Genomic DNA, 144,179 nt, shown 5'->3' with positions numbered 1-144,179 from the left:
GCTGTTTACAATTTTCTGTGGATCCATTATTTAAACTGACTTCAAAATAAATAGATTTACTGAACTGGTTTTGTGTCATTCTCAAGGAAGGGATGTAGTTTTGTCCCAGAAAATGTCATTACAGTCCCTTTGGGATGATGGAAATATCATCAAATCCCTTAAAGCATCCAGAGATGATCCCCACCAGCCTCTGCACTTTCAAGAACAGGTCTCTGGGGTCTCAAGAGTAGAATGACTTGCTCAAGGTCATAGAGCTTATGAGAGACAGAGCAGGAACTAGGGCTAGGGCTCCTTACACCCAGACCAATAAGTTTTCCTCTCCATCTCACACTTCATATGGAAAAAGTCAATCTAATAAGAGGCTGAATCAAACTATTATCTGTGGGCCAGTGGTTCTCCAGGGTGGAAGGGGGAAGGAGGTGTATCAGAATCACCCATTACTCACCCCCAAGTTCAGAAATTGTCCTCAGTTTGGTGAATGAGAGCTTAGGCATTGCAGAAAGATAGACTGGAGTTCGAATCTCAGTTGTGTGATTTAGGGCCAGTTCCCTAACATCTCTGGAGTCCTCCTTTGTAAAACATAGGTGACGCTCTCCTCATATTACTGTGAAGATTACGTGAGACAGGGTGTGTAAAGGGCTTAGCCCTGGTCCTGACACAGAGTTCCAGAGTCACTGCTCCTGCCTAGAAATTCAGTTTTCCCTTTCCACTAAGTTCCAGGCTTAGCTTTCACAACCTGTTCCCCACATGGGGTCACGCAGATTACAAGGAGATGTGGGGCAATTGCCACGAATCACCCTAGCACTTCCCTGGCATTGGTTTATATTTCACACCATACCTGCCCGTTATTCTGGCCACAGCCTCTGTAGGTAACACTATGAGCTCTGGAAGGGCAGGAGTTCTGTGTCATTCATAGATTCACACACTGCCTGGCACATGGAGAATGCTCGATCAATATTTTATAAATGAATGGCTATGCCTTTCTCCCCTACTAAGGCATGAACTTACTGAGGACAGAAAATACATCTTTATTCTACTAGTGCTCTGCCCCAGGAGTTAGCACAACACCTGGCATATAGTACATGTTTAATGAATATTTGCCGGATAGAAAAAGACTATAAAGGAGAATATATTCATATATACTTGGATACCTTAAGAAACTTTTCTAGAAGGACACCCTAGTGAGAATAGCTCATTTTACAATGGAGACTGAGAGGTCTTGGATGGGAAGGAAACTTACTTTTCTCTGCATATGCTTTTGTAGTGTTAGAATTTTAATTATCTACATGTGTTACTTTTTCAAAGAAAAGCACTGATTTTTTTAAGCCAATGTAACACAATTGAAACGTGCAGAAAAATGAAGAGTTTGGAACTCTTTGGTCAGGGAAATAAAGCTACCTGAGGAAAGTGGGCTTCAATGGTTATTTTCCATTCTCTAAAAGGTTATAAGGAGAATTCTGCCCATCTGTTCTCCATATCTACAGAGTAATAGGAAATGGACTGAAATTATAGTGGAAGATGTGAGTTAAACATAAATAAGTCATTATTGGTGATAGGAGCTGATAAACACCAGAAAAGGCTATCAGGAGATGTTATGAGTTATCCATCCCTGGAAATTCAAATGTCTAGATAGCCATATGGCTCTATTGATTTATGTGTCCTCCCACAGAGAGAGAGAGGGCTGAGCTTGTTGAGACTGTCCCTCTTTCTGACACTAGAAGAAATCCTTAATCTAGTGATGGTATAGGCTGTCATTGTTCCCTCTTTCCTTTTCCAGTGTGAGCATCCCACCAGGCCAATTGGGAGTGTGATGATTTCCATTCAAGATGGTCTCCAACTGCAAGCCCACTATTGAATTCAATGAAAGGATCCCATGCTAGAGGAAAAATCATCTGTGTCGGTGACTTCCTAATAGATTTTCAAGGACAATTTTGATTATATTTGATTGCCACTTTAAACAATACCAACCAACTGATTTCTTGCAGATTATCATTACCATGTATACCTTCATACTTTTGCTACCTATGTGAACATCCTATAACAATACTTTGTATAATACTACATGTTCTTAAACATCATGTAAATGTGCATGTTTTTAAACATGTTATAAAAGGTATCGTACCACAAGAGAAGTAGCATAGCATAGTAGTCAATAAAATAGACTCAAGTCAGACTGCTTGGGTTCCCTCATGTCTCATTGCCTCACTTTCTTCATCTAAAAAAATGGGATAATGATGATGATGATGATGATGATAATGATGATAATAAAGATTCACCTATGATGTCTTTATGCTATAAATGAGATAACATATGTAAACTACTTAGAATACTGCATGGTACATAATAAATTTATAAGTATTAGCTATTAATAGCTATACTTTCACAACTAATTTAGTCAGGAAAATTTGATAATTCTAAGATGCTGAGAATTCAGCAGTGAACAAAACAGATAACTCTCTCTCATAAAGTTTATATTCTAATGGGAGTAGACAAACAATAAACAAGAAAAATTGAGTATATATTAGAAGGTGATAAGTGCCATAGAGAAAAAATGAAGGGGAAAGAATTTCTAGAAGAAAAGTGACGAGAACAACTTTAAATAAGGTAAGCAGAGACATCCTCATTGATAAAATGACATGTGAACAGAAACCTGAAGGAAACGAGGGAGCGAACCATGGGAACACTTGAGGGAAGAGCATTACAGACAGAGAGAAATGCCCAGAGCACTACAGGGCACATGAAGCCTTTTTGGAAACAGTACTGAGGTCAGTGTGCCAGGAGCAGAGTGAGCAAAGGGAAAAACAGTGAGAGAGCAGGTAAGAGACTTAATGGAGGGCCAAATCACACAGGGAGGGTCTGGTAGGCCATTTTGAGAACTTTGGCTATACTATAGAGAAATGGAGAACCATTGCAAGGATTTAAAAAAAACCTTAATTTTGAAATAACATCAAACTTACAGAAGAGTTATAAGTACAAAGAACTCTCATATATCCTTCATCTAGATTCTCCAGTTGTTAACATTTTGCCACATTTGCCTATTTCTTTTTAAGTATATTTTTGAAACATTTGAGAGTATATTGGAGATATGCCCCTTTATCCCAAATATCTCAGCAGGCATTTTCCTGAAAACAAGAATAGTTTCTTACATAACCACAGTCCAATTACCAAAATTAGGAAATTTACTTTGATATAATACTATCTCCTATACAGTCTATATTCATATATAGCCAACTTTTTCACTAATATTTTTATTGCAGTGTCTTTCTCTGATCCAGGATCCAATCTAGGATGACACACTGCTTTTATCTGTCATCATTTTTGTAGTAGCCTTTCATCTGGAAAAGTTCCTCAGACTTGCCTTGACTTTCAAAACATTGACATTTTTAAAGTGTATGGGCCAGCTATTTTATAGACTGTCCCTCAATGTGGGTTTGTCTAATCTTCCCTCATGGCAGGACTACCACAGAAGTGATGTTGTCCTTCTCAATGAACCATATCAGGATATACATGATGTCAGTTTGTCTCATTATTGAGAATGTTAACTTCGATCACTTGGTTAAGGTGTTATACACCAGATTTCTTCACTATAAAAATATAATTTTTCCATTTGTAGTTCATAAGTGATCTGTAGGAAAATATTGTGTAAATATTCTCTTCCTCCTTGTCTTAGTCCATTTGGGCTGCTATAATCGATTACCATAGACCGGTGGCTTAAAAAACAAACATTTATTTCTCACAATTCTGGAAGCTAGAAAGCCCAAAATGAAGGCACTAGTGAATTTGGTGTCTGGCGAGGACCTGATTCAGTGTGTCTGTACATGCAAAAGTGGCGAGGGAGCTCTCTTGGGTCTATTTTATAAAGGCACTAATCCCATTGATGAAGGCTTCACTCTCATGACCTAATTACCTCTCAAAGGCCTCACCTCTAAATACCATCACATTGGAGATCAGGTTTCAGCATATGAATTTTGGGGGGGCACAAACATTTCATGTATAGTACTCCTCAAACCTTTGACTAATAGTTCTAATACTCGTTGTTAATCTTTGCCTGATGGTTGCTAAATGGCAGTTTTTATTCCCATAATTTTTTCTACATTTATTAGTTAGCTTTCTACAAAAAGAGTTTTCTCTTCTCCCAATTTCATTCGTTTATTCATTTTTATCAGTATTGATACATGGATTCTTATTTTATTCAGTGGGTTATAATCTATTACTGTTATTTTTATGCTCAAACTGTCTTAGATACAACAAATTGTCCAACAGAAGTCCTTTCGAGCTGGCTTCTGTGTCCTTTTGACACATCTTCATGATTCTTTGAGCACTTCCTTACTTTCTTACACAACATATTCCAGGTTTTCCTTGCATTTTTCCTGCCTCAGACCTAGAATCCACCATTTCTCTTAGAATCCCTGGTTCCATTCAGTGGATAATGGCATCTAGAAACCAAGATATGGATCGTGACAGAATTTCGAGCAGAAGAATAACATGATCTGACATGTTTTAAAAGGATCACTCAGGCTGCTTTGCTAAAAATTGACTCTCAAAGGACCAGGGAGAAAGCAGGAAGATATATCAGTGTTAATAGAGTACACTTCTTTCTCTCCACATCTGACCCTATGGTTCTTCTGCCAAAAAATTTAAACAGATAATATTTATAAAATTAAAACTCAGTTGCCTTGCAAAAAAAATAATAACTCTTCAATAGCCTGGTTCCTGTGGACTTCTTATTCATCCCCCACTGCTCTTCTCCCTCAAATCCTGTGTTTTTCCCATACTGAAACATTTAGTTACCAAAATGCACCATTCTGTTTCATTCTTCTGTGCTTTTGCTAATGCTGTTCCCTTTTCCTAAAATAGCCTTTCTACGGCCAGTCCCTACCCCTTGACCATCTGACAATTTTGTACTCAGCCTTAAAGATTCAACACAGTTAGTTTTTCATCTGTGAAGACTTCCCTAAGCAATTCTTTCCACTTATATCCCATCCCAGGTATAAATTATCATTCGAGCAGTTGTGGGAACATAGTGCCTCTCCTTCATCATAGGATCATAATGCCTCTTCTTCAGTCACCTTTCTGGACTCCTAGAAGATAAAAATCACCTTTTCAGGGTCTTTCTGTCCTAACATATCAAGTATAATGATTGGCCCTGTTGGTATGAGGCCCTAGAAATCTTGGGATCACTAATGTAAGTAAAGCCCCAAGGCTGAAGTACTGGAATCTTTGAGAATAAATAGGGGTAAAAGGACTTCTAAGAGAGCAGAAGCTTACTCAGATAAACCTGGGGATATGGGTAGGCCAGAACTCAAAGATTCTGCTAACTAGAAGACACTACTCAGTTGAGCTTTGAGGCTTCTATAAGAATGTGCCCTTCCCTTAGTGTCCCCCAAATCTAATTGGAGTCAACAATAATCTCTTTCTCTTGTTATCTGACAGTGAGCTAAGGATATCCAAGTAGATCATACCCTTTAAGCTAGCCAGAAAACTGCATAAGATACCTTAACTTAGCCCTCCTGCAAAGGTTTAGCTTTCTGAAACATTCCCTTCAGGGTCTTGGAGATAACTCTCATTAGCAGCTCTTGGGGCCCATCGAAATTCTCTATTGTCAACACCCTCCAGTCAAAGACCACCAGGAATGCATTTATAATTGAACAAGTTGAGATTATATTACTTGTTGCAACAAGAAAGAACACACACCATGAAAAACCATGAGGTGCCTCAGTAAGAGGAAGTCAGAAAAGACTTATTACTGAATTTCGGCTTTGACTGGGTAATTTGAAGAGGGTTTAAGGAAGTGAGAGTTTGCTTTAGATTAGGTGCTGTCAGAAAGCAGAGCAATTTTATCATTGGGTATCTCAGTAAATCTTATCTACAAGGAGGGCAAACTGGAAGGAGGAAAAGCTATAATTGGTAGAGAAGCAGCAGGCACTCATATTAGCCAGGAGAGGGAGATGTTTGGCATTCTATGGGCAGCACAATGACCTTGTTTTTGTCTGTGCTTAGACAAAATTATGAACCGGCCTTGTTTTGTCTTACTTTATCATGGCCTTAAAGTTATTTTGTCGGACAGTAGTGCTGTGTAGGATTGTTTATGTCTAACAGAATAACATGATCTAGCTGTGAGTACCAGGCCAGATTGTACCAGCACTGAGGCCTGGCTGTGAGCATCAGACAACTTCCTGAATGTCAGGGGCTGCTTATCTTCACCAAGGATAGAGGAAGTCAGGCTGCAAGACAGTACTCCATGATCTCTAGATTTCCCCACTGCTGATTAGGAGGTTATTTAGAAAATGTAGTCATGTAGTCTATACTTGGACTAGGGTTAATCTTTCCTGATTGCTACAAGATAAGTTGCATTCTCTGATATGAAAATGGCTGCACAGTCAGAACTCAATATAAAAAGACTGAGCAATTCGCATCAGCCAACTGTAACACAATTATCAGAAACCTACATTAATAACAGGTCTTAAAGTCAGAGGCCCAGATTATGAAACCCAGGTAATGAAAACATGTTAGAATCCAATCAGGTCCTTTTTAGATAAGACATGGCTTTTTCTTATAGCTTAGTCACAAACTCTTCTGCTTTACCTGTAGTAAGTACTTATATAAATGTAGCAAGTAATATTTGCTATAGCACAAACTCCCCCTTAGATGGCTAAGAAGAAATCAAAGGTATGTGATTGTCCATGACAACTCTAGCTAATGAATTTACACTAGTTTGTTGGGCTTCCAAAGCAGAAGTCTGTCATTTGTGACTTCTATTAATGGCAGAGACAAATTTTGGACCACTTGAAGTTGTATTATCCCCATCACAGGAAATGCATCTCATAGTATAGGCATAAAGAAGGAATCAGTTATCTCTCTTGGAAGTTCTCTTGAATAACCTATATTTGCTTCATCTTGGAGGCTTCTGGGTATCCTTCTCAAGGTATAAGAGTGATGTCCACATAAGATAGATATACTATCCTCATAGGATAGATTAAATTATAAATATAACTATAATTTACTAAAATAACAGTGAGCCAATTTATGTTTCTTGAAATGGACAAATCCCTTTAAATGGAGTTGAACAGTTCCTGAAAAGCAGGTTGAAGACAACAAACAGATCATTACAACCAGGATATTCCCAATATTAATATCTACTCTTGATTGACTAAGCCTTGCTGATGGGAACATAATTACTTCAGCAGAAACATTTTGTTAATGTGGGGTTGAGGTCCAATTTTTACAAGAATAAAGTTTGAGGTTAACATTGTGAGAGAAACAAGCACCAGAAGGGACCTGTAAAAGGGAATCTACTTCCTAAAGTGTTTAAAGGAACAGCTATTACATTTTTGTCAGCAGGGTTAGGTAGTGGTAACAGATAAAGCAGTTAGTTAAATTCAGAGCAGTGGTTATAGAAAAAAAACACATAAGAGAGATGTGTTTTTTCTTAAGTGGTAGGAGACATAGGGAGTCAAAAATTGGACAGAGGCACAGGATGTCGCATTAGTGTTCTAGAGGGCATCGAAGTAGAATAATAGTGAAGATTAGTGGAAGAGTAAAAGAACAGAAAAGAGTGTTGAAGAATCAGAAAATTAATCTTGTTTTGTCATCTTGGGCAGTAGCCATTCACTTTTGAGGCAAGAGGCTTTTTCTGTCATCATGGGTAATTTGTACACCTTTAATGTCAGCAGCCTCTGGAGGATTACTAACAATGCAAAGTTTAAGGATTCCAAGTGGAATGGATGTCAGTAATCAGGTGATGATGTATATCTTTTGAGTTAGGGACCGTGAATCCAAGGATCTGCACTTTGGAATTGTACTGCTGTGTTGTTTAATAGTACCTGATACAGTCCTTTCTTTTGGGGCTCAAGAACAGTTCTCCTCCATTGTCTTTTCCAGAAGACAAAGTATCCAGGGTGCAGAGCATGCAGAGGCTGTTTAGGTAGATATTTTGGAGACACAGCTTGTACCTGTTGATGAGAAACCTGGAGATATTGTATGAGTCTTTTGCATTAACTAATCATATCTGCTTATAATAAAGTAGAATCTAAGGCTGAGGATGAAATTCCCAAACAGGTTTACTACTTCATTAACCCTTATTAATACATAAATAACTTGTGCATTCCAGAGGAGGTTGATTTTACAAACATTAAAACTAATGATAATACTTTAGGCCATAGAAGTTTTAGGGTTTCTGGGAGTTTGGCTCATTTTACTTTTAATATTTCATTAATTCTCTCTACTTTTTATGAAAACTCTGGATGATAAGGACAGTGGAGTTTCTGGATAAAAGGAAAAAGTTTACAGAGTGCCTTAATAACAATGCTGGTAAAATGAGTTCCCCTATCACTAGAGAGATAAGTCAGAATTTCCAAGTTTGGGAAAAACAAAATCAAGTTTTATTTTTGCCACAGTTAGTAACTGTTATGTGTTGAATTGTGTACCCATCCCCCAAATTCATATGTTAAACTCCTAAACCCCAGCACCTCAAAGTTTGGAAACAGGGACTTCATTGATGCAATTAGTTACATTAAAATGAGGTCATCAGGGTCATTACTAACCCAATAAGACTAGTGTCCTTTTAAAAAAGGGGAAATGTGGGCCAAAAAAAAAAAACGGGCACACAGAAAAGGAAATTGATGTGAATAAACACAAGGGGGAGACAGTCATCTACAGGCCGTGGAGAAAGGCCTGGATCAGACGCTTGCCTTACAACCCTCAGAAAAAGCCAACCCTGCCTGCATCTTGATTTTGGACTTCTAGCCTTCAGAGCTGTGGGCAAATCAATTTCTGTTGTTTAAAGCACCTAGTTTGTGGTACTTTACTCCAGCAACTGTAACAAACAAATACAGAGTTGTAGCCTTCTGACAAAAAAACTTTAACCTATTCAGAAAATAAACAATAACTAGATATATTTATAGTGTATCGAGGAGTCATCTGTACTGAAGGGTTTCAGAACAAGGCTCCGCAAATGTGCCCTATTGGCATATTTTGAGCTGAAGTCGTCTGAGACTTTGTGGGTTCATGAGAAACTTCTACTTTTCTCTTAAAGAATTTAAATTAGGAATCTTGCCCATTTTAAGAGTAATCACCAAAAATAACTTTTTATGACTTATCTGTAGGGAAGGACAAACTTCTAATTACTGAACATCTATTCTTCTTACCATCCTGCAAGTGACCTGTCTCCCCTTTGAAGCCCCATAGAACCTTACAAGCCTCATCCTTAGCCCAGAATGCCATCCCTTTTTGTCTCTGAACTTCTCATGTATGTGGGGTCTCTGACTTTCTCATGTATATGGAATTCCCATACATACTTATGTAATTAAATTTAGTTATTTTGTCTTGTTAATCTAATCTGTCTCATGTAGATTTAGTTATTGGACAGAGGAAAGTAGAATAAAATTTGTTCCTCCCCCACATTATAAAACCTATTTGGAGGTGTTCAAAGGGCCCCCAGGTTTTGTTTCTGTTCATGACCCATGTTTACAGTTTAACCAGGATTGTGTTGTTAGCAGGTATGGCAAGTTTTAGAATTAACTTTGACAATACCTTTAAAATTACCCCAGTAATGTTAGTGTAATATGGCAAATTTAACTCCCCTGTTGTGAATAATATCATGAGGAATTCTTGCTAAAATCCATTTTAACATATTTGGCACCACCAGTTAGCCATACTGAGAGTGCTAAATATTATCTATATGCAATGAGCCTTCGAATTTTTTCCAGATACCTATTTTCCAAATTAGGGACTTTTCTCAGACAGTTAATGACAATCTTAGAGGAATTTATTAATTCCTCTGAGGGTTCTCCTTTCTGAGTGATTACAAGATCAATTATCTTGGCAGAAGCTGCTTGTTTAGCATTAGCAGTCAGCTAAGGTTTTATCTTGAGATTGTGGGTACTTGCCCTTTGAATGATGCACCACCTTTATTATAGCTATTTCCTTAAGTTAACAGCATCTAAAAGTTCTTTATCTGTTTTTGTAAGTGATCCAGTCAAGGTCAGAAAACCTCTTTGTTTCAAAGTATTTTGAAGTCAGATTAACCTAAAACTATGTACTTACTATTAACATAAATATTCTTCTATCTTTTATCAGTTGGTAAGTCTAGGCAAGGGCAATTCATTAAGCCATCTATACTGATTTAATTTTCATAAGTTTATATTTTAAAAGAAAATTTAAGTCTGTGATAGCATATCCCATTTGTAAATTTTTGGTTTTACTTTGTATGTATGAACAATTAAACAGTTAAATCAGCATCACTCAAGGGAGTCTCTAGGAGGTCTGTGCAATATATGGATTTTTTAAAGGGGTAAGGCAATTATGGAGTCTCCTTTTTCAGGCAAAAGAAAAAGGCCTGATTTGTAGTGTTGCAGCAATGAACAGTGATGAAGGTAGGTAACAAGCTAAAAAGTGATGAGCATTTTTCTTTAAATACAAGTTTTACAGCATTGAGAACCAATAAGTTTAGTTAGAACTAAACTAACTGAAGTTTTCACATGTTTTTTTTACTGCTGTAATAGGTCTTGAACAAGGGGGATATGCTTTGGCCACTGGGTCTAATGAAAGACTAAAATAAGCAATAGGCTTCTGATGTTTCCCATGTAACTAAGGCAATATTCCTAGTGCCTACTCACACTCTTTATGAACAAAAGGGGGAGTAAGCTTGTGAATCTAGAATTCTGGAAAATCTTTGTGGTAAACAGTTATTGTACCAGTCTTTGTGCTTATACATAAATATGTTTCTTTTACTTTGAAAAGTAGTCAGTCATGGAAAATTTTAATGCATAACCTAGTCCTAGTCCACTTATGTCATATTTCAGGACATGTCATAATAGGTTGATTAGCACACAATAGTGCAATTTAGGTGGGGCCAGGGTATCCCTGGGATATCTCAGACGCTGAAGAAGAGTCTAGACGAAGACTTCAGAAGCCCAACTTCGTGGCAAGGCTCATATCCAGAGAATTACCGGTATTCATTCACCCACCAGGTGAGCACCCTTGAAATTAAGTCCCATAAGAAGAAGCAGGCTTGGCTGAAAAGAGAAAAAAAAAAACAAGGCAATAGGAGGTGTGGTGGATGGGGTACATAGAACAAGTAGCAGAGTAGTCACCAAGCTAGGGCTTAGAGGTGAAATTCTTAAGAGAAAATATTTATTTTCTTGCTTATTCATTCATTCATTTATTCGATTTGTCACCCCCCCCACACACACACACACAACTGAAGACAACTTACAAGGATTCATTCAATATAACAATCTAAGTAAATTTTAAATAAAATAAGAAATAGAGGGTAAGGGATAAAAGTACTAAGTAGGTAATCTAGTCTGGGAATAAGGTAAAGATTCAGTTCTGACACTGGGTGTCAATTCAAAGTAGCAGCAAAGGGAAAGCATTTAACTAATAGGTAGAAGGCTTAAAAGGAGATGATGACCTTGGACTTTGAAAGATAAGTGGTATTTGTATGGATGGAGATGAAGGAATACACATTCCAGGACAAGGGTGACCATTAATACATACACTAGGCCTGGGTAAAGTACCTATAGCAGAGATAATGGGCAGTATTATCCTTGGGAAATACTTTATTGACACTGAAAGGGGAACAAGGAACAAATGAGAAGGATCCTGAATGCCTTCTAAGGGGCAGGATGGGACTCCATGCGATAACTCAGCAGGTTTCAAAGGTTCTGGAGATTGAAAAACATAGATATATGCCTGAGAAAATATGTTTGATAATAAGGTAAATGTTGTGACTCAGTGTGACTGCACAAAATTCCGTAGGTGTGAAAATGACAGGGATGAGTGTCTTTACAAGGGTTAGCTGGCTATTGTGATGTAAAGAGTCCTTGAAGCAACAAAATAGTAACAGGGAGACTGAGTGGGGATACGAGGGGATGAGGGGAAGAATGGAAAGGGGAAACTTCAGAGACCTCTCAGTTAAAAAATTATTTCTGTATTTGCATTTCAGCCAAGAAAAGCTGTTAAGAGGGAGAGATACATTCCTCGACATGACTATTTATAGGTGAGCAAAAGATGTACTCTAAGTGGCTGAAGGCTCCCATAGAAGGGAAAATGCATGATGTATCCATTGTGAGGCATTGCTGTCCCAACACAATAAGGGGTCCCATTGGTGGAAGCTGGCCAGTAACAGCCTCCTACTTAACCGCATACAGTGTATCAGCAGACAAAGTACTTCATTCGCACCTCAGCACCCACTCATAAAGTAGGGAAGATAAAAGGTGTAGGGATAGCCCTAGAAAGTAGTGATCATTCCTATCACTTCCGTATTTGTATGCTGCACCCTGCCCTAGGAGAAGTAGTCAGAGGAAGAGGACATGCATGACATTGCTATATACATGAATGCAAAAAGTGCTTTCTAAGTGGCTAATGGACTCTCAAGGGACAAGCAGTGAGGGAAAAGGAAAGAGTCATGATGCCTCCATGTGAGATGTTGATGGCCTGAAAAACTAAGGTCCCTGATTTGTGGAAGCTGGCAAATGGTTGCCCTTCCACTTAATCACAGAAGGTTTATCAACTACAAATATACTTTGTTTGGACCTCAACGCCCATATCATAGGGTAGGGCAATTATGAAAAATAGGGATGGTACTAGATGCTAGTGCTCGCCTTAACACTTCCATATTTGCACACAGCTCCATGCCCGAGGGGAAGGAATACAGGGCGGGAAAAGATCCATGACATCACTGTTGACATGACAGCAAAAGGCGCCTTCTGATTGGCTGAGGGACCCATGAGAGAGGGGCGGTGAGCCAAGAAGGAGTAATTATGATGCCTCCAATGTGAGGTGTTGATGACCTGGCAATCCAGGCCCCTCCCATTGGTGGAAACTGACCAATAGCTGCCCTCCTACTTAAGCAGAAAGGATATAAGCTGCCAATGTGCACATTTCCCACTCGACAGCCAATATCATAAGGTCGGCACATTAGGAGATATAAGGGTGGCCTTGGAATGAGGTAGTTCCCCAGAACATTCATTTGCGTTCACTAGACCTTGTCTTCGGAGAAAGACCTGAGCTTGTAGCAGCAGTCATCCCTGACATCACTTCATATGTCCGCAGAAGGTACTCTCTGAGTGGCTGAGGAACCAACTAAGGAGACAGGGTAAGTGGGGAAGGGAGAGTGGAATCCCTATAACACCTCCATTTAGAGGCGTTGGTGTCCTGACACACTAAGAAGTCACATTGGTGGGAGCAAGTTAATGGCTACCTTCCACTTAATCACGTCCTCTTTATCAGCAGCCAATGTACTTCCTTAACACCTCAGCACCCATGCCATAGGGTAAGCTAGTTAAGAGAAATAGGGATGGCCCTAGAAGTTAGTGCTCACACATATCACCTTCATGTTTGCAAACTGTACCTAGCCCTAGTTGAAGGAGTAGACAGATGAAGAAGACATCCATAAGATCACTATTTACATGGATGCATAAGGTGCTCTCTGAGTGGCCAATGTAGCCATGGGGGGAGGGGAAATAAGCAAGGGATGGAGTCAACATGCCTCCTCTGTGAGGTGTTGATAACCTGGCTAACTGAGGTCTCCCAATTGATACAACCTAGCAATGGCTGTCCTTGGTCACAGATAGCTTCTCGATTATTAATATCTATCAATCACACCACAGTATCCGTATAAAAAAAATAGTCATGTCCCTGTAAGGTCCTATTTGCCTTTATCACTTCCATGTTTGCACACTGAGCTCTGCCCTAGGAGAAGGAATAAAAGAACACAGAATTCATCCATTAAATCACTATTCACATGTGAGCACTATGTACTCTCTGAGTGGCTGAGGTTCCCATGAAGGAAGGGGAGATAAGCGAGGGAGGAGGAGTCATGATTCCTCCTTCACGAAGTGTTGATTGCTTGGCAAACTGAGGTCCCTCAATTAGTAGAACCTAGCAATGGCTGTCCTTAATCACGGATAGTCTCTCAATTACCATGTACTTCATTCGTACCTCAGCATCCATATCATAAAAGAAATAGTCATGGCCCTGTAAGGTCCTATTTGCCCTTATCATTTTCATGCTTGCACACTGCACCCTGTCCTAGGGGAAGGAATAGAGGAAGGCAGAGGACATCCAGACATCACTATTCAAATGAAAGCAGAAGGTGATCTCTGATTGGCTGAAGGTCACATGGAGGAGGGGTGATGAACCTGGAAGGAGGAGTTATGATGCCTCCAATGTGAGGTGTTGATGACCTAGCAATCCAGGTGCCCATTGGTGGAAACTGACCAATGGCTGCCCTCCTACTTAAGCAGACAGGATATCAGTTGCCAATGTGCATATTTCCCTCTCCACTGCCAACATCATAGGGTCAGCACATTAGGAGATATAAGGGTAGCCTTGGAATGAGGGAGTTGCCCAGAACATACATTTCCATTCATTAGACTTGTCTTGGAAGAAAGGCTTGAGCTTGTAGCAACAGTCATCCCTGACATCACTTCCTATGTCCACAGAAGGTGCTCTCTGAGTGGCTGCGGAACCAACTAAGGAGACAGGGTAAGTGGGGAGGGAAAACTGGAGTCCCCATAATACCTTCATTGTTAGGCATTGTTGTTCTGGCACAACAAGAAATTACATTGGTGGGAGTTGGCCAATGGCTTCCTCCGACTTAATCACATCCTCTGTATCAGCTGCCAATGTACTTCATCGACACCTCAGCACCTATATCATAAGGTAAGCCATTTATGAGAAATAGGGTTGGCCCTAGAAGGTAGTACTCATGCCTATCAATTTCATTTTGAAAACTGCACTCTGCATTAGTAGAAGGAGTACATGGATGCAGATTAGATCCAGACATAGTTATTTGCAGGAATGTACAAGGTGCTCTCTGAGTGGTTAATGGAACCATGGGGAAAGGGGATGTAAGCCTGGGGGTAGAAGCCATGATGCCTTCTCTGTGAGGTGTTGATCACTTGGCTAACTGAAGTCCCCAAATTGCAGAACCTGACAATGGCTGTCCTTCTTAATCGCGGATAGTCTCTCATTTACCAATATCCTTCATTTACACCTCAGCATCCATATCATAAAAGAAATAGTCATGGCCCTGTAAGGTCCTATTCGTCCTTATCACTTCCACGTTTGCAAACTGCACACTGCCCTAGGGGACGGAATAGAGGAAGGCAGAGGACATCCAGACATCACTATTCAAATGAAAGCAGAAGGTGATCTCTGATTGGCTGAAGGTCACATGGAGGAGGGGTGATGAACCTGGAAGGAGGAGTTATGATGCCTCCAATGTGAGGTGTTGATGACCTAGCAATCCAGGTGCCCATTGGTGGAAACTGACCAATGGCTGCCCTCCTACTTAAGCAGACAGGATATCAGTTGCCAATGTGTATGTTTCCCTCTCCACTGCCAACATCATAGGATCAGCACATTAGGAGATATAAGGGTGGCCTTGGAATGAGGCAGTTGCCCAGAACATTCATTTCCATTCACTAGACTTGTCTTGGAAGAAAGACCCGAGCTTGTAGCAGCAGTCATCCCTGACATCACTTCCTATGTCCACAGAAGGTGCTCTCTGAGTGGCTGCGGAACCAACTAAGGAGACAGGGTAAGTGGGGAAGGGAGAGTGGAATCCCCATAACGTCTCCATTGTGAGGCATTGGTGTCCTGGCAAAACAAGGAATCACATTGGTGGGAGTTGGGTCAATGGCTTCCTCCAACCTAATCACATCCTCTGTATCAGCTGCCAATGTACTTCCTTAACACCTCAGCACCCATGCCATAGGGATGGCCTTACAAGTTAGTGCTCACACATATCACTTTCATATTTGCAAACTGTACCCTGCCCTAGTTGAAGGAGTAGACGGATGCAGAAGGTATCCGTGACATCGCTATTTACGTGAATGCATAAGGTGATCTCTGAGTGGCCAATGGTACAATGCGGGGAAAGGAGATAAGCGAGGGTTGGAGTCATCATGCCTCCTCTGTGAGGTGTTGATGACTTGGCTAACTGAAGTCCCCCAATTGGTAGAACCTGACAATGGCTGTCCTCCTTAATCACAGATAGTCTCTCAATTACCAGTATCCTCCTTTCACACCTCAGCATCCATATCATAAAAGAAATAGTCATGGCCCTGTAAGGTCCTATTTGCCCTTATCACTTCCATGTTTGCACACTGCACCCTGCCCTAGGGGAAGGAATAGAGGAAGGCAGAGGACATTCAGACGTTACTATCCGCATGAAAGCACAAGGTACTCTCTGATTGTTGAGTGACCTGCGAAGGAGAGACAGTGAGCCAGGAAAATAGGAGTTATGATGCCTCCAATGTCAGGTGTTGATGACCTGGCAATCCAGACCCCTCCCATTGGTGGAAACTGACCAATGGCTGCCCTCCTACTTAAATGGAAAGGATATCAGCTGCCAATGTGCACATTTCCCACTCGACAGCCAACATCATAGGGTCGGCACATTAGGAGATATAAGGGTGGCCTTGGAATGAGGTAGTTCCCCAGAACATACATTTGCATTCACTAGACCTTGTCTTTGGAGAAAGACCTGAGCTTGTAGCAGCAGTCATCCCTGACATCACTTCCTATGTCCACAGAAGGTGCTCTCTGAGTGGCTGAAGAACCAACAAAGGAGACAGAGTAAGTGGGGAAGGGAAACTGGAGTCCCCATAATGCCTTCATTGTTAGGCATTGTTTTCCTGGCACATTAGGGTGTCCCATTGGTGGGAGCTCGTCAATGGCATCCTCCTGCTTAACTAGGTCCTCCTTAACAGCAGCCAATGTACTTCATTAACATCTCAGCACCCATGCCATAGGGTAAGCCAGTTAAGAGAAATAAGGATGGACCTAGAAGGTAGTGCTCACACCTATCACTTTCATATTTGAAATCGGTACCCTGCCCTAGTCAACGGATACAGAAGACATCCATAACATCGTTATTTACATGCATGTATAAGGTGCTCTCTGAGTGGCCAGTGAAATCATGGGAGGAGGGGAGATAAGCAAGGGATGGAGTCAACATGCCTCCTCTGTGAGTTGTTGATAACTTGGCTAACTGAGGTCTCCCAATTGGTACAACCTAGCAATGGCTGTCCTTAGTTACAGATAGTTTTTTCAATTATCAATATCCATCATTCACACCTCAGCATTCATATAAAAAAATAGTCATGTCCCTGTAAGGTCCTATTTGCCTTTATCACTTCCATGTTTGCACACTGCACTCTGCCCTAGGAGAAGGAATAGAAGAACACAGGAGTCATCTGTTAAATAACTATTCACATGTGAGCGCCATGAACTCTCTGAGTGGTTGAGGGACCCTTGGTGGTAGGGGAGGTAAGCGAGGGAGGAGGAGTCATGATTCCTCCTTCGCGAGGTGTTGATTGCTTGGCAAACTGAGGTCCCTCAATTAGTAGAACCTAGCAATGGCTGTCCTTAATCACAGTCTCTCGATTACCATGTACTTCATTCATACTTCAGCCTCCATATCATAAAAGAAATAGTCATGACCCTGTAAGGTCCTATTCGCCCTTATCACTTCCATGTTTGCATACTGCACTCTGTCCTAGGGGAAGGAATAGAAGAAGGCAGAGGACTTCCATGACATCACTATTTTCATGATAGCAAAGGCATTCTCTGAGTGTCTTAGTGTCCCATGGGGAGAGGGGCTGTGATCAATAAAGGTAGTGTCAGGATGTGATTTTTTGAGGTTTTTGATAGCCTGAAAAAGCTCTCCCATTGATGGAAGCTACTTAATGGCTTATTTATATTTAATTACACTGCTTTTATTAAAATGCAAAGTACTTCATTCATACCTCAGCGGTTACATAATAGGGTGGGAAAGTAAGAGGAATACGGATTGCTTTAGAAGGTAGTAGTGCTTGTCCCTATCACTTTCATATATACACAATGCACCCTGCCCTAGGTGAAGGAATAGATGGAGGCAGAAGCCGTCTATGACATCACTCTTCACATATTGGCACAGGGCGGTCTGAATTGCTTATGAACCAATGAGTGGAGGGGAGGTGAGCAAGGAAGGAGTCATAATGCCTCCAATGAGGTGTTCCTGGCCTGGCAAACTAAGGTCTCACATTGGTGGGTGTTGGTCAAGGGCTTGCTCCTATTTACTGAAATTCACAGTTTTAGTAGCCAATCTGCTTCTTTACCATCATAGCACCCCAAATCCTGTTTTTTTTCTTTTAATACCAATAAGGGTAGTGTTGAAAAGTTCTCCTCTATGAAACCAATGTCCTGTGTAATCCACTATCGTGAAAAAATTCAGAGTGTTTCCAAAGTCATCCCTGACATTTCTCTTCACATGCCTGACCAAGGTGTTCTCTAATTGGCTGTAGGGACTTATTGGCAGAAGAGCCATGATGCTTCCATTATGAGTTGTTGACTGTCCTCTGAAGGTACATATTCCATTGGTAGAAGCTAGGCCAATAGCTAGCTACTCTTCTGCTTAATAATATTGTCTCTCTGCCAACCACAGTGGGGGTTCGTGTTAGATCTAAAGGTGAAAAGGTCTCTTCCCCATTACCACTCTCCTGAGTATATGAAAAGCATAAGCGGGTTTAATGAAGGAATTATTATGTCTTGAGACATTAAGTGATAAATGTCACTGAGAGTTTGTGTAATAGGATAGACAGTATTACAGAAAACGGGAAAGAAATTTTTAAATCTTTCTGCATAATTGTATGTGTATTTATATATAATATCGATAAATTTACATACTATATAAACATATGATGTAGAAACATTACCTATCAGAAAATGTATGGGTCTTTCCCTGACCTCATTTGAATCTTCAAAACTGATTTTAATTTCCTTTTGGGATATATATATATATATATATATATATATATATATGAATTGGGCCATGGTTGCTATGGAAATCTCAAAACTCATCCTAACTTCTCTGTGGTTATGTCTGAAATGATGTCTTTGGGGAGATTCAAGTTATAAGAACGAAGACTGTGGGTGTCTGCTTCTCAAGACGCCACTTGTTATCAGCTACCATCACCTGCTAAACTAGAAAGACTCATAGATTTCCAACCTTAATAGATGATTACATTTCATAGTAGATCTTTTATCCTGTCAACCGTCCTGAATAACACACCAAATTAATTTGGGGGCATAAATGGATATGCTTTTTAGGAGAGTTTGGCTCTATTTTCGGCTATGAATTATGCATTAGTAAGAATTATTTGGACAGCATTCATCATCATTTCCGAAGTTAATGAAATTCCATTACACTTCAGTGCATTTTCATTTCACCCAGTGGTAAATTAATTCTCCCTCACTCTTTCTATCTCTGTATCTCACTCCTCTTTTGCATTATATACAGCAGTTACAGAGGGACCATAAAGAGGCTGCATAACTAGAAAAAGTTAAGTAACAGCCAGGAAAGACAGATGTCACTGTTTCCCTCTGCAATGATGATGTGCTTTATAATTCAATGCCAAGGTGAGCAGGGTTGCTTGTTTCTACAGCTGTTACTGCATTTTCCAGTACTCAAGAATTCAGGGCAGGGGCCCAGCTGAGGGACCTAGCTGGGCTATACCTTAAAAGTCAGATGCACCTCTCATCTTAACACACAGCTTTCATTGTGAGCTGCATGCAGCAGCAGCATCTGCCACCCAGTCACAATGCTGAATAGATTGCTTGACCTGGGGAAGCTCCTTAGTAAAATGAGAGGGCCGATAGCATTGCCAGGTCCAGCTTTACCCCGCTGAAGAGAAGCAAACCTGGAGCTCTCCTAGGTGCTGGATATTTCATTATTATTGGCCTTATCTTTCCCTGGTGCCACTCTGCTTCCAGCCCTTATCACAACTCAAGCCAAATCCTGCTCCCACAGGTACCTTGCCCAATGGGCAAGATATCTCTCCTGTCTGTTTTTCTAGCAATTGACCAAAGTACACCCTGGAAGCTACTTTGATCCCCACTCACAGGAGGTTCTGCATGTTTCTGGACTCTTCCTCCAGCTAACAGCATAGTGGGTTAAAAGGGCGCTCTGGCTCTGAACTCAGAAAGACTAGGGTTAGAGTATCCTAAACGTTTGTGGGAACATCGCCGAATTCTGTATCAACTTGAGTCCTAGTTTCCACAGCATGAAATGAAGATAATATCTCTCTCACAGACACATTATGAGGAACACATGAGATAATATATGGGAAAGTATCACACATAAGGCCTGAAACCTGCTAAATGGCAGTTATTATGATTATTACTAGCTCATTCTAATGATGCTCGCTGACTGCTTTCTGATTCTCTGCACCTTTTCCCTTCTATTTGCCGTTGTGCACAGCCTCCTGTCCAGCTCTCATGAGGCTTAAAATGATAATGATAGTACTAAAATGTGACAGGTCCAACCCCACTCATGCTAATACGCCTGGCTTCCTAGTCTAAGTCAGTTTAGGCTGGCCTAAGCATGCTATTTTTTTCTTTGCTATTCCCTCTCTCTCAAAAACATCTTCGTTTACATTAACTATTTGGACATTGACATTCTGCCTACAGAAAGTTTGGAAAGGGTAGGGCTTCTCTCTATTCTTTTTAACTATTTCATTCAGCTCAGCCTTGAGTCCCATCAGGTACTGGGCTAGATATATATATATATATATATATATATATATATATATATATATATATATATATTTGCTGAGCACCTGTTCTATTCCAAGCAGTACACTAAATACTAAAGATTTAATAATAAGCAAAATTAGATATGGTCCCTGTTCTCATGGAGCTTAATCTAGTAGGGGAGAAAGATATTTAATAAAATAAATGCTTTAATGATTTTATATCTCAAAAAACTAAAATGTTCTATGGAAAGATTTTACCATAAAGCTAAAGAAGGCAATAAAGCTTTGGGTAAACTTTAGTGTCCCTCATTTGAACAGGTCCCTGTAAGTTCTGGGAGTTGCTGGGAGTCATAGAATATTCTTGGTGGGGAGGGCTATAGATATTAGAGTAGCCCCTGACTGTTAAGTGATTTAATCATACAAATAATAGGTGATATAAATTTTCAGCTTTTAGGCGGATGTGTATTTTTACAAAGAAGAATGAAACTTTTGAATCATCAAGGGAAAGGGATCCAAATTCCTAAATATCAAAACTTGTTTGTATACAAGTTTGTTTCCATGGCTGAAAACTTCCTCAATCAATCAGTTCTGCCAGAAAAATTAGAAAGGACCACAGTCAGCTGGATCGTTTTCTAGTCAATGGTATTCAGCCAAAATAGCCAGAATAAAATCAACCAGATGGCAATCCTATTGATTGTACACTCATCACTCTCTAGTCCAGAAAATGACCCCCACATGAATAATTCTGGTATGTAATAACAACATGAACCCTTATTTATACACAGTATTCATCACTTCAGACTACTTTGCAGCTTGATTTAGTTGCCCTGTGTAACACAATGTATTTTTATTCAAAATTATTTGATGCTCTCTGTTTTAATTAACTCCAGACAGGTCCCCTTTACAGGTAAAAGGCAGAAAGCATAAGTTTATTTGCCTACATTAACCAAATTGGCAGGTAGTCAGGCAAACACAACCATAGCAATATCTGCCTGGTAAGTTGCCCAGAGCTCCACGCCAGGAGGGTGATTTGAGTCAGGTGGAGATAAGAGGATAACCTTGATTGTAATTTATAGTTGTCAGAGAAATGACAGAACTGGGGAGACGCCATTAATGAAGGGAAGTAATCAGTATCGATTGTGAAAGGTACAGTAAATCTTGTGACTACATGCATCCCCTTATCTCCAAGAGTCACCAATCCTGGGAAGCTCAGGTTGCTTGGACTAATTTGGAACACAGCAAAGCAAATCTGTACATAAACCTGAAGACTAAAGATAGCATTATGCAGTCATTAGAGGGAGCTCTGAATGAGACCAGGCACCCGGAGACCCAGGCACTGGTCCTGCCTCCACCACTGTGTAACCTTAAACCAGACCTTTCTTCTCTCCTCTGGGCCTCACTTAGATCTGTCTGCAAGAGAGTTACATCACATGGTCACCAAGGTGCTTCTCTCTCTCTCTCTCTCTCTCTCTCTCTCTCTCTCTCTCTCTCTCTCTCTCTTTCTCTCTCATTCTACAAATTCCTCTCTACTAGGAAGGAGAAGTGATCAGTTTCTTAAAATTAAAAGGCGATGTGTATTCTCTCAGTGGTGGAAAATAGGTTTTGATAGAAAGAATGTCAAGCAAACTCTCCCCTTTGGACCAGGCTTCAGGCTGAGATCATAAATTTAGTCTTTCTCCAGTGTTCTCCATTTTACTCTGGAATGATTTAGTCACCACCTAACATGTGGCACTACTGGTTTTAACTATTGTCCTTGCCAGGACCTGCTTATAACAATACTTTATTTTCACACCTGATGAGAAAATTTCCATTCTAGACAAAGACCAAATTATTACACATTTTCATTTGCTTTTCTTGAAGAATTCTCATTTCATCAGCAACATATGAGAGGTCCAAACACTCTGCATCTTTGCCAGCATTTGAGAGCACCAGTTTTGGTTTTACTTTGTTTTTCTTTTAGCCAGCCTGATTGGTATGCAGTGGTGTCTCACTGTGACTTTCATTTGAATTTCCTTAATGACTAATGAAGTTATATATTCATATGCATCTTTGGGTGTCTGTGAGAAATTCTCACACACCACACCATATAAGTGACTACAGCCTTCTGGTAGTAATAATTGCCCTCATTCTAAAACATGCTAAAACAATACTAGACAATCTGGGGCGATTTAATGATGTATAAGACAGAATCTCAAATCATGGAGGGCATTTTGTGGTCTTTATGTATCTTGGGCTTATTTCAGGACACAGCTGAAAATTCTGCCTATAGTCCAGACTTGGTGTGTGAAGTCTAGGCATGAGGTGAAGCCTATTTTTTTAATAGGCCTTTTCTTTTTTGATGATCCTCAGAACATAAAGCTTCCTTTAGTCTCCAACTCACTTCTTCTTTCTTAACAGCATTCTCAGCTTGTATTCAACAATTTCCTGTTCACATTTTCTAAATGCCCTTGTTTATTATTCTCTGCCTTAAAAAAGCTAGAGACACAGCATAAAATGTTTTATAAGCCTCGCCATGTATTCTTAGACTTGGGAACCAAAAAAAAAATGTCAAAAGTGGGGAGGGATGGGTCAAGAGTAAACTTATTGTTGTGTATATTTTGTTCTTATTACATATGTGTGTGTGATGATAGGTAGGTAGATAGATGGTTGATATATAGATATAGATAGATAGATAGATAGACATTCATTCTTGGTTACAGAAATTCTTTACCTAATTGACAATTTAATGGGAGAAAAGGGGGTTCATATTTGACGACAAATACATGCTTGTTAATTACTGAAGAGAACTTCGTGTGTATGAGAGGAAGGTTTGAATCATTTAACTACATAGTCAATTCTTATTTACCCATGTTAATAGAGAGAAGCAATTGCTCTGATAAGCTGAAACAAGAGATAATAAAAAATTCTTCCCCTTCATTAGTCACCTGCCCTTCTACAGTCTGTCTCCCCCTCCACCTTCACCCAGCAAACAATTTGTTGTAAATTAGGGAAAATGTTTTCCTGAGGTAATCTCTCCCCCTACAGGCAACTAGCCTACCAAGCTGATGGATCAGTTCCCCAAGGAGAGTTCCTGTTACTAGAATGCCCCTGCAGTCGTCCACAATGGGGTCTGTGGCGGCAAGGTGGAAACCTTTTCCTTGAGATACTAGACAATATACCCATCTACTAGCTGGGGTGTATGCACACACCATCTGCTCCCTGGTATTAGTGCATCTGGGAGGCTCAGCTCTCAGGAAGGAGGTGGTACAGGGTACTGATTAAGAGCTGAAATAGTCAGGGGTGCTGTAGGACTCTGGGTAAACTGCTCTCTGAGCCTCAGCTTACTCAGTCATAAAATGAGGATCGTAATAATTATTACCCCATTGAGCTTTTGTTAGCTGTAAGTCAGATAATGAATGCAAAACCCCTGACTCAATGGGTGCCCTTGGTGATGTCAGCCACTGTTGTTGTTGCTGCTGTTGTTATTGTCGTTAAAGGTTGTTGACTACAAAGAATGATTACAAGAATAAGTGAATCTCCCCAATTAGGGGCTGTGAGTTTGTTGCAAGTGATTTATTATAACAGTAAAAGTTTTTGACTTTTAAAAATACATTCTAGCAGATGTGAGTTACCCAGCAATAATCTTAGCTTTCATTCTCACTTCTGTTACTCTTTCCTGTTGGCATGAGAAAAGGTAAGATTACACCTGATGAACTGGGAATCCGGGAGGCTCCCCCAAAGGTGAGAATGTCTTTTGAGAAGATTAAGAATTCCTGACTGGGGGCCTCCGGAGTCCTAGTGAGTGAGCCCTTTCTTCATTCCAGCACAAAGTGTCTTCTAGTGCTTAAAGCTCCCCACAGCATTAGTTCCTCCAGGTTTCCAGCCGGACCAGCCCTCCACCAAAAAGACTAAGGCTTCCTTTAAATATGTAAATATTTATGGAAATGTCTTTGATTACATCTCCTAATCTCGCTCCAGGCTCAGGAGCTCTGTTAGCTTTTGAAGGTCATCTTGCAAATGTCTAATCTCACCCATTCTGGGTGGATTTTATCATACGAGCTTTCCATGTTACAAAATCAGTTTACTGTCACCCCTGTCTATATTAACTACCTGCGTGACTTTGGTCAAAACACTTTTTCTCTGTACTATGAAGTGGGTTTCCCTAGGAATTCTTGAAAATGATTTCTTCCTGCTCAGACCTTCTAGGGTTTGGAGATTTGAGCAGGGAGAGGGAGAGATTTCAGCACAGGGAAAAAACACAGTATATACACATTTGGAGGAGACCAAATATGGGTTATGTCTACTTAATAATACCGCCCAGAGAAGCTCTTCTCTCAACCTCCCTTTAGTCAGAGGGAAAGAGACTGACTTGCAAAAACACTATAAAATTTAACACATCTGTGAAATCTCGTAAATTATCTGGTCAAGAGGATGGTTTCTGGTAGTTGTACCCTTGGCCGCCTGCAGAAGGAAGACATGCTCATTTTCCTCACTAGGTGGCAGCAACAGTTAGCTTTGCCAAATAAAAAAGTGTCCTTTCTCTTGTCATTTCTATGATCATCTCCATCACCTATATTTGATTTGGGAACTCTTCAATACTTTTTGTTTTGATTTTCCTGAACAACTGGACAGGTTTCATTCCAGTTACAAGTAATCACAAATAATGGTACAGATTTCAGGAAATGGCATTTCAGATTTCAGGAAATGACAGTGTAAAGTCAGGAAAGAACTAAAGCAATAACTGAGTAGGACCCTTTAATTTGTAGACAATGAAACAAGACTGGAGTGACTTGCCCAGTGTCATACATATAGCTAATGGCGGAAAGGGAACTAGAACTTGTCTTTTAACTCTCGATCCCAATCACTTCCTCTTTCCTCCTTTGGGAGATAAATATGCTTCATAGTTTTATTTAGTAACTGTGGGCTGTGGGGCAGTTAGTTAACCTCTCTGGGACTTGAGTTCCTCATCTGTAATATGGGTATAATAGTATCTACCTAATAGGGGTTTACTAAAATTAGAGACCATGCATGTATGGGACAGGGAGGCATGTCACACTCAGGCAGGCATATCATAGACAGACAGGCGTGGCACAGACAGCAGGCGTATCACATACAGGTATGTTTGAAGGTATTTTGTTCCATAATTTCCTATGACAGAGTCTGATATAACACATTATGTACAGTTTTCTCCCCCCCCCCATAGTACATGCATTCTTTACAAAACAATAAAGCAGCATTCAGAAAATAAGAAATGAGAAGGGTCAGTGTCCAATAAGAGGATATCTAAGTACTCTTTCAATGCCAACCATCTCCCAACACACTCCGATTTGGTTATTGAGGTGAACTGTGTTTAACTTCAGGTTTCTCCCTTAGGAAAGAAAGTGAAAAAGACTGTGGCTCCTTCGGTTATTATCCTCCTCTTCGTCACTCACCCACAACATTAAGACCTAAAGTAGAAGAGTTGAGCCTGCCCAAAGATATGTCTTCCCATTACCACATCCAGTCTAGAGCATCTGACTCATTTTGAAGCATGCATAAGACCCCCAAGAACACCAGCATCAACACAGGTGAGCCTCATCTTTCTCCTTACAGTTCTGTTGTGGGAAAGCACTGCATTTAAAAATATCATAGTGTAACTATAATTGGGGACAAATTTCTCAGAAATTGTGCATAGGGTAGAGACTACTGAGTTTCTCAAGAAAGCCTAGGGCCAGACCACATTTTGAGATTTCTATTTCATTTGATCCTTGAAACAGCACCTGAGTCAGTATGGCAGGTAAGTCATCATCTCATAAATGAGAATGGGGAAGTAAGGACAAGTTCAAGCACAAGGCCTTTGAATTAATCAGACCTGAGTTCATGTCATAGCTCTGGCACTTTCTAGCTGTGTAACTCTGGGCAAGTTAAATAATCTTTCTAAGTCTCAGTTTCCTTATTGCTAAAATGGGAATGATAATAGTGTCCACTCCAAGGGTTGTTATAAAGATTGATTGAGATAATGCATGGTAACAAAGGGGCTTAACATTCAAGCTATTACTAAATCATTTTATTAATGATTGTAAGCAACAGAAGTCAGAACAGGTAACCTTAATCCAGTGGACCAAATATTTGAATTCAAGCACATGGATATATATAGGCACACAGTTAGGCTTTTTTTTTTTTAAATCAGATCATTGAAATCAAAATCACATTTTTGTGCATGATGGAAACTCGCAAGTAAATCTCCAACATTTTATTTGTTGAAGAACTTGGGATAGTCACCTTCCTTGAGTTACTTTCGTTAGACTTTGCCTCGTACTGATACAGAAACTGTTCATACAGTTCTGTATTAGCATGGTCACTTCTGCTCCAAGACTCTGAGCAGAAGGAGGAAGTTAGAAAAAGGCCAGGAAAGCACTAATACTGCCAAGGGTAGAGGGGCGGGGTGAATGGGGATGGGGAAGGAAGCTTCAGCCAGGAATCCCCAAGTTCCTTTTCTATGCCTAGAGATAAGAGTCAAACCACTCCCCCCACCACCCGCTGCCAATTATATAGTTTCCCATTACTGGTGACACAGAAACACAGTAAACTGGTGGTATTTCTCTGAAAAGCAATCTGGTTTGAAAGCTCTTTCTATGTCTCATTCCATTTTTGAGAATATATTCCAAAGAAACACCCCCAAGAGGAGCACAGTGGGTGGGAGGGTGATAAGCTATGTGAGATTGTTCCAAGATCCGCTATTTATAATGGTGAAAAACTAGAAACAACCCAAATGTTCAATAATGGTAAAGTATCTAAAAAAAAGTAGAGCCTACCAGCCAGATGAAATATTCTTTAGGCATTAAAATGGTAAGTACACAGGCTGTGTTAAGTGAAAAAAGAACACAATGTGGTATAGACACAAACATTACAACTCTATAAACCTAAAATATATGTGGACATGAATATAAAGAAAAAATGTGTAATGGATAGAACATTTTAATTTAGTTCTGTTTAGCTACTGCGCATGCTACCTTACAGATGCTGTCTCATTTAATCCTCGTTACAACTAATTATCTTGTCAATTTCTACACACAAAAATGCCCCTGCTGGGATTATAATTTGGATTGTGTGTAACAGCATTTTGAAAAAGGAACTTTAAAACATATGGCCCTGCCATTAACTAGCTGTGTGACCTTGGACGAGTCACTCCCTCTACATTGCTTCCTTTGTAAAATGAAGAGGAAGCTGACTAAAGTTTAAATGTCTAGCTCTCAAAATTTAGTGTCTTTGAGTTATCTAATTAGTTGTAATTTGAGTTTTTCTTTCTCTGGCGCTTCTGGGAACCCCTGTTCAGAATGCCTACCCCTAAGTGTCCTGTAATAGCATGTTGTCTTGAAAAGTATGGTGCTAAATGCCACTGGGGAGAAACATAACCAATTTTTCTATTTTAAAACAATGCACAATTCAAAATATTACATTGCCGTCATTTATATTTCCATGAACTCTGGAGACCGGACTGTAAGTGCTTCCATTCTACCACACCCAGAGGACTGGCAGAAATGGCAAGGAGGGGGAAACATACGCAGAAAGAATGTGGAATTATGCACAGATAGAATGAGTGAATAACTGTTGAAATTTGTGCTGTGGCATCCCCCAGGCCAAGTGAAAGCTTGAATTCAGTTTGCAGTAAAATAACATTCTCCGGGAGGAGGCACTAAAACAGTATAGCTGTTTTTCTGAGTTGAGCGGAGCAGTGTGCTTGACCACAGTGACCTGGGTTAACCCCTCCTAGACCTAGTGCTCTTCAAGCCCTGTGTGCTTCTCTCTGTCATAAACTCCTGAAGCTGTGGTCTTCTGGTTCTGATTCTTATTTAATGTGACTTCAGGTTTTGCCTTACTCTTTGGAGAGACATTCTCTTCTTGCAAGATCTATCTTCCAATAAGTCCATTTCCATTTGTAAGAAATGAAGAGAGTGAAAGCATTCTAGTGGCTGCATCTACATGTTTTGACTCTATCTTCCTTCCTCTGGTTTCCCCACAGGCACAAGAGATGTGCCTGGTGTTGGGGGAAAGGGGGTCTGTGTCTGAAGAACATGCTTTGCTGCCACCTACAGGGAATAGACCCTACCTTGTCCCTTTCTGAAACAGGCCTTCTCCTCCCTAGCAGCTAGGGGAAATGGAAAAGGAAGGGGGGAGGGAACAGAAACACAAAGAGTACTGACACTCTGTGAAGTTCCGGTGTTCCGGTTTAAAAAGATTTCAAGTATGTGGATGACTCCTGTGTTGTTTTCCCCCCAAACAAGCCTCTTTGTTAGATAGTTACAGAGCATTTTTATTCACACGAAAACTTGATCTGATCTCTTGTCTCTCTACAAACCCCTCTTTCAGCATTTGGGTTGCAAATGTTTGCTTTCTTGGCCTCCTATCTTTATTCTCCTATCACCTGGTAAAAACATCTCCAGCCCTCTAGCCACAAAAACTCAGTGGGGGAAGGTGTGGGGTGAAATGGGGGAGAAAAGTCAAGCTTAGAAAGCTTAGAATTATCTATTCTGAGTTGTGTGGCATATTATCATTATTAATAGTATCAGGCATTTTAGGGGGATAATTCTACTGACCTCATAGCGTTATTATCAGGACTAAGTGAGACAATATAACAAAAGTGCAAAACTCAGTGTCTGGAACATAGTATGTGTCTGTAAAATATTAGCTATTGTTACTACAATTTTATATTGAGCTCATACTGTATATTGAACACTGTACCTGATGCTTTATGTCAACAGATTTGAAGATAAATAAGTTTTAAACAATTGTTATCCTCATTTTACAGATGAGGAAAGTGAGGCTCCAGGGTCAAATAGTCTACGTGACAGTTGTGGGACCCAGGCCCAGATGTAGTGAGCTACAAAGCCCGCACTCTTTTGACCATACTGTAGTGGGTAAAGGGCATGTTGGTGGAATTCACAAGGTAGCCAATCTATTGCTCTCTTAGCCAGGTAGTTACTAAATTTCAAACGTTTATCTAATGACAACATTTCTCTCTGAAACAATTTTCTTCAAATGTCATTTCCTCCTTCTATAAACAGGCTGAATACATTCCTTACTCACATTTGAACAAAGTCATATCACTTTTCGAATTTTCTTTCCCTTTGCAGTCAGGCCAATGGCAATTCCACAGGCCCAGGGCCAGATTCCAGCGTATAGTGGAGGATGTGTGAATACCATAGTCTAAGAAAATAGTATGAGACCAACTGACAGCAGTCCCAAAAGTGCTATCTTACCCAGCTATTTCCCAAAAGGCTGTGGATTAAAATATAAATGAAACATATGGAGATGGGGAAAAGCATATGTCAGGCCTGCTGTGGCCCGTGTTCCTGTCAAGCGCACATACTGGGTCATTTTTAATCATAAAAACATCACCAAGCAGGTTTCCCAAATATTTCTACAAAACTAAAATTAAAATCAGTGCTTTATTTCTCACATCTTTCTTCTGAAGTCAAGCCTTATTTGCAGTATCTCAGTGTATGCACGTCCAGAAGGAGCCAGAATTTAGCATACGCGCCCCTCCTCCCAGAAAGAGAAGAGAACTTGTTAGTTCCAGAAGACAGAACAGTTCCTCCTGAGTATGTTTCAGTTGAATTAATTATTCCCAGGCATAATAATAAATAGCAAAATCAACGACAAAAATATATCAAACACACACCTTCTATAGAGAACTATGCAGAGTTCTGAGGATAACACATATAAGAATTTACCATATGATAAATAGCAACCATTTCAAAAGCCTAGTTTTAGGAGCCATTTCTCCTGAAGCCTCTCAGGCTATGCTAGTGCTTGGCCATCTCCCCTATTCCCACCCCATTCCAGATTTGAATGGCTATTTGATTTTGCTACTCTTTTCCTGTGGCACAGGCCTCCAGGCACTGTTTTCAGCAACACTCTCTGCTCTGGCTCCTCATAGTTCTGGAAAGATGGAGAAATCTGGAGTCAAATTCTCCTGAATTTGAATCATACCTCTGTGAGGTAGGGGAAGAGTAAAGATCAAGAGAGGCATGTATGAGCCCAGGTGCTTGCCTGTTTTGCTGCTGTAGAAAAGGGTTCCTGGGAGGAAGTAGAATGAAATGAGGCTGGAGCAGCCTCAATTAGACTCCTCACAAAAATAACAGTTGTTAAACATCCTTTAAGTATGCTTTTCCCAACTCAGTAGGATCTCCATCTATTTCCCTTCCATCTCCATTTCAGTTTCATTGGGAGGATATAGGTCAAATTCCAGCTGGATTACATAATGGTTCCCAGCACCGGATCAGCAATTCTCCCTTTTTTTTTCCTACAAAAGATTGTTTGGACAGCCTTTCATGTATGTGTAGAGGAAAAAGCATTCCATAGACGACCTGGGTTCCAGCTGTGGGAACTTGAGTCAACACCCCTCTCTGAGCCTCAGGGGAAAATGAGAGGACTAAACTAAATGGTCTTGAGGTCCTTCCTAGCTCTCACATTCTGTGATCTGTCCTCAACAGTAATATCTGGAAACTAAAGAAAAGCAAAGTCGAGGGTATGTGTCCCTCATGAGAACAGAGAAATATGGTCTATTTACCCATCGGCCTCAAAGATATCCTGCCCTTTTTGCTTCTCCTACCCATCTACCCCAAGAGTCTTCTATGAAAACTCTCTTTGGGGAGGGGGCTGTTGGACTAACCTGACCTTTAGAAGTTTAACTCAGTGTTGCTGAGTCCTTCACCTCAGCTGCATGCAGAGATGATGAGAACCCATTGGTGAAACCTGGTTTGGCTCTTGGCTGCTCATGTATGCATTCTGATAGACCCGTGTTCCCTGAAGAGTGTGCACACAGGTGTTTTTGTACTCTCGAGCCTCTTTTCCCTCTCAAAATACACATTCTCTAAATAGATATGTGAGGTGGCCATTAAGAAACAATGCGATTTACAGTGCCTTTTTTGATAACACAACTGTATTGCCCATTGACAAATAATTGAATTTTGCAAAGAGAAATCCTCAGTAAAAGCCTGAGTAAGGACAGATATTTTATTTTTGCCATCGAAAATGCTTTCAGCTTGAGTCTCAAAGTCTTAAAGACCTAAGAGTTTTTAGAACACCATGTAGTCCCAGTCGAGCTTGATTAACAAAGTGCAATATATAAATATGGATGAGATTCCTTCCATCCACACAGCTTTCAAACGTCCAGTTCAATATGAAAAGCAACAAACCACTCCTTCTGCTGCAGATGCATCTGAGTTTGCAGTATGATAAACCAGGGGTTGAGTATAGTGGGTGAAGGGACTCAATCTGTCCTAAATCTGACCAGGTCGGAATTGTCTCTCTTGGGGCATAAGGAAAGGGGCTTCTTCTGCATTTCACTTACTGTGTGTGATCTGGATGCCTCTGCTTTCCCCTCAACTATCTAACTAGCTCCTTTTAACATGTAGGTGTAGATGTGTGCTCACTGTCCTATGTGTGAGGCAGGGGAAAGAGAAGGAAACTGTATTTGTAGTGTGCTGTATCAGACAGTTGCAGAAAATTGTGGCACAAAATGTCCTCAGGTACCTCCTTATACGTGATGCCCCTCTCTCCATTGTGATACCCCTCCTCTTGTGTGATGCTCACAGGCAATGAATGCCTAGGCGACAACTTGGCTTTCAATGTACTCTAGGAGAAAGCATCTGCCTGCTATTAGTGAAAAAAAAGTTAAGTATCAGGATCTGCACGGTACTCCATCTGTATTAGAATGTTTAATATTTATCATCAGCAAAATGTGATGATATTAAGTACTCAACTGTAATTGACATCACACTAGGCATTGTTAGGTACATTTGCTTAGAGGTATATGTTGTACAACTAATACCACTTAAAGAATCAGAGACTCTGGGAATATTGTGCAAAAATCTGTTTTAACAAACCATCCTGACTCTTGTTTTCTTCTCATTTTCTCCCATCAGATTTTGCGAACTTTTAGCTCTATTAGAAATTCCAGAGCATCTTTAAAGGGCATGCCTTGAAAATTTATGCTTTTTGGCACCCTTCGAAGCTTCCTTGATATTACAGGCCTGTATTTAGAATGAGAGGACACAGCCTATGTTTTCTCTCCTTTATTTGAAGTCAAAGGGAAAAAAAGAGGACATTTTCTTGCCCTTTAATAATTTTAAGTCTAGACCTTTTCAACACGCTAATGGACATTCAAAATATTTTCATTTCTTCTTCCTCCAATACTGTGGAAGCTTTTAGTACTCTTTTTAATTCATTCAACAAATATTCATTGCAAAATAAACAGTGTAATAGCTGTGGCACGTTTTCCTTTACGCGTGCATTTTGGAGTCAGTTCTGAGTACTCAACACTTATTGACTCTGCTGAGCCTTCCTAGAAGGAAGGCTCCTTAAGAGGAGTCATTCATCCCCATTGCATGACATAGAGTAAACACTCATTTTCAATGGTTTCTTACTGGATAGTTTGAGTCAATTCTATTAAAAGCTTAAGAGATAGCTATACTGATCCTTGGGTTGCAAGATGTAGTTGTAGGAAGACCTTGCCAATTAGAAAAAGTGCAACTTTGAAAAGGCTCGGTAGCCTAAGTGTGGGGACTGTATCAATGAAGAAGAGGAAGACATGGGTTAGGAATTAAGAGTGGACTAGAGCTCATTACCTGGTAAATAAGGAGATACAGTGGAAGGAATACTAAATATACATGGGCTTGAATCCTGGCTCTGCCACTTCCTAGCTACGCTAACCAGAGGCAGATTAGCCTCCCTGCGTCTGTTTCCTCATCTGTAAAATTAAATAATAAGACACTCTCTCATAAAGTTGTGGTGAGGATTATATGAATCCATGTAAAACCTTTAGCAGGATATTTTCCCCAAAACTGATGGCAGTAGCCTCTTCTTCCTCTCCTCAGAAGCTCACTGCCCCTACCCCAGTGAGTTAAAACCATGAGAATCAGCCCCCCACCCCAATCCAGGTAAGACCAGGGACTCCCTAAAAGGAGAGGGTACAGAGAGCAAGGTCACCTTGGTCCTCCTCACAAAGGGAAAGGGAAAGGAGGGAGGGGAAGGAGGAGTGCTGAAGGGTCATTGAGGTGGGGTGTGGAGTGGGGTGGGGTGCATGGTCCTTCAGTAGGAATTCTGGAGCTAGGAAGGCTGCCATTAAACAAGAGAGAAATGACCAGAGCCTGGGGTAAGTCTGTAATTTAGGAGAGAAAGAAAAGTGCAGATTTGGGAAAAGAAAGGAAAATGTGAGTAGATTTGGTAAGAAATGAGTCCAGAATGAAACATCACTCTTTCCTCCTGCATCACAGCCAAGCTGCAACAGATTTGAGGTAAAAGAAAGGAGAGAGAAAAACACAAAATCAGAGCCCTGTCTCCACTGTGTGTATGTATGATGGATGAAAATGACAGGTAGTTCAGGGTGGAGAGGAAGAGCAAGTTCATTGCTGTGAAGCTTGAAACTCAGCGCTGTAGTGGTTGCAGTTTAAATACAAATTTGTTAGACTTGGTAAGTCCACTAAATGTTTATTATAGGTGAGTTCAATTTTTAAAAACTTCATTTAACAGAAAAAATAAACCTGACAAGTCCTAGACCTATTATGACTGTGGTCTCTGAATATTTTTCCTACTGGTGTCAGGTTTAAGGGGGAAAAAAGACAAGTAGGAAAAAAAAGTGAGGATTCCAGTTGTTTTTTTGTTCACTGGAGAGCATAAGGCTTTACAAATACGGGAGCAGAGGGGAGGAGCCGCTTGGGTTTTCCCAGCTCTGAGTCTTGGTTGGCTCCTGTATATACTTGCTCTCCCAAAGCTGGGAGCCTTCAGTTCCAATATTTTTTTTTCTGAGAAATGTGCAGTTTCATGGGGTCTCCTTAGGGAGCAGCTCTAGCTCTGAGGAAACATCTAAGGGGGCCCTGACATCTAATTATTAGCTTAGAATCAATGGAGGGCAGGGCTCTTTCCCCAACTCTTTCCCCCCAATCTGCCAGTCAGGTTTCACTGAATGACTTACCTACTGAATGAATAGATGAGTGCTAAACTTCATAGTGATGTTACAGAGAAAGCAGGATTTATCTATAGATTAAATGACACTTATAAAACATATCAATTAATGCCATGTGTGAGCCTTGTTTGGATTTTTATTCGAACACAGAAAATGAGACAATTGGGAAACTTGAACACTGATTAGATTAGATATCTGATCCTGCACCATGTTTTTCAAAACTTTTAATGTTCTCATCATTTTAAAATAAGAAATTTTACACTAAAATCCAGATTTCTGGCTTATTTTGAAAAATGGGAAGATCTTGCCACAGTTGGACCCATCTCTTCACTCAGCCACCGTGGGATGGAATTAAGGAGAGATTGCTTTCTTTTGGGCCTCAGGTCCAGAATAAGTGCCAATTCTTCCATAATGGTTTCTCTGATGGCTCCAACCAGGAGTGATTTCTCATCCTGCTGAGTTTTGGAACATATTTTAATTCCTTGCTCAGCTCCCAGCATATGCTGCCTGTATTTTTTTTTTACCCAAAGACCTCTTATTGTCCCAGCTCCCCCACACCTGGGTGGGATTAAGGCCTTTGGAGGCTTTAAATACTGAAAAGATTATGCAGGGTGCCTCCCTATACAGAATTCCAAATCGGATTTTATTTTTCAAAGTGGTGGCATTTCCAAGTGAGCTGATTTCAAAGTGGTGGCATTTCCAAGTGAGCTGAAGACAAATTTCTAAATAAAAAAAAAGTTCTCCAACTTATTTTGAAAATTTTCAAATCCACAGAAGCATTGAAAGAATAGTAAAATGAACATTTCTGTAACCATCTAGATTCACCAATTTTTAACATTTTGTGATATTTGCTGTTTTTACTCTATACTGCTAGATGGTGTTTCAGACATTGTTACGCTTTAACTGTAAATTCTTCAACATTTATTTTTTAAGAAAAAGGACATTGTCCTACATGGCCACAGTATCATTCTCACACCCAAGAAATTTGACCTTGATACCGTAAGAGCATCTAATATACAGTTTGTATTCAAGTTTTCCCAGTTGTCCCAATAATGAAAGACTTCTATTTTTTAAAAAATCTAGGTTCTAATCAAGTATCATGTATTATACTTGGACTCTAACCTCCTCTGATTGGACAGCTTCTCAGATATTTATTTTTAATCTTTCATGACATTAACATTTTGGAGCATCCAGACCCGTTGTTTTGTAGAATACATCACAGTCTGCATTTGTCTGAATGCTGCCTCATTATTGGATGCATTCAATATTGAACAATGAGTTCACCATTTTCAACATTTTTGCAAGAAACTCCAAAGGCGATGTTGCATTTTTCTAGATTTTCTATTTGTGAAGTCCAGATAAATTCATCAAAGCTGAATTCGTATGTGTGTGTGTGTATTCAGTACATGCTTTGCTAGCACCTTAATCACACATGTGCCGTATTAATAATCATAGCTACCATCATTTAGGTCGTGCAAAGCATTGGTCTCTGTATATCCATAAGAGCAAGGTTTTGAGTGTTACAATGCCAAATTCTTTCCTCTACTAGTATTAAGCTACATCCTCACCAGCACTTACTTGTGATCAGCTCTTTAATTTTTGCCAAATCTGTAGGTGTAGCATGATACCTTGTCGCTTTCTTTTGTATTCTTTTGACTGCTAAAGAGCATCTTTTCTTATGTCAATTGACCATTTGTGTTTTCTCTCCTTTGGAAGGTTTGTTTATGTCTTTTGCTCACTCTTGTAAGGTTGGCTTTTTCTTATGTGTTTTTAGGTCTTTATGCTTATGGATACTAATAATTTTGAATTATATAGTATATATAGATCTCAACTCTCATGAAACAGTATTGCATTAAGCTAAAAGCATACGGATACTGTGGTCAGATGTTTTGTGTTCAAATTCCAATTCTAACTGTGTGACTCTGGATAAATTTTTTAACCTCTCTGTGCTTTAGTTTTCTCATCTATAAAATGGGGATGATAATTGTACCTACCTCATAGGGTAGTAGGAGGATTAAATGAGTTAACATGATGCAGTTAGAACAGTGCCTGGCACACAGTAAGAGTCAATAAGTGTTTGCTCTTATTAGCTTTTACCATTTTACAGCTCTCATATAATTTTGAGACACAGTGGGCTCATCAAAGTGCTCATCCCACAAGAGGTCTCCTACCCCATTTGGGGGTCTCCTGCACCATACCTATGGACTCATCCATAAATTGCTCCCTACAACTGTGTGCCACACCACGTTAATAACACAACTTTTGCACAGGCAAGCACCCATGAAGTTATGTTTGCCCCTCAAAGGCGCATGGGGCAATACATTTTTCCTTGGGGTGGGGGCGGGGGTGGGGGGGCGGACTGACATTCTGCAAACTCTAAGGGCTTATTCCAAAATCTGGAGCAAGTAATGCCAGTAAATCCTCTCCTTCACTGTAAAAGACTCACAAGCACCTAATTCACACAACTTTGAGACCTAAAGGTATTATGGTTTATTCTGCAACAATTTAAAAGTGTCTACTCATGATAGGGCCCCTCCCATGTCACAGGAACCTCTCTCTCACCTAGCCTCTCCTGGGGGCGCTTCCCTCAACTTGGGCCTTTCTTTGTGTAGTGTTTCAAAGACTAGCAAACTTGTGATACAAGCGCACCCAGTTGCCACTAAGTAAAAGCTTCGTAAGTGAACGAATGAATGAATGAAGGAATGTTACTGGTTGCCAGGTAGAAGTGATGAAAGGAGTAAAGGAATGTTGGATGGCCAAGCCTCGTGATGATTGGCTGGCTGCTACAATGGGAGTGCGGGGAGAGCAGGGAATGTAGGAGAGGGCATCTTTAGACGCGGTGGTGGCCGCCCAGCCAGTCACGACGTGGTGCGTGGAGAGCAGCGCTGTCCAGTTTGCGGGTCCCAGGTGGGCGGGGCGGCCCTTTGGGCCCCGCCCCGCCAGGGCTGCCCCGCCCTCCAGCTCAGCCGCTCCAGCCCAAGCGGCTGTCGCGTCGGAGCTTGCGCACTGTGGCCCTCGAGACAGCTGCTGCTCAGGGCTCTACTGCTTGGAAGATGGCGGAGCGCGTTATCGCGAGTAACACTCCATCCCTGAGGGGTCTGAGGGAACGCATAGGTGAGCAGACGGCGGGTCCTGGGAAGGGGGTGGGTGGGGCTAGGGCCGTGAGAGATGCGGTGTTCCTGTGGCCCCGGAGACCGTTGGAGCAGCGCAGAGGGCGCAAGAAAACTTTATTCCGGAGTCGCCTCGCGTCCTCCCTTCATCCCCTTTGGACCCCCTTGGGATGGGATGGGAGCTGCGGTGGGAGAGGGACGCTAGGGAAAATGCCTGGCCAGCGCCACCAAAGGCCAAACCCCTTTGGGCAGGGCGCTTCAGAACTAACGGGCACTGCTAGGTGCGGCGCGGGGTGGGTTAGAACCCCAGACCTGGCAGAAGGTCCCGAGTCTGCTTGCCTCTGCTGGGGGCGGGCGCCGTACAATCGCTGGAACGGACGTGCCACTGCCGGGCATATGCGGGCGCGCCCTGGGATCCCGCGCGCTGGGACCGCCCGCGCGGCCGGGGCAGCCCTTCCAGGCGCCGGTGGTTGTAATTTTCCTTCGGCCGTGAGCGCTCGCGCTCTGATTCTTTCCTGCGGTCGCAGTTCTTGCCTCTCCCACAGGCTTACCTCGCGCACCCTCCTGGTCAAGGTCCGCTGAGGAGAGGGAGTCGAAGTTGGGATGAAACTTGGCTCTCTCTTCCTCCTGATGTGCCTGCTATAGCACATAACATCGCTAAGATGTCACCGTCCCTGAGACATCTTGCAGCCCCTAGGCTGAACTGATTGAGGGTGCTTCTCCTAAACTGGTCCCATCGCCAAAGTTTTCTTCCCCTTAAAGTTATTAACTTTGTAAAATTTGGCAGCGCATTGCTTAATTGGCCCAGGAGACTGCTCCACTACCTGAGCGAGATAGTATTTCTTGTTTGTGGGAGGTTGCTTTTAGCCAGTTCTCTGGCTAGTTGCCTCCTACATCAACTTGAATAAAACGATCTCGTCGATTTTATTGAAATCCTTAGGGATTTTTTTTTCATTTGCAATTGAACAATTAATTTAGATTCGCTGCGATTGAGAGGCTTTATGTTACTTAAGAACGCTTTGACTCAATTCCCCAAAGAATGTGTCAGAAGCAAATACACTTTCATCATTTCTATAGGGAGAAAAACTCTTTTCCGTCTCCAGCTTCTAATCGTTCACCTGGAGAGTGCAGTAAATTCAGGTTGCTTTATTGGTTGGTTATTGACACCTAAGGCTTTCTGACATTGGTTTCAGTGACTTAAATTAACCAGCGTTCCAGATATCCCCCGCTCAAAAAAAAAAAGACATTTGTATAGTGAACATCGAAAAGTATTTTAAGATAGTTGCTTGAATTCACAGTATTTCAAACCAAAAACTTAAAAAGCTTTGCGAAAAGGTTTAACTTAGAACCATAGCTGACCTCCTTGCTGCCATTTTATATTAGAAATTTAAAACATCACGTGCTAGACCAGAACCACCCTCAAGGTCTCAGCGTTTCCTGAAGAGGGGACAAAGGGTCAATGAAATGTTTTGCGACTTTGTGGCAAATGAAATGGGGTGCTTTGTGATGGTTGCTTCTTTTCATTCTGTGGTCCAAATAACAGTGTTAGACCTATTAATCTGTAAAATTAGTTTAATAGTATGATGGTTCTCTACCACAAATATAGCCCTTTTTATAACAAAAAAAAAACCCGTTCAATCATTTTTCCAAACTATGCCCTTTCCTCCTAATAAAAATACTAATAAAAAATAGTTTATGTGCTCTATTTTTTCTGGCGCCTACAGAAGAAAGGATCTTGGAGAAAAAAAGGTTGTGGGAAGGTAGGGCTACAGATTTTATGCTGAATTTTGAGAGTGATTTCAAGAGCAACATCTCTGGCAGACAATACTGAGTACGTATAGGGATGTGTACTTATTGACTTCTCATGACATTAAGCATTTTGGTTGATTGTGCTTGGGTGCAGCCTTAGGAAGATTATTACCATTCTTGAACTAGTTGTCATCGAGTGTCCTTCCTTTCTTGCATTTAGTTTGCCTTAGTGGAGCAGAGCTCTAATGACACAGATCGTGTGTCACTATGTATGTATGTATATATGTGGGTGTGCGTTGTGTGTGTGGGCACGTGCATGTGTTGAAAAAGGGAGGGCCCAGAGAGAAGCATAAATTTTCCACTGTATTGAAGTCAGTAATGAGCTAAAATGCTTTATGTCCAAAAGGGACTTTAAAATTTCAGTGATGTCTTTTTAAAACCTAGTAAATATAAAGCATTCTTTAACTTTGGCATCCTAGTGATGCCTATTTTTGGTTTATTTCATTCTGAGGCTTTTCTTGGGCTAGGTAGGATGATCAATTTTAAGTTTTCCCCTGGTAGAGGATGGTTTTCTTGTAATTTCTTTTACATTTGTTCTTTAAACTTAGGCCTTTCTTAGCCACAGCATAATAGTGCTTTCTTTAAAAAAAAAGAAAAAGAAAAAGAGAAATACTTTATTTAAAAATCATTCTATTGCTTATTTTCAAAGTATAATTTAAACCTAAACCCCTATATTTCATTTATTTCTTGCTGAATCTATACAGTAACCTTAGAAGGTAGCTGAGAACAGACTATTGAAGTAACTCATAAAGATTAATGTGGGTTTTGTATAATCTGGTCCTTGATAATTATGTAATTTTTCAAAGTAAAGTTGCTTCTTAATTTACAATTGAATAAAATTCTGGCTTCACCATTAATACCTGTGTGATCTGGGAAAGTTATGTTTAGCTTCAGTTTTCTCATCTAAAAAAAAAGGAAAAAAACAATACTATCCATTTTATAGGATTGTTATGAGAATTTACTGAGGTGATACAAATGAAAAGAACTTCATATATGGTGAAGTGATATACATTATTTGTTATGGCAATTTTTAGGAAAGTATGATAAATATAGATTAAGATTTATAATTCAGTTTTAGTAATAAATACTACACATTTTCTTATTTAATCTCCAGGCAAAGGTAATTTTTAACCTTAATTTAAGATTTAGAATTAGTAGAAAAACTAAAGAAATACTGTTGTATATATTTCCTGCACCTTATTGTTACTTTAAAATGGATGGTAAATAAGTACCCTCATTCCATGGAATTGAATAAAATATTCACTCTGTTAAGACCAGATACAAAGGCTTTCTGCCATTGCCTGGAGATTTTAAATAAATTTTAGAGCCTGCCCTTTTGGTGAATGTATTTCTTGCCAGTAGGAATTTCAATATAAAGGTCTAAAAATCAGATTTGATGTTATATTAACACATTAATCTTTATCTGATTTGGTTCATTATTCCCATCATAGCTAATTCTAAGGTTACTTATGTTTAATAAGATCTTTAAATCTGGTAAAATTGTACATTTTGAGAGAAATTACCCTTATGGTTGGCTAAATTATACCAAAATATGGACTTAGGACTCTAAGCAGGAAAACCAAACATGCAAAAACAACTTGTTTTCTTTATTTCCCTCAAAGTGTGCTTCTATTTCTTATATTTCACCATTATCGAAGTTATTTTTTTTTAATTTAAGTATAGTTGGTATACAATATTATATTAGTTTCAGGTGTACAATATAGTGATTTGACATATACCCTATGATGTGATCCCCACATCAAGTCTAGTAATCCTCTGTCACCGTGCAAACACACTATTATTGACTATATTTCTCTTCACCTTTTACGCCTATCCCCCCCCATTGAAAGTTATTTACTGCTTTTCTGCCTGTTTATACAGGACATATGTAAATTTGTGTTGTATAACTTTATGTCTGCTTGACATTTTTCTACTTAGAATAATACCATCTAATTGGAAGTTCCTTGAGTGGTCTTCCGCCTTAACTGTGCATCAGAATAGAGCTTTTAGCAACTGCAAAGGCCTGGGCCCCACCCTCAAGAGAGTGGGGGTGGGGAGGGGCAGGCATTGCTAAATTTTTTAAAAGCAACTTAGGTGATTCTAGTATGCAGCCAGGGTAGAAAGCCCCTGATCTAGATCATTTATAAATATATTACTTAATATAGGTCCTAACATCTGAGGATCTCACTGCTGACACTTTTGCTTCCAAATTAAGATCCATAAACTCCAAAATATTTTCTAAATTCCCAATTTATGGTGAAACATTTTTTCCAATTCCTTGCCAGCTCAGTTTTTCTAGTACTTGGTGTAATGTCTTATCTGAGGCATTTTTAAAAGCTGTTAATCATTGGCTCCTATTCATCTACAAACTGGTGCTGTTGCTCCCACTAAACAACTATATCCACAGATATGCTGGCACATCCACAGCACACATTTTTAATTCTTTCTGAAATTTTTGTCGCACATCATGAACTCTCAGTATGTCTTTGTTATCCCATCATGATTAACCCATCATGACTTCATCTTAAGGAGGAGACGCTATCCTTTATCATCAAAGACACAATTGGCTGTGCTTTGCAGACCCTGTATTAGCTGTTTGTGTTCTTAATGTCTAATTACTTTATCTCTCTGTATTTTAGTTGCTGCTGCTCATGCCATTGCTCAGGAAAGACGGAATCAGAGTGGCTTTAGCTCTCTTCAGTTTCAATCCTCGAATACAAAATCAGCATTTAAACCAGGTATGATTTCTTGAATGCTTTGGGAGATGTCAGAGTATCTTTATTAAAATTTTGGATCTTATTAATGTCTAACTCTTCTTTTTTTCAGTGTTGGATGGATCTGTTCTTAAAAATGATTTAAAACAAAAATTAGCAAAGGAGCGCAGGGAAGAACGGCGACGACAACAAGATGGTACAGTTTTGACTTTTTTAAAAAAAATCAAAATGGATGAATTTTATATTAAGGTTATATATTTCCAAAGTGGTTTTACTTACTTTTCCTTATCTGTTTGTATGATAGATTACACTTATAGTATGCATCATATTGGATTAAATGCTTATACTAAATCAGATAAAGAAGGCCCATGAAGTGTTTGACTAAATTGTTTAATTTTCGAAGTAGGAGTTTCTCTTAGCTTTAATTTTCTGAAAACTAAGGTATGAAAATTTCTCAACATTTGTAGAAACAAGCAGAATGGGATTTAAGTAAAAATGATACTAAACATGAAAATGAAGTTGCTGAAAATTTTCTAACATAGATGCGGTATCTTTCACTGATTGCTTTGCTTCTCAAGTGTAACTTTTTCTCAGTTAGGATCTAAAAGAATAATCTTTATACATCTTGAGAGGATGCTTTTTCAACTAACTATATTTTCTTCCTCTGGTCTTGTAAATCCACTAACAACAGTTCTGTGCTCAATCAACTTCATTCAAATGGAATATCAATTATCTTTGTTTTAGTGAGGAGCTGTTTCTTCCTCCCTCTTGGTAGGGGGCATAGATGCTCTCCAGGATTAAGCGAGGGGAAATTTGAATAGAGGAAGACATCAAAATGTGATATGTGACTAAGTCAATGAACTTAATATGGTCTGTATAGATGAGGCCTTTGAAAGAAGTTTCTTAGTAGAAGGAAAAAAACATTCTGGCCGTTTTTTTTTAAATTATTATTTTAAAGTACAATACTTTAAGCTAAGCTGATGGGGCTTGACTTTACCTCAAGTCAGCAGAAGTATCACGAGTGAAACTATTTCTTCTTTGGAATTTTGGTTCAGGCAGGATGGGAATCATCTAAGCTAATTTATTTTTCTGGAGTTAAATGAATACCCAGTGAAAATGAATCTTTAGTGGCCATCTCTGTTCATGTACATAAAAAATCTTTAGTTATCAGCATAGATCATTGTTTTTAAGAAAGAGAATGAAAAATATTAATTCTTTCCTTCTCTGTTTCTAATGTGGAAAATGTAAATGTTTTCTTGGCTCTTACACCTTGTGTTTGGAATATTTTAGCTAATAAAGAAATACAACTACTTGAAAAAGAAAGAAGGTCCAGGATCCGATATGAAAAACAAATGGAAGAAAAAAAACGAAAGCTGCGGGAACAAAAAGAAAAAGATGAACAGCGGAGAATATCTGCAGAAGAAAAAAGAAAACAAAAATTACGAGAAGAAAGGGTATATATTTTTCTGGCCTGTTAATCAAATTATACACTGTGTTACCTGGGTCTGGAATAATTTTTTTTCTTACCCTTTCTCTGCCTTTATTGGTCCAACCTGTGGAAAGGGAATCAATCCCAATTCTTTATTCTTTCCTTAAGCATTAGAGGCTCTTGCCTCTCTATCCCATCAGATCCTTGGAGTGTAGACCCACTGGCTGAGGTTAAAGGGAGCTGTGCAGATCCAGGAAGAGATCCCTGTCCACCTTCAGGACATGGCACACGGGGTGCTGAGTTTGCTCTAAATAGCTCTCTCTCCTACCCCAAAACTTCCAGTGTTGGACCAGTTCCTGATATTCACAGACCCACTGTCTGGTCCTCCCTGACAGGCCTCCCATCTGACAGGCTTACTGCTCACAGCTCCTCTGATGGTGGGACTACGTGCACTGCTCTCACTTATGTGTTCCCCTGGCTCCCTCTGGTGTACACCCTCTCTCACCTTCCTCACATTCCCTTTTTCTCTGTTTTGTGCCCCACTGCTCTCTTTTCCCTTCTGAACTCTATTGGTATCTTTGGCACTCTTTTGGTATAAGTCTCTGCCTTTGTGATGCCCTTTCTTTTTCTCTTCTGTCCCTCTTAAGTAAGTTTGCATTTCATCATTTATACATGGGTACCTGGCTACCTGCCTCATTCTGTGTGATTCTCCCCACCACCAAATTTTTCACCTGTAGGTCATTCCACTACTTCACTCTGAGTATCCTTGACTCTTCTAAATCCAGTACATTCTCAGTTGCACCATTCTCTTTCTTGCTGGCATTCTATTCTTCTTTATTCCAATGACTCTAGTGTCCCTAAATAATTCTTAGCCTGTCTTCTGGTTCTCTGTTTACCTCACTTTTCTTTCTGCTTTCTTTGTTTTAGCTTCTTTTTTTCTCCCCATCTTTGGACTTTCTGCCTGTTCTCTCAGTATGAGTGTTTGTATCTTCTCTTTTTTTCTGTTGCTCTAATTTTTACATTTCTTTTTCTCTTCTATTTAGCTTCATTTCTCCCCATGGGCCTTCGTTGCTTCTTTTTCTGTGGTACTCACTTTTTCTCTCCTTCCTTGTGCACATAGTTGCTCTTGCATATGCCTTATCCCCAGCCCTCTCTTCCTTCTGTGGATCTTATTCTGGGACTGTCTTCATGACATTTCTTCCCCATCCATGACCCAGTACCACTTTATCTGTCTTTTTGAACCTTTTTCTATGGTTGTTTATGCTATCATTTTTCACTTTCCAGTGTTTGATGGACTCTCATTGAGTATTTCTGTTCTGTCACTCTTCATTTTTCTCTGTGAAACATCTTAATTTACTTAGGTGTGTTAAAGAGAATGAGAGAGAGACAGAGACAGAAAATATGAACTAAGTAAAGATAGAGAACCAAAGTAGGTAAAACAGAAAACTATGTATGCAGAGTGGAGGAGGGCCCCTGGAGATGAGAGAGAGTCTCAGGGACTGAGAGAAAAAAATACCATCTCTTAGAGAAAGAGGAATCTGAGAGAGAGAGTACAGAAAAGAAGAGAATGCAGCAAAATGGCACTGTGGACAGAAAGGGAGCCAGAGACATGGCAGGGAGAAGAAGCAGAAAAATAAGGAGAAAAGGCACAGAGAGAGAGCTAACTGGAGTGTGTGTGCGGGGGGTAGGGGGGTGGGGTGGATCCCAGCAGAGCAGGGACCATGGGATACTATAAGTAGGCTGCAGGTAGAGAGGGTAAAAAACCCAAATTTTGGGAATGGGCGATACATCTCAGCTACAGATGCATGAAGGAACCTGAGAGCACAGAGGGTCAGTGCATTTGGAAACAGGTATAGAATTCTTAGGAATCAGGAATGTTTTACAAATACAACATTAGTCTATATTTTTAATATTTATTATAATTTCTGGGTTTCTAAGTAATTTAGAACAATTTCCTGTTAGAAAATATAATTTTAAAATATTGCCATTAGATACATTTTATTTTAAGAATTGTAGTTGCTATTCTCTTTGCTATTCTCTGTAGAGGATATGATGATTCTCCATTCTCCTGGTATGCTTACCCTCTTTGGCCTCAGAGAAATAGTGGGGATATTATAAGTATACTGTTGCTAAGGAATGGTTGTTGTCAGAGAAAAATAGAAAACCGTCTGGCCCAGAAGTTGATTTGCTTACCTGAGTATAGCCCACAGTGTATTATAACACAGGGATGAAAAATATCTAAGAAAGGTAAACCACCTCATTTCTGGCAGTGGAGTTGTTTGGCCACAGTATGACATTTAAATTTGTATAGTTGTTATCTTGAGCAGTTTAAATTGAGTCGAGGTCAAGACCAATTCATCTTTTTAAAACTATATTAATACCAGAATTTAAGATGTTCTAAATGTGGGTAAAATAGATGGCTCTGGCATAGATTTTACTCCTGTATGTGTTAGTCGATTTTTTTCCTTCCTCATTCTAAAAAGAATTTCAAGTGTATTTTAAAAAATACATACTACAACCAGATGATAAATGTTTGAGGGAATCAAACAGAGGGGAAAATTAAAGTGTGAAAAAAATAAAATATAAGGTAAGATTAGCAAACGCAAAAGTGGACCATTCAGTCTTCATATAGTTTCTAGAAATAGGCTACAAATTTGGTTCTAAATTTCCCAGTGATACAGGCAGAAGGAAGTATGATCAGTTCCTCGATTCAGATTCATAAGATTAAAACCTAGTTATTCAGGAGAAGCATTAATATTGATTGATACCTGAAACATGTCTCTATTTTTAACTTTTACCTGAAACAAAAAATTTTGCCTGATATAAAATGTGATGGTGGTATTGTTTTATAACCTACAGGTCAAAATTATACTAACCATTATAAGGAATGTGTAAAAATTGTTGGCATTTATTTTAAATAGGAGAAATTCAGAGCTGTTCTCTCTCGTACATTGGAGCGGAGCAACCGTGTTGATCAACGTCAAAAAAAATGGTCATGGGAAGGTTCTACAACAGTAAATTCTGGGAGTAAAACTGGTAATTAATACAACTATTGAACTTGAAGCTCATTCATGCTCATACTTAACTATTGGCTATTACCATAAGCTTGCATTTACAACAAGGTTTTTAGTTTTGTATCTTCAATGAAAATACTGCCATGTACTCTGGTGTACACAGTATTTCACCTGTGTCATGAGATTACAAAAGAAACAGTGAAAATTTTATAGTTTTATTTTATCTAATATATCTAAAATCTTAACATTTAAACTTGTAATCGGTATAAAAATGATAAATAATCAATACACTTTATACAGCTTTATCCAATGCACATTTAAAAAATAAATCTGCCCTGTTTACTATTGATGTGCTGTAAATTTTCATGTATGTGGACATAATTCTACACAATTTCGTAAAACATAAGTTAAATATATACAATTTTAAAGAAATGACTGACAATGAACATTGTGTACCTAATTAATACATGTTTATGCTCCATAGAACGAGATCATGAACTCATTTTGTTTCAGCTAATGATGCTTTCTTAAAATATGTATATAGTAAATATTATATCTTTTTTTCTCAGTCAATAAACGATCTGTATCTACTGAAAAAACTGAACAGGAGACTTCTGGTTTGCAAAAACAAACAACCGTGTCATCTGCAGGTCTTCAAAATTCTATTGCTAAAAGTAAGTAGTTATTTCATGTACTCCAGTGAATTTCAAATAAATTAATTCTTTATATGTATTTTTACAGTACCACTTATTCTTTATATTGTGGAACATTTAGATTGATTTCAGAAGAGCAATATCACATTGTTTTACAGTAGATAGAGATGGTCATTACCATTTTGTACTTAATTAGTATACCAATATAAATATCAATATATGCCTGTGTATATAAAATTAATATATTAGTATAAATATCACTGTAAATCCTCATTTTGTGATTTGTGTATTAATCGTATCAGATGGGTTAGTAGCCCAAACTAAAACATTTCAACCAAAAGACATTGCCATTAAGTGGCACAATAATTCATATTCTTTCTAATCTATAAACAAAATCATTTTCTTAGGAACTAGTTACACTAATCATTCAATTTTCATTAAATTTCATGAATAATTCCTTATTTAAGAAAAATAATAGCATATATATAGCAGTGGACAGGTTGATCTGCTTCACATATATTTGTTATTCACAACAACCTTGTAAAATCGACAGGCAAGTATAATTATCTTCCTGGTTTTGTAGTTAAGATACTTCAGATACTTTTGCTTCTGGTATTTGTCCTTTTATTTAGTGTTCTTTATTTTTTTAAAAAAATTATTACCTGAGTGTGTATCATTGACTATTTCTGGCTTGGTGCTTCTCACAGATAATTAAAACAAATTAAGCAACCATACCCATAAAGCAAAAAAAAATATTTTTCTTTTTGAAGATAAAAATAGAAGTGATATAAGTCAACACCAAAAAACCCCAAACAATCCAATAAAAAATACAGGCAAAGGACCTGAACAGGCATTTCTCCAAAGTGGGCATGCAGATAGCCAATGGGCATAAAAAGATGCTCAATGTCACTAATCATCAGAGAAATGCAAACTAAAACAACAATGAGATTACCTCACATCTATCAGAATGGCCATCATCAATAAATCAACAAACAAGGGTTGGCGAGTATGTGGAGAAAAGGGAACCCTCATGCACTGTTGGTAGGATTGCAGATTGGTGCAGCCACTATGGAAAACAGTATGGAGGTGTCTTAAAAATTAATAATAGAACTACTTTATGACCCAGCAATTGCACTTCTGGTTATTTATCCAAAGAAAAGATATATACATCCCTGTGTTCGCTGCAGCACTATTTACAATAGCCAAGATATGGAAGTTCCCTAAGTACCCATCCGTAGGTGGTTGGATAAAGAAGTGTACATAGACACACACGCACAATAGAATATTATTGAGGCATAAAAATATGAAATCTTACCTTTGAAACAACAAAGATGGACCTAGAGGGTACTATGCTAAGTGAAGTAAGACAGAGAAAGACAAATACCATATGATTTCACTTATATGGAATCTAAAAAAAAATGAATGAAGAAAACGTAATCAGATTCATAGATACAGAAAAGAAACTGATGATTGCCAGATGGGTGGATGGGGTTGGGACTGGGTGAAAAAGGTAAAGAGATTAAAAGGGACAAATTAGTGGTTACAGAATAGTCATGGGGATGTAAAGTATAGTTTAGGAGAACTATAGTCAACAATATAATAATAACTATGTTCGTTTAAAGCCAGGTGGGTACTAGACTAATCGGGAACATCACTTCGTAAATTATATAAATATCTAACCACGAAGCTGTATACCTGAGGCTAGTATAAAATAATACTTACTGTCAACTGTAATTGAAAAATAAAAATTAAAAAAAAGAAAAAATAGAAATGAGCATGGAAGGAAGAAAACATGGCCAACATTATATAGCATTCCCTTAAACTTAGTCAAAAGAAATACCACTTTTGTGCCTTATGAATGGAAAAAAAGGCATAGTTTAAATTAAAAAGGTTTTTTTTTGTATTATTAGGTGCTTTGACATTTTTTGGAGCAATGCTTATTGGCTCTAAAAATTCCAGTACAGCAAAAGATTCTGGATCTCATTTAAAGTATAATTAATTGTAGCAGTAGTTAACTTGGAAAGATTTTTCCATTTTTGTCTAAACATTATAGTTTCAATATGTTGGAAGTGATTTTAGCTTTATTCATTCTTACATATGTTATTTGTACTTTTAGGAGTCATACAATTTCTAACGATGAGCTTGCATGCAAGGTTTTTCGTCAGTCTGGGTGCATCACATTTTCTCTTGTAATGTTCTAATGAAAATTGAATCACAGTTACCTTCAATATGCTTTCCCAAAGCACTTTTATGTATAGTGTAGGTCCATTCATAGATTAATGTGGGAAAATTTTCTCTAGCACCTTGCTTGTCATATAACAAAATTAATTTAGTTTCCATGACCTCAATCCTTTAGAAAGATCAGATAACTTTCACATCAATGTCATGTTGATATGCTTTCATTTTAATATATCTTAATTTTTTCACAAGCATTAACTATGTTTTATTATCTCATTGCTTTGAGGAATTAGCAAAGATTTCTTCCAGAGATGCTTACTATATTTTTAATATAATGAGCAAATACTAATATGCTTTCAATGATATGCATACTTGCCATATTAGTGAAACATGTAAAGAGAAGGGTGATGACTTTCACACTAATAATTAGTTAAATTGCACTGAAAGAACAATTCCAAGTAACTTTTTAAATGATTTATTTACTAGTTTTTAATACAAGAAGGTATGTGGAAGACACTTTGTGAAATAACTTGCCTAAAGGTACAGTATATTGCATACCCTGAAATGATGAATGTTGTAATCAATAATTTCAGGGGAAATAAAATCAGTATTGGCAGTGGCTTATCTTTGTAAAATCCCATCAAATTTAAATGCAACTTATTCAATCCAGAGATGAGCACTTCAAACTCAAACGAAGTTCATAATATAACCTGTAATATTTTAAATAGCCCTATTTTAAATCTTGGCTGATTCAAATAGTCTACTTTTCTTCTGCTCATTGCTGACTCATAACTTTATAGCATTTTGACATTTCTTGCAATATAATAAGGATGTGTGATTTAACCACTGAACTGAATCATTTACACTTCTGTGGTTCATGATGCTCAATTATATCATCAATTCAGGAATTTTCAAATGATGCTATATTGTCAATATGTAGTTTAATTTGTCCCAAAAGAAAAGGTATTCTTTAAACAGACATTCCTTAATTTTCTGAGCCAGAATATGTCAAGTGAAATAGAAAAGTATCTACACAAAACAGATTATTTTCCCTATGAATGATTTGGGCTGCTAAAATTGTACATCTGTACCATGTGGTAATGATCATTTTTGTTTTAAAAATACTAATTATAACTAAAGTATAAGTTACTTTAGCAGTAGATATCATGGATTGTATCCAAAATTAAAAGTTGTATACTTCTAATTTGGGAACTTTGATGTTGTCCAGTTGTATCAGATATTTTCCCTCTTAATTTTTACCATTTTATAAATAAGTTTATTTCATTTTAGATAACTTAAAGAGTTAAACTAGTTTTAAGTTTGGGGATGTAGACGCTCTGCATAATATTTGAAATTTAAATTCTTTACAAGTAAGTGCAGATAAAATAGAAAAAGTTTGAAAAAAGGAGTGACTCGCATCTGAAATAATATATTCAAACAGCTTGTAAAATATAATATTCCTTTGCCTTTGATCTCCAGAAAAAACAGAAAAGAGGATAAACTCATCTTTCAGAAGACATAGGAAACTGCGTTCACCTACAGAGGAAGAGCAAATGGAAGGAAAAGCAGGTGGTTAGTTATTTCTAAGTACCAGTTTTAAATAGTGGTTTAAAAGAGATGTGAATGTCAACATTCAGTTGCTTGAAAAGTCATTCCTAAATTTGGAAGCCAAAATATCCCTTCTTTTAACTAAAAAATGTATTTCGGTGCTGTGCTTATTCGGCTGAAGCCAGAAAAGTTAAATAGATAATTCTGCCATCATCTGAGCAAGGAGTCTTTAATGAAGCTAACAAAATAGATGAAACATGTTGGAAGAGATAGATTTGTACTAGAGAACTTGACTCCCTTCAAACATTTCATCAGTTTGCACATAGTAGTTCTAAATTACCGGCCACGTTTTGAACTTCAAAGCTTTGCTTTGTTGCTTCATAGTATTACCCCAACTCTGTCCTTTGTGTATGTTTTCTCTGCTGATTCTTGCATGCAAAATTTCAAAATTATTACTAAAGTACTTCTTTATTTAAAGTAGTTTCTAACACTTTTCCCCCTGACTTTTCCCTGTCAAACATGATTGCTGCTTTTTGTTTTATACTGAACCATTCGGTACAGAAGACTCTCCACTTCCCTGATTCAGATCAAATCTTGTTTTAACAAATGCCATTGTCACAGGGATCTTTATGAGCATAATATTGGAGCAAGATATTTACAACAAGATTCACTTTTAGCAAAAGAATTCAGTCAGTCCCTTGGAGCTTTTTGCAATGGACTTGACCAGTATGACCATAGAAATTCATGTCAAAGTTGTTTTTTCATTCCTCTCCATAGAGATTCCATCCATTGGGTATGGTTTTGTCAAATATATTACCTAGATTCCTTCATTGGGGTTATCGTGGTGTGCTGGGGCTTTTTCCCCCTTTTATTCAGGTACTCTTCCTTAACAATGCAGTCTGATCAGGTGGCACTTTTCACTATTACGTATGTTTTGTTTTCATTGCATCTTCTTTTTGGTGGAGAAAGTTACTTACAGCAGTTCACATTAGTCTTTCTTGCTTTCCAATATTTTCAAGGCCTCAAGTTGAATCCTTTTTGTTTTTTCTCATCATATAGTTCAGCAGCTGTATACCGAACTTTGGGAGAATGATTTAATAATGAGCCTGATTGTCCCAGCAAAAGCAGCAATAGCCAGAAGCAAAAGTGCTGCTTCGTTACCAATCCCTGGAAAAGATACTCCAGGTAACAGGCATGGTAGAAAGCTGGAAAGTGTAACTTTTTGCACTTAAAAGAGTAGATTGTATCACTTAATTTGTCACAGTAAGGCGTACATTTTGAATCAATAGCTTTCAAATGAGTGCTTTTACCCAATATTGTATGTTGCATATTTATTTTACGACTTCTAACATGGTAGAGTAGTTATCTGGGTAATAGGTAATTCATAGGATGAAATAGGTAATTTTGGTGGTTATTAAAATTTAAAACTATGGGTTTCTTGACCTGTGCTTAAATGTGTCACAGTATTGTAAAAGGTACTGGATTTTAAAAGTATAGAAAACTTAGTATCAAGGGAGAAATTGTCCTACTCCACCTTCCTTTTTTTCCTGAAACATAGAAGAATAATATTGAGCTGCTCTTCAGCTTTTAATTGAGAACATAAAGATCGTTAGTGAAATAAAACAAATTTTCAGGGATATGTGGATTTTCTCATTTATAGGTTACCTATATAGTATTAGACATGCCCATGGGTAGTTAGAAGTCCTCAGAAATGGAGAGCTCGAATGCATTGTTCCCATCATTTGTTTTCTCCTTTTTTTCCTCCATTTTTTCTTTTCCAGAATATATCCCACCTATTTTTCTGTCAATATTCATATGATTAATAAAATAAAATGTTCTCACAGACTTTCTGGTAGTCCAACTTCTTTTGATTTAAATTCCTGACTTTGTTTATGCCCAGTTATATGTGTATCAGGTTATTTTCTACTAGCCTCTCTCCAATCTATTGTGAGATATTTCTAATTACTTTAATGTTATTTTAATATATTACTTCTGTAAAAAAGAATCAACATTTTGTTTTAAATTTTTATAGGTAATAGAAATCTAGTTATACTTACTGTATTTTCTGTAGCACAAACTATTGGTATTAAGCACTGTGACACTTTAGGCACATACAGATAGGTTAATAAAATATTCTCCACCAAAGATAAGGGACTGAAAAATAATATTTAATTTATTCATAAGTAGTCAATCTTTGGTAATTTGTTCTATTTTTATTATTTGATGAGATCATATAAAAGTTTGCCACCCATATTTAAAGATAATGCGACAAATTTACCAAGTTTTAAGAAAGCCACCACCAAATCCATTTTTAAAAAATAAAACATATTTATTATATAAGCAATAAATATTTAGAAATTTTAAATATAATTCCCTATTATTCCAGTACCCACTTATAACTGATTTTTTTGTGTTTATATATTTTTTCACAAAATGGGATTATAACCTGCTTTTGTTTAAACTCAATATACATTATTATTTTTCTTTAATTAATTTTTTATGGTGACATTGGTTAATAAATTCCAATAAGTTTCAGCTCTACACTTTAACAGTAAGGTATATATAATATATTAACACTGTGTGTTTATCTCCCATAGTTAGATTCCTTTCTGTCACCACATATTTGATTCCCTTTATCCCATTTATCTCCCCTTTCCCTCTTCCCCCTTCCCTCTGGAACCACTTTCTGTAACCCATGTCCTTGAGTCTCTGTTTGTTTGTCCTGTTCATTTGTTACTTTTAGGTTTATATCCCACATATAAGTGATATCATGTGATTTTCAACTTTTTCTGTCTGTGTTATTACGCTTAGCATGATTATCTCGAGGTCCATGCATATCGTCAATATATATTATTTTTTATGTTCAAAAATTGCCTTCTATTACTCTTAATGACTGCCTTACTGTAGTCCAAATTTCCTCTTGAATATTTGGATTATATTTTCAACTGTGTCAGTATTATAAACAATGCTATAATAAGTAGCTTTGTACATTACATTTTCATTTATCTGTTTTTTTTCTTAAGTATAAATCTAGAAGTGAAATTGCTGAAACAAATAGTATATACTTTTTTAAATGGCTTTTGGTATGTTATCGCTAAAATGCCACCCCAGAGAACACATGCAAGTCCACACTCCTACCAGCAGTTTATGGAGTTGCTTGGTTACCAACATTAGTATCAAGTTTTACCATTTTTGTCCATTTATTAGGCAAAAAATATTTAGATTGTTAAAGCTGGAAGAGACCTTGGAGATCCAGTCCATTCTTACTAATGTCTTATTATAATTTTTTAAATTAAATTTACTGGTGGGTGTGACATTTGTTAATAATAAGATTATATAAGCTTCAAGTGGACAATTCTGTATATAATACATTGTCTGTATATTGCATTGCGTGCTCACCACCCAAAGTTTAGTCTCCTTCTGTTACCGTGTATTTGACCCCCCCTTACCCTCTTCAACCTCTTTTCATCCCTTTTCCCCTCTAATAACCACCACCACACTGTTGTCTATGTCAATGAATTTTTGTTTGTTTTCTTTGTTATTCTCTGTTTTACATCCCACATATGAGTGACATCATATGGTTTTTGTCCTTTTCTGTCTGACTTATTTTGCTTAGCACAATCTTCTCGGGATCCATTCATGTCTCAAATGAACAATTTTTAGTATGGGAGAGAAAATGCTCTTTTTTATATTTTATTCTAAAACAATCATGTGTATAGTGTCTTACCTAATCACCAGTAATGGTAAGTTCTCTGGTCCTGGTGAAGTTGTCGAAAGTGTTGAAAATTTTATAATTTTCTATGAAAATCATTCTGAATTATAGTGTGATTAAAAATAGAAATGGCTTATTGCAAACATCGACTTTGGAGAAGCATCTTATCTTCATCCATAGTGGATTATTACTTTCACAATGCCTCTGTTGGCGGTGGTACTTCTGAAGAACCAACTTTGTCATGCTTCTGGCCTATGTCTGTGATTCATTTCACTAAACACTATGTCTGTAATCTCCATCATTTCCTAAAAAACACAGTCTCTCTCTCCTCTCTATTCCTGTTCTCATATTGTTTCATGGTGTGTTTCCATTTTGTCGGATTTCTAACTATAGAATTTCATTTTCTTCTCTCATTCACCCGCAGACAACCACAGCCCTGTATTACGGTATAGAAACATGCCCTTGCTTAGCCGTAGCAGTGATGAATTGAAGAATGCTGTAGTATTTTCCAAGTCAACAGGGGCAATGCCTGCCCAGGAGAAAGTAGAAACACCCCTCAAAGCTAGGGTGGAAGCACCTCCTGAGGTGAGCATGAAAGCACCCCCCAAGGTGAGCGTGAAAGCACCCCCTGAGGTGAGTGTGGAAGCACCCCCTGAGGTGAGCGTGGAAGAAATCCCTGACAGAGAGGAAGAGACATCACCTGAGGGAAGCTTGGATGTGTCCCTTGGGAGTGTGGATCCATCACCCGAGGTGAGCATGGACTCATCTCCTGAGGTAAGCATGGAGTCATCCCCTAGAATGGCCATGGAAACATTATCTGAGACCAGCATGGACATATTCATCGAGGCTAGCATGGAAACAATCCCTGAGGAGAGCATGGAAGCAATATCCGAAGAAAGCAAGGAAGTACCCTCTGTGGCAAATGTGGAAGTGCCCTCCAAGTCATCCCCTGAGGTGAACGTGGAAACGCCTTCTGAGGTGAATGTGGAAAGATCTGAGGTGAACGTGGTAACATCTTCTGAGGTGAAAGTGAGAGACACTACACAGGTTTGTCAAGTGCCTTTTATTGACCAATCTTCTATTAAAATCTGTATATTTAATTTTATAGATTGTGGTAGGTCACGTTTCTCAATATTAACAACTTATTATTTATAGCATTCTGCAATAAAATTATTAAAATAGGATAACTAACTTTAATGATTTTATGATTTTAAAACCAGAGTTTCACCCAAAGCTGAAATATTAATTTTTAGTAGAAGGGAGAAAATGTAACAGTTTATATGGACTGTGCTTCTAAACTCTGAAGAAATATTTGAGAAATATTGCAAACCCTTAATTAAGATTTAGAAATAGAATTAGGTTTTGAAGTAAAAAACTTCTTTTAAATTAATTATTTCTACAACCTTGCTCGAATTGTGTAGTATGAATTGTTAGTCTAGAAGAACGTATCTCTACCTAATTCTCATGCATAAAAGGAAAATTGAGAGTTTAGGGAGCTATAATTGTGTTTTAGTCGGTATTTTTCTCTTAAAAAGAAAACCCAGCTGCTATAAGGCAAATGCTAGTAATTTCTTATCTGAGTGTATTAATATGTTTAGAAGTTGGAAGTAGACAAACAGACATCAAACCTTGTTACCAAGAAACGCCTGTCATCACACATACCATGTTATAAATGGCCATCTTCTGCAAGTGGATGGCGTCCATCCTCTCCCATCAGTGCTAAGTAAGTAGCTTATTTGCAACTGTTTCTGATACTTGTTTTACCGGGGTAAATTTTATATCAGTGTTTCATAATTGAAATAATTTAGTATGCATGGTAATGTAAAGAAAAAACCTTTAAATAGACCAAGGTTTTGGGTATTATAAAATATCATTATCTCATAATATATTTTATGAAATAGTACACTAAAAACTAGTTGGCATATATTCATTACAAAACCACATCAGACTTCTATTAACTACTACTTTTTCTTAGCAGGCAAATCCAAAGGAATCACTCTCCATCACTCTCACCCACCATGTCAAAACAATCAACAGAATCTTCTCCTTCCTATAAAGTAAATCGTGTTCAGCGTACCCTATTTACACAAAGTACATTAAGTAGTAGTACTACTGGAAAGAAAAAAGCAGTTTCTAAAATCACTCGCAGTTCTGAGTCTGTGAACCAAAAGCATGTGACCTATGAAGGTAAGTTCCTTCACTGAGAAGTTTATATTTTGGCAATGTAGAAAATGGTTAAATGTGTGGACTAATCAACTTCACTTTATTCCCTAATTCAGAAAACTTTAGGGAGCAGGGTTTCTTTTAGATAAAATTTAACCAATCACTGGCACACTGCTTACTTTTCCTTATCAGAGCTTTTTACTTCTACGCGCTCTTTGTTTTTGAAATCCATTTTGGAACTGATGTTTTGGAACAGTTGGATGAGTGCATTGGTCTTGGGAATCCCTACAGGCCATTCTAGTTCTGACAAGATGGTTCTGTGAATGGCTTTATGGTATTTTCCATCCTTGGAGAGAGCAAGCACATCTAGCCATTTGAGTCTAGCAGGTTTTGTTCAGGAGCTGTAGGTCAGTTGCCATACATAGGCCATAATATGTGTCTGGGTTCCTGAAAGTACTATATTGGTATTTTACCTGTCACATGTGTTTTTATTATCCATTGACATTTCTTAATTTTAAATACACTGGGGAATTTTACTCTTTGAAGGAATTCCATGGTGAATTCTTTATAACAAGAACAGTCTTTTTATTATAAATTATTCATTCCTGATGTCTTAAAATTCTCATTTTTATATGTGGTTTATTTAAAAGAAATTAGTCACATGGACTAAAATATTATAATATGCCTTAATGTGGTCAGCTTATTTTACTGATAGTCTTGGTTTCTTTGGTTATCTACAGTTAGCCACTTTATCATCAACCAAATATCATAATACACTATTATTAATGGTTAGCTAAACAGAAATTGTTTAGTACAATTGATGCATAGATTTTAAACTGCATGCTGGATATTTTTTTGTTTAGTCAAGTATTTAAAATTTGTACACTTCAATTCAACCGAATATAAAGCTTGTTTTCCTCTATATTTAGTATGTCTTAATCCTTTTTTCCCATAGGATCAATTTAGTCAGGTATCTCAAAACAGATAAGCCAAAGTAAGAGAAGTACATTATTTCATTTTGGAACAAGTAGTTATTAAAAAGAAAGTGGTACTTCCTTTTTTGGGGATGGGGGTTGTGGTTTTGAACAAAATCTTTTATATAATCACTTATAGATTGCTTTTATTAAATTTTAGACCATGTACATGTTGTTTGCTTTTTATATTGTTGGTTGTCTTTATTGGACCGAGAGGCAGTAAATTCCCTAAACTAACTGTGTCCCATGTTAATTTAAACTAGAGTCTGGTAATAAAAGTACACCAGGGACTATGAATGCTGAGGAGGCAAAAAAAATTTTGGGAGAAAAACGACGCCTTGCTCGTGAACAAAGACAAAAAGAAGAAAGGCTCCAAAAAGAAATAGAGCAAAGGTTAGCACAAAATTATCCTTTTGATACTATAAATATTGGCTGGAGCCCAAAGTTCGAAAGTCAGAACTAAGTCTCAAGTTAGGTGGATTATGAATTCTCAAAGAGTAAATTGACTTTCGCTTCAGCTTGAATCAGAAATTAGTCACTGCCTTCTAAACAAGTGTGGGAAGCAGGTCAAACAGAGAGGACACTGGTGTATAGATGACTGGGTATAGACCCATATCGTCTTCACACATCATGTGCCCTGAAGGCGTGCTATAGAGGTACATAAGACCCAAACTCATGTCAGGGTCCCAGATCTTAGCGGTAGCACCTGAGTGATCATACGGACAGTTTCTGTTGGCATTCACTGGTGTCAGCCCCTGCCTTTATTTCAGATGTCCTTTGTAACTTTAGAATTTGTAAACCTGGAAAGAACACTTTCTTGTGTTTTTCTAAGGGTGCTTTCCAATGACCTTTGGAACACCTGAATCTCTTCAGTCGTTGCTCGATTTCCTGTGGGCACCAAATCTCGAGTAGGGACGTGTGCATTCTAACTTGATCAAAAGGTTTCTTGATCCTTCATCTTTAGGCCCATTTGAGTTGGGGCTGTCATGTAAACCTCTGTACACTGCCTGTAAAGAATAACTACAGTTCTGACTTTGTTTTTAAGTATTAAGAGTTTTTGAAATACAATCACATGCATTGCATATACTTTATATGGATTTGGGAGAAAGGAGGAGAAGGAGGTATTGTGAATAGCAAAAATTTATAATTTGAAGAATATTATTCATTATTTTATGTAAACAGCCAATTTAGCATTTTTTAGCCCTGAATACTGGGCATTGTGGACTGGGCTTTCTTTCTCTGGGCACCACCAGACCCTCCTCTAAATTACCCCTGTTACACCCCCATGTGAGAATGGGTGTGAGTGGTAGGCCTTTTGGAAAGTCCTTTCTGTCAAAACCAGTTAAGAAAGAGTAATATTCTTTTCTCCTTCTTGTGTTTTGAGATGTAAAGTAGTCCACCATGGGCTAGAAATCTTTTTCTACTCTCAAGGGCTAGTTTCCCCCATTTTTTAATAAAGGGTAAAATTGTACAAATCCTGTGTAGTAACAATAAAGGACATGTAGTGAATCTGGTTTAAATATAAATGAGTTGTACTTACTGTTAGGTGCATATGGTAGAGACCAAGACGAATACTGAGAATTATTTAAGTATTCTGTGTCATCAGGAAAAACAAAGATGTGGTGAAGAAAGTAGTTGAAGGCCAAGAAGAAGATGATGGACAACAAAAGAAAATAACAAAGAAGAAAGAATGTCAAGATCAAAAAGACCAGAAAGTGCTATTACAGGTTTGCTGGCTCTGCACTATATCAGGGCATGAGAATCGGGTTAAAAATTAAGTTGAAAACCCAAGCAAAAATTTGTTTCTCCAAGAAAGAAAATAAGCAGATGCTACCTTCTCTGGCTTCATTTTTATATTACAGTCTTGCTAATACCCCACACCGCTGCAAGTCATTCTCAGCCAGCCTTGGAAAAATCCTAGAATGTTTTCCAAGTGAAACAAAAGCGGAAAGCAGCAAATTATAGATTAGCAATCTTTTAGTTTTTCTACATAAACAATATTGCAGCTTGGTTTCAGGAAATTTAAACTACTCACACAGTTCAAACATCCTATGTGAGTTTTCCCAATCCTGCGTTCTGTTGGTGACACACATGTACCCCCACATACCTTAATAGATAAGATAAAAATTATGAATACCTCTAAAATTTTAAAGTCATCAAGTTCACCAGTAAGAATGTCTCACCCATGTAAATTCAAATCACCAGGTAAGTAAATCCCCAAACTGAGCTCAAGACTATACTCAGTTTGAATAGCCTAATTTGTACTCCAGTTTTACTGTGTCATTCATCAGAGTCAATTACATAAATGATTGTATGCATTTACATTCCTAGAGAAGGTACCTTTAAGAATCCTCTCGGTGCTTTTGAAAAGTGTTCAGACTTTTGGCTCTTCTCACTATGTTAAGGGATAGCTACACAGTCATTTACATACTTTGAAACTATAGTGGTCTGATAACCACAATTAATGATAACCCTGAGGTTGGAGGGGACTAACATGCCTTCTAAATCCTCAAGATAATAGCCTAGTTTTGTACATTTTAGCTAATACTTTGAAGACTGATAATCCATATATGTTGTATATATAGATAATCTCAATCAAAAGGTAATATTCTTTTATGCTGGATAATATTTTACTGTTTAACTTTTTAAACTAGTATTGTCTGATGTCATTCAGATTTATTGAGATGAAATATTTTTACATAAATTTCCTAGGAAGAGGACGCCAAAAGAAAAACTCAGGAGGAGGCTGACAAATGCAAAAAGGAACATGAAAGAATTATGTTACAGAATTTACAAGAGCGATTAGAAAGAAAAAAGGTACACTCTTGCTTTCTCTCTCTGTTGATTCTTTGTTCAAAACAGCGATATCAAAAGACCGTTTTGAAAATCAAAAGTGATATGTTAGCCCCTGGTTGTTTTCCCACTCTATTCTCTTTTTCTTTACCCAAGGATCTGACCTCTCCTACCATACGTCTCCTTCATGGACCACTGATGACTATTACAGTGATGTCTCAATATAGCAAGCCTCTGGGAACAAAGTTCCTTTGAGCAGAATTACTCAGGTCAAAGTAGAGGTTGCCAGAAGTTAGAATTTCTTCTAAACTGGGCTAGAAATTGCAGCTGAGTGAGAAGAAGCAGGAGTTGCAGTTTTCTCTGAGAGGCCAAGGTGCAGACTGTGATGCAGGACCTCATTCTGTGTAACTCATGTGGCTAGTCTGGGAACAAGGTAGGGCCCCGGTCCCGGCTGAGAGGCTGCAGGGCCTCTGTCAGGAGACTGGTCACATTGAGGAGGTCAGACAGCTGCAGCTCTCCTCACTTTAAGGGAAAGAAGTATACACTGGGAAAAGAATGTGTATCCCTCCTTGTATGTGTGCTCTTTCTAGTAATAAAACCTCTGACAGTGTTGCATCATTAGGGTACATTTTTTTCACTAACATTGGCTTCAGTCATGGTCTGTTCAGACTAAAATTATGATACAAGTTCTGATTGGTTTACAATAATATGTGCTTAGTCTAAATAATGAATTTTGAAGTCTGCAAAATCAGGAATAAGAAATAATTTGGATTTCTGTGTTAACAATAATAAGTACAACAATCATCACTCAAGGCATTTTCTAGATGATTTAGACATCAGGATTGGAAGAAGGAACCCAGCTGCTGCCCAAGGTCTTGTTTTGGTTAAGTCTGTGGCCTTTGGAGCAGTCACTGATACTGTCCACTTCTGGAAAATGGAAATAGTCAACTTTTCCAGGACCACTGTCTTGTTTTTAATTTGTTTTCATGTTTGAAATTTTATTTTCCTTTAAATAGAGAATTGAGGAAATTATGAAGCGGACAAGAAAGACAGATTCGAATGCCTCAAAGGTAGTCTCTGCTCCTACCAGCAGTGTATAAAATTCCTGTTGCTTCCCATTCTTGCCGACTTTTTAAGTTTCGCCAATTTAGTGGTAATGAAATAAAGTATCATATTGCATTTCTCTGATTATTAAAAGGTTGAGCATGTTTTCATATCTTTAGTTAGCTTTCATTTTTTTCCTTATGTGAAATGCTTGTTTAGGTCTTTTGCATAAAACTTCTGAGCTGACTTGTTTTTTCCTTACTAATTTATAGTTCTTTCAATGTTCTAGATACTACTTTATTGGTTACGTGTGTTACAGATTGCTTCTCACACTTTATGGCTGTGTTTTTTTCTTAATGCTGTCATCTCCTGGATAGAAGTTTTTCAGTTCCACACTGTTGAATTTATTGATATTTTTTTATGACTAATGAAGTTGGTTGCCTTTTCATATGTTTATTGACCATTTGGAGATTTGGTTGGGAAATTGTCTTTTCAAGTCCTCTGCCTGTCTTTCCGTTGGGTAGCCTGCCTTTTTCTTATTGATGTATAGGAGTTTTCACCTGCTCTGGTTATGAGCCCTTGAATGTAGGTATCGCAGGTATCAGCTTGCACACTGCAGTTTGTCCCACATTCTCATGATGTCTTGTGATGAACAGAAGTTCATTTGAATGAACTCAAATTTAGCAATTTTTTCCTGCTTTCGCAGTCTGTCTCATAAGGATTTGCTTACTTTAGTGTCCTGTCTTTTGATGGATCACATGCATCCAAGGCCTTTTTTCTCCAGATTCTGTGTCCTTTACCCTCTATGCTACAAAACTAATGTTTTGCGTGTTTACCATTGCCCAGTTGTGGTCATTCCTATCATCATGAAAATTTAGAATAAAAATGTCATTTCTGAAAAGTTTTGGATCTCAAAGTAAAGGATCTCAAAGATCATTTAGCCCATTGGCCTGAGAAGTTTTACCTCAAGTAGCAGCCAAAAACTGTTGTAGCTGTTCACCAGCTGGGTCTTTACCGAGTAGGTAAAGACCACATGGCAACCCAAAGCTCTTGTCCCTTGGTTTTCAGAGAAGTCTTTCATTCTTAAGTGTCTTTCCCTAGCTGGAAGACATAACTAGAGCCACCTGTCTTGTCCCCTGTAGATTCTTGGAGGCAAAGAGGTTAGATTATTTTTATCTTTTAATTGAAATGATGAAAATTAGCCGTAAATCCAGCTGTGAAATCTGTCTTTTTTGAAATAACTGTCAGGATGATTTAATATTTAGATGTAACCATGATTTTTTTTTGTTATAGGCCGCAGAAACATCCAGCAGTGACATATACGAGGAGAACGAGGCAGATGATGAGGACGAGTCAGAAAGTGATGACAGGGATTCCTTCGATGACTTGCACCCATCAGGTTTGCTTGTCTTTTAAGTTTTGTTAGTCACTATTTAAGTACTAGACTTCCTAGGTTCATACAGGGACAGCTCCGCTTCTGAACTGTGTGGCTTTGGGCAATTGCTCTATCTCTGTGTGCCCAGTTTTCCTGTCTGAAAAGGGGGAAGCTATTGTTGTCCTCCTAAGGTGGGCATGAGATTTCAGTTGGATGATCCATGAAATGCTAAGAAAATTTTACCTGACACATAATAAGTTGTTGTTATTTTATAGTTTGTGCTGAAAGACTGCAGATGGCAGCTCTTTCTCAGTTAAATGTGAAGCTTACTAGCATTTCATAGGTCAGGGCCTCCTAAGGTATCATGCTTGACCACAGATGGAATGCCACTTCCCACCTCATTGAGAAACTTAAAATGATGTCATCATTATGAGTCCCCTCTAAAATTTATTGTTGATTCCCTTATGAGTAGGTACCACTTTATGGCAGAAGTAATTGGCATTTATAAAACACTGTTTGTCCACTCTTTATCGTACAAGTCAAGCACTCTACGAGGTACTCGGATACAGAGATGAAGACACAGGGCCCTTAGCTTTGAGAAACCATAGCCAGTAGGGAGGCAGGCATGCGAGCAAAGAGTGATACTACCACAAGCTGGTTGCATTGAAAAAAGTTTGACGAAAATGCAATGAAAATAAAGTGATAAGAGCACAGGAGGTGTAGGGCCTGCCTTAGGGCACTGGAAAGGTTCAGGTAGCAAGAGATAGCATTGGATGTGAGATTGAAATCAGAGGTGGAATTGGCTAGGTGGGTAATCAGGAAGAGGGGTACAGTCCTGTCCTCAGGCCTGGCATTCTTTCCTGGCAAAAGAGAGAGAGCAAGTTCTTTAAAGGTGGCTCCCTTGTGCTTCGAGGACAGAGCAGGCAGGTGTGCTGGGCAGTGGCCCAGGCCATAACTGTGCAAAGGAGAGCAGCTTGGAAGCTGCTGAATCTGCCTTCCCAGAGTACTGCCCATGACTCTTCCTGCCTTCAGACAGATGTCCCTCCCCCCAGCCCATCAGGATCCCAGCCTTCATTCTTATCTTTGTTGAAACTCTAGTTTTATTTGCATTTCTTTTTTTCCCCCTAGCCTTTATAAACGGCATGGGTACATCCAAAAAAGTCAAGACAAAATTTAGAAATGTGAAGAGGAACACCCCCAAACTGGTGTTTTTAGATGCCAGTTCTAGCCAAATCCATAAGGAGACACAAGCATCTTTTAAAAGTGACATGAAAAACTTCAGACAGAACGTGAAAGACTCTTTGACTCAGGCCAAGGATGCCAGGTGAGTCACTTGGTGAGCTTATCAGAATAAACTTAGTGGCATTATTATTGACTTTAGAATGATACACAAGATTATTGACGGGGTGCTTCATTTGTACTAAGCGCTATGTCAAACACTTGACTTACAGAAACAAAGTAATCCCCACAATAGCCTTGCTAAGTAAGGATTAGCATCCTCATCTTTACAGATAAGGAATCTAAGGCATAGAGGGGTTCTGGACCTTATTTGCCTAACATCTTTGTTAAAGAGCAGAGCCCAATCACACCCAGATACATCTGACTCCAAACTGTGCTTCCATTCACACTGGTTAATGACTCATAAAATCAGAGAAAGTGTCATTGACTGAGTGACTGTTGTATACCAGGCATTTTACATTACCAGTTTTAATTCTCATTGCGCCTCTGAGTTTGATAGTAACGTCCTCATTTTACATGTGAGGAAATTGAGGGTTGGAGGTTAGATTGGAAGAAGGGGGACAGAGTCTTAGAAAGAAGGCTTTTTGGGTGATTTCCTGAAAAACCTTAACCTACACGGCTCATGGAAACACTCCACTAAGAGGCTTAGCGATAGTTTGTAAAGAGTACTGAAGCTAGAAAACCCACTTTAGTCCTTACTTCTTCACCTTATTGGCCATGTCCCAGGTCAGCTTGAAGTAGGGACAGGGTTCCTGGAGCCTTCACCGTTAGCTGCTCCTAGACCTCAGTGTGTCCATGGATCCTAGGAACTTTGTAGGACACAATTTGGAAGCCAGTGTGTTCTGTGATCTTCAGGACACCTTCCATACTTCAGTCTTATGATTTGGAAAGTTCATTTATTTCTAAGGCATTTCTTAGAAATTAAAGTATGAAGCTTCTTTTAGGACAAAGCCCTGGTTTTGGGATAATCAGGATTCTAACCAAAACATCTTTCCAGACCATCCACTAAAAGAATGACCAACCGAGTAGCAAAACCCAGAAAGACGATTGAGACCAGTAACATCACAGAATCTTCCAGGACTGTACATTCAAGGGAACAGGATTGGATTTGTGAGAAGATTCAAGATACTGCAAGCGAGACCGAAACACTCATATCCAATATCCTTCCTGATAGCCCAATACACCATCTGAAAAGTTCCACACCATTCCACCAAAGTCAGCAGACACCTTTAGAGGGCAAGACAAGAAGCAAATCTGAATCTTCTCAATCCGGTAAGTCTTCATCCCATCTTCACTTTGCTTGAAGGGCAGTTGACCTTGAACCCCTCCTCTGCTTCCTGCTATTCCAGGGCCACCTTGATCCCATGTAATTTTGGAGATGAGAAGACAGTGGTGGGTCTAAAAGCTAGGTCGATGTCAAAGTGTCTTCCATCAAGGTAGTTCTGAGAGAGTAACTGACTTGATTCTCATTTTGATATCTTGCATTTCCTGCCATGTAATACAAAATAGGTTCTTTTCCCACCCCAGATCCCTTAGATTCCTCTGAGCTCCTGATCCACTGGCTGTTTTTTATAGCACACAGATTATCATTTGGAGCAGAGAGTTAGTGAGTTCTGTGGGATTTGCCTCTCAACCTCTTTCCAAAACCCAGAGGCCTTTTTTTTTTCTTTACCTGAGAAGCTCTCTTTGAAATTGAGAGGCAGCGTGGGCTTGTTTGGAGTTGGCGATGTGGGGGAACATTTATAAGAGCACCAGTGTGTTGGCAGCTCCAGGGGGCGCTGCCAAGGGTCCTGGGCCCACCCCAAAGGCAGACACGCAGCAGACAGGCCAGGGCCCAGTTACTGTGAGACCAGCATCTTCTCTACTAATATTCTTTCTTTTCTTTTTCCCTCTGGTCAGATATATAAAACTCATGTGGCCTGGAAGAGAATTTCTCCTCCACTCTGGGTTTCAACTTCCAGGCCTATCTCCCTAAGTTTCTCCGCCTCCAACTAAAACGAGACTAAAAATGACCATCAAAAGTCATCATAATGGATCTCAGAAGGTGCTTGTATTCTCTTGACTCTTGTCCACAAGCAGGAGTTCTGAGTAAAGAGTTTTCCTGAAAAAATCTCCATTATCTTTCATTCTTGCATTTCCCTGCCATGTGTGTGAGTGTGCATCACAAGAGTGTTTTTATAAAATAGTTACCCTTGAGCTTCTAAAAGAATCTCTACTGAAAGAATAATTTTTTCTTAATACATACTTGAAATCTTAATGTTTATTCTATTGAACAACTACATTAATTTAGCAATTAAAAACTCAAATTTGATCTTGTAGAGAATATAATGGGTTATGCGAGGAACTGCTCACAGGAACTTTTTTGGATTGTTTCTAATATACCAGTACTGAAAGTTGAAAAATATAGTAAAGCACATTTTACCATTATGTATGTGTATTTTTAACTCTACCTACCATAGTCTGCCAGCTGAGTGCACAGCACTGATAACCCTGAAATTCTGGGAGTCCTAGAAAATGTGATCTTGAAAGATAGCATGTTTTGTGCTCTTGTCAGTATTTCCTTTTGAAGTACATATTGGGGTGTTTCTACAAAAATGTGTTATTTTTATTGTGTACATAAGACAGTATTTAGCCGTTGTCTGGTAGGGTATGTTAAATCCTCTAAATGTTTACTGCATGTAATCTTTTTCTGTTTGTGCCCTCCAGTCCTGCCCTTCAGTGTACTCTCACTCTTGGGATATAGAACCAAATTTTGCTTACCTTTCTCTAGCCACTGACTGTGAGTGCAGGAGCAGTGTTATCCTTCAGTCCCTGTGATAGATAGGCACACAGACACACATACGTATGTGTGCATGTGCACATACACGCACACATGATATGTGTTCCTGTAATTCATTGAATCCTGCTTAAAACTATTAATGAAAACTTGAATGCCTATTGTCTTAATGCTAGTGAGTTTTCTGATGAGCCACAAATAGTTTGAAGTAGGCGTATGTTCATTTCTAGTCACCAGGCTCGGATTAGTTAAATGGAGTGATTATTCTTTCTGAGATCCCTAGTTCTTTGCTATTCAGAGTATTGCACCTTTGTTACAGATTAGAGCTTGGTGCCTTAGATTTAAAACTATTTTTATATACTAGTTATTTTATATAGAAGGCAGAGACAATCATCCTAATGATATTTTTGATGTTTTTCTATACAAATGTCATGTGTTGAAATACTCTGTTACACCTCCATATAAATGTGTGTTCTATGAAATAAACTTTTCAGGTAAAGCCAGGTTTTCTTTTTATTATACTAACACAGATGTGGTGGTAGTATAAAGGTAACACCAATTGTTCACAAAGCAGTGAACACAGGCAAGCGGCAAGTTCAATAAATAGTAAATGAACCCCCTGGTGATTTGGCAGGGTTCCCCATTAAGATATGAATTTCCAAACTCTGGTCTTCCTGTACCTATTTAAGTGCTTGTTACTCTTCCACATGACAGCTCTGACTTATACTTGAGACCAGTGATTAAAGTATCTTTACTGTGGTAAAATTCACATAAGTCACCATTGAGTGGTATTTAGTATATTCAGTGTTGTGCAACCACCACCACTATTTAGTTCCAGAATATTTTCATCGCCCTGCAAAGAAACCCCAGACCTTTAAAGTAATCGTCCCCCACTCCCCGTCCCCTAGCCATTTTAAACCTCCCATTTGGTGCTTGCCATGAATGAGGAAAACACACTTGCTTTTTAGTCTGAGTGTGTGCTCAGGTAGTAATCGTGTTCCATTATAGACACATCTCTTCATCACATCACTATTACTGTGCATGACAAAACCTGTTCTGATCTGCCTATGAATGTTTACGTTCCAATCTTAAAATGTTCTATTCCACTAGTTACTGGTTTTGATAAGACGAGGTCATGTTTATCTCCAGTCTTTGGGGTCTGGTGCTTATGAGAAAGGTGGCATAGCATTCAGTTAGTCCTTTCCTTGGAGCTGTTGCACAAGAATATCCCCTGGCCCACACACAACCTGAAACTCGGTCAGAGCACCCTGTTTACAGCTGCAAAGTGATGGACTGGTATACTTGGTCACCTTCAGTTTCCCTTCCTTTCTGGATAGCCTCTTGTTGTCCTCTCCCATGAGAAACAGGCCCCTGGCCTTAAACAATGGATTCTGAGGATGAGCACATTTCCTCCACTTATGTCATGAACACCGTGAGGAATGAAGCCTTTTAAAGACTTCAATCCCTGGCAACCACAAAATGCAATATGGGATACTGTAAGGGATGCTAGACAGGGATCTAAGGACCTGAACCTTATCCAAAGGGGCTGTGAGCTTGGGTATGACTTTGTGTACATTATGGCCCTTCTGATCCCTCTTATCTGGCAATCTCTGAGGGTCCTTTGGTTCTGAGGAATCACTAACTCACTGTGGTGAGAACCAGAGGATCAGGACTCGAGGCATAAAACTGCAGCTAGTGCCAAGAATCAAAAGCCTGGAGACAGACTGTCACATTTCATTGGGTCAATTTCCTGTGTCATGTTCAATGCCCCCACCCCAACAGGGCAAGTTTGTTGAAGCCCAGAAAGACTTTGCCCTTCGTCTTCCCACCAATCTAGTTCTACCGTTTCCAGAAGGGTGTGTCTAATAATTTCCCCAACTATGTTGTAATAACTGTAGTTAACATTTACACATACTACATGCCAGATACTTTATAGGCATCACTTTAAACCCTCACAAGAATCCTATGAAATGTGGATGTTCATTTTTACCTAGGAGGACAACTGAGATTTATGGAGATGGGTATTTGCTTGAGGTCACCCAAATAGAAAGAGGCAGAGCTGATATTCAAACCCAAGTCTGTCCGATTCTAAAGCCAACATACCATACTGCTCATGGAGTGTCCTGTGGCTTGCTTGATAGTTAATATACTGTTCTGTTGATGAGGATAAAATAATTGCTAAAGTTTATTTAGTGCTTTTACTGTCAGTCGCCCTGCTAAAGCACTTGTATTACCACACAATGTACATATGATTCTTCAAGATAGGAGGAATTCTAAGTCTCCTTTTATAGGCGAGGAAAAAAACCTCAGAGAGGTTGTGTAAGTGGCCCAAGATCTTTAACTACAAAGCGGCAGACCAGCCAGGATTTGAACCCCAACAGTTGGGCTCTAAACCCACTCTATTTAAACAAGTAGATATGTTCTTGATATCTTGCTCCCCTTAATTATGAGGGAGTTTTTATTTTTTCTGCTGAAAGTTTTGTAACTAAAATTTCCCCTTCTTCCTCCTGAGTCTTATCCCGTCATCACACTTAAAATTAAGTACTGAGCAATGTGCATGATAGTTTCCTCATTGAGATGCGGCAGACACTGCCCATGCCCTAAGGTGGTTCACCGTATCTATGGTAATGCAGCATCATGAGTGATAGGCCCAAGGTGGTGATTCGTTACTAGTTGTGTGAACTTAGGCAAACCTCCTAATTTCTGAATTCATTTTCTCTTCTGGAAGATGGAGGCAAGAGTACCAGTGCTGACTGAGGATTCAACATAATGTATGTGAGGCGCTTTACTTCTCAAAATGCTCAGGTGTTAAAAGCAGGCATTGTGTGGCAAGCAATAGCTAGAGGCTGACTCCAATGGGCCTGTTTCTTGGGCAAAGGTGGTGGTGGGGACAGTCAGTTGGAAATAGGAAGTGGCGGAGTGGTGACACAAGGTCGAGGGCCTGGCAGGAGTTCCTGAAATGTTGGTGCAGTCTGTGATTGTCTTTTTCTCAGCAGAGCTCATTAGCTCTGGTGTGGACTCTGGTTTTGCAGACCAAATGGAATAGGAAGGCAAAAAGATAACTGGATTGAGGGAGGGATAAGAATGGTCAAAGTGATAGAGCATAGAATCTGGGGCAGATAAAGAGGGACGAAAAGGCGGGAAAGGGCTGAGGGAAGAAACTGGAGCTGTCAGTGGGCTGGAGGGCAAAGAATGAGCTCAGTGACAATAAATAGGAGGACCAAGAATGGAAGGATGCGTGGTTAGGAGACCGGTGAGTCTGGATGCTGAAAGATTCAGGGTTTAGTGAAGTGGAGCAAGCACACGTGGGAGGGCATTGGAGATGTATCATGGTCTCCTCCTAAGGAAAAGAGCATAAGCTGTTGCCCAAGTCTTGAGTGAAGGCGGGACTGGCCCCTCTCTATCCCAGCCTTGTCTCCTCTGGGTCTGTCCCTTGCTGCAGTCTCAGGAAGCAGACAGGTGACATCTTAATTCCCCACCCCACCTGTTTCCTTGGGGCCCCAAAAGATGACCAGATAGATTCTTTTCATTGTTTTAAGTGTTTTAACTGCTGATTTATCTAAGTAAACACAAAGGAATGTTTCCCATTCAAAAAATGCTCATGGCTTCTTACTAACAGGTTCCGATTCCCTTCTAACACAGTAATATTAGCCCCCAAGGGGTTCTGACCTTTGCTTTTATTATCCTGGCCCTGGGGCTCATCAAAAATCCACCACCCTCTTCTCCAAACTCCTCCTTTAGCTGAAATGTAGTTTGACCAGGTGCCCGTATAGCCTGGTGACCCTTCCATCGTGAGGGAGAGCACAGCAGACACCTGTTTGGGCCTCCAGTGCCATCCTGTAATGACCATGTGGGGTGTGTTAAATGGCTCAAGAACATGAGACTCAGATGTGTGTGGTGATGACCTAGAAGCGGCGATCTCCGCACACCCCGACCGCATGCCCCCCACCCCTAACTGAAATCCATGGGCCCAAATGACAGCTTCCCAAATAGGCACCATCCACAAGGGGGAGTGAAGTTCTCCCAAAGGCCTGACGGCAGAGGGTGGCAGTTGAGGACAGCAGTATTCATATGGGGTCTGGGGTTCCAGAAGGCACTGGGAAAGGACAGCCAACAAAGTAGGGGCCATGATGATTTCTCATGGACATGCTTCAGTCTCAGTTCCCTTCCCACCCCTCACCGTCCTGGCCAAAGACAATCAATTTGCCCTTTTTAAGGGATGGGAACATCTGTGAAAATGCTATTTTGGGTCAGAACAGGTTGTTTTGAATTGAATCCAAGTGCTGTTATAGGTTTGTTTTGTCTTGTGTGTAATTCCTGTGCCCCATACAATCACACTCAACTGACTATGTCCTTGAAGGAAAACAAGTCATTCAGGATTCTGGATCAGTAGCATCTATCACCGTATAGCAATTCTGCCAGGCAGAATTAAAAGACAGGAGGCAAGTTATTTATATGCTGCTTTATTTCTGTAAGAATACACTGAAACATCAGATGATAATAGCTAATGACAAAATGTAGAAATGAGGCATCAGTTTCTCTAACCACTGCTACGAGAATGTTAATATGTACTGTCATTACATGTTCACTTTTGATATCTCATTCTACTGTGTAATATAACAATGTAGATAGAATACAGTAAGTAGGTGATCCTGCATCTCAGGTAAGCACTACATGGAAATCCGGTTCTGCCTCTGAGGATGGTGGCCTCCCCACTCCCCCTAGAGATCCAGATAAGCTCTTGAGGAATAGTCCTAAGAACCACAAGAGAAGGAACTTGGTGGATCTCTTTAACACATGGACAAAGAGCAGACAACTACTATGTTACAAGGGGTTCAACTTGTCACTGTTTGCAAATGTCACATCCGTGTCAATGACAGTCCTGGTGCCTGCTCAGTTACCCCTCTAGAGTTTTATGGTTATGTCTGTAAGATGATTTCAAAACTGCAGGAACATTTGAGGGGGATAAAATGTTTTCATGCAAGTCTCCAAACCCATAAGCTATGTTGCTATTAATTAAAACAAAAATATTATTTTTTTAAAAAGGACAGCTGGGTTAGTTTTGTTAAGCTTCCAGAAGTATTTGCTGTGACGACGATCCTCTGAAACAGGCTCATTTTCTCAGATCTGCCTACACTCTCCGAATCACCTGCATGTTCCATGTTTGAAAGTGGGAACTTTCAGAAAACACGCCACATGTGGAACTCAAACATTAGTATGGGGGAAAGGTCATTTTAGAATCACAGCTAAGTGCAAATGTTAATTTTCTGGAAATTCGTATTACTCATTCAAAAGCACAAAAGAACAGAAGGAAGGTTCTGATGAGGAAGTTAAACCATGCATTTTGCTAAGTTCTCTTTCTGCTCACAGAACAGGGTGAGCAGTGAGTTGGAGCAGCCGCTTCAACTCTTGTGTGTCGTGTGATGACACACGGTGGCTCCCAGCTGAGCCATGAAGGGCATTTCAGTGGGGGCTTTATCTCTTAGGCTTCTTGCTTACATCACTAAGCGGCTAAATGGTTAGCACTTTTCTGCTCTATGATAAACATGCAGAAGAGTCAATCTAAGTGTTTTTTAACTGTAGCCATCACAAAATTAACTTTGCTGCAGAGTTGCTTTTTTGCTAAATCCTAATATCACTGTGTGCCCTTATTTGAGTAATACTGTAAAATGGGAGAAAAGACAAAAGGATCAACTTTGAGGAGGTGAAAGGCCGCTCTTTCCCTATAGGTGGTACAGGGAAGAGGGCGAGGACACAAAAAACAAGACTCAATTCCATTTTACAGGACAGGAGCCCCTGTCACTTTACAGCTTTTTGGCACAGTCAGGGCAATACACTTGCTCCTGATGGAAAACAAAGCGCTTGTTGGCCAGGTTCATGGAGCATTTTTTGCAGTGGAAGCAGTAGTCGTGCCAGGATTGTCCTTCATAGGCCACCACACTGGAGCCTTTACCAAACCCTGTGGAAAACACAAAAGAGAACAAAAGAGACAGCTGAGTGAATACAGGTGAGAAACACGCCACTGCCTTGCCAATTCATAAAGCCAACAAGCACGCTGGGGCAGCATCTGCCCAACTCCCAGGCCAACCCTCTCCATCGTGCACTGTCCCCCAAGCCACGCTGCCGCAACCCTGCTACGGCTCTCAAGGACCTGAGAAGATGCCGGAGCTCAGCCAAGGCCTTCCCTGATTTAAAAAAAAAACCCACATTCCCATGCTACCGCGGTTGCCCTTTGACGCGCACCGACCTCCCAGCATAACCAGTCTCTGTGATTTAGGTCAGGGCCATGGCATCAAATTGGCCACCAGGAGGCAAACTTGAGCTGTTCGCGGGGTGTGCACTTACCGGGCCTCGAGGAGCTGCTAAGCTTCGATTTTTTCTATAAAGAACCACCACCCACGAGGGACAAGTCCTCTCTCCACCCGGATGCCTGCCCCGGAGGTTGGCGCTGGGAAACAGGGTGAGAGGCAAGCGTTTCCCGTGGCACACTGGGGGCTTCCTAGCTTTAGAGACTGGGTGGCTCACTCTTGACACAGTCCTTTTCCCTGAGGATGGCAAAAGTCTTCTCAAATGTACATTTCAAGGCTCCCCGGGGAGATGGAAACAGTGGAGGCAGGGAAAGGGCCCAGGGCACGTGGATCGCGGCCGCAAGATGATGAATGAAGTGATTAGCTTGGCTCCTGATCGCAATATAAGCAGCCCATAGGCACCTCTGAGCTAGCCTTCCGCTGCGGGTGTTATGATCCCATCCTATGGCTCTCTAGCCTCCCCTCCCTTTCCCCTTACATCTTCTCCCTCCCACCCCACTCTCCACCTCCCCCACCCCTACCCCCACAATCACGCGCGCGCACGCACGCAGTGCCTGCCCGTGGCCATGGGATTCAGGCTCGTGAAATCCGCAGCACAGCATCGTTAGTCAGCAGCAGTCAGGAAGTGTTCTGTATTGCAAAAGCTAACCTGGCCTGGGGGAGAATCCAAACTATTTGAGAAGCTTTGGGACCACAATGGCAGGGGGACAGGGTATTCTTTGGGGTCTTTGTGGATGAAACCGACACAGGAAAATGAGAGATGGTTACCATGCGCAAAACCTAGCCTGGCTTACTTAGCAAGGACTCTTTAGCCTACCAGTGATGGGGTTCTTGCATCCAGCACACTTCTTGGCCACAAAGTTCTTGTAGCAATCCACGCAGTAATACTGGTCCTCCACAGCGGTGAAACGCTGCCCAGCCAGCTTCTTAGAGCAGGTAACACACACAAAGCACTCGGCATGCCAGGGCTGATCCTGGTAAGTGATTCCTCCAGATGTGATGGCCTAGACCAGGGAGTGTAGCACCGGATTCAGATTCAACAACCATTTTGTTGAATGCCTACTACGTGCCAGGCACTGTGCTGGGCGCTTTGGTCTACAGTATCTCATTTAATCGCCACAACGGCCATGGGAGGCAGGTGCTATTATTATCCCCGAGTTACAGATGAAGACACTGAGGCTTACAGAAGGCAAGCCCCTAGGCAAGGTTACATAGTCACTAGGTGACAGAGGCTGGCCTGGGGAGCCAGGGCCGCCTGCGCCTCCGGGGTGAGTGCCATCAGACAGCCTGATTTGGCCCAGGCACTGCTTTCTTCCTACCACAGTCTCCTCATCTGTAAAATGAGCATAATAATTCCCACGTCACAGGGCTGTCGTGGGGATGGAATGGGATAGTGTGTGTGCAAGTGCTCTGCCATCTGTCAAACGCTTCTAGAAACAACGGTCCACACAGAACTCTCTTGACAACGTACCTTGTTGCACTTCACGCAATGCTTGGCAAATTTGGCCTCGTGGCAAGTTGCGCAGTAGAAGTCTTCCCCCTTAGGGAAGAAGCTTCCAGTCCCAATGACTTGCTTGCAGTTGCTGCAGGTGAAGCAGTCTTTGTGCCAGACAGTCCCCTTGTACTCCACGTTCTGATCTCCTGTGAGGGGGGGTGGGTGGAGAAACAATTGGATAGCCCCACTGAGTGTATTCTGCAGGGTCTGCATCCACTCGGCTCCCACCCTGGGCTCTCCAGAGGTGAGGGAATGCAGGCCCTGCAGTTACTGGCCCCATGCTTCTGATGAACCTACTCATGAGGGGTTCTCGACAGTGGCCTACTTGTGGGTGTGCCAACCCAGATCTGGTGGAGAGGGGACCCCAGATGTAGTGTTTGAGGAGTACATGCCTGAGTCCCCACTCCCACTCCCATGCCCTTTGTGGACTTAGAGATTCCCTAGGGGACTGGCTGACCCAGAGTTATACCCTAAGGAGGAAGCATGCTTCAATGACTTACTATTCCCAAATGAGAAAGTGCTACATACTTTTCACTTCCTTCTGTTGCCACAGACAGTTCTCTCCAGTGGTCTTTAGTTGCCGAGTGTGTGCGTGTGTGCGAGCATATATGTGTACGCATGTATACACGTATATATATGCGTGCATATATATGCTAAAAGCTAAGAGCAGCTCACAGTAGCATTATTAGCCCCATTTTCACAAGCAACCCGCCCCCCCACCATCTCTGCTCTCAGGTGTCTTCCCTGGCCGCCCCGGGGAGTGAGTGTGGGCAGTACCTGCCACGATTTGCTTGAAGCAGCCCTTGCACTTGAGGGAGTCCTCCCGCGTGGTACACTTGTTGCACAGGATCTTGTTGTCCTTGGCCACAAAGGTCTCATTGGCCAAGGGGTGAAGGCACTTGGCACAGCGGAAGCAGGTGTCATGCCAGTAGCGATTCTTATAGTGCACCTCCTGGAAACCAAGCAGAAGGGTACGGGCTGCTGTGAGTGACAGGGTGGGGGCTGAGCAGGGGCCAACTACTGAGATGACACCACTGTTAACACCCCGGGGATACACCAAGGTGAATGTTCTTGTAATGTGAGGGACACTGAGGTGAGGATAGAAGACTCAAAGCTCCTGAAACAAGAGTACGACCAAAAGAGCTGGCATGTGCCTCGGCGCCAGGCAGTCCAAGCCCTACATAGACAGCTGCCTGCCCTGCCTTCCACACAGGTGGCCACAGTGATGAGAACTCAGCAGAAGGCGGGCTTTTGTTGTCTCAGCTGCAGGAAAACCACCCTGTCCCATCCCCATGTGCAGACCAGTTACCTTGGAGTCCGCACCAATAGGCTTGCGGCAGTCGACACAGGTGTTGGCACAGAACTTGTCAAAGCACTTCAGGCAGCAGTGGTGGCCATCCTTTTCCACATACTTCTTTCCCTGCAGGGGGTCCCTGCAGTAGTGGCAGTCAAATTTCTCGGCCATGGTGCCCACCTTGTACTTGGAAGGACCTGTGGGGGCAAGCAGGCAGAACAAATGACCAATGGAAAGGCCAGCGTGCTTCACTGCAGAGGCTCCCCGGGACAGCTGCTCGAGGTTGTGCAGGGGCTGCAGGCGCCAAGGTAACAGATACTTCACTATGACTCCTGGGAAAAAGAACCCCTGACAGTAGCTTCCCAGGAGCCAGAAGGCCAATGGCTAGTAAGTCCCTGGGGAATTGAGAGACACCCCTCGTGGCATATCCCACTGTGCTGCTTCATAGGACACTGATGAGGACAAGTAAATCAGAGCTTGTGTTGGCCAGACAGGGCCCCTGGGCTTTGTGATGAATCTGAGCAGTGATGTGAACAGTGCAGGGGTGTGATGGAGCAGGCAAGAGAGAAGTTGTTTTACACAAAGGGACACACAGCTTTGGGCACAGTCTACATGCAGTAGCTGCTCAGAAGAGAGATGCTCGGCCCAGTGACACACTGGCTGGCTCGGTTGGCTTGTGGGAGGGAGGGACCCAGACTTTCTGCTTTAAGGGCTGCGTTCTAAATAGTGAGCCAGAAATGTCTCTGCCAGTTTCTAGTTCATTCTCCGTAACTTGTTTTGTGGGGGAATAGCATCCTCTGGAGTCTCAGTTTCCTGTCAGTAAAATTCAGTTCGCCTGAAGAAAAATGTACTGCTGACTCTAGACTATGCCAGGCATACAAGCAATCCATATTAATCTGTTCAAAACGTCTGCATTTACTTTAAATATGGCAGAACACTTTTTAATCCCTGAATGATCTTAAGGAATTTTGTCCAAGATAGTTTACTGACTTTTGAGACCTGAACAATCAAGCAACAGAGGATTTATAAAAGTAGCATTCTCAATCAGTACTAGCAAATTTTGCAACTATGAATTACTTGTCACAGGGATGTGCAGTTTTGTAACTCGCCAAAATCAAGTCCCCCTTCGTTCAAGGGAATGAGGATAGATAGATAAAATCAATGAAGTGTTACTACTTAGGACATTTGCTGTTTTAAAAACTGCAATTTTAAAGTAAAATCTGAGGAGGATGACTTTCAAAAAATGTTAAGCTCAAGAACCCCTTCCATTGCTTTCATATGAACAATCCCCCTTGTCCCCCTCCCCCACCCATCCCTGACCCTAGACGGTCTGCCTGCAATCACAAGCATTGCTAAGGCACTCTGTTAATCCTGCTACTCAAAAGGTACCAAATATGAATAGCTATTAACTCTCAACTTCTTTAAACATATACTAACTTGTTCCTCTCTCCCTGGAAAAGAAATTTACATGGCCAAATCGATAGCAATTATTTAATTTGTGCAGGAAACACGAGAATGAATACTATTTTCTCCAACTACCCACAAACATGGTTATTGTGCTAGCAGACATTCCCAGTGTAATTTAGAGAAAAAGAATGATGGAGAAGTGAAGAGCAGTTAATTGCCCAGTACTTACCACAGCTCTTCCACTAACTCGGTGGCCCCAACTCTCACTTTGGGTCTCATTCCCAGTTTTTTTTATATATATATACACAAACACATGTCCAAGTTGTTTGGATCCTGTTGCCATAGGCGACCAAATAGCAGAGCATGAGCTAAGGAAACCACACCCTGTGCCTCAGACCACGCCTCAGTGAAGGCTGGTGAACTGTCAGTTAGAATTTGGTCAGTTTCTGAAGCCAGCCCCCAGACAGAATCGGACCACTGACAAACATCATGTTCTGGGCCAGCCCAGCTCCTACTCATGCTGGAACACAGACAGAGCCCCCTCATCTCCATAGAACTGATGACTGAAGCAAATAAGTGGCATTCTTGGACAAAGACAATTATGTGAGACATCATGTCACAGTTCAGAGATTTATTGCAACCAGAGAATGGTTCTTAGTGGCACTTTCACCCCAAAAGGAAAGCAGGATGTTCCTTCCCTTACATAATTGTGTTAGAAATGAAAAGTAGAGACCTGGTGAAACCAGGGTCCATCTCCTTGAACTATGCACTGTTTATGTAAGGCAGCTTTTAAACTGCCTTTAGCCTCTGTTCATATAGAAAAGTGTCTGTCACAGTGATAGCATGCTGAAAATCACTCTCCTTAATTCATTCTTGTTGGTCCTTCACATGTCACATAAAATGCTTGTCTTATTAGCTTTTTCATATTGAAATTGTGCATTCAACAAAGATTTGCTTTCTTATTAAGAGCTGAGTAGAGGAACCAAATAAATCTCCAGTAACAATAAATGCCAGGAAATTATCAGTGACTCCTAAACGCCATTTCGTAGGAAATCAGAATCGATAAGATTAAACAGCACTGGCTTCCTGTGTGGCTAGTAACCTTAGCTGGTTTAGCCTTTCAGAGATTATCTTCTTGGACCATACCAAAGACTCTATTTAGAAAAAAAAAAACTTTGAACCCTACCCATTTTAATATCACTCTCTTTTGGTGTCTTTCAAAGAAGAAAGGATTCCAGATATTTCTATATTAAAGTACCGTTTGGAGTCCCAGCTAAGGGAATCTTATCTCATGTTATTTCTGAGTCCTAGTTTTACAGTAAAAATACAGGTATTAGTGTCACACAAAAGAGAAACCACTGGAAAACAAATGAATTCTATTTAGAGGTATTCAGAGGTTTTGGTTCACAGTTCCAGAGAGATCTTACCTGCCAAGCCTTTACCACTTTAAAATATATACTTTCAGTTATTTTACCAAAGCCAAGTTCTTCATTGATTACTTTCATAGTTCTAGAACACGACTCCCTCAGAGTTTCTAGGCATCCAGATGATGAAATAATCCATGGCTCACCAATGAACATGGAAGTACCAGAGTGTGTTGAACATGGAGTCAGTCAATGAAGTTGCTCACCACTTTATCATTCCTATAGCACAGGGTCTTAAACCAAGCAAAAGGAAAATTAAACGAATCTACTCCAATTTAATGGCACCATTAAGGAAATTCCCACCTCTTGGTATTTTGGGGCCCTAACTCCAGGCATTATTATTTTTCCTTTCTGCAGTGTGAAAAATCCAGGGTCATCTTATATTTCCCATCGCTGTACACTTACACCCAAAGAGCCTGTGTCCAGATGGAGAGACAGATTTCAAAGGGCATATCCTTTTAGAACTGATTTCCACCATGAACTGAAAGCCTTTCTCATGCATAGAAACACTTGTTTGTCAAGATAAGATAGGCACTTCTAGGAATGCAGATTTTATTGCCTAATAAGTAAACAGGCTGGAAATACTTAGAGCATGTTAACAATGTCGATGGCAAATTCGTGAACTTTAGTACTCTTGCAATAAATCCAATTAAGTGGAATTCTGGACAACCTGAATTAGCTTACCTCGTGTTTTTCTAACCTTATGATTATTTGATCCAAAACTCTTCCAAATCACCACACAATGCGCTTAGGAGGAAGCTGCAGTAATACATTCCCGCTGACAAGATAGTTACCATGTCAAAAATTCACATAAAATATGGACAATGTGTACAAGAGCAAAATATTGTTACTGCTTATCTTCAAAGAAGTTAACAACTCTAAGAAAACAGCTTAAAAATGACAACGTTGAAAGGTTCCAAAAATATAGCAAATACCCTGATTTGTGGGCTCCGCCAAAATGAGCCATAGTTAATCTCTGACTTCAAGAGGAAACAAGAAGCTTTGTATTTTCCTTCCTTTCCCTTTCCTTTCCCCTTGTTGGAAGTAAGAGAACAGAGAAAAACTAAGATGGCATTTACCTCGTCTTTGGGGCTCTCTTTAACCTTACTGAATGACATATACTTAGGTGTTTATGTCTTAGGGAATAATTTTTATCCCCTTAGCAATTTCTTGGTACGTGAAATCCAAAGCCTTTAACCTTCCAAAACTTCCAGATCTGTTTGTCTTGACCTATTGCTGTTCTCTGGGAAAGGGCATGTCATTGATTATTAAATGAAACTTGGATTCATACTATTGCAGTGCCGCTTCCCTTCCTGCCCGTAGCTTTCCAGGCCATGTTTGCTCTAGAGTAGCTCTTTGACTAATTTTAACCTCACAGTGTGGCCCTCACCCATACACAGTAAAGAGGTTTCTCTATCACAGAAAAGTCTGCCAATACACTAGGAGCCCTGGGAACCTAATCCAGGGCCTTGTACACATGAGTCACATAGTACATGCCTGTTGATTGACATATGGAGATAAGTCACCACTATTAAGCTTCTAAAACCTCTTTTTTATTAAAAGCATTTTATAGCAAAGATTTCTGTTTTAGAAAAGTAGGGGAAAGCTCCTGTGATGTTAAGGTGCAGACATCTAACTGAGAGTCCTGTATAGACTTATTAGGTTAGATGGAGTTGCAAATGTGACTGGGCGATCCAATTTTAAATATTTACTCCAAGATGGTAGGGTGATTTTCTTGCTATGCCTGCTTCAAACACACATCACTCTTCACTTAATAAACAAGCTTCCTCTTTCAGAAAATTCCTGAACTACATCCAACATGCTACGAGGTGCCTACATAAACCTCAAAATCTCAATAAAAGGTTTTGGTTTTTGATTTAACTGTGCACATATACAAGTAATATAACATTGCAACCTTTTTTCTACTATAAACTTCTCATTAGAGAAGATTCAATATGTATTTAATAATCTTGCTTGTGTTTTTATGTGTATTTTCTCGCGTATTTCTTGCTAATGTTCATTTTTCCCCTCATGCCTAAGTGGCTCAAAATAAGAATATTTAAGGAAAAAGTGAGTATTATGACTAGGTAGCATTTTTCTAGCTATGTGCTTTCCCGAAATGGTATAATGTACAGTGTAAACAATGAATAGCAACCCAGAAGGAAAAAAAAAAATCAGGTTATTTCTGGTCTGTTAATTGCTAAGTCCAACATACTAGTATTTTAGTCACTCTGAGTATAAATATTGGCTTCTAAAGAAAGGGTATATTGCCTTCCTGCAATATACAACAAATGGAACATTCAACAAATGGAATGGAGCCTTAACCGATGAATAGGACGCTTGTGTAACAGACATGCTCACGCACCTGGAGATGTCGTCAGACATTTGAGAATAAATACCTAAATAGCTGGAACGAGACAGAATTCATGAGTCACAGCTGAAAAGTAGTCTTTCATAGAATTTCATAGAAAATCAGAAAGTGTTTTTTTCCCTTAAAAACAGAATGTGTACAGAATGATTCAATGTTATTTGCAACTTCACTTGTATGCTCCATTTAGTGTGTGTGTGGGGGAGCCCTTGTTTTTATATCCACGATATAAATATATCCACACAATATAAATCTCTTGTGGATCACTGATAGACAGGTAACAGTTTAGATTATATCTGGTATCATGAGGGTTGAAGAGATTATTAAACAAAAAAAATATGTGCCATTGAACTTGCACTCAGCCAGATTCTATTCTAGTGCTATTCTGTCCATAGTCGAAGGTTTTCTTAATGTTGCACATATTATGTGCAGCACATTCTTTCTTCCGTATAGGAAAAAGTGCTTCCAACCTGGCAGTAACAGAATATGTGTTTTTAGTTTCTCTAGTTGTGATGAAGTAGTAGGCAGTCATTTGGTAGTCATTAAAAGTACAAAACGTTCAGCTTCACCCTTGACCAAATCTTCTGACTACCATTCTTCAGTTATTTTAAGAAGCCAATGCAGTTTGATTACTCTCTCTCACCCCACCATTTCATTTTTCATCCCTGCCCTGAAAACAGACTGCTGGGGGTGTGTAATCCACTGGGTAACGGCTGGTAGAGAGAATTAATGGCTGTATAATATGTCACCCCCACGTGATCTTCAACTTAAAAGGCCAAAGAGTAAAGGATCTGAATATACATAATTTCGCAGACTGTAATTATTCAGTAACAAAAGTATAAATTCTTACCCTTGAAATGTCCTCTCAGTATGTGGATGATCACTAAAAATGGATTCAGATCCAATTCTGTCCATACAAAGCCCAGGGTAATGTAAGAATTTTCTTTCTGAGGACTTTCACAGTTATAGCCTCCAGATTTATATAAGCAAGAATAACATTAGGATTTGGTGTAATTGAAAACCCAAGGTCGGTGTGCTATAATTATGTCACCTTTTAAATATACTATTTGCCTATTCTGCCACTTAATTAGTAAATAAAATGGAGACTTACTCTACCAGTTAACATGCATTCAAGGCTCACTGGAACAACTGGTACAGCTGAATAGTTTGCCTATACCCCGAGAATGTGTACGTTAGCCAATACCACAATCTCAGGCATGTGGTACTATGTTTATAAAATGGCTCCTGGGTGGTGGTAGGGGAAAACAGAAAGGTTTTGAACACTTCAGAATAAGGGAGACATTGCATATTGATTCATTAAAGCAGGGAATTCCATTGCAGCATATTTGTTTTAAAATACCAAAGGAGACATTTCTGAAACTGTTTCCATTGTTTAGATATTGGCAGGCAATTATGAATTTCAAAAATATTTTTTCCCAAAAGACTGCCACTAATAATTACTTTGTCCCTTAATCTGAAAGCTTGGGACAGGACAAAGTGCCTGGTTTCTGAGAAAGTGACCGTTACTTAGGCAGAAGGCAACAGAGCAACAGTGACATTCCTGGCTTTGGAGGAGAGACAGGCAGAAGGCTGAGTTGAGAAAACCAGGCTTTCTGAGGAGACTGCCCATCCTTCAGTCTTTGACCCCTATTCCCTGGCATCTTATTCATGGCCAAAGGGATTCCTTAACAAAAGGTTACAAAACAAGAAGACTCTCCTGGTAAAGATGTTCTTGAGGTTCAAAAATTTTACCCCTTTTTCTGATCAGAACAATTAATAACCTAAGTGCCATATCAAAAGGATCCTAGCTGTTTCTTCAGGAAGACTGAAAATATTGTTTAGAAAAAGGAAAGATATGTGGTAAGTCATTACAGATTTAGTTATACATATTCTTCCTTCCAGTTTCATATTCAATTGACCTTTTCTAAACACCTTGAATTCAACTTAAAGCACTGTCAAGATAATTTGTATCTTACAAATAATGAAAAATTTCTAACCAAAAAAACTCTTCTTTCCTCACATAATCTCTTATAGTTTCATAAGATGTCCTGAAAAATATACAAGTAAACTATTTATATATATATTTTAAAATAAGCCATTCCAACTGCTAATTTTACTTGATTAAGAATAATCTTTAATCTTTGAAGCATCATTAGAAGGACAGAACAGAGACCAGCTTTGTCTTATTTACTATTCAGACGAGACTAAAATCATTTCATCAAAAAGTGTGATGGATTCACTGCCCTAACAAACTTGTGCTCAAGAGAAGATAAAGAATATGAAGCTTTTACCTGAGTGTCTATGGGAAGCCATGGTTCAGAGACCAAGTTCAGGAGCAGCACCTAGACCAGTCCTCCCTCAACCCCACCTGAGAAGGCTGTGGCTCATTTGTGAACATACATTTAAGGGGAAGCAGCTAACACAAAAATAACCGAGAGCAGATGGCCCACCCCTCCCCAGAGATCACAGCCTTAATCCCACTAGAAAATTCTTAACCATTTTAGGTGATCCAAGGGAGAAGAATAGGACCCAGTAAAAATACCAAACACTACATATAAATACCTGTGGCGCTACTCAGCATCCAAATTAGCTCCAGAGCCAGAGAGGCCACATAGAAAGTCATCCTTGTACTGGAATAAAATTTGGACTCAGCTCTGGCATAGCTTAACGCTGAGCCACCCTTGTTAACCCACTTTATATGCCTAAAAGAGTTTGCATTTGCCCTGCAAAGAACTCACTTTTATGCTATTAACAATAAAGTAACTATAAGAGATAGACTTATATTACTACCACTATAATTTAAAGGGATTAGACACTATGAATATAAATATCAAGGGTATTATCTACCACCTCCTTGATTTGTACCACAGACAGCAGAAATACTGAAAAGAACAGTTCTAGCCACATATCTCTTCAGTGTCAGACAGAGTAGGACAGGACAGACATACATGCGTATACCTGCTATGTACACAAAGATAAGGTTTTGTCTCACAAACAAAATCTCTTGCTTTTGATTTTTACTGTCAAGGACAATAAAAGTAAAAATATGGATGAAAATGAAGATGGCAACCTATCATGCTGTAATAGCTCAACAGGCCATCCAATGGCTGGAGGCTGGCCATTAGGAAGAAGCTCTAGGAAAAGCCGAGGTCCTCAGGATAGCCTGTAAGTACCCCTATGACCCCTGCTCTATTCCTTCTCTGGCCTCATCCCTTCGACTCCAACCTCATTGGCCTCTGTGTTGTCCCATGCACTCTGGAGACATGTCCCACCTTAGTTAGGGTCCCAACACTGATTTCCTCAGCACTGAGCCTCTCATGGTTGCTCTTCTACTTCCTTCAAGGCTTTGCTCCGAGTCACTTTTTGAGTCACATCTTCTTTGACCATCCTATTGAATACTGCAACCATGTTCCCTGCCCCCGAGCTCCCTACTCTCTTCCCAATTAGTTCCCCACAATAACTATTTGTTGAAAAAAAATGAATTAAATAAAGCAAAAAGTGTTAATCAAGCCTCACACAGAAGCAAAACATAGTTCCACCTGGAACCTTAAAAGTGGCTTTGGCCACTGAACTGCAAAGAAGGTAGTCAACCTTCGCTCTGGGACAGACCCTGGGTTCACTACCTTAAAGACACTGTCTCATCTAGTGCATGCCACTGGTTTCGGCTCTATTCACACCTCTCTCCTACCAGGCTGAGGGCTGGGCATATGTTTTATTCCCAGCATATAGCAGGGAAGCAAAACATGCTTCATGGATAAACGAATGAATGAGTTTCACAATTCTTATTTTCTAGGCATTTAGTGAAAAGTTATTCTAAAGATAGCTGAAGTTGTCAGTAACTCCTAGTTAGCTGGAAAATAACAATGAAAGCCAGGATGTTATGGACAAATTTATTACATGATAATGTAAAAAAAAAGCCTTGGAAAAGAAGGGAAGTGACACTGTGCTCTCCTCCATGCCTCTCTACCCTTTCTTATCCAGCTGGATTACAATTATGGCAGAAAGACTGGCCATTCTGAGCAATACCACACCCCTAAAATAAACTTAAACTTTTCACCCCAAGGAAACGTTCTTGTTTTATTTGATGACGAACCTTTCTGAACCTAAAATTTTAGATTTTAGTGAGGTATATTTTTAGATAGAGCCAAGGTATTTTTAAATGCCCCTCTTATAGTGCTGTGAACAATAAGCTTGGAGTGTCACATGCTTTCCTCTAGGAAGTCAATTCTAGTTTCAAGCCAGGTACCAGGAGCTGTATTCTTTCAGCAAGTGTAGTAGTTCCATTAGTCATCTGATCATTTTGAAAACAAACAATAGAATATGGACAGACTGACAGCCTTAAGAAGTTAGCAAATAAACATAAATCTATTTTGCCTGAAACACAAGAGAAAAGCACAAAAATAAGAGAATGATTTCCTGACCATTAATTCATTAACTACAACAAAGCACTGGGAGCTTAGCCGTATGACAGCATCTATTCCATCAGCAAAGTACTTCAACCAGGTTAACGCTGCCTTCCTGAAAACTTCATGAAGTGTGACCACTGCCTGCTCCGACATTTGTCCCCACATCCATGTCCTCAAATCACGATACTACAAATTTCACAAAAACAAAACATAAAAGGCCCTTTGTGAGGTGAAAACCAGTTTTATCAGTAAGAATAGCTGCTAATTTTGCCCTGTCTTGGATCACTGGTTCAGAAACCTTGATGGTTATTTAGCACACACCAGAACAATCACTGGTTCATTGGCATCTAAGCCAACTTCATTATGCATTAACAGTACGATGTTAATATCCTTAATAATCACTGCACTGTTTACAAAGTGCCTTTATATACTGTTGGTGGCGCTGACTGGTGTGTTTTAGTGTCTGAAGGCCACATTTCAGACACTTTAGTTTTTCACACTCCAGCATACATCAGAATGATTTTTTTAAGTCACTGTTAGGCATCAAAAGTCTTAAGCTCTCTCTTGCATGTGATCCTCTAAAAGCCATTTACTTCAGAGGTTATCTACACATGCTTGTCTTCCAACTACTCAACAGGTACATTTTTTTTTAGTTTCTTACTGTTATTTGGGTTCTACTTTTCTAATGAATTAAATTTATTTATTTTTATGGTAACATTGGTTAATGAAATCCATTAAGTTTCAGCTGTATACTTTAACAGTAAGGCATATATATATTTACATTGTGTGCTCACCTCCCATAGTTAGATTTCTTTTTGATACCACATATTTGACTACTTTTACCCCATCTACCTCCCCTTCCTTCCTTCCCCCTACCCTCTGGTAACCATTAGTCTATTGTCCATGTCCACTACTCTGTTTGTTTGTCCTGATCATTTGTTTTTAGGTTTATCATGCTAAGCAAAATAAGCCAGACAGAAAAAGTTGAAAATCACATATCACTTATATGTGGAATCAGCAGTTACATTTTAACCTACCGTTGGGCCCCATCTGTAGATGATATCACCCCATCTATTCATTTATTTTATAAGATGCATACTTACTGAACAGATGTCCTACTATGTGGTATAGTATATTTTGCTGCTCAAAATATACTACAGTCCTTCCTTCCAAATGTACTAAGATCAATATACAAATGGCTAATATAAAGTGGTACAGATTTATCAAAGGCAGTGATTGTATCAGGTTTGGGGGGATCAGACAAGACCTGATGAATGTGATGATATCTGGTCTCTGAAGAACGGGGAAGACTTTCGCATGAGGAGAGGGAATTCCATGAAAAAGCACAGTGTGAGCAAGGGTGTGAGAACACATGGTCTGCTCCAGAAGTAGGATGCAGCCCAGTAGGGGCAAGAGCATAGGATATGAAAGTGGTGGCACATCAAGCTAGGAAGGCAGGGAAACCCAGAGTATGGGGGCTATTTTTGTAATTGGTGTGAGGGAAGGGTAAGATCATGGTAATGCAAGCAGTGATAAGAATGGATCTTGGGGAAGGGAGTCTGGGGGCAGGAAGAGTCTAGAAGCATATTGTGGTTGTCCGGATGAGACTTAAGTGTGTGTGTGGACTGAATGAATGAGAGCAATGACAGTGCACACAGAAGAGAAAGGAGATATAAGGGACACTGTGGGGCAGGACTGAAAGGACTGGTTAGATGAATCGGAGGGGAAGGAGCTGGCAATCCCTCTGATGTGGTGATTCTTAGTGATAGGGACGTAATGGGGAATTTGGGAAGCAGGGCTGGGTTGGGGAAGATTAGCACTTTATTTGAGGCTTTATAATGAGGTTTTTCTGAGATGTCAATAACTAACCCAATGGGATCCAAATTGCCAAGAGAGAAATGGGGCTAACGGTGAGCTTATGATGGAATTACACTTGTGGAGATTCTTGCCCCTCATCATAATCCCAGACTCTCTACCTCAGAAACACCACTGGGAGGATCAAACTTCCAAAGTTCAAAGTAGTGCAACCTAAGAGTCAAACACAGCAAATTCAGTGACCTAGTTGGCCCACGCCTCAGGAGTTCCTTGTTCACAGCTTGGCTTGTGGTCATCCTTCTCCCTTTACTATATTTTTCTTTTACTGAAGAAATTTCCAAATGGCTGAAAACTTATTCAGACAATCACTGGCCATTATTCATGGCCAGAGTCAAGAGGCTTACAAGAATCTGGAATGAATTCTGTGGATTTATCAGTGGTTTGATCTTCATTTTTTTTTTACATTATTCTTATCCTCGTGCCTACTACCAATAAATTAATACATGGCAAGTTTTTTCTCAATATAATTTTGTCGGGCTACTAGTCCCTCTGCCAACAATTTTACTGAGTGACTCCAATTGCGAGCTTAAGGTATCCAGTCATGCACTATGATATGATGGGATTCGGTGCTGAGCTCTCCTGAGTATTTCTTGTCCTATGAGTTCTTGCCAGAAAAAGGCCAGTACAGCTTCAGCCATCTCAGGTTCCTGTCAATCTTTAGGGTAAGAAGAGTATTTTTTCTTACTGACAAGTCAAATCTTGCAAAGTCACTGCTTAAATGTCACAATTTAGGGTGTACCCATCAAAGAATAAGACAAGAGAGCCCCGCCCCCTGAACCACCTGAGGGGCGATTTCATCATGCAAGATCCAAAGGAAAGCAAAACTGGAATTCTTCCTCCCTAAAGGGTCTCTGAGTTTCAGAGCAAAGGGAAAGACCTGTTACAAATGAGGTAAGATACATGAAACACAGGACCCCGTAAATAGCGAAGCACCTTGAAAAATGCTAATTCACTCCAGTGGACTTGTTAATTTCACAATTAACCAGAGCTTAGAAAGCTTTCCCTGTAACATTCAACAGAGATTAGGAATTTAAATATATGCCATAGCCTCTGCCATTTCATTTTTGGAAATGTCATTCCATGATTCATAACAGTTTTAAATGTCTCTTGTCCCCAAAGTTGGCCCCTTCCTATACTGCTAAGAGACTCTCACCAAGATGTACGAACTATCCCAACTACATCCTATATATATTTTTATGGGCCCTTAATCAGATATTAGCATCAGGACAACACTGAACAAATGACTTTCAAAGCAATCCACTATGATGATTTTGGGTTAAAAAAACTTAAGTGTCATTTAAAAGAGAAAATAGAAAAAATGATAGAAGGAAACAGCAGTTCAGAAGGAAACATATAATAGAAGTACAGAATCTCAGATCAAAGGAAAATGAATGTATCATGAAATTGAGAAGCTGGTAGGGATAAATCTTTGTCATATTTTAGGTGTTAAAATTCTCTTCCAGTCTATTTCTACCACCTACTTGAGACATATCTGTTTTATTTCCATGTTGCCATGTGCCATGACTCAAAACACCCTTTCAATCATGCTAAGTCCTGGCATTCACCAAGGCCACCTGTTATGGACATTTCAAACCTGTGATAGATGCTTGAGGGCTAAACATGCCATGACCCTCGTCTCTAATTTACCCAGCTGATTAATATCCATAACAGGAAAAAAAAAAACAAGCAAAATCAAATAAGTTTCTACTTCTTCATTCTTAAAACTGCTAATAGAGATCAACTGCCTCGACCAAAGGTGTTATCGTAGTACTTTATGAGCCCTGCTTCCTGGTGTGAGTTCTTAACTAATAACATAAACTGTCTTCATTTACCAAATGACAGTAATTAACACGTTATCTTATTATGCATTGGTGTTTTCAATTCCCCAACAGGAGATAGGCCTGGATTTCAGGGTAAAGGTAGGAAATACTCATGATTGTTATTTGGGTCTTGGTCATGATGCACAGAACTGGGAGTGGAAGCACAAGAGGAGGAAAGAGATCAAGGAGTGATCGGGGTGTCACACAGAAAGTCTAGATTTTGTTAGGTAATAGGGTTGATACAAGGGGCAATCAGATTTCTAGAGGACTGAAAGCACCTAAGATAAAAGCCTCATTCGGTTTCCCCATCTGCTAAATTTCCCCAAGGGCCATTATATGTCTACCTGAGCAGTGTCTTAATCTGGATTTGAAGCAGGTATTCACAAGAACAACCAAGGAGGGTGGCTGCCACAGTGAGTCATGACTGACAGCAAACACGAATAACTTTCCATGAAAAGAGGTATTCTGTTTGCAAGGACAGGCACTATTATGTGAAAACACAGCAGCAACAAGACCAAAGTAAAGGCCAGGGCGATCTTGTGTATGGCCTGACATGTGGTCACTGCCCCCAAAGGATAGCTTATTTTCTCTGACAGCCTGGACAGAGTATAATGGATGGGGGGGGGTCTGTGGGTGCTTCCATCTTCATAATTATAGAGTTGGAAACACCTTAGATATCATCTAGTCCAACCACTTCATTTTACAGATGGGGAAACTAAGGCCCAGAGAGTGAAGATGACTTGCTTCCCTGTATGAACAGCAGCTCCAGGTCTAGAACCCAAGTGTTCAAACTCCCAAAGTGCTCTTCCTAGCACCATATCAAACTGCTTCCAGCAAGGGTTCTTTATTGATGACAATGTAACACCTGAGAACACAGTCTATGATAAATTGGGTTCATGGTCCCTTGATTTCTGATAATCATCAGCAGAGACTAGGTGTCTGGGACACAGAGTTCGAGACTTAAGGGACAGCTACATGATCTATTGATGAAAACTTTGTAGATTCTCTCATGCTATAGCAAGAGTGGAGTCAAGGAGCCCATAAACTTCAGCTGACATAACTGAGAAGCTGCAGTTCATACAGAGCTAAGAGAGATAAAGACCATGTTGATGGAGGAGCAGAGGATCTGCCGGAAAAAGGACAATCAAGGAACACGAGTGAGTAGTGTCAAAGCTCTTGAAGTCAAGCAGTATGTTTGCCATGCTAGGCAGCAAGTACATAAACAGAACAACAGTAATACGAAGATCGGCAAACAGAATGCAGCTGAAGTGGCAGAAGCCACCAAAGGTCATACACTTGAAATATTATATCACATTTACCTCAAATCCCAACCCTTCTTGTTCATTTTCAAGCAGCGTGATACTCAAAGAAAACAAATACGTAAATATGTACCTAGTGTAAATAATACCAGATTGTTGAAGGTATGGTAAACTAAATGAAGAGTAATGGTGATAATTGCATCCAATGGAATTCAGATAAAATGGTTTAGACTGAATCACAGCTATTTTTGAAGATTTCCATTAAAGGTATTGTAGTCTCAATCTTATATGAGACCGGATGAACCACTAACATTGTTCTAAGACAAATAATATGGAATTTTCCCTGAGTTTAATATGGGTATATCTATTTTATCAAGTTTCAAAGAAATACAGTGTAGTGGCTAAGGGCATGGGCTCTAGAGCCAGAATGTCTAGAACCAAATCCTGCCTCCACCACTTACTGGTTGTGTGCAAGCAAGTTCAATTTCTCCGTGACTCGATTTGCTTACCTATAGAATGGGGATTCAATAACACATATATAAATAGGGTTGTTCAGAGAAATAAAATAGTAAACATTTGCAACATTTAGAACAGTGGCTAGTACACAGTGAGCACAAAATGTTATTTATTCAATTACATTCTAAAAATATGAATGTCCCAAGTAGCAGATTCCTGCAAAAGAGGAATTTATCAAGTTTAGCAGTTCACAGGGGATATGTGGAAAAGAGATAAGAGCTCAGGATCTTGGCTAAGAGTCCAGCTGTCAGGATTATGGGCCTGAGAATGCTTGGGGCACAAGAGAGCAATTCTAAAAGTCCTGGGAACTCAGAGGAATCGACCTCTGGCAGCGGAACAGCCCAGAGGAGAGCGCTATATACCCCCACATGGATAAGGAGGTTTTAGGAACAGATGACAGAGACATAGAGAGAACAAAACACTGCTCTTTTGATCCTCTAGAGCAAATAAAAGACCTGCTAGATCTAGGTCACCTGCTCAGTCTTAGGATGAGGAAGGCTCTTCTCTATATCCCTCCTACCAAGTAAGGGCCCAGTGAGCCCAATGGATTAGACTGACATACTGCTTGCTGTGATGTGACTAATTAATGAGGCTGCCACCTGTGTGGTTCATGCCTCTGATCTTAAGTTGGCCTATGATGATCAACAACAAAAAGAGGTTACCTATACCATCAGAACAGTGGCTCCAGTCAGAACACAGGTTAGTTTTACATTATGTGAGTTAATTTGGAACGAATGCTAAGGACGTGGATATGAGAGACCCTGTATTATTAGGTCACTTAAAGGACTCAGCAGCTTACGTGAGGTAAGGCTGCTTGTTGGGAGACCTAGCTTCAGTGAGTACAGTAATGCCTAAAGGTCTCAGAGGTGGAAAAATGAAATATGTATCATGTACCCAACTCCTGACCAAAGATACATTGTGATCATGCCCACCCCAAGATGAATTCAAGTTAAAGTACCTGGAGTTGGGAAAACTGACAGAAGACTGGTACTCAACCAACCTGTGGACAGGCCACATGCTATGATGGCAACTGTCCTACTGGACAACAATCCACAACGACCTATGAACAGTTAGTGACTATGGGAAGAGAAGTTGCATTGTCAGGTCCACCAATCTCTCACCCCAGAGCCCCAAAGCTAAACCCCTATTAGGAAAGTCTCCTTAAACCCTGAGACTCAGCTCCACCCAGGACAACACAGGAAAGAGATTAAGGGTGGCTCACCAGCCCAGGGAGGCAGGATAGAGAAAGGGGCAGCTCTGGGATCAGTTGTGGGGAAAGAAATTACAGTCATCTTAAAGAGTCTTTGAGGCTCCTTCAAAAACTCCCATAGGCTTCTCTCCTAGCGGCAAGGTCTGGGGAAAGCTTGCCACCACATTTCAATCCCATATAATTCAAACTCCTTTTTTTTGGGGGGGGGGCTAAAATTCTATCAATCAGGGCTTCATTTGGGTTAACAATATTCCCCTGTAAAATGAAAAGATCACTGGATGTTAGTGAAAGGAGCTAAAGGATATAAAGTCCTCTGGTACCATCGGTGATACTATGCAAAATATTTTTACAGTGGAAATATTAGGTGGAAACTTAAGAAAGTTGTTCATTGTTTTGTTTTTATTTATTGAGATATAATTTAGGCACCATAAAATTCATCTTTTAAAGTGTACACTTCAGTAGTTTTCGTAAAGTTGTGCAACCATCACCCCTGTCTAATTCTAGAACATTTTCATCACCGAAAAAGAAACCCTGGACCTCTCATCAGTCACTCCCTATCCCCTCCGCCCAGCCCCTGGCAACTACTAATCTACTTTCTATCTCTATAGATTTGCCTATTCTATACATTACATAAAAATGTAATCATAAAAGCTGTGACCTTTTATAACTGGTTAACTTAGCATGTTATAAGTACTCAGCACTTCCTTTTTACAGCTAAATAACATTCCATTGTATAATATACCACACTCTCTTGATTCATTCATCAGTTAATGTACGTGGGTTGTTTCTACTTTTTTGCCATTATTAATAATGCTGCTGTGAACATTCTTTTGGTGTGCGTGTGGATTTATTTCTTAAATATGTATTTTTGAAAAGGTACGAGAGGGTATATAGTGAACAGTCTTCCTCCTCTGCCTGTGCCCAGACACCCATTTCCCCCTTTCCATCAGTAACTAATGATACCGGTGTCTAACATCTCCAGAGATGCTGGGCATATGAAAAATAGCTAACTATATATATATATATATATATATATATATATATATATATATATATACATATATACACACACACACACACACACACACACATATATAGAGTTCTTTAAAAAAAACATCATGGTGATATACTATACATACTCTTCTATACCTTGCCTTTTCTCTAATATATTTGAGAGAATTTTCCATGTTAGCACATTAAAAGTTTCTGCTTTAGTAACATGTACATAGCATTCCACTGCGTAGATATACTACAATTTACTTCCACAGTCCCCTGTTGAAAGACATTTAAGTTGCTTATAGTCTGTTATTATAAACAATGCTGTAAGGAATATAAAAGTTTAAAACAATGGAGTGAACCAACTAAAAAAGATAGTAAGTTAATCAGATTGCTTTCCTCTAATACCTAGCAGGGGTCAGCTGCATTAAAGAACAAGAGTTGTGATTTACAAGGGAATGGAGAAAAAGGAAAAAGATGAAAGGATCTTAAGAGGATTGGGTAGCACCCACCCAAACTTACTGAAACGGCAGATTATTTTTGTTCTTGTGGAGAAGATGCCATGGAAATCCTATGCCAACTATGCTAAGGTTACCCTCAGTTAATAAGCCATCCAGACAGGAAATGGCCTTTGATTCCAAGTCTAGTGCTCTTTGCACCAAACCACAATGCCTCGCCAATGAATTATAAAACAATAACCTCAGTAAAACACTTATCTTGACAAAGTACACATATGATCATGCAATGCCAGACCATGACAGACTAGTGGCGATGGAGGATTAACCTCTCAAAAATAAGGAGGCACTTAATGTTCATCAAGTTTTAGGCTGAAAAGCTACAAAGTACATATGGTATTTGACTTTCAAATACTATATAAAATAGTGAAAGGTAGCTTCTCGGCTGGGGATAACGGAGCAACCTGAGCTGGGCACAAGCACTTTTGGACTATTAGACTGGCAACATGTCAATGATGCCTATTACCAACCAAGTGCACAGCTCTGAGTCATAGGTCTGACCTTAAAACTGCCTGCTGGGAGAACAAAACACCATACTCGTTCGTTATGCAAACCTGTCAGGGATTTTTCAGCTCTATCCGTATCAGAGTTTTAAATTAACCCTATAGTAGTTCAATGTCTGTAATCTCAAAATCAATCTTTTCTGAAGTAGGCACTTTTTAAAGATAGCAACATAACTAACTGAAGCCAGGTGACTTGTGTTCTATTTGTCACTGATTTACCAACTTAGATTATAATACCCTGTTTCTATGGAGAACAAGAAAAATAAATGTCACCAGCACCCTCACTCCAATCTCATAGCTAATAAGTAAAAAATTAACTCTTTGGATTTTGGGAGAAGGGGTTGAGGTTTGTAAATCAGCTTAATATATGTAAATCATTTTAAAAGTATGTCTATCGACTATGTTTTTTCAGATGTTAAAACTGGAATTGTCAGTCACAGCGTTGTAGCAATTCAGTGTGGTAAACTAGGGGTATTATAAAAATCACAAAACCAATTTTCATTCACTTCAAATGGTGTACTCATTCAATGTCATGAGTCAGCACTGAAGCCTGTATAAATGATCACATTGGACAAGGAAGTATACAGAGGAGAGACTAATGCTGTTCTGAAACAGTGCATTTTATTTTAAAATATTTTTAGCTAGTACAAAACCAATCACAAGTTAACTTTGTAAAACTAAATTCAGACAATAGTCTTAAGAGTTAAATGAATTTTAAGCTTTTATTTAATAAACAGTGAATGTTTGGTTGACGTTATTCTTTTGTAACTCAAGGAATGAGCAATAGACAGGTAATAAAAAATCTCAGATAGAATCCCTGACTTTGGTGAGCTGCTCATCAGCTAATTTTTCTTCCTCACTGATAAAATGAGAACATTAATACCTATACTACTTTCGCTATAGAACTGTTTTAGGAACCAAATTAAATCATTTGTCCAAGTAATGTATGAACTGAAAATATCAAAATATTATATTCATAAATGAAAAATATATACATAACAGTTGACCCTTGAATGATGCAGGGGTTAGGGATATTGAACTCCCTGTGCAGTCAAAAATCCAACTATGACTTTTGACTTCCCAAAACTTAACCAATACCTTTCTGTTGACATGAAGTCTTACTAAAACAGTTGATTAATACATATGTTGTATGTGATATATATTATATACTGTATTCTTATAATAAAGTAAACTAGAGAAAAGAAAATGTTATTAAAAATCATAAAGAAGAGGAAGTACATTTACAGTTATTTATTGAAAAAAAAATTCACCTACAAATTGGACTCAGGCAGTTCAAACCTATGTTGCCTGAGGGTCAACTGTATATAAATCAGGCTTTATATTTAAGTAGGTAATGTCTTTCAATTTTTCAAGTGGATTTAATTTTTCACATGACTCACTCAAGTTTCACAATAAAACATACATATTTATCATGTACAATAAAAATATAGTAGCAGATCATTGTGAAAAGACTCACAATGTCCATGATAGGGATTCTCTCTCAATTTAGTCCAAACTTTGAAGACTACGGAATTGAAAAAAATAGTCATATGGGTATTTTAGGTTTACTTAGGGTCTAGCTATGTAATCCCTTTGATATTTAGTTAATACTTGATTCTTTGCAAAGGCATAAGTAAGTAGCTAGGGACAAATGCATAATAAGCGCCACATAATCTTAGTTCTCTGCTTTGATCTAAAAATTAAAAGCATACTCCTCTACTTATTTGTAGAGGGTAATTTTAGTTGCTTCCAGTAACTGACATGGTTTATCCTTCACTCTTTACAAAGAGAATAACTTGGAAAGCCCTCAATAAAAGAACAAATTTAAGACAAGTTTAGCTAGAAGACTTTTATTCCAGAAAAAATAAGTAAAACAAGGAGCACTTTTTTAATTTTGTTGTCAAAAGGGCTGGAGATTTAGTAACAACTTGAAGAAGTGAGTTAATCCTTTTGTAAGACATCCAAGACAAGAGTTTATTTTCCTACTGTTATGGTGGTAACTTAGAACACACAGGACAACAATATCGAATATCAATTCCCTCCAGAGTTGTAACTTTCTAAATGTAGTAATTACTAATTTGTCAAGATTATCATTCGACATACAAATAATTTCTACCTAGTAATTTCAACCTTCAATGCCACATTCTACATTAAGTCTTCAAATACTATCAAATAAAAACCAAGTACTGTTTTCATGAAATAAGACTACAGGTGTTATAGGTGGATAAACTGAGACATTAAAAGATTAAATGTCTTGCCTTAAGGGAGGGGAGCAAGGTCAAACTAAGAATAGAAGCTCGAGTACTATCACCTGTCCTAATCATAAATCTAGGACACTTTCCACCTTCCTGCTAGCAGTAAGTACACAGTATGATCAATTTGCGTCTTAAATACATTTTGCAGTAAGAAAATGAATCTTCTAAACTGATTTGTGGAAATGTCATTTAATTAAGAGTGGTACTGAATATATGAACTATAGAACATAAAGTATTTATACACACAACACTTTCAAATGATATTAAATTTGAATGTTAATATCAAAATATTAATAAAATAATTCCAAAAACTTGAGGCTTAATGGCAACTAGATAGTCTTAAACTTCTCTATATACTATATGCAGTAAATCAGTTTTATTAGCAGTGCTTATGAAACCACCACAGAACAAATCAGTCATTCTGAGATCAAAGGGCAAGTTAGTGGTAGAGGGATCAAACCCTTGCAACCCAATAGTCTCTTCCAAGACCAAAATACATATTATTCCATGGAGCCAAAGTATTTTCATGGGTTTTGAATGGTAGTGTGTCTGTCTGGGGGTGGTGGTGGTAAATTCTCTCATTCTCTCTCTCTGTCTCTCTGTCTCTCTGTCTGTCTGTCTGTCTGTCTCTATCTATATATATATTAATTCATGTTCTACTGACACATTTAAAATATATCTAATTGCCAAGTTCCCCACTCATGTGCCCCACCTAACCCCTGTCTCCAAAGATTTTTCTGTTCTAACTTTTTGTTCTTATACATTAAATTTTCTTGGAAGGTCCAAAGATTGGGAACATAGTGGAGATCTGTTTCTATTTAAGCAACAGCAGCTGAAACTGAAGTAGAAATTGCAGGATTAGCTCCTATAGGGTGTGGAAAAAACCGCTTGGAAATGCTTTTAAGGAATCTCCTGCCAGCTAACTCAAGAGTGAAAGTGAAGACTTCCAGCCAACCCCCTGGGCCAAGAGAGAGTGTTAGGACATGACTCTGGGGATTGAGAATAAAGGGAACAACGACTGGGCTTTGCAAGAACATAGGGAGGGCAAAAGCCATATACTAATATCTTTCATCTCCAACCTCATCTCACTGTTCCACTGTAACAAGAGTGTTGTGTTTTTTTAAAAATAATTTGCACTTAACACCTTGACACCAGGGTTTGGGATTGGATCCAGCATAGGCCAATTTAGTCCTCAATTAACTCTTCCTCTACTTTCTAAATGCAATCGCTTTTGCTGGAGTGACCAACACTTGATGTTTATAACACTTGTAAAGATGATCCTGTCTCTCTATAAGAACTGGAAGTTATTTGGCTCCCTTCTCAATGATGAAAACGAAATTTACAAATATATCCCTTTTTATTAGGGGTCAGCGATGTCTGAGTGACAAAAAATTTCATATTTATAAATTAGCCAGTATTCTTCTCCAACTCCATGCTAGAATTCCAGAAAATATTACTTTAAAAAAATAATAAAAGAAGTCACCTGATTTTCCCTCCAGTAAAAGAGACATTTATGTTACATCTCTCACAGGACTCTATGATAATTGAGGCACATTTTTGTAATGTTTGAAAAGCCAGGTGCCAAGTGTGTAAAATATATGAAGTTAACTGGTGAAATCTACATTTACTTTGAAATACACCTGAAAATAATATGGAAGGATGAATAGAGAGATGGTAGATATGTGATAAAACAAGTATAGTTAAATGTTTTTAATGGCAGACTCAATGACGGGTATACAGGTATTCACTGCAAAATCATTTCGACTTTGAAAATCTTTATAATAAAATGTTAGGGGAAAATAAAATATAGATAAGCAATTTTTTTAGTTGACTGCAGCTACACACAAGCAGGTACTGGCTTCCAAGAGGCATTTTAGACTACAAGCACAGAATGTGGCATAAATCTAGAATGAAAGAACCAAAATGAGTACCACAGCTTCTAAGTGAAAGAAATCTGCTAAAGCCACTATAGGGCTTTTCAGGCATAATCAAAGAAGCCTGAAAATCTCATAATGAACTGCAACATCACACAACAGACCTTCAGACTTATGTTGAGCAGTTAGAGCTTTTTGAAGGTTCCCTAATCCATTCACACGGCCCCATCTGAGAGATGACACTGGAGCCAGTCTCAGCCTCTTAACTACCTTTACCCTTTTATGGTTCTTTCAAGTTAAAAGCAATAGTCATCTGTTTCCAGATTTCTAAAGGTACTAGAAAAAAATCTAAATATAACAGATGGATAAGTGCTCATGGTAACTATAAACCAAAGTGTAACTTCAGCTTTTGCAGGCCAGAGTCTTAACACCATGGCTTTTTTGTAATAGTCTTGCAGATCTTTTGTCTTTATTCCCACAACAGAAATATTACCCTGGCTTTGATGAATGATAGATAAGTGTTATTCAAATTTTTTATTTTAAGCTGACATTAATAACATTTACTTATTTTAAAGTCAATCGGGAATGTTAAAATTTACTACAAAACAGATGAGTATGTCATTTTTTTTCCTTTTCTTTTAGTTTATTATACAGTTCAATCAATACACTTTAAAAATGTAATTCAAATGTTGGTGAAACTTCTGAAACAGTCTATGGATTCTAGTGTTCCATGGAATATAACATGAAAACTACTAGTTGAACAACCCTCTATATGTATTGTTAGTGTTTATTAAATCTGTGACCCTTAGGTAATATAAACAGCCACTAAACCCTCTCTAGACTTAACCCGTGGGTAACTTCCTGATTCTGAATCTCTTTCCCCTTGCCTTCTAGTATCTAACACTAACCTTCTGCCCTACTATCCTCAACCTTAATTCTCTGGTTTCACTCATATAAACAAGACCCTCGATTCTATTTCCTAAGTTGGTCTTCCAAGTTTCAACAATACAAACAATGTGACTATGTAACGTGTGGGTAAAAGGGCTGTGATATGTATGTTTGTATATTTGCTGGTAGTTAGAAACGAAAACTCCCCCGAGTGTGAAAACAGAGCTTATTTCTCATTCAACTTACCATCTCTTCTTAGTCACCACTAAAATCAATGTCAGAATCTTAGCAAATCTGATAGCTCTAAGCACGTCAAAATTAAAACTACACATGATATGCATGCTGATGTGTTTAGGGGTGAAGTGTATGGATGCCTGCAGCTTGCTTTGAAATGCATACAAAAAATTAAGAAGGACCAATCACAAATTAAAATATGTGACAAAGCAAATATAGTATAATGTTTAACTGTAGAATCTAGGTGGTGGGAATAAGAATATTCACAATTTAACTTTAACTTTTCCATCTGTTTGAGGGACCGTTCCATTCAAGAATGTGTTCTGATGATGTCAGGGGAATAGGCAGTCAAACAAAGATCCTGAGAATGTCCTGTGTAATACCACAGTAATGCTATGGTTTGTAATTTATAAAATGCCTTTCACTTACCTAATTGTAGCTCTAGTAAATGACTACTAAGCCTCTGGCACTAAATAATAAATGATATGGAAGACACCAAAGAAAACTCAGTATTCTTGTTCCCAAGGAGCTTCCAGCTTCCTTGGAAAAGCAGAGGACAATTTAAGACAGTAACCCCAACCAAATCCTTGACTCTGTGCCTTATGTTGTCCCCATAATAAAAATGGAAAATGCCCAGGAGAGGACCAAAGAGGTTGGGTCAAGATCCTGTGTAAAATCTGTGAGGACTGACAATACAGAGAACATAGCTTAGAACATAAAAGATGGGCTAAAAATAATGGAATATACTGCATTGTTTCCAGGTTCAAACCCATCACATGAGCCCAATGCCAAGGGTGGAGCTCATCCTAGCATTTGAACCACTTTAGTGAGCAAAAGGCACTATGGATTACGAATCCTTTAGCCCATGTATAGTGACAACTATGTATGCAAACTCTCAGAATCCACAGAAAATGCTCCACTGGTTCTGCGAAAGAAACACTTGGAATGCCTTAAGTAAATTATTAATCTGTAACCCTGAATAATGCATAAAAATGGTCATATAACATGGTTTAAGAGATACCAACAAACTCACAAATACCACAATTTCTCACCAAACTAACTGAAGACCACTGCTTTACTACCTAGGTGAAGAACTCTTAAAGAAACTAATTGTTCATCTAATAAATGGATATCCTTCACTGACAGATACTGTACAAAGTGTGAGGCTTATCTGGCTGATAGGACAGGAGAATGAGGCTACTATTCTAAATGCATTTTTATATATTTCATCCTTTTTTATTTAAATTGATTTGATCTTAGAGCTGTTTAAACAAAACTGAAATATTAACAATTAAAGAAATAATAAAATAAATTTAACTATTATTAGCACAGTTCTCCATACTTGGCTTTCAGCACATAAGACTGTTAAGAAAATAATGATAATGACAATGATTAATGATGATGATAGACATGCTATTCTTTCTCAAGTATTATTAAGGGCTTTGGGTCTTAACATTTTGATTTCTGTAAAAGTTTTGACCTTAGCTATGCTTATTGTACTGTCCATAATAAAATTTATATGATTTAGTTATTACTGTGACCTAATATATTTTCTCAGTTCACAGTTACAAAACACATCAGGCAAGGTTTCAAACCCAGAACTTAATGAGTATCCAACATTTATCTCACAAGTATGGATCTCTTCTACAAGTGAGCATCTGTTGTTGGCTTCTCAAGTCTTTGTCCTATTAATAGAAGAGCTGATGATGGGGAAAATCTTAAAACAAATTCCATACCCATTGAATTTTATAAAGTTAAAAAATCTTAATAAAAATATGAAGTATTCACAAGTTCCTATTAGACTTAAATGGAATTTGATGACAGATCTGAACTCTAATATTTTATTGGAGAATAAGGATGTAGGGGCATTTACATTGCTTTGCTCATCTCAGCCTTTGTGCAATCATTTTTCAAGGGGAACAGAGCACATTATGAAGAGGGTAGCTCTTGACTCTTTGCCCGCCCTTAGCCTCCTTAAGCATTCATATTTCTTTTGGGCCTAGTTCTGTTGGGTTGTGTAGTCTTCATCATCAGTTATGTTTAGACTCCTTATTCTGGTTTTAAAAAAATTCATGTATGTGAGTTTGTTCCTAGAGAAGATGAAAGGACTTATATAAATGATCTATGAGTAAACTAACACAGTATACACTAGCCTTAAATAAAGTAAAGCACTCTGACTCAATTTCAGATAAATTATTAAATTTCCTGAAACTGGAGTAAGCTTGTAAACTCAAAGGATAATATGGGAGAGGATAAAAAAAGTTTAAAGGGTCATCTGAACCAACTGAAGTCCAAGATGGTTTGACTTTAGCCACCTTAGAGGTCAAATATCCATGTCTTCATTTCATCTCAATTAGGTATAGATGGAACACTAGATTTGAATTTCAATGTCCAGATCTGACTTCTTCCATAGGAATCCTAGTCAAACCCAACCTTTCCTGTGGACTTCCATGGCACAATTGAATATACTTGAACTCTGAAATATGATTTAAGCATATATATGCAAGTAAATGTATAATCCTATAATGGATAAAGGAGATTCAGCTCATTTATATTAACTAAATATTTTATTTCACTGAAAAGAAAATTATTTCCTGGGGCCATTAGCAATGTTGGATCTAAAAGACTTCTCAGCTTTCCTTACCAGTGCAATATTACATGAGCTCTGCTAGAAGATGGCATAAGATTGAAGACTCTCGAGATTCTACTTTTCAAGGGTCCAGTTTGGACTTTTTCTCTAAATAGGGCAGTTTATCTCCTAAAGTGTAAATGAATTCCTTCTATATCAGAGGCTGGGAAAGTTAGGAGATGCACAAGAGGTCAAAATTAAGTCCATTAAATCCCAGCTCCAGATTTAGTCACCATAGAGACAGGGGAGATAAATAAACCAGTAACCTTAACAAATGTGCTGCACCTTTGCCAGACATATCTCTGACTTACCATTATTTTTACTTAAGTATCTTTCAGTCCAAACATAACTGACGATGAAGACTACAAAACCCAACAGAACTAGGCCCAAAAGAAATAGGAACGCTCAAGGAGGCAAAGGGCGGGCAAAGAGTCAAGAGCTATCCCCTTCGTAATGTGCTCTCTGTTCCCCTTGAAAAACGATTGCAACATGAAGCTCCAGAGGCAATGACATATGGGAAAAATATGTGGTGCTAAAGCCAGAGGAAACTATGTCAAAAAAAGAAAAACAGACATGAAGTAACTGACCTAATTAAAGGAGAAAAGCATACTTACAACAGGAAAATAAGCATATCTGACTGAAATAGGGAATACAACTGAATGAGAATGGATGCTGAAAGAAGGAGGCTCATGATGATACTAGAATTTTTGTTGCTTACCTAAATGAAACCAGAAGATGAAATAGGCACTATCCTTGAATTACGCTCCATTAAGGTTCTACTTCACTGTACACTGTGCCTTTAGATGTTAAGATCCACTCTCTCGCACTTCTACACACTAATGAAAAGCTCTGAGACAAATATTTATACTTTGTCACGTGGGACACCCAGATGCCTCTGTATCAACCATAGGAAACAGAAGAAGGACAAATGGGAGCTCAAGATGATAGAACAAAGCAGCAAGCAGGAACTATAACATCAGAACTCTATGCTTACGCTTTGCACAGCAGTCCTCACCATGTTTCATCGTTATTTACTAAACACATACTGTGTGACCAGTAGGAACAGTGCTCCTTATATGGAGTTGATTTTAGTAGGTAAAAGTTGAAGATCCTCAACCTCTTAGTGAGCATATACTTACGGTAAGATGTACAAACGATAGGACAAAACAAATAAAACCTCAAATAAAGTATTACTCACATTTGTCCATGTGCCGTTTAGTCCTTGTCCACATGTACATATCTCTTTACAAGGTTAAAATCACAGCACATATACAATTTTGCATCCTGCTATTTGTAGTAAGGCAATATTACACAAATTCTTTCATATTGCTCTGCAAACATCACAATTATAATTTTTAACAGATTCATAGACTTCCACTGCATAGAGGTATCATAATTACTTAATCAAAATTATGTATTGAATAAATGAACCATTACTCTAATGGTGGACATTCTTTCTAATTTTGTGTCCTTATAAATAACGCAGTGATGAATACCCACAACATAAAGTTTTCCCCTTAGAACAGTTTGTTTCGTAGAACACATTTCTCAAAATAGAATTATAGGATCAAGAAGTACCAAAAAGTCTTTGTGACTTTTGCCATATATTGCCAAATAATATTCCAAAAGGCTTTTACCAACTTACAGTGCTACCAGCAGTGAGTCAGTATTTATCACTTTCAAGGTAACCATATTAGTGTAGGGTTTTCTTTTTGTTTTTATTGATTTAATGGGTGAAAACTGTACTTTGTTGCTATTTGAATATGCTTGTTCTTACATACCAGAGAGGCTGAACAGTTCTTCCATGCATTTATTTTGTGAAATAACGTGTCTTTTGCCTGTCTACCTACTGCAGAATTCATTCAGCCAACAGTTATGGCACATCTACCACATGTCAGGCCTGTGCCAGGCCTTACGATCTATATGAGCTCTGTGCATACACGGAAATTAATTATCTTGTCAAATTCATCACACACTTTTCTTGGTGTGTTTTCCTTTTCACTAGTTACTTTTCCATCCATATTGAAGTATAATTCACAAAAAATGTACATATTTAAGGTATACAACATGATGATTTGACATATACAATGTGAAATGATTACCAAAATCAAGTTAATTTCCACATCCATCACCTCAGTTACCTGTGTGCGTGTGTGCACATGTGTGTATTAAGGATACTTAAAATCTACTCTCTTAGCAAATTTTTATATATTTGAACCTGTTGATCTCCTTCTGAATTCTATCATTTTATAGTTTACAAGGTTATTATATATTCAGGGATTTCATAGTTATTCTATTTTCTGTGGTCTTATTTATAAGTTTTCTAAAGAGTCTCATATATTCTCCTACAATTATAAAATGAAAAGCTCTAATCCCTATTTCATGATTCTTGAGCTTTAATATATCTAGCCTTTATTTTTACTAGAAGCACTTAATTTGAAACAAGTTTTAAAGGTTCGGTTTATCATTTACATGGGCTGTGCTGTATTAAAAATAATTGAATTTTTTAACTAATCCTGCAACAAGAAGTACATGCAGGCTTATCTGCAAAGACTCAACCCTCAGCCTAGCTAAAATCTCCTTCTTTTTCTCAGGCCAATGAAAAGATATTTAGAACAATCACTGTATTGCTGTCTTAAGATTGCTTTAGGGTAGAGTCCCCTTGCTACTCAAAGAGAGGTGGGTCTCCAGACTAGCAGTGGTGTAACTTGGTGCTTGTTGGGAAAGCAGAATCTCGCACCCTCCCCTAGACCTGCTGTATCAGAATCTACACATTAAAGTCTGAGAAGGACAGGTGTAGACCACAGGAATCCTCTGAATTCTGTTGATGCTCCTTCTCTTAATCAGGCACCACCAGAAGATATTCCTCTGTTCAAATGTTTCCCTTAAACCCTTTTACTGCACCCCTTTAAAATGGACATCACTCAATATTATGTACCTGAAAAGTAATAAGCTGACACTTTGAGGGAAAAGATGAATCTAAGTTTGCAGCCTCAATTTCATCTAGACCTAAGGTTAAAAACACACATAGGTATGAGCCAAGCAAGTCTTACAAATGAATAAAACATTCAGATAATAGCAACTGCCCTTGTCTTTAGTGTCAAGGAGATAACATAGTGGAGGCTGTGGCAAATTTCAGAGTTCATGTCCCATCTAAAGATACAGCAGTAATTTGGCTTCAGACTAGTGTTACCAAACAGGAATGCTGGCTCAATGTTGCCAGATCTGATATTTCAAGAGAAGCTGAAAATCTTTAATTTGTAAAAATGTGAAATCTCTCAACTTTTAATGCTGGCAATTCACTTAAAAATTTAAAAGAACACCTCTCTGTGCCAGATCCAGCCCACCAGTTTGAGACTTTGGCTCTAAACTGATGATTTCCAATCTCTTTAAGTTTTTGTAACCCATCTGTGCTGATTTTCATGCTTACTGCTAGTGTACCAAGGAGAGAGGTCGTATTAATATAAACGGCAAAAATCAAATCTCTATGACTATTATATTTTAAAATTTTGTGTTTTGTGATTATTAAAACTGCCAAATAATGAAAATGTCCATATCAGTGATAAAAAAATATATTTCCTGGATGTGAAATATATGTTGAATATACCAATATCGTCCTTACAACAGAAACAAACACACTGAATACCCAGCTCATGTATACATTGAGAATTATGTTGTGTTCAAGTTTTGTTCCCAATAATTCCATAACTAACAGGCAGCCAAAACAAAGTAATTTCAAGCTATCGAATTATAAACTTTATCTATGACAAATGCTGTGTGTGCATAAAATGGGACACATTATCATTTGAAAAACAAAAACAAGAACAAAATATCCTCCCGTGGAAACTGCAAAGTCCATTTTCCTAAACTGTTCAATTATTCCAAAATAATATTTAAAAAACAGAGTGTGAAATATACCATTTACATTTGTTTTCAGTTTGGGGGCATTTGGGTCTCAGGCACAGCTGCATTCCCAGCAATTACTACATATTTTATTATTTGCACATGCATCTATGGAGGTAGCATAAATTGCAGGCTTGAAGAACTGACTGGATATAAGGATTCTGAATTGTACCATGAACCCAAACTGGTCTACTCAATACTGGGAAATTTAATTTAAAAAGGCAAATCAATTTTCAGTTTCTTCATCTGGAAAAGGGAAAATAATCTAGGACTGTCCCACACTTGAAGACTATCAGACCAAAATGTATTATTATTTTTGTTTGGCTCACTCCTACATTCCTGGCCTGGTACACAGTACAGCTGAATGAATGAATGAGAGGAAGAAAGATCACAAGATACAACAGTATTGTGACTGTTGAACTGTTTTACATCAGTCCTATATGTTTCCATCACAGTGAAACAGAATTTAACAGATTCTATTTAATAACTCACCTAAGAAACTCACTCCTCAAAAAGAAAACCCAAGTTTGGTTCCAATTATAGATGTCTTTGGGTAGTCTTAATATCACAAAACTACTTCAAATATGTGTTCAAAAAGCTTCAATTAAAGGTTCCATTTTAAGAATATAGTCTTGTACACACAATTTCTATTGAACTTTGGCACTGATGAAGTTTGTCAAAGTGGCAGATGCTATAGAATGACCAAGGGCATAAGATGTATGTGAATGGCCAGGTTTCACCTAGTTGGCATTTCCAATTAAGTTGATGGGAGGATGCTTTACCTTTCTGTGTACCTCCTTAAACAATCTAGTCTCTGTTTCCATGGAAAAATAAAAATAAGAGCCATGAAAGGGCTCAGGGCTAAAAATCTCCATTCTTTATACAGAGCACTGTGCTTTCCAACTGCCCTAGGAATGGTTTCTCTGAGGAGGGTGAGAGAGTCAGTCTCCTACTTGAGCCAAAGTAGTTCTGATTTGGTGTTCTCTGCTGTGGTTAGACCTAAGATTTTTTTTTAAAATAGGTTTATATCATTAAATTTTTTTTCAAAACTGTTTTAGATAAATGGGCTTAGACCCAAAGATGGAAGAGTCAATCTATGGCAGCTGAGAGAATCTGCTGAAGCTTCTGTCATCAGGCTAAAGTAAAGCCCCAGGTCCTAGGAAGGGCTTCCAACCTCTACCATAACTGATGAAATTGACAAAATTCACATTAGACAAAAAATTCAGATTAGTAAAAAGCTGTCCTACTTTTTTACTCTTTAAGGTTTAATACATTCAGGTATTTGAATACATATTTTTTAAGCTGTGAATTATTCTGCAGCAAGTTGATGTAATCATAAAGGCAACTATCACCACCTAGTGAGAGTACACCCTAACTGAAATAAAAGAACTCATACCAAATGTGGGACTGTGCCTGAAGTTGGGTGAAGTGCAGAGGAAGACAAAACCTTTTGGTGGATGAAGCTGGAAATCCTAGCTGGTCCGGTGCTGACAAATGTTACATCTTCTTATAAACACATGGAGACTGGGACCCCTTTCCACTGTGCTTGGATGAACCAGCTTTGAGATGTCCCCCTTTCATTATTTTCAAAGGGAATATCTAGTCTCTCAAAGGGAGAAATAGGTAATCTGGATCATCACAGAGTAGACAGAAGCCACAGTGGCTAAATGAAGAGGACAGAGGATGCCTATCTAATGTATGTTAAATGACAGGGCTGGTCTGTCTCGCTGCTCGCACCAATGTAGCGGTGCTCTGAACTTTAGTACTAATCAGAAAAAAATCTACTGGCCCATGTTAATATAAGCCAATGGAAGCACTCTTTGGTGTTCCTAACACCAGATTCTACAGAGGCCTCCTGCACCTTGGCTCCTTTCACTGGCAGTTGACTGGGTCAGCCCTACCTCCTCGCAGTTGTCAGCAAGAGTCTCCTCCTTCAACACCAATATTTGCTTCCTGAAGCTTTCCTGCTCCCTACTGTTCATGCTGTGACATGAGTAGATCTTTATTTTCAGGCAGACTATCTAACAATTCTGTTGTGCTTGGCACATCTACTTTCCATGCCCCCAAATTAAAAGCAAATGAGATTTGTTTTTCCTTGAATAGGCATTCCCCAGAGAGCTAATATTTAGGGTAAGCAGTGATAATGGTTGGGTCAATTAAAATAAACCCTCTTAAATCTACTGTACAAATAAAGCTATTTGTACAATGTTGACCCTAACACCACAAATTGGAAGGCTGGAGAGCAGTGTACGAATTTGTGGCAATTAGTAAAACTTACCTCACACTGGATGTGTGGAGAATGGGATGTATTCGACAAGGGGTGGATACAGTTGTCAACAACTTCCAATGTGCCTAAGTTAGGAAAAAGAATCAAGAGGCAAAGTTACCCTTTTAGAAGAAAAGTTTGAAATTCTAAAAAAAAAAAAAAAGTCAACTTCTTTTGAAATGGCTCATGGTAATCCAAGCCATTCTACTTTGTATTTACAACCCTTTAAAGCTAAAGGAAAACTGCCAACATGTTCTGCATATTTCCCCAGATGTCTGTTTATCACATAACATTCTCACCGGCAGTGGATCTGGCCACCTCATTATCAAGCTGTATTAGCTCAAACACTCAGCATTGTTAGCGGAGTGAGCTCATGGCCTATTTCAGTTTTAAATTAACATTTGGCAATCACCCGGGTAATCAAAACAAATGACTCAGTCGTTTAGATTTATTAGTTGAGCCTTTTCTTTCCCTCTCTTTTGACATCTTTAGAATATTTTGCCACAGGAGGCTCTCGGATCCAGACAAAATGTGGAGCACAAGTCACCAGAGGAATATTTAGAGGTGTTGCCATGGTGACGAGGTGCCATGTGCCCGATGAAGTTATCTCCAATCAACAACAGGATTAGGATGCAGGCTGGTGGGCAGGCTCATCCCTGTGCGGATGGTTCTGCATCACTAGGAAACAGGTGTGCCCTGTGCTTTTCCCATCACCACACAGAGACAGTACAGCTCAACCCCACAGGCACGGTCACCCCCATTAGATCTGCTCCTCTGCCATTATTCAGAAAGGGCTGTCTGGGACTAAAAAGACAGGAAGTGTGATCACTATGTTACCCCAATGTGTGAAATCCTGAAACTCATACCAAAAAGTACTTTTATATCAACTGTGAAGTGTTTACCAGCAAATGAAATCTGAGGAAAAGAGTTCCCTGAGCGCAGGGCCCATCTGTTCTGTTCACTGCTCTAATCCCGTGGCCAGAACAGTGCCCGGAACATAGGAGGCTCTCAAGGAGTATCTACCAAATGAAACAGGGCAAACATAAACCAAGGATTATAACCAGGCTCAGAACTGAGCCCCTCCGGCCCCCCCATCCGTTTTCAGGCTGCCTACCAAACAAGCCATGATTAGAGATTTTAAAATGTTAATATACTGGAAAATAGCTGGTCCAGTTACCTAAACAGGCTAATGGGTTCATCTGTTTAGAGATCTTAATGACAAATGTCATAATTGAAGATAAGTCTTCTGAACTCAAAATGGACAAGCCTGCTGACTAGAGACAGGGTTCCCCTGTGTCAGGTCACAAGCCCCGTAGAAAGCGAATGCATGCCAGTGGTGAAGAGCTAATTTTCAAAGTGAATGTTTGAAAGTGACTTCAAAGGAACCCCTTCTAGTCCTCTTCCTACCTAGACTTAAATAGATAATATTTTCATATTCTATCCTATGAATATGCATTATTTCTTATTAGGTGTTGTTTGTCCTACAGGACTTCAAGTTTGTTGGTGGCAGGGACTGAAATCCCTTATTTTCTATCTGCCAGTGCTTAGAATGGTGTGCATATATAAAAGGCTTTGCTCAGTCTCATCTCCCACCACTCACATCCTGCTCATATGGAACTCACTATATCTAGAAGTTGGTGCCACACCCTTTCCTGCAGCTGCAGCAAGACTGCAGAATGGCACAGCAGTTCAGAGCAAGGGCTCCAGAATCAAAATGCCTGGGTTCAAATACTGGCTCCACTTCATATTAGCTGTACAATCTCTCTTGACATCATAATGGTGACCTACCTCAGCTGTAAGGTAGCAAGAGGGCAATGCATGTAAATCACTTAATAATGCCACACACATGAAAGGTACTCACTGAATATGATATCTATAATTATCACTACACTTACAGCAGGCATAGTACAAATGTTATCAAATTTGGATAACCATTTCATATGCTGCCACAAATAGTACCACATATACCCCTCTTTAAATTCAATCTAACTTAAACTTGAAACCTGAATCCATTACACTTTAGCCTTAATATACTATTTCATTTTACTTACCCTTCCAGAATCAATTTTTCCTGGAGATGGATTCAATACATACTGGGCTCCAATTGAAGGAATCTGGTTATCTGCTTAAAGAACCAGAATAGCTTCCTCCCTAAGACCCCAACCCTGCAAATACCTTACCTGCCTTATCTCTGTCTGCTCCCCACCTCTATAAGTTCAGGCTTTGAGGGGCCCCCATGGGCGAGGGGCAGAGAACTTGTCTTTTAGTAACCACACCAAGACTGGCTCTCCCTATCAGAGTAAGTCCTTGCCTGTCATGCTCCCTGACACCCTCCAGAGGGCAGAAGAGGGAAAGGCCCAAAGGCTGAGCAGACAGGGCTCTCACACTGGGTTCCAATTTGGGCCCTGGCCAGGGAGTCTTTGGTTCCACAGTTTATGGTTTCACCATGAATAACTAGACTGCACAGAATGATAAAAATGTTCAGCGAGATTTTAACAGCTTTTGTAGTTCTGTTCCACTTTACTGTCTGTGCTAGTGTATCTCGCTTAACATTTAGTTGGAGTTGGGAGGATGAAGACACATAGCAGGTAGAGTTATGTGTATTTTTGAATCTCCAGTGTGTAACTGTGCCTCTGACCAGATGTAATACAAACTGTGTTGATGATATTGCGCAAGAATAAAAACATAACAGCGGCCAAATACACTGGGTAAAATGTGATGACAGCGAAGTAATCCAAAATAAAACCCAAACACTTTAGGGTCAGTCATACTTAAAAATAAATCATGTTAATCTTATCCCACCCTGACAGAATTAATAAGTAAAATTAGACAAACCATTTACATCATTCCAGAAGAAGCCAGTAGCTATGTTCTTGTGACATTTAACATACACAATCATTCTCCTTCAGCTTTAACAATAGTATTGTGGCCACAGACACTGGAGAGTCTATCACTACTGTCGGCCAAGCTTAAATGATCCCCAAATCACCAATTGGGTGAATTGTGTGGAAAAATAAAATCCAGAGACAGCAGCTGTTTGAATGAGCCTAAAAGACCAGCTGAATCAATCAAAATGGATGAGCCCTACAGATTCATTGTCTCCTCTAAATTCTTTAAATGCGATTGTCATGGTAACCGTTCCTTAATCATGTCGTTCAGAATATTCTCTCCCACCTAAGAAACCACAGAGCAGTGAGCCCCAAATATCTTAATTAGGTACACTTGTGATGGTAACGGGCAGCTTAGACTTCTCAATTATTCTACTTTTATTCAAATGCTTACACTACCATGATAGTCGGAAACACTGGCGTATACAGCATTCGAAAGACATTTTAAATATTATCATAAAACATAATAAATACAAGTGAGATGGTCACTGGCTCACTTCTTTTAACATAAGAACTAATAAACTGGTTCTTATTCAGCAAAATAATTTACCGCTATAAATAAATGGTTCAGATAAAAGATGTCTCATTTTTATTAATTTCAACATAATCAAGATCTGTAAAATAATCATATCTTTAACAATGTTAAATTAATAAAAACAAAAGGATATTACATTATAGTAAAATAATAAAATCTAATTTTGCGTCCTTACATTAAGATTTAGTATAAAGTATATCTGGTGTTGTGTATCTCATGATATACTCTATACTATGCCTAGAAGGTCATTTATTCCGCACTATTTTCTACATTTATTTTATATAGTATAATCATAATATTCTTCATGATTTGGAAGAGAAAGGTTGTTATCTTTATTCAGTTTGGGAAAAGATAGGTTATATTTTTAAAAGGTATCTACTAGATACACGCTACACGTTTAAAGTTGGGATCACTCTAAATTTTGCTATAGTTTTTTACAGTTCCTTCAGAAAACTAAAATGCGCAGCGCTTTACCAAAGTTACAGTGGTTAGCCATTTAAACCTTGCTCTGGAATATATGTAATACTTCAAAACATCGAATTTGCTTTATAGGTTTCTAAACTAGTAAATAAAAAAGTGTCTTTCTTCCCCAATATGACACAACCTATAAACTCACTAAAGATGGAAAGATAAGCAGTGCCTCCACCATGCCCCAACTAAACATTCAGGAACTCTTTTTTTTATGGGCCACTTCTGGAGGTAAATTTAAATAATTTTTTGGTCATAAAGGGGTAATAATAAAATATATTTATTTTTGACTGGAGTATTAAAACATTGAGACTACTTTTGCAACAAAAGCAAAAATAAATAAGTGGAACTATATCATACTAAAAGCTTCTGCACAGCAAAGGAAAACATCAATAAAATAAAAAGGCAATCTACCAAATGGGAGAAAATCTTCACAAATCATGTATCTTACCTTATCATACATCAAATTATATATGATAAAGGACTAATATTCAAAATATATGAAGAACTCATACAATTCGATGGCAAAAAATTTTTTTTTAATCAATCTGATTAAAAAATAGGCCAAAAGTCTGAAAAGACATTTTTCCAAAAAGACATAGAGAAGGCCCACAGGTACATAAAAAGATGCTCAACCTCACTAATCATTGGGGAAATGCAAATCAAAACCACAATGAGAAATCACCTCACACCTGTCAGAATGGCCATCATCAATAAATCAACAAACAGCAAGTGCTGGTGAGGATGTGGAGGAAAGGGAACTCTTGTGCACCACTGATGCAAGTGTAAACTGGTGGAGCCACTATGGAAAACAGTTTGGAGGGTGCTCAAAAAAATAGAACTATCATATGATATAGCTATTCTACTTCTGGGTATTTATCCAAAGAAAAACACTAACTTGAAAAGATATATGTACCCCTATGTTCACTTAAGCATTCGCCAAGATATAGAAACAACTTGTGTCCATCGATGGATAAATGGATAAAGAAATTGTGGTACAATACATAATAGAACATTATTCAGCCATAAAAAAGAACAAAATCTTGCCATTTTCAATGACATGGATGGACTGCGAAGGTATTATGCTAAACAAAATTAGTCAGATAAACACAAATACCATATGATCTCTCTTGTATGTGGAACCTAAAACAAAACAAAACAAAGCAAACAAAAATAAGTTCAAATACAGAGAATGGATTGGTGGTTGGCAGAGGCAGGGAGTGGGGGGTGGGGTGAGAGAAATGGGTGACAAGAGTCAAAAGGTTTTAAAAAGACCATAGCGATTTTTCTGTGTATATTTTTTGCATAATTGCTGGCTAACGAGCAATTGAAAATATAAGAAAAATATAAAAGTAAAAAAAAACATTAAGAATGTTGATTAAAAAGCCATCAATAACAGAATAGAGGAAACTACAATGATTAAGCATTGGAAACAAATGGGAACAATGCAAAAGAATTAAATCCAATGGTAAAATCCAGCAAGAAAAATGGAGCAACAAATATTTGCTAAAGTCAAAGTTAAAACCTTGAAATTCTTGCCCTTTGCCCTAATGTTCAATGGTATTTTTGTTTTGTTTTAAAAATATGGAGATTGATGTCTTTTCAATGACAATTACGACAGCTCCAAATAAAACAAATGATAATATAAATATTCACTTAATTGACTGATAGACTTGAATTACTCATTGCCAAGTTTACAACTTTCCCAAAACTTCAAGCATTCTTTCATTAAGAGAAACAGGGTTATTTTTTCCCCCTGCCATGATGATCATGAGTAGCTTTCCGGGTGACTACAATTCTGTATTTTTATATAACTCACTGGGGAATACCCACTCCCCAAATTAGAACTCTTAAATCAAAACAATGGGGGACAAAAAAATGAGGACAGATCCATAAAACATGACAATTCTGGTAGATGCATTTCAGAGAGCACTGGCTGACCCAGAAGTCTGGAATTCCTGAGCCAGATATTCTAACACTAACCCTCACTCCCACGATCTTTACCAAGTCCCGCAAAAGAGCTTTCATACTTTTTCTTCCTTATAATCCCATTTCTACAATTTTAATTTGGCCCATTATCACTTCACACCTACACTTACTTCATCAGACTTAACTATGGGCATGCTCCCTTCTTCATATAGCTGCCAGAATAATCTTTCAAACATACTACCTTGAACATATCATGCTCCCTTTCCCCAAGAGCTTCCTCCATTGTAATCTAAAGGCCAAATTTCTAGCATGAAATTCAAGGCCTTCCAATCAGACCCAAAGCCACTTTTCACTTTCCCTCATACTCAACATTGGCTTTGGCTGACTCCCTGCCACTGAGGTTTGTCATCACTGGGGAATAACAGGTTCTTTGGCTCATGCCACCTTCACGTAAAACAGTGATTCCTGAATTAGGTGCATCTGGGGAGCCAGAACTAGTGATGTCTGGGTACCCTCCAAGTTCCCCCAGATGAATCTAATGTGCAGCCAAAGTTTGAGAACCACTACCCCAAATTCCTATAGCCCATAGTTGTCAAAGTTTAGTGGGTATCAGAATCTCTTGGGTGCGAGGGGGTCGTTAAAACATATTGCTGGGCCCCACCCCTAATGTTTCTGATTTAGTAAGTCTGGGGTGGACCCATGAATTGGCATTTCTAACAAGCTCCCAGGTGATGCTGATGCTGCTTGTCCAAAGACACCACTTTGAGAACTGCTGCCCTATAGTCATAATTAGTATAATTATATTTCACATCAGTCCATACATTGTTGGTATCTGCTCTAGGGTCAGTAATAAGAACATAAAGTCAAATTATAGGGGTTTTAAAAGTGTATATAGTATATATATATATATATATATATATATATATATATATATATATATATATATATATTATACAGAAGGTCCTCGAATAACATCATTTCATTCAATGTTGTTTTCTTACAACGTTGATGCGATGCCACAGGAACCTAACTCTTGTTTATATCAAATAGCCTACGGCAAAATTGGTTTTGTTATATGTTGTTTTCACTTAAAGTTGCAGAACCTATCAATGATGTTCAGTGAGGTCTTACTGTACATACAATAGTAACTATTATATGTGCACTTTATTTTGCAAAATTAAAATGTTCCATCTTCTGGAATCTCTTTTATTATTGCTTTATACTGTTAGTTTAACTTTTTAACATATTTGTTTATGAACCAATCCTCAGAATGTTTTAAGAGATGATCTACTCCAATTCCCTTTTTATAAACTGAGACCTTAAGAGGGAAAGTGATTTGCCCAAGGGATCAAGAACAAGATGGTTATTGGCAGAACTTGGGCTAGGATTCAAAACTCCCAATTCTCTACTCGCCACCCCACCCACCTCAGTTCAATATTCTTTCCACCACATCTTTAATGCTTCTCTAACAGCTCCAATTAGGATGGATGTCCTTTGCTTGAGGAGATCACTTTTGTTTTTAATATTCTCCACAGCATCTAGCAAGCCTTAGCAAAGTGCCCTGCACATAGAATAAGCACTCAATAAACATTTGCTGATTTCATTTTATGAAGTACTCCTCTGCCTCATACTTTATAAACTGTGTTTGGCACCATGCTTGCAATTGGGCAGCCCTGCTCCAATCAATTAGCCATAGAGTAAATCTTTCACATCAGTCCACACATTGTTGGTATCTGCTCTAGGGTCAGTAATAAGAACATAAAGTCAAATTATAGGGGTTTTAAAAGTGTAAGGAATGCTAAGTTTATATGGGGACACAATTCAACTCGATTTATGTGTCAGAAGATGTTTACAATGTACCCTAAGTTCCATTTTATACCTAACAAGCCAATGCAGCAGAGAAAACTTGGAAATTAGGGAAGTCAATGTCCTCTGCTCTGGTAGTTGGAATACTAAGGCCAATGGTCCCCTAACATCTGTGATGAGGCCCTCCTTGTTCCTTAACAGAAAACCTACAAGTAACTGAATTAAGAGTAAAGAGGAGCTAGAGGAAAAGGGAGATGAAGAGGAGCCAAAGAGCTGTGAGAAGCAGTGGGTGAGCAGCGAGGGGCAAAAAGATGCTGTCACACACCTGCCTTGCATGCCATGGCCATTACACCTCCCAAGACCTTCCAGCTATTTCTAGGAGAAGCATTACCATGCCAGGCCTCAGGACTGACTATGCCCATTTATACCTTATGATTTGGTCAGATTAATATTTTGCCATCTTTACAATGGACTGGAATTGCTGTACAATATCAAGTCAGTTACAGAATGTGGTATAATTGTGAAGGTGACCACAGGAATGCATTCGCTGTGCTACTATTTGGTTCACTACTGGCACAGAGTAACCTGTGATCTTGGCAACTGAACTGGAATCCCCAGTCTCCATCATGAATTGTGACTTGAGAGAGTTATTCCTGTTCTCCCTCTTTCCCCTTTCTTCTGTTAATATCTACTACTTCTAAGAGAGGTAGGACCACATGTACAGTATAGTCAATTGGATAGGCAGTGAAGCCAAGAAAAATTACGTAAAAGTTTGTCTAGTAATAGGTATAACAATGAGTATACATAACAGATCCATATATAACAGTTACTTCTGATAGGCAAAATAAATTTTAATAAGTTAAATAATTGAACTCTATAACCAACTCCCCTTTATTAGTATTTTTTCAGGTAACTGTATGAAGCTTTTCACCCTGGGTCTAATCACAGAACTAATGGACACGTTCCTTAAACAACCACTTCCCCAAAATCTCCATTCCTTGAGTGATCACCCTCATTCATGTTCTAATCCTTGATGGTTTGTCAGTTTTTTCTCTTCCAGTGACTTTAACATCACCACAACATTTGCTTATCTACCTCGCGTTTCAATGTCTCTCTCAGATCCAGTACTCCCACCCCTGCTTACTACCACCTACCATAGAATGGTTTGTTTCACAGCCAACTCAAGAAAGCAACATATGCTTATGGTTGCTCATAATAATCACCCAGTTCCAATTTATAGAAACCATTTACAATAAGACTTTTACAAACCTAATCTTTTCACATGGGTTTACTGACCATACTGAGTAACTGCACAGAGGTTCTGGTGTTAGGTCAATTCTTCTACAAGCCCTGCAATAGCCTTAGGCCCAAAGCAATCAAACTCTGACCTGGATATTAGCTCAAAGAGTTGCCATGAGTTCACCAAATGCCACTCTTGCTAGTGACACTACAAATCATGGGTCAAAAAAGGACTCATTGGGTTACAGGGCAGGAAATTTGTCAAGTCTGGGGCTCCACTCCATCTCAAAGATGGCACAATGCCCTGATGGTGGCAAAGTTCCAACCCAATACGAACACTGACCTGTCCAGTAACTACTGTGCAACCTGATGCTGGTTAGCAGTACAGGGCCACTCTTTCAGAAGCTAGCACACTTTTCAGGGCACCTGTGATATAAGTTATGTCACTCAAAGAGAAACACTTCTCTTATTTTACTAGTACTTAAGAACAAACACTGCACTTTAATCTACATGTTAATAATAAAAAGTGCCTGACATATTCTTTGCTTTTCTGAATCCCAAATGTATAGGTTTTTTTTCTAATTTATAGATTTTTTTTAGCAGTTTTAGGTTTACAGAAAAACTGAGCAGAAAGTACAATTTCCTTGGACCTCAGCACTGCCTCCCAGTTTCCTCTATTACTAATATCTTGCATTACTGTAGTATATTTGTCACAAGTGATGAGCTATTATTCATAAATTATTATTAACCAAAGCCCGTAGTTTAGTTTAGGGTTCATTCTTGGTGGTGCATATTCTATAGATTTTGACAAATGTTGAAGGTTTTTCTAAAAAATCCTTTACATTACATTTTGAGGAGCAATCAATCACCTTACCTGAAGACAACTTTGATTGCTTTAGTTTTATAAAAGGAAGTTTTAGAGTTATCATAATGTAAATCATTCATTTCTTTTTCATGATTCATGGTTTCAAAGACTGTCTATAACACAGCCCTGCAAACACATTTGACTTTATCCGAAAACCAACCGTTCACAACTCTCAAACCTCCAGCATGGCTCCAAACTTGAAAGGAGTCTGAAGAAATTATTGGACCACAATACAAAGAGTAAGAAAACAGCCTCTAAGATGATATCTGACATAGGGAAATTAGTCCGTTGACCACTCAGTCTGGAGATGTTTATAAAAACAGCTGTATCATGAGAAAGCAGGCTAACATAAGGAGAAACATCAGGAGGCAGAATAAGATGAGGAAGAAAATGAAAGAAGAAAAACAGTAGAAATCAGATGTGGCAGATGGAGACTGGATGTAGGACAGGGTGATAGCAATAGAACAGAAAGCCAGCTAGACATAAAAGCAGAGTTACATGAATTTTTGAGGGGTGAGTGAAGAAGGGACAAACTGCATCTCAATACTATGGCCCTTAAACTGCCTAATAACTGTTTATTCAAATGAATGTATCAATGAGAAAGTAATATTTAGCATATTAAAACCTTGCTTCTCATGTAAGTATGTAAAGACGATACATATGTGCACATAAAATTCCCTCTTAAATCTGTTTAAAATATTTTGGAAATCTCATGGGATAGGGTTATTCTTGCATAATTATATACATATATTAGCTGGAGGTATATATATTCTCATTTTTCAGTTTTACTTTACAAATACACATGAAGTCAAACTAAAATTATTTTATTTGTCCTGTTCTTGAGAAATCTGACTTCTCATTCTAGCTACTTCAGCAGAACATATACCATTTTCCTATTTTATCAGAATTGTTTCTCTTTTTGCTGTAATTTCCTTTCAATCCGAGTATGTAATGAGACTATTTAATAATGATGCTGCAGTTTACTTGCATGTATAATTATTAAGTATCCATTTTTACACAATTGGGATAGTATTACTTTATCTTCAATATAGAGAAGAAAATTGCATTTTAGATATAAATCGGGTCTTTGGCTAGAGAAGGGTCCACAAATTTTCAAATCTAAGTTCAGAAAGTGGTTCTCACACAAAAGCAGCTCAGTGGTATGCCTGGGGCTATGCACAAAGAGAAGAATGTACTGTAAAAGGGACCCAAGAAACTTTTGTAGGGGTTTGTGGCAGTGGTTTCATGGTTATTTACATCTGCCAAAATTCATCAAATTATATGGCTTAAGTGGATAGTTTATTGTATGTAAGCAATACTCAATAAATTTGATATTAACTTACCATAATAATGACTCCCCAATATGTATATCAAATCATCAGATTGTACCTTTTAAATATATACAATTATATTTGTTAATTATTCTTTAATAAAGTAGGGGAAAAGTTGATATTAAAAAAGTGGTTCTAACAAAGGCAGATTGTTTTATCTATAGACCCAAAACAAATACAAGCTTTTGCCTCCTATTGGTTTGGCCACTTGGTTTCTTTCCTTACTGTGGTTAGGAGTGCTTAACAACATTATAAAATTCCTTCCTATTTCCTTCCTTAAAAAGAGGTAGAGTGCCTTGTGGTCTAGAAGGGAATGGGCCTAGTATCTGAAATCTTGAACTGACCCTGGCATCTGGAGATATAGAATCTTTGCCAAGGGACTTACAGTATCTCCTAAGCTTCCGGAAGCTATCTGGCTGAGGCCTTTATTTTATCATTTCAAGTATTTGAAACTATAATTATTTACAAAGTATTTCTTAGAAATGGTTGAAAAACAGAATTTTGTTAATTCAACTGTCTAAATTCATTACTGTCTTAATGATATGATATTTGAGACTTCCTAATTTATGGGTGTGTGTGTACTTTTGAGTCTCTAAGTAACCTTGGAGGATGGGAGCCATCTGTTATTTCAGTTCACCTGGCCACATGAGAATCCAGATGACTGATTATGTCTATAGGCAGACACTAGCAATCAGTTTCACAAGCAAGAATGATGTGTAAAGCTAGACCTGGCAGAGAGTCACTGAAAAATCAATCCTTAATGTCTTCCTAACAAATCATACATTTAAAATTCGACAAGAGTCAAACAGCCTTATCCAAATTCTAAAACTAAAAGTGAATGACAAAACTTATTAATTAATGGAGCATGGAAATTTAGTTTTGTAACATCCTTGTCAAAACGACCCTGATAAAACTGCCACACCCCCACCTCTCATTTCCTTATTATTGAAAAGTAAACATAAACTGTGTATTACAAATTCTTGTGATTCAAGAGTGTATCTATGGACCACTATATGTCTTAGAATAAATATAAGAGCTAGAGAGTTTTTATGTGGGTAAATAAAATAAAAATTCTATAATCAGTAGAGTTATTTTGATGTTTCCTTTTAGGTTTCATTTCATTAAAAAAACAGTATACACATATCTTCTATCTGTGCATTTTATACCTATAGTACTTTAAAAATAAAGTACAAGCAAATCTCATTGGTTTATATGAGGAAAACCCATTTTGTAAGAGATGTACAGTGTGCTACGGGAAGCTGGAAGAGCTGGTTGCTCACTGACAATTCGCACACTCATTAGCAGGCAATAATGAGGAACAGGCATGAAAACTACTTAAGAACACACCCCTAGGCTAGGGTACAATATTCGCATTTGTTCAAATAGTAAGCCCCTGGCAATGAGTATCCCATATTCATTATTTCATGGAGCTTTGGCATTTGCTGGGGCCCTGGCTGTAGAGAAGGGATGATTTCGTGTTCACACGAAATGTTTATGGAGCATATGTAACCTCTGGTCGTATTTTGTTTAATTCTGTTCTATCAGTGACATTTTTGTCACTGATAGAGATGACACTAGCTCTTCTCAGCGCACACCTGCTCTGGACAGCAGCTTCCCTGCCCATCCCAGGCTGAAAAAGAGACCTGGCCCAGTCCAGGCTGGGGCAACTGTAATACGGGTGAATGTGGGATGAGGGAGACACAGCAGCAGATGAACTTGATGTGGATACACAGAGAGCCAGAGGGAAAAAAAAGAAAAGTAGAATCAGCTGGAAAGTTGCCCCCAGAGTGAAACAGACATACACACAAAGGAGACACAAAGAGTGAGCCACATAATTGCAGAAAGAAACGAAAAGGGCAGGGAAAGAGAGGGAGGAAAGCTAAAGAACTTATTTTTAATAGTGCCAGATTAAAACAATTTGTGTGTGTTAATGATTCAGTGTTTGCTACAATTTGTTAACTTCCTACCTAAGTTCAGAATATGCAATCTTTAAAATTTCTTTCCCATAATTTTAACAGATCTCATTTTATAAAGGAAAAAAAATTGTGCAACAATAGCTCTAATTGTGGTTTTCCAGGCTACCATGTGTAAAGACTCATATAAATTCATTTTTCTTTTCTGCGACTACAGACATGTTTGATATGCCTTGGTACTTGGTACTTGCCCCATAAGCCAGGGGAAATTAAACTGAGGGACAGATGCACAAAAGAGGTTCTCCATCTCTAATCTTCAATTTCAATAAAGCAAATAATTTGGAAAATTCCTATACTGCTCACAACTGGTTTGACCATTCTCTGAAATTAGGAAATACTTGGTCTTTTTGGTATCCTTTAGTACAGTTAATAAACTTCCACCATAAAAGCTTGTTCTTTTGAGGGACAAGCCAACAAAAAGTTCTTAACTGTGCAAAGTTTGTAATTAGGAAAGAAAAACTTACCTACTCTGGAGGACCTAAAACTTCTGTTGGATCAGGTACTTGACCTCTGTGAGCCTCCAGTTCCTCATCTGTAAAATGAAGTGGGGTGGATACTGACAGCCCCTTCTACCACTGAAATTCTATCACTCAGGTTGTAGAAAGAGAAGTTTTAAGGGGATTACATAAAGAGGCTACAGGACAGTTCCCCAACTCCCTGGCAGCATTCTCATTTCACTCCTTAGAATCATGACTTCTATCTAGAGATGAAACGATAATTCAGAAAATCTTTTGGTTAGGTTTAAAAAATAACTCAAGATTACATTAAGTTGGAGATATTGCAATGGACTTGAGTCCACCATTTAAAAAAATCACTGCATTTTAAAAAGAAATCTAAAATATTGTCACTAATTTCTGGGTGGTAGATTAACTGATTCTTATTTTCTTCTTTAGGCTTTTCTGTATTTTCTGAACTTCTCTACAATGAAAAAGTACCACTCTTATTATTAAAAATTAGATTTTCAAAAGGATTAGTGTATTGTTACAAGTCTTATCAGATCTCTCAAGTCTACTCTGAAATGACTGGCAGCTTGGAGCAGGGGACAAAATCAGGCAGTATCACAATGTGTGTCCATACACAGTGGTTGATTACCCAAGTGGCTGATTGCTGTAGTCAGAATCAGGACATTATTATTACAATCAGAATCTATGCCTCACAGTCCTATGTGAAAATCAAAATGTGCATTTTATCTAAATAACATTTCTTTTTTCCCCCTGCATCCTGGCCCTTGAGAATCATGATTAAAATTCCTTTCCAATTTAAAGTAAGTGAAATGAAACACAGGGTCCTTCTTCTATCCACGACAAAAAAAAAATCTTACCAGACAAAATATGATCGCTAATGGGCTGTTTCTTATTTTTCCTCTTTTAATGCTCTAAAACATAAGACGTCAAATGTTAAAATAAATATTTAGCTGTCAAAACAAAACATAACCCTCCTGTATGGAAAACACACGTATGAACCTGATGACTTTTTTTTAATAAAAAGAACTTTCGACAACTTCCATAACAAAAAAAAAATGTTTAAACTATGAAAGACAACAAAACCAAACTCTACTATTACTAAGTTCTGTTACAACAGTCCTAGGAAAGGTAGAAGGTGAGCTGCAGAAAGTATCTAAACACAATTTGATAACATCCATTTTTATGGTTATCAAAAAAGTGTTTTAAAAATTCTGGTAAGACATAGAATGAAGTTCTCCTAAATGACAATGACAGGCTTGGTTTAGATAGATCTCCAGAACAAATTCCATGTTCAACTCCATTCTCTTCAGTTGAGGAAGGTACAGTAATTGACCTTTCCATTTTCTACCTAAATATAATCCATCATCTATAACGTTACCTCTAAAATTATTTTTTACAGGGCCAGTTATTCACCTCCCTGCAGCCTCCTTCAACTCACACCCTTTATCAACCCCAAGTTTTAAAGCAAGCAGCAGGGTACAATGACTTAGTCATGGGACTTATGTTCAAATCCAAACTCTGCCATGTATTAGTTGTGCAATCTTAGACAAGTTATTTAACTAACCTTGTCTGTGAAATGTGCATCATAACCACTTTGCATGGTTGTTGTGAGGATCGAATTACATAATGGGTGTAAATTCAACTCGAGTATTTCCAAAATTATAGTAGGCCTTTAAACAATGTTAGTTCCCTCTCTCCTCCCTACTCCTGCTGACTTACTCCAAGTATGATCAAATTTAACATTCGTGGTTTTAATTACTCTCGAACAAGCTCAATGGTATATAGGACATTTAGCAATTTCAATTTTAAGATTTTGAATAGAGCATGCCACAAGGGATATAGTATGACACCGTGCTTAAAACCATGAACTTCTGAGGAGTAAGACAATCTTACTTCCAACTCTAACCAGCTGTGAGAGTTAAGGCAAGTGACTTTACCTCTCTGAGCCTGGTTCTTCATTTATAAAATGAAGAAAATGTACCATATATACAAGTGCCTGGCACAAATTACCATAAATGGTAACTGTTATTGGTCTTTTTAATTACTCAGGTCCATGTATGGAAACTAGTCACATTTAAGACTAGAAAAGTGAACTCAGCCAACTACTCAAGTCACATCAAGATACTGTCATTGTTCTCTACTCTCTTGAAGTCTGAAGTTATGTTTTACTGCATTTTGTAGAGGAAATTACATCACCATTAGCACTATTAACTTTTTGGGTCAGATCATTCTTTGTTGTGTGAGAGAGTTGCCCTGTGTGCTGCAGAATGTTAAAGCAGCATATCTGGTCTCTCAGTGGCATGCTTCACTCCAAATTGTGACCACCAAAAATGTCTCTGGGTATTGTTTAATGTCCCCTGGGGGCAAAAGTACCTCAGTTAAAAAAATGGTCTAGCACTATTCAAAAACAGGAATTCTCAGAGATCTCAGAAGGGAGCCCTGAAGGAGGACAAAGGTTTACTTGAGCTGCTATTTAGTATTATCCACTTTTCTGCATTCTGCCATCCATTAATATCCATAATTCAAAGTTTACCACAAAAAATATTCTTTTTTTGCCCGATTTGCTGTCATAAAATACTTTAAGTCACAGGAAGGAACACTGGCCTGGCCATCCTCTTCTCACTTCTCTATACAGTGATATAAAACACTGAACTAAAATATTAAAAAATCTGCTATGTCATATTTATTTTACCTAAAGCTTATCGTTTTTAAAAAGGCCATAGACCTTAAGATGACTTATAAACCATATTATTACACAAAATGGAAAGTATGTCTGAGTTGTGGACGTGAGATAAAATTTACGCAGTGAACAATTCCCTGAAAAGAAATGACTCCACTGTTTGCATGGCTGAAACATGTTTAATGTATATAAAGTGCTGTGTTAACACCCCAAAGACTCTGTACAACTCCTGATTATTCACAACAAATTCATTGTCTATATTTCATTTAATAAGTGCACCAGAAAGCAGGAGCCATTACTTATCCACTGTGCACCCGTGCACCTAGCACAGAGACTCCAACAGAGGTGGCAACTCAGTAAATGTTTGCTGAATAAATGAATGGTCATATATTCTGCTTAATTAAGTACTCCATTTACCAAAAAAAAAACAAAACACAAACCTTTCTTTGCTCTCATCCAACAGGAGCTGAAAGAAAAGATCTTTTAAGAGAAAATAATTAGAGTCTACTCCCTTTTACCCCAAATCTAAACAACTGGAAAGTTCAATTAACCAAAAAAATTTTGTAGGCAAAAGTTGGGGAAAGCAGCCAAATAGATAAGGCCTAAAGTTCAAGCAAGCGCCAACATTTGTTCAACTCCCACAGGGTTATAAAAGCCAATGTTGCTGGCACCAGAGGGGAAAAAGGGAGGGGTGTGGGGAAGCAGGGAACTGGGAAGTGGAGGGCAGGAAAACCGAGATCAGTCTCTTAGCTTCCATTCTTTCAACAAACTTTTTTTTATGTCAAAACCTTAGGGGCGAGGGTCAGTTTCTCATGCAAAGTCTTGATTTACAAATCACTTTTCAAATGGATGTTAGCAAAATCTTTAAGGTTACTTAGATATTTGATCATGTATGTGATAATTTCTGAAATGTCTTCACCTTTTTTTTTTTCTCTTCTGTCCTTCAGGCGAAACAAAAGGTTCTCAAAAATCTTGGTAAAAGACACTCCATTTACTCTTTTGTCTACAGAAACTTGAGGACCACCACCCATCAACATGCTTTGCTCTATAAAAGATTTTACGTCTCTAAGCACTCTATTCATAAGAGAAAAAAAAACAATCAGACTTAAATTGTATTTTTAAAGGTACAGTTGATCCTTGAACAACACAGGGATCAGGGGCACTGACCCCTGCATAGTAAAAAAAAAATCCATGTATAACTTTTGACTTCGCAAAGACCTAAATGATGACTCAGTATTATGGGGAGATTGGTTCCAGGACCCACTCCCCCAGATACCAAAATCCACGGATGCTCAAGTCTCGTATATAAAATGGTGAAAACAAATGCATACAGTCAGCCCTCTGTATCTGTGGACTCCCGCGGGCAGACTGAAAACAGCTCAGGTATTTACCGAAAAAAGATCCATGTATAAGCGGACCCCGCAGTTCAAACTTGTGTTTTTCTAGGGTCAACTGTACTATTTTTAGATTGCTGCCTATGCATAGAATGTGTATTACATTAACATTAGAAATGGTGCATATAATAATGTTTATTTAAATGTATTTTCATCAAACTTTAAAACGAAAATCTCTATTTCCACTTAAACATTTCCAGTTTAGCACTTTCAGTAAACAAATAACTATTTTATTTAAGTGGTCCATTAGTTTGATACTTACTAAATTAGTTCCAATACACCGGTATCGTATAAGAGGAATTTTACCAATTTAAATCTTACATTTTTTTAATGTTTCACTCAAAAATCTAGACTTGGTTGAAAAAAAAAAAACAAATAATATTTTTCTTCTCCAAAAATTCAATATGGGAATGGTAGCTTAGGATTTCAAAAACCAGATATGACTACAGAACCTATATGGTAGTATTAGACTATATACTTATTGAGGTGGTTTGTACAAATCATGGCCTATCTGACCAATTTCTTGTTGCATAAAGATTATATTTGCTCTTAAAAATGTTAAATAAGCATTTTTAAAGACTGAAGGTAAAGACTAGATTGGAACCTTATGTAACCAAAATGGGTAAGCACGTATGGCCTCACCGCATTAAAGGCCTATACCTTCGTAATATGTATTCTTCTTAAGCAAATAAGAGCATGGGTTTCCAAAGGCAATGCTACCATCCCAGAAGCCCTTGCTTCTTCAGTGTAAAGAATGCGGTGGGTTCTGTTCCCAGAGAAGACAAGTTTAGGAGGGAAAGGCTTTGCAAAATTTCAAGGGGCCCATAATTCAAACTTAATACTACTCTGCAAATGTTCACGTTTCCAAGGAACAACATAAAACTTACATTAAAACTGTCTTAATCAAGATAACGGAAAAAATTATTCCTGCTGCTCTATAAGCTTGCCATAGATTTGAAAACCCAGGGAAGAATTACAGGCAATTACAAAATGATGGCTCCAATTAGGAACACTGGATCTATTCCAAATTCAAATCAAAGGGGGCTTGGATAACCCCGATGGAATAATTTAAATGATTATAGGGGACCTCCCAGCAAAGACATAGGATGTTTTTCTATTTCGACCTCTTCTGAAAGCTGAGCAAAATGCTACAACAACGGATCTCTTGCCCTTTAGGAAATTCAAAAACCAAACCTGGAGTCCCCTTAATAAATCTTGTTCTTTCTTTTCCCAAGGGGTTCCCTTCGTACAGGATTTTTATTGTAAAGGGCAATCGAAACGACCCCAAGAAACTCACACAGCCCCAAATGCAGAAAATAATAGCACTGAACCCCAACCACACAGTCTTCCTTCGCTGATTTCCAAACGTCTACCTAGTCCTGGACGATGAGAAGCCGTGAGGGATGGACGGGAAAGAGAAACTTCGAAAGCAGAAAGCGCTCTCCCAAGAGCCTAGAACAGACGGCACCTTGCAGGCATTTCACGCTATTTGAGACGGAAAGCTCATAACATGCAGTTTTGAAAAACCACCTTCTAAGGCACAATCCACGTGATAAACCTTCCTCTTGCTCCTCCAGGTTCCACACTGGAGGTGAAATCCCTCATTTTCCCCACCCCCACTCGCCAACACCAGCCGCTTCCCCGCCACTCCATTAGAGAGAAGCATAGTGGGCTCTACCCCTCCCTCCTAATTCTCTCAGCACCCCGCACTCCTCCGACCCACTCCAGCATCTCCGTGGAGAAAAGTCAGGTGAGCCCCTCACCTCCACTCCTTCGTATCCCCGCCCCTGCCATCCTCGTGGAGCAAACCAAAGCAGGTCCCGCCTCATTCCATTCCCAATCTCTGCCATCCTTGATGAGAAAACCAAGGGGAGCCCCCCACTTCATCTTCACCCGCTTCCGACAAACCCTGCTAGCTACCCTTGTTGAGAAAACCAAGAGGTGCCCCCGCTCCGCCCCACCCCCACTGCCCGCCATCCAGGGCGAGAAAACCAACACCCCCCCCCCCTTTCGTCCCTCTCCACCATTCCTCAGAGGCAAACACGGAGAGCCCCCTTTCGGTCCCACTCCCTCCACCTCCACCCTGCTCCCTCCCCAGTAGCTCCCCATTCCCACCTCCCGCCACCCCCTTGGCGAAAGCCTAGGGGAGGCCGAGGCACGCACCAGAGGGGAACCCCTAGCCGGCGTCCCGCAGCCTGCAGCCCGGTGCGCCCCCAGCCCCCTCCCCGGCCAGGCGGCCGAGGCCCAGAGGCCGCAGGTAGCCGGCTCAGGAAGGCCAAGCGGCCCCGAGCGGCGGTGGCCGCGGCAGGGCAGGAGGGCAGCGGCTCCCTGGGTACTCAGGCCGGCTGGCGGGAGGCACACACGCATGCACACGCAGAGAGAACGCGGGCTTACTGCCTGGGGATGCTCGGCAGCACAGCTGTCCCAGCGGCGGCCGCTGCCTGCACAGAGGCCGAGACGCTGCGGCGCAGTGGCGGACAGAGCCCCCTCGGCCGGGCGCGGGATGTAGGGCGCGGGAGGGGCGTGAGGGGAGGGGCGGAGAGGGGAGGGAGCGTGCGCAGGGGCGGCGCGGGCGCGGCTGGCCCTGGGCGGGGCGGGGCGCGCGCCAGCAGGGCTCTGCCCGCGGGGGCTGCGGTACGGGGCGCGCGCGCGCGTGTGGGGGCCGGTCAGTCAGAGGGCCGGGGGCGGAGGCGCCACGCACCCCGCGTGCCCACGTGCCCCCGCCTCGGGCGCGCGGACAAGGTGGCTGCGAAGAGGCGGTGGCGAGCGCCTCCCCCGAGGGCTGGCTCCAGCCTGGAAAGAAGGGCGGCCTGGGGGCACCCAGAGCCCTCCTCCCCCGCGCCGCAGCCTTCGAGCCCGGCGGGGAGTCACGAGTCACTGCAGGCAGCCTCGCCCAGGGCAGGGGAGGTGGGAGTAACAAAGGAAGTCGAGTGAAGGTGGCCTCACCAGGGGCCTCTACTAACCTGTGTAATCCCTGCAAAGCGGCCCTGGTCCGGAGCGCACCCCGTTTTGCCTCAGATTGTGGGAACCCGCGGTTTGGAGTGCCGCTGAAGGATCCACTGGTGACCCTTCCCTTCAGTAACAAGAAGGAGGGAGTGAAAGGAGCCCCAGCCATAAGCCCAATGCCACCATCCACAGGGTTTTTACATTACTCAGAAAAGCACTGACGGCAGCGGAACGTGGTTATTCATTCACTCGACATTCAATTTACTGAGCCTTCACCATGTGCCAAGCACTGTGCCACGCGCTGGGAGGACAGCGTGTAATCCTGAAGAATGCTGTCCACCCTGCCCTAGAAGCTTGCAATCTAGCCGGGAAGACAGACGATAAAGAATTGAGAAAATAATCAAATCTGGGATAAGACCTTTGCAGGAAAAGAGGGTGCAAGCTGGTTAGAAAGTAGGCGGCGGCGGCATGTAAGCTGAGTCTTGAGAATTATGAAAGAAGCAACCGTAGAAAGAGCCAGGGAAAAAAAACCCTCCAGAAAGAGGTACGAAAGCCAGAAGGAGGGGACAAATCTTGATGTCTTGGAACTTAGGTGGTGATTGTAACGGACACCAGAAGAGCTGGGGAGAGCAGCATATATAAGATTGGACGGATTGTCAGGGTGACTGCATCCTAGTCAATGAGCAGACTGTTTTATTGCAAAATAAATGGGAAACCATTGAATGAATGGCTTTACCCTGGGGCATGACATGATCTGATTTCTATTTCTATTTTCTTTTGGGAAAATCGTAGACTGACATGCTTTTGTAAGAAATAAAACAGAGATCCTAAGTACCCCTTACCCATTTTCCTCCAATGCAAAACTATAGTATGAGATGACAGCCAGAATATTGACATTAGTACAATCTATCAATCTCATTCAGATTTCCCTGATTTACTCTTACTTGTGTGTGTATTTAATTCTATACAATTTTATTACATGTGTAGGCTCATGTACCCACCACTACAGTCAAGATATAAAATAGTTGCATCATTACAAGGATTCATTCTGTTGCTCCTTTATAGCCAGAGCTACCTCCCCAGTCCCCCCAGCCCCTCAACATTGGTGATCATTAATCTGTTTATGATGATGATGATGATGATGATGATGATGATGATGATTACTGAGTAGTATTCCAGGCCTGACATATTTTCAAAAGACAGCCTTGACTACCATGTGGAGAAAGATTCAGAAGAGATTGAAAATTGAAACACGGGGACTAGTTAAGAAGCTTTTCAATACTCTCTGTCAAAACTGATGGCAATTTAGATCAAGATGTGCCTGTGGTGGGAAGTGGAAGGGTTTGATGCAACAGGGTTGAAGAGGGAATTGAAGTTGAAGTATAGTATAGTATAGATAACTATTTTGAGACATTTCACTGTAAAGGGGAACAGAAGTAGAGTGGAACAGGAGGGAAAGGTAGGGACGAAAGAAGATTTTCCCTTTTTAATTTGACAGATGAGAATATGTTTAGGAACAATCAGTAGGGAGGGTTTGTTGACGAGAGAAAAGGGCTTACTAAAGGAGTTGAGTCCCTGCCGGAAATGAAATGACAGCTGGATTCCATAAGGAGGGATGGACACCCCCCCCACCTGCTAAAAGGTATTCTTTATTATAAAGGCCATGGAGATATTTGCCGGTCAGATGGCTGGGTAGGGAGCAGCTGGCTGTGGGTAAAGATCAAGCAAATTCAGTCTGATGACTCCTATTTTCACCACAGTGCACAAACTGGGTGATGGCCTCGCGTAGGAGAGAGCACAAACTAGGGGCTTGAGCCTCTCCTTTTCCCATTCGAAACCCTCAGAAGCACTGAAGTTTGGTCTTTCTGGATGGTCAGAGAAGCTCCAGTTTCACTCTTGCTAGGAAAAACAGAAGCTAATCCACCCCATCCTGATCCCAAGAACAATCAGCTCTGGAGCAAGTAACTCCCCAAATATAATACCAGCCCAGTCCTCGGCCCCAAAATAACCAAGAGGTGCCCAAGTTCAAGGGTTCTGGATGAAAGACCTTCTTCCAAGGAAACTTCTGGCCATCCTTTGACACTTCATCAGTCTTAGTTATTGTTCATTCCTCACAAGACCCCTGTTTGTCTCCCCACTTCCTTTCTCCATCTTTCCTTCCCCTTCTTTTCTGACCTCCACTTTCTTTCCTGCCTCCCCCACTTCTTTCATCTCTTCCTCCCTTTTGCAGATACTCATGATGTGTTCCTACTAGCTGCAAGGCACAAATCTCCCACACTACCCAGGCTTGGTCTATATCCAAAGTCAGTGCTCCCTGCCTCTTAACATTTCATCTCCTTGGATATGAACTCAACTTTTGTGGGTCATGGGAACACGTTGTTCCACTTAAAATATGTGGGGGACTGTGTTGTCTCTTAGTGTGACTTAGTTCACTTAGCATAAGCAAAATGAATAAAAGGAAAAAAGGCTTCCCAAACTGTGAATTCGTGTGCTACGTTCTGTTAATGTTTCCAGCATCAAGGAGCAAAAATAAATTTGTTTAATTTTTTTTTCAGGATGACTAGATTCAGATATATGATCTCATATCTGATATTTTTCATTTCTGTTTGAGTAAGAAAATAGGCATGAGGAGAAGGGTCTTAGATTTCAACAGAATTTAAAGGACTCTTGGAAGGAAATACGAAGCATTTATCAGCATACACAAAATAATCAAGTTCTTTGCCTTCTTTTCAAAATACCATTATGACTAATGATTCTAAGTTATTGAAATTGTAATATATACCATACAGTTACATGTATCATTTATTTACTCTGAATTTTATTTACTGTTCATGTTAGATACTATTATCCCCACTGTGCAGATGAGAAAACTGAGGCCGAAAAAGTTTAAGCAACTCTGGAGCCAGGATTTAAAACCAAGCAGTGTGGCTCCAGAGCCCACAATCCAAACCAGTGTACTACACTTCCAAAACATTGACAGAACAGTCTTAACCACTTTTACTATGGTCATCCAAAGTGGCCGCTTCTTTCCAGGAAGTGATTTTTTTTCAAAGTAATGACGAGTTTTCCATCTCAATTACTTTTCCCTATCAATGGAAATCACAGAGTTCAAGTGTCTCCTTCCACAAGGGTCCTCAAGCCTATAGACAATTGCTCCATTTCATGATCACCATACATCAAGGCTATGGAGAGCCCGGTGTAACATATCTACCTCTCCAGACAGCCTTCCCTCCCACTTCTCTCTCAGTCCCTATGGGCCATCAGCCTAGGATCTAGGAGGATTTTGAAACACATCCTGTACGTTCCTTACTCTGGAAGCCTTTGTTACTGTGGTTCCTTCTGCCTAGAACAGAGTTTCAATGACTTCCTGGATACATGCGCATTTAACAGGTATCTATCTCCCCTTTGCCTGCCCCCACCCTGACCTATTTCTCTTCCTGTATTCCATATCTGTGTTAATGGCATACCACCCCCAGCCCTCTACAGGTGCCCAAGATAAAAGCTTCCTTACTTACCTTTGACGCCTTCTTCATGTCCAATAAATTGCCAAGTCTTATAAATTCTACTTGTGGAAAAGTCAAACCTCACCTCCTCTTCCAAGGCATCCCAGGCAAACTCAGGATTAATTAGTGCGTAAACCATGGCACTTGGTTTATACTGTTAGTATAGCAGGTAATTGTTTACAAACTTGATAATTCCAGGGGTCTGCTTCCACTTGATGATAGGCTTCTTGAGGGCAGATGATGTGTCATTCCTATTTATACCTCCAGTTTTTTAGAACATTGTAGGTATTAAATTAATATTTCTTTTTTAATATTTCATTTTTATAAATTATAAACATATTCAAAATAGATAAAGTTGTATTATGAACTTACAAGTACCCAATGCCCAGCTTCAACAATTATCAACACAACCAGTTTTGTTTCATTTACATTCATCCACCCATTCTCTCAATACACACACTAGACTTTTCTAAAGCAAGTGCAACACATCATGTCAGTCCACTCAGAAACATTTCAGCACATATTACTAAAAATTAAAGACTTTCTTCTTTTTTTTTTTTTAAATATAAGCGTGATGTCATTATTATACCCCAAAGCAATGAACTAAAATTCCTTAATATCAGCAAATAACCAGTCAGGATTCAGAATTCTCCAAATGTTTTCCAAATGTTTTTTACAGTTTATTTCAACCAGGATACCTTTAAAGGCTCATTTATTATATTCGGTTGATATGTCTCCAGTTAACAGTTCTTGGAGAATGGATGGATGAATAAATGAATGAATCATCCCTACCTTCTCTTACCTTCAGTCATCCATAGTCCAAATTCTGCCCATTTTACAAAGACCCATCTATCTGAGGCCAGAACCTGCTTTGAGCTCCTCCCTGATACCCTAGCTAAAAGTAATCTCTCACTTTTCTCATAGCATTTTTCAAAACGCCTCTTTCTCCTATTACATTTAAACTTATATAAAGATTTTATGAAGGGAGTTTATCTCTCCTATAAAGTTTTCAGCTACTTGAATAAAATGCCTTAATCACTATTGTACATCTAGCGGCACCCAGCACATGGCCTTGTTCTTGTTAGACAACCACATAAATTGTTTCTAAACTGAATGGAGTTTAATTAAAACCAGCATTCATAGGATCCTTAGTTTCTTTGGTATAGTCAAAGGACCACAAGCTTTGAAATCTTGTGGACATGTGTTTAATTCTGAGCTTGGCCACTTATTGGTTGTATGGCCAAGGGCAAGTTATAAACTCAGGTGTCTTCAAACTTTTTGCTAATGACTATACTAAAAAGGGGAGGACTAAAAAATATATGTCGATGGAAGAAGACTTGATTTTAGGTGTTGAGCACACAATGCAATATACAGATGGTGTATTATAGAATTCTACACTTGAAACCTGTATAATCTAATTAACCAATGTCATCCCAATAAATTTGATAAAATTTTTAAAAAGTTTTAAAAAGACCAAAAACAAACAAAAAAGTGTTTGCTCACATGCTTCCTACAATAATTTTGAAAAACTGTTTACTTCCTTACATATTGTAAATTGATAACTAATCTGTTTTCAACCCATGCTTAAATAGTTACAAAGGACAACATTTTTAGTATATAGTAAATATTGACATTTTAAAATAAAGAGGTTATGTCGCTTTTTTGAGTCTGTCTAATTGAATATGAATACAGTAGCTGTTTCATGCCCACCATCAGCTATTTGAAAAACATGATTAATATATCTTTAACAGTTGGAAATTTTACATAATTCCTTTTTTCTTCTTAAACCCATATCTCCATTCCACTTTGCCCACATAATTTTGCCGTAATGTATATATTTTATCATTAAGTCTGTTTTTGATTACTCTGTATACTATTCTGCTGCAAAAATATGAACATAAATTAAATTTTTTCTTTTTGGCCTCCTTCACCTATTTCTCCCACCCACACTTCCTGCTTCTGGCAACCACCAATCAGTTCTCTGTATCTATAAGCTTGGTTTCTATTTATTTGTTTGTTTATTTGTTTGTTTAAGATTACATATGTAAGAGAGGTCATATGGTATTTGTCTCTTAGTGTGACTTAGATAACTTAGCATAATGACCTTAAGGTCTATCCATTGCTATCGCAGACAGCAGGATTTCATTCTTTCTTATAGCTGAATAATATTCTAGTGTGTGTCTGTGTGTGCGTGCATCTCATATCTTCTTTATCCATTCATCTGGGGATGGGCAGTTAGATTGTTTCCATATCTTGGCTATTTTAAATAATGCTGCAATTAACAGGGAGGTGCAGATATTTTTTTCGAGTTAGTGTTTTTGTTTCTTTTATATAAATACCCAGAAGTGGAATTGCTGGATCGTATGGTAGTTCTATTTTTAATTTTTTGAGGAACCGCTGTACTGTTTTCCATAGTGGCTGCACCAGTTTACATTCTCACTAATAGCCATAACAATTAAAATTAATTTTTAAAATTTCTTATCACCAGAACGCTTCATAATTTTTTTTAAAAAACGTTTTATGGATAGACTTATCCTTAGTACACAACAGATAAAACACTTAAAGATGGATGAGATGTTTTCCGATTAGTTTATGCATCTATGAATAAATATTACCTATTGCTAGAAGGAGATAAGGTTTGATATTGATTTTATCTTTATCATTTTTTACTTTTTAAAAATGTAAACCCTAAGAAGTTTGTTCAAAGAAATAGGTAGAAGAAAATTAAAAAACAGCATTTCTCAGAACATTGTCCCACAATTCTTTGTATTTATTCTGAGTTATGTATCAAAATCCAATTGTGATCTATCATCAAATATTAATTTTAATGATTTATTAGCTGACAATTCCTTTAGATCCTTCAGCAGTTTTCTTAAAAGCAAAGCAAAAGGTCTTGTTAAGCAGTGATTAAGATCATTCCTTTTTCCACACCAACACCCTTATTTTGGCTAGCCCCTTTGTTCAATACCGAGAGGTCTCTGCCCTGCTTTCCCCCACTCCCATCCCCCCAACTCCCAGGCAATGCACCAAAGTCAGATTAAGGAAGAGGGGTAGGGGCAGAGGATTGTTTTTCTTTTGTAAAATGAAAAAAGGGCTGTCGGGAAAGAGGAGGTGGAGGTGGGGAAGGAGAACCCACCTGCTAGAGACTCATTGTTCTCAGATGGATTTTAGAAAGCTGGGAGACTAGACATTGATTTCTTTACAAATGAATATGCCACCAGACTCCTAGCAATTCTTCATGTATCTCCAATGATATTCATAACCTAGGTTGACTTAATTTACCTCACCCTAGTTTCCACATCTGCAATTTGGAACTGGCATTCTCTAAATCACAGGATTAATATGAGGATGAAATTAAATTACATACCACTTGTAAAGCACCTAGCACAATGTCAGACATGTTGTAGGTATTCAGAAAATGTTAGATTCCCTCCCCACCTTTCCACCTTGACATGCCCATTTTTACACAAGTATGATTATTAATCATTTCTTTTTACAGTCTAAAAACAATGTTAAATAAAAGTTATGACTTGGCTAGGATTACACACGAAATCAATAAAAGTGGGTTGAAAATCGAATTCGGAACATTTCCCTGTGTTTTTTTAACTTCCAGACACTTTTAAAAAGAAAAGTACAAAGAATAGCATAACAACCACTCATTCTCCCACCACTCAGAATTAATGGCTGTTAACAGTTTATAGTTCTCTTTTTCAGAAAATAAATGTTAAATATTGCAAATAAATATTTAATATTGGCCACTGCCGTCAGCCCTACTCCCCCTTCTCTCTCTCGGGTCAGCCACTATTATGAGTTAGTTTCTTTTATGATTTATGTTTAATGTACATTAGCAGTACCATTAGTATACATCGTTTTCAACTTATTTTTGTTTATCTGTTTGACTCATCATCATGGCTTTATTTATTCCTCTTCTCTACACACCATAATCATTTCAGAAGTTTATAGATTCTATTTACATCATTTACTCCAATGTAATGTGTATCTCTAGTCTTATCCCAAGCAATTTCTCTCATCTCCCCCAAACTCTGGTATTTCTGTTGGTTGTAATTTTAGTTCTACTTTTGTTTCGTTTTTGTACATGTTGACTTGATACATTTATATATTTCAATGTGATTGCTGTTGTAGCCTCAGCTAACACCCATTTGTTTTTTAAATTGAGATATAACCACCTACCATAAAATTCACCCTTTTAAGGTGTATAATTCATCGTTTTTTTAAAAAGCATATTCACAGAGTTGTGCAGCCACCGCCACTATCCAGGACATTTTTATCATCTAAAAAGAAATCCCACTAGCAGTCACTACCTCAGCCATTTCCCCTTCTCTCCCTCTTTCCAGCTCCTGGAGATTACTGATACTTTCATTCTCCATACATTTGCCTATTCTGGATGTTTCATATAAACGAAATTATGTAATATATGATCTTTTGGGTCTGGCCTCTTTCATTTGACAAAATGTTTTCAAGGTTCATCTTTTATATTGCTGAATAATAGGCCATTGTGTGGATATTTTGTTTGTTCCATTTTGTTTATCCATTCATCATTTGAAAGATATTTGAAGAACGTTTGGGTTGTTTCCCTCTTGGGCTGTTATGAATAATGCTGCTATAAATATTTGTGTACAAGTTTTTATATGGACATATGTTTTTAATTCTCTTGGATATATACCTAGGAATAGAATTCCTATGCCAAATGGTAACTCTATTTTTAAGCTTTTGGGAAACTGTCACACTATTGTCCAAAGTGGCTGTACCATTTTATACTCCTAATAGCAATATATGAAGGTTCCAATTTCTCCACATTCTCATCAACACTTGTTACTGTCTGTCTTTTTTAGTAAAGCCATATTGGTGTGTGTAAAGTCGTATCTCATTGTGGTTTTGATTTGCATTTCCTTGATGACTAGTGATATTTATCAATTTCTGCAAAAAAAAGGCAGCTGGGATTTTGATAGGGATTGCATTGAATTTATAGATCAATTTCGAAAGTATTGCCATCTTGATAAATTAAGTCTTTTAATTCATGAACAATGAATGTTTTTCAATTTAAGATTTGTTTAAATGATAGTTTATAGTTTTCAAGATTATAGGTTTTATACTTTTTGTTCAATTTATTCCTGAGTATTTTGTTCTTTTGATGCTATTATAAATGGAATTATTTTCTTAATTTCATTATTGGATTGTTCATTGCTAGTATATAGAATTACAATAATTTTTACATATTTACCTTGTACCCTGCAACTTTGTTGACCTCATTTATTAGTTCTAATTGTAAGTTTTGTGGGATTTCTCATGTCATCTGCAAGTAGTGATAGTTTTACTCCTTTTTTAAAATCTGTATGCCTTTTATTGATTGATTGATTGACTGATTTTTTTGCGTGATTACACTGGCTAGAACCTCCAATACAATGTTGGGTAGAAGTGGTTAGGATGAACATCTTTGTCCTGTACCTGATCTTAGAGGGAAAGCTTTCAGATTTTCACCATTAAGTATAATGTTGGCTGCGGATTTTTTTTCATAAAGGAAGATCTTCTCCATTACTAGTTTGTAGAGTGTTTTATCATGAAAAGATGTTTTATTTTGTCAAGTGCTTTTTCTGAGTGTACTGAGATGATCATGTGTCCTTTATTCTATCGCTATAGCTAGCCTATATCAATTCTATTGATTCTATTGATATGTCATATTAAATTAATTATTTTTCTGATGTTAAATTAACCTTGCATTCCTGGGAAAAATCCCATTTGATCAGGTGTATAATACTTTTTATATGTTGCTGAATTCAGTTTACTAGCATTTTGTTGAGAATATGTGCATCTATATTCATCAGAGATATTGGTATACAGTTTTCTTGTGATGTCTTCCTTTAGCTTTCGTAGTGGGGTAGTACTGGCCTCATAGAATGAGTTAAGAAGGATTTCCTCTTCTATTTTTTGCAAGAGTTTGTGAAAAATTTATGCTAATTCTTCTTTAAATGTCTGATAAAATTCACTGGTGAAGCCATCAGGTCCTGGGTGTGAAATTTAAAAATTACTAATTCAATCTCTTTATTATAGTTCTATTCAGGTTTTATTTTTCTTAGTCAATTTCAGTAGTTTGTGTCTTTTTAAGAATTTTTCTATTTCATCTAGGTTATCTAATTTGTTGGCATATATTTGTTCATAGTATTCACTTACAATCCTTTAAATTTCTGTAAGGTCATAAATTCTCTCTTAGTTTAACCCTCTTTTTTCCTTGGTCATTTAAACTAAAGCCTTTCAATTTTGTTGATATTTTCAATGAATCAACTTTTGTTTTGTTGTCTTTTTATTCTTCATCCAGTTGGTTTCTTTATTTTTAAAATTAATTTCTTATTGCATGTTCTAATTTTAAAATTTATTTTATAATTTTATGTATGCCAATTTCCCTTTTCGATCTCTTGAAATTTTTTTTAAATTTCCGTTTGTTTTTCTCAACTTTTTATTTTAAAATATTTCAAACCTTTAGAAAAGTTGTAAAAACAGTATAATGAAAACCCATATACCCTTCTCCTAGATTCACCGATTATAATTTTTCCACATTTGTTTTACCTGTGTTTAGATAGTTGTCTCTCTATCTATCCATCCAAACTATTTGATTGTCGTAGTTGCAAATGACATGATACTTCACCCCTAAATACTTCAATATTGAACATGAATTTCCTAAAAACTAGGGGATATGCCTACATAACCACTATACATCTGGGAAATTTAACATTGATATAATAATATCATTGAATTGTATCCATTATCACATTTCCCCAGTTGTTCCAATAATATCTTTTATAGCTGTTTTAAATCCAGAATCCAATCAAGAATCAAGCATTACATGTCATGTCTCTTTAGTCTGTTTTGATCTAGAATAATTTTCCAGTCATCTTTGTTTTCACAATATCGACATTTTAAAGAGTTCAGATCAGTTTTTCTTCTAGCAGTTCCCTAATTTAGATTTGTCTGACAGTTTACATATTGCAAGGAATACAACATAACTGATGTTTTCTTAGTGCATCACATCATAAGGCACATGATGTCAGCCTGTTCCATTATTTTAATGTGAGATTTAATCACTTGATTCAGGTAGTTTTCACTGGACTTCTTTATTTTAAGGGTTACTTTTTCCCTTATAATTAATAAGTGATACTTTGTGAAGTGATATTTTTAGCATTCATTGATGATTTTTGGCTGAATCAGTTATTACTATGGTGGTTATAAAATGATTTTCTATTTCTGCGATTTCTTCTACATTTATTAGTTGAAATTCTCCTATAAATAAGAGCTTTTCCTTTCCTTCTCTTCTTTTGAACTTCTTTTCAGCATCAGTTTGGACTCATGGGTTATTTATTTATTATTATTCGATGAGTTGTAATTCATTCCTGTTCTTATTCATTTTGATGCTTAAATTATCCCAAATTTGTCTAGTGGGAGTGGTTTCTAGCTGGCTCTTGTAATTTTTTTTTTACACGGGTCTATCAATTTTGAAGCATTTCCTTGTTTCTCATATGACATGATATTTCGAGCTCATTTTGTTCCTTCCATGCCCTGGACATAGAAACAGCCACTTCTGCAAGGATATCTAGCTCCTTCATGAGATCAGCATGGTAGACATGGAGATGTGCTGTCCAGATCACCTTTCAGGAAAGGACTTGCTTCCCAGCTATGGGGAGTGTGGTCAGTGGGCAGCCTCTATCTGTCAACTCCTTCAGGGCCTACCTCAGCTGCACAACCACTTCACCTATGTGCTCGCCCTTCCTGGAGCAGCCCACATCCAGTGACTGGGTGAGACAAAGGTATAAAGGCCCAGTTTTTCAACTTGTTGCGAGACACTGTTGGGGCAAAATACCAGTTCTAGAGCTCTGTACTTAGTTGACTGGAACATTGTTGGGTCTGGAATCTTCTCTTCTCAGAATCTTGTTTCCTTTCTCATCTTTATACTTTTGTTGATCTCCAGTAAACGTCTTATACTTCAGACTCCATCCCAGTGTCTGTTTCCAGATAACCCAACCTGAAGCATGTGATATTGACAGTTTGAGATCCAGGTACTGTGTGCTCGTTGTGACTGGGATGTCATTGCTTCTAGGCCCTTTTAGTAGACAGATATATATTTTTAAACTGTGACTTCATACTAATAGCTATATTCCAATCCAACATCATGTGGTTTTTCCTTTCTTTATCCCATAACATAGTTTATATTTCCCTTTCCCCACAGGGAGAACCCTGACTCCCAATATACTTACTTATTTACAATGTACTTACTTATTTGCACAATCCAACAATAAACACAAAATACCTTCAGAATTACTACAGCAATATATTACCATTAATAAGCCTACTAAAAATGTTAATGATAGCTTTGCAGCTATTTTTTATCTATATAATATATCTCACTGAGGATATACAGTTGGAGTACTATCAAAAACATTGAACTAATTCCTTTTTATTCTGCTGCATAGTTATATTTTCAATGTGATACACAGGTTAATTTATTTGTTTGTATTGAATTTTAGTTTTTATATTAATTAAACTTATTTTTAAATATGTAAACAGTGTAATTAACTGAGAAAATATACAAAAATAAATATACTCAGAGAAGTCCCATTGTCCTCCCTTACATTCCATTCATACCCATTTTACCCGATAAATTTCCTTACTTTCTGGTTAATGTTCCTGAAAAATATATTTAATAGATATTAGCAGATAGATAAATAAGTATTTCTCTTTCTTTCTTACACAAAAGGTAGCACAGCATACATATTTGCATCTTACAAATACAATATAGTCTTTGAATATTTTATACAAGCTTGTTTGAAAGTCCTCTTTACATTGTTCTGTTATTTCCATTTCCTCAGATATTGGCTCTGTTCACCGCTTTATGGTGCCTAACTTCCCATAAATTGCAGTTTTCTTTAGGAACTAATCTTCTATGGGGATTTTCTTTGGCATGTCCATCGCTGTGGGAATGGTTTCTCAGTTGCCTGAGCTCAGCTCAGGACTTCTTCCTGCTGTATTTAGCAGTTCTAATGTTCATACCCACATGACACAGACCCAGGTACAGGTCTCATGTTAGAGTCTACTGCTTCAGCTGCTGCCTAAAGCAAGCAGGAGATCCTGGCCCAATCCCAGTGGGTGCAGAGCTCTTTCAGCCACTACTTCCAGGGAGAAAGCATAGCGCTAGGCCATAGCTTCACACTGGGATCCTGCTTCCAGTCCTGTACCACACAGTGAGCAAGTTTAGCCCCATTGTCCCATGGACTTGAAGCCATGGCCCCAATTGCTCCTGGTTTAACACTTAGTTTCTCTCTCTGTTTAGGTTCAGACCGATTTTCCTCTCTATTTGATCAGGATGTTCTTTCAAATATATCTTTAAAGACCATATAGATCATTCTTTTGTGTTTGAAATAGTGCGGGGAGAATTATGCATATGCTCATTTCATCATCTTGACATGAAACCATTCATTCATTTATTCAACAAATATTTATTCAGACCTGCTATGTGCCAAGCATTGGTCCAGGGTTTTAGAACACCAAAATAAAGAAATTATAGGTAATCAAAGCTCACTTTTTTCTCTTTACATTTTATTAAGAATGTTCACCTTGAATTCATAATACAATAAAACTTTTAAATATATTAGTATCGCTAGACTCTCACCAACTTCCTCCTCTCCCCCAACCTATACCCCAATACCTGGATATCACTTGCAAACACACACACACACACACACACACACACACACACACACAGCTTTTGTATAGAAAATAAAAACTCACCCTGAAAAAAAAAGCTTTCCATTTATTCCTTTAATCCTTCCCTCAATTACACTGATGGTACCCTGGAGCCCTTAAATGCTAAAGTAGACTACATGAAACTGCTTCTAGAAAAAAATTCTGCTACTTACTCAATACTCTTTATGACTCCCTAGGACCTCTTGTGTAGATAGGAGTCTTGACTATTTTTAATGGTAAATTATTTTAAAGAATTCACTTGTGATGAATTCTGGTTTCTAGACAGACCTCTTACATCTGCTGCCACCACCACCACCACCCCAGCATTCCTCTTCTGATGAATGTGTATTTAGACTGATTATTGTGTTTCACATCTTTTTATCCTCCTCTGAAAATGTTAAAATTAGATACATTTTTGGTCTCTGGTTCAATGCTGAGACAAAAGGCCTCCTCTGCTCTTTGATATTTAACAGGCTGATGTGCTGACTAATTCTGCAGCAGTTTTCTCTATTAGTTCATTTGCTAAATATAGCAGTGGATGTGGTGTCTGATAAAAGCAAGTTAATTAAACATTACTTTTCATCCATTAATTTTTCAGTTATTCACTTTTAAAGTGCAAACAACATCATTGTTAAAAAAAATTCGAAATGAAAGCACAAACACATTCAGAGTATTTAAATGTAATATTCAACCATTTTTCTGTAACTTCAGAACTGAAAGCCACTGATAACTATAAAACATTTTTTTAAATGCGGTCACACATATCATAAGCTAATGTTCCCTTTGTAAAATTATGAGAGATATGGGAAGCCAGAGAGACGCACTTAGGAAGAGCCAGCTTGGTCTTGGGAGGTCTCCTCTGTTTGAGGTTAAAATGTGTCAACGTAATTATTTTCTTCTTCCAGACTGCCACATGCAGACTTCCACCGTATATGCTCATGATATGAATACACATAGCTTCTCTCAGCTTGGGTTTAAATAGAGCAGAAAGTTGGCTGAATAGTTAACAGCTGTTGAATTTTAAAGAGCTAGATAATTTATGTTGTTTATGGATTAATAGTTTTGGCAAAGTCGAATAAAAATGGAGGCATATGAATTCTTGACTTGTTTTCTAGACTAGAATGATTTAGGAGTGAGAGCCATTCTCAGTCGAGATTAGGCGTATATTTGGGATTTGGATAAGAGGTGCTTCTTTATAAAGTACAGCATAGAAAGTATAGTCAATAACACTATAATAACTATGTATGGTGTCAGATGGGTGCTAGCTTTATCGGGATGTTCACTTCATAAGTTGTATAAATGTCTAATTACTATGTTGTACACATGAAAGTAATAATACATCGACTGTAATTGGAAAAAAAATTAAAAACTCATTATAAAGATAGTAACAAAGTAGAAGACAGTGACTAAAATTACCATCAGTTTAAGGAGTCACTTTTTTTTCTGCTCACCTCCCTCAAATTTCTTAGCTCAGATAGTACATTGTTAATTACTGCTAAGTCAATATAAATGTAAATTGCCTAAATTCTTTGTGCTTTTTAAAACAAGGCAGGAATTAAGAAACAAATAAAAATAGTTAATGTTTGTTGAGCACTCTGTGCATTCTGTTAAGAGCTTTACATGTATAGCCTCATTGAACCCTTACGATAACCTGGTTATATAGGAAAATATAGTACCTTTTTATAGATGAGCAAACCGAAGGTTCAGAGAAGTTAAGCAACTTGCCAAGGGTCACATAGCTGTTAAGAGGGGTTACTGTTATTCAAGCCGAGGCACTCTTACTCATTATGCTTGCATAGATAGACTCCTTTTCATATATGTGTTCCTCACCATTGCATATATATTTTTAAGAGATGTTGGATTATGATTTGACTTATATAATTGTTTGAGGGAATTTTTGATCATATATCAGCAAGATTCCCTCTTCCTGTCACTTATAACAAATCAGTGACTGGAAGGCTCAGAACTCAGAGACTGCAG

General features: G+C 38.8%; 2 protein-coding genes across 16 annotated transcripts; one reads left to right on the top strand and one right to left on the bottom strand.

Annotated features, from left to right (window-relative positions):
• The first annotated feature begins 37,440 nt into the window (after positions 1-37,440).
• On the top strand, positions 37,441-67,482 carry MAP7D3 (MAP7 domain containing 3). 6 transcript variants are annotated; one of them, XM_036227038.1, is made up of 19 exons: positions 37,441-37,566; positions 42,011-42,109; positions 42,198-42,281; positions 43,376-43,539; positions 46,436-46,550; positions 47,098-47,202; positions 50,839-50,928; positions 51,967-52,092; positions 55,044-55,666; positions 56,218-56,342; positions 56,595-56,806; positions 58,020-58,149; positions 59,363-59,483; positions 60,469-60,573; positions 61,566-61,619; positions 62,887-62,992; positions 64,097-64,292; positions 65,205-65,479; positions 66,107-67,482. In XM_036227038.1, the coding sequence occupies exons 1-19, from the start codon at positions 37,506-37,508 to the stop codon at positions 66,112-66,114; spliced, it is 2,799 nt and encodes a 932-aa protein (XP_036082931.1). In that variant the 5' UTR covers positions 37,441-37,505; the 3' UTR covers positions 66,115-67,482. The 6 variants fall into 6 exon arrangements, with proteins under 6 accessions (XP_036082931.1, XP_036082932.1, XP_036082930.1 ...); XM_036227039.1 differs by having other exon boundaries at positions 50,839-50,931; positions 56,598-56,806; XM_036227037.1 differs by having other exon boundaries at positions 50,839-50,931.
• A 3,948-nt stretch (positions 67,483-71,430) lies between these two features.
• FHL1 (four and a half LIM domains 1) lies at positions 71,431-129,262 on the bottom strand. Of its 10 annotated transcripts, none has more exons than XM_016127499.2 (8): positions 128,964-129,072; positions 108,441-108,514; positions 76,096-76,277; positions 75,564-75,738; positions 74,763-74,932; positions 74,109-74,295; positions 73,329-73,528; positions 71,431-72,942 (listed from the first exon to the last, which is right to left on the bottom strand). In XM_016127499.2, the coding sequence occupies exons 3-8, from the start codon at positions 76,249-76,251 to the stop codon at positions 72,859-72,861; spliced, it is 972 nt and encodes a 323-aa protein (XP_015982985.1). In that variant the 5' UTR covers positions 76,252-76,277; positions 108,441-108,514; positions 128,964-129,072; the 3' UTR covers positions 71,431-72,858. The 10 variants fall into 10 exon arrangements, with proteins under 10 accessions (XP_015982985.1, XP_015982984.1, XP_015982986.1 ...); XM_016127498.2 differs by lacking the exon at positions 128,964-129,072 and adding an exon at positions 128,395-128,525; XM_016127500.2 differs by lacking the exon at positions 128,964-129,072 and adding an exon at positions 128,164-128,182.
• Positions 129,263-144,179: the final 14,917 nt, after the last annotated feature.

The sequence above is a fragment of the Rousettus aegyptiacus genome, unplaced genomic scaffold, assembly GCF_014176215.1.
Source record: "Rousettus aegyptiacus isolate mRouAeg1 unplaced genomic scaffold, mRouAeg1.p scaffold_m13_p_9, whole genome shotgun sequence".
Classification (NCBI taxonomy): domain Eukaryota; kingdom Metazoa; phylum Chordata; class Mammalia; order Chiroptera; family Pteropodidae; genus Rousettus; species Rousettus aegyptiacus.
This window is presented reverse-complemented; position numbering and strand designations above follow the sequence as displayed.

What these genes read in the sequence shown, in the direction of transcription:
- MAP7D3 (XM_036227037.1), top strand. Translation starts at nt 37,506, where the DNA reads ATGGCGGAGCGCGTTATCGCGAGTAACACTCCATCCCTGAGGGGTCTG. An exon ending in AAAAATTACGAGAAGAAAGG is followed by an intron (nt 43,540 to 46,435) that starts GTATATATTTTT and finishes TATTTTAAATAG; the next exon opens with GAGAAATTCAGAGCTGTTCT. An exon ending in TCAAAATTCTATTGCTAAAA is followed by an intron (nt 47,203 to 50,838) that starts GTAAGTAGTTAT and finishes TTTGATCTCCAG; the next exon opens with AAAAAACAGAAAAGAGGATA.
- FHL1 (XM_016127497.2), bottom strand. Translation starts at nt 83,592, where the DNA reads ATGGCTTCCCATAGACACTCAG. An exon ending in CTATTGGTGCGGACTCCAAG is followed by an intron (nt 75,739 to 76,095) that starts GTAACTGGTCTG and finishes CTTGGTTTCCAG; the next exon opens with GAGGTGCACTATAAGAATCG. An exon ending in CTTCAAGCAAATCGTGGCAG is followed by an intron (nt 74,933 to 75,563) that starts GTACTGCCCACA and finishes CCCCCCTCACAG; the next exon opens with GAGATCAGAACGTGGAGTAC.